This window comes from Ciconia boyciana, chromosome 26 (assembly GCF_034638445.1).
Source record: "Ciconia boyciana chromosome 26, ASM3463844v1, whole genome shotgun sequence".
Lineage (NCBI taxonomy): Eukaryota > Metazoa > Chordata > Aves > Ciconiiformes > Ciconiidae > Ciconia > Ciconia boyciana.
This window is the reverse complement of record NC_132959.1, coordinates 1,112,686-1,216,668: the sequence shown is the minus strand read 5'-3', so window position 1 is coordinate 1,216,668 and position 103,983 is coordinate 1,112,686. Positions and strand designations below refer to the sequence as shown.

Genomic DNA, 103,983 nt, shown 5'->3' with positions numbered 1-103,983 from the left:
CCCAGCAAGCGCACGTACATTAGCCGGCCTCAACTGATGTCAAGGCGCCGTTAATTGCCTCTCCTCGTTACAGTAATAGCTCTAATCACTCATAACGATTTTCACGTCCCAGGGTGGCTCAGCCGCCCCCCAACCCCCCGCCCACCCCGGGGCTCCATTAGGATCAAGCCCACTCGCAGGCAGGGGGTCCACAGTGGCCACCCCAAAATGACACTTCCCACAGCAGGGCTGGGCACCGAGGCCATGGGGGCTGCAGGCGCAGAGGGGTCCCAGGTTGGGGACATCAGTGCCGGGACAAGCTGGGGACATCTGGAGCCGGGGACCTGGTGTGGAAGTGACCCCCCCCCTCCCCGATGCTCTTAAATAACGTGTCCCCGGGGCGGCAGGGAAATATTGCTCGGGGACACTTCAGCGGCACTTCAGCTGCGTCTCAGCGCCGAGATGCCTTTGCAGCCCCCCCGAGACCCCCGGTGCCAGAGGGGACCCCCAAGTGCACTTAGGGGCAGCTGGGGGCTGCGCAGGGTCCAGCCAGCGCTCAGCCCCCCCCCGGGACCCTCGGTGCCAGGGACGCAGCCGCATCCCCAGCTCCGATGTCCCCCGAAACCATCCACCCCATCCTTGAGGGGGGGGTAACCCCCAAACACACGGCTGGTCCCCTTATGGGGCACCTGGGGGTCCCCTTAGGGGCTTCTGGGGTGGGGTGGGACCCCCCAGGGAGCAAACCCAGCTCCGCCGGGGTCCGAGCCGGCAGCGTCGGGGAGCAGGAGGGCGGCTTGGCCAGGGGTGGGACCCCCCAGTGCAGGATGTGACCGCGGACCACCAATGGCTCTTGGCAGCTGCGTTGGCTGCAAGAGGCAGAATCGGGCCCGGGACCCCCCAACCCTCATTAACCCTCGTTAGCGGGGCCAGGCCGCGGTGCCGCTGGGGCGGGCGGCTTTGCCAGGGAGCGGAGCCGTTAATTACCTCATTGCCAGAGTCCATTACCGCTCCCCCCGGAGCGGGTGAAATGGAGAAACTGCGGCAGGAGAAAGTGAGGGGGGGGGGATAAAATCAATCAGGGCTGAACCCTTCAGGGAGAGGGGCTGGGGAGGGGGCTTAACCCTTCCCTGCCCATCCTAAGGGGGAAACTGAGGCACAGCTGCCCCGTGAGGGAAACCGAGGCACAGCTGCGGGGAAGCCCACCCTGCTTGGGGTGGGGGGGGTCACCACCGCACACGGTCCCTTTTGGGGCGTTGGTCTGCGGCAATCTGCGGCGCGGGGCTGGAAAAGCTCAAGGTTGTAATCTTGTTCCTTCCTCAAATTAGATAAAAGGGAAAAAGGCCATAAATCAACGCGGGCAGCGATTACAGAGACCCCAAGGAAGCAGGTGGGGGGCTCTGCCGGCCGGGCTGCGCTCGAGCAGGGCCGGATCCTGCCCACGCCGGCTCCCCACGCCCCAAGGCTGGACCCTCGGCAAAGATTTGGGGCCGGCCGGAGGGACCGGAGCCCCAGGCTGGGGGCTGGATCCGGCCCCGCTGCGGGGTTTGGGGATGGTCGACAGGCTGGGAGCCACGGGGCGCTGGGGACGGCGCCGGTTTCCTCCAGTTCTCGTTGTGCCACATCCAGTCCCCGGCCACCCGGCACAGCCATGTGCCGTGCCGGCCCCAAGGCCCTCAGCACCCGCCGCAGACCCCCCGGTTGCTCCCGCCTTGCACCGTGCCTCAGTTTCCCCTGTGACCCCGCTTTCCTCCTGCTTATCTCAGGTCGCGGTGGGTAACAAAGGAGCTGCCAGGGCCCTGTGTGCGCTGCCTAATTAGCCAGATGAAATCAATTCAGCTCCATTATGGTCAGATCCAGGTCTCAACCATTACCAAGGCGGCCGGAGAGCCCGGGGAAGGATGATGGAGTGGAAGCTACAGGGCATGCGATAACCCCCTGGCTCCGATGAGGGGGTGCGGGGAAGGGAGGGCTTCATGCTTTAATGGGGGGGGGGGGTGGCTTTGTGCTGTGAAGTCCCATCGCCCCCCCGGACCCTTTGGCGAGGGGACCCAGGTGTCCGGGCTGGGGCATGGGGTGAGAATCCCTGGAGAGGTGCCCGAGGTGGTCCCCACGGCACGGCCAAAAAAGAAAAAAATTGCTTTCTGGGCTGGGGACAGGGACATCGGCCCTGCATCCCTGGCACACATCGGCCCTGCATCCCGGGATCCCGGGCACACATCGTCCCCACATCCTTGGCACATATCGTCCCCGCATCCCGGGATCCTGGGCATACGTTGTCCCCGCATCCCTGGAACACATTGTCCCCACATCCAAGGATCCTGGGTACACATCGTCCCCACATCCCTGCATCCCTGGCACACATTGTCCCCACATCCAGGATCCTGGGCACACATCGTCCCCACATCCCTGGCACATATCGTCCCCGCATCCCGGGCACACATTGTCCCCTCATCCCTGGCACACATTGTCCCCACATCCAAGGATCCTGGGCACACATCGTCCCCACATCCCTGCATCCCTGACACACATTGTCCCCACGTCCCGGGATCCTGGGCACACATTGTCCCCGCATCCCTGGCACATATCGTCCCCGCATCCCGGGCACACATTGTCCCCTCATCCCTGGCACACATTGTCCCCACATCCAAGGATCCTGGGCACACATCGTCCCCACATCCCTGCATCCCTGGCACACATTGTCCCCACGTCCCGGGATCCTGGGCACACATTTTCCCCGCATCCCTGGCACACATTGTCCCCACATCCAGGATCCTGGGCACACATCGTCCCCGCGTCCCGGGATCCTGGGCACACATCGTCCCCGCGTCCTGGGCACACCTTGTCCCCGCATCCCCAGCACGCATCGCCCCCGCATCCTGGGATCCCTGGGGCACCGTGTCCCCTCCAGCTCCTCTTCCCCAGTCGGAGCCTCCCTGCTCCAAAAAGCCCCTCTCTCTCCCCAAAAGCCCTCCAGCCCACCCCGCGCCCGGCGGACACCCCGGAGCAGGCGGCTCGCAGCGCACGGGACAGATGGACAGTTTTATTATCGACCGGTTTCACTGCGGAGCGGGCGAGCGCGGGGTGTCCCCGCGGGCCGGGGGACGAAGGAGCAGCCAAGCCACGGGGTGCCCCCAACCCCCCTGCAGAGCCGAGCCCCCCCGGCTCCCACATCGGCATGGACCCAGTGCTGGAGGGGCTCTGGGCTCTGTCCCCCCCGCGAGCAAACCCACGTCAGCCAAGCGCCTCCGTCCCGGCACGCCGGGGAAATGCCAAGGAGCCGGGCAGCGTGGCCACAACCCTGGGGGGCACAGCGTGGGGCGTCCCCCAGACCAGGCCTACAGCCCCCCACGGGGGTGAGCTAGCATTTTCCACTATAAATAAGGTTTCATCCCTCTCCCCCCATCAGGGCATCAGTCCAGGGGGCTCCGTTGGGCGGGGGGAGACCCCAAACCCCCCTGGCTGACCCGGCAGGGTGAGCCATGGCCCCAGGCAGCGGGGAGGGCAGGGGGGCAGCGGGGAACGGAGGCTGGGTGGGGGTCCCCGCTCAGCCCAGAATGTCCAGGTAGACAGGGGGGGTCTTGACAAGGGCCTGGAGGCGGCTGTGGATCTCCTTGATGGGCCGGCGTTGCTGGGGCTCCCGCTGCCAGCAGCTCTGCATGACGGCGTACACCTCGGAGGGACACGTGCGGGGACGCTCCAGCTCCCGTCCCTGCGTGATGCACTCGATGGCCTGCGGGAACCAGGGAGGGAGACGGAGTACCCCCACCCCCGGGCACCCCCACGGGGGTCTGCCGCCATCCTCATCCTCCCCACTCGCTCACCTCGGTGTTGGAGAGCTGGTACCAGGGCTGCTTCCCGTAGGTGAAGATCTCCCAGAGCACCACGCCGAAGCTCCAGATATCGCTCTCGGTGGTGAATTTACGGTAGAGGATGCTCTCGGGGGGCATCCAGCGGATGGGCAGCATGGTCCTGCCCCCCACCTGCCCGCAGCGGGGCCATCAGCGGGGCAGGGACCCCCCCCGTTTGCCCCCCCAGCCCTAGCCCTGCTCATTGAGCACGCCTCAGACTAGATAGAAGGAAGAAGTTCTTTACGCTGAGGCTGGTGAGACGCTGGCCCAGGTTGCCCAGAGAGGTGGTGGATGCCCCGTGGCTGGAAATAGTCAAGGTCGAGTTGGACGGGGCTCTGGGCAACCTGATCTGGTGGAAGATGGCCCTGCTCGTGGCGGGGGGGTTGGATTAGATGACCTTTAAAGGTCCCTTCCCACCCAAACCAGTCTGCGATTCTATGATTAAATATGGATGGACACGGGGTGGGAGGCAGCAGCGAAGAGGGAAAATTGAGTGTGGCCCCCCCAGCCCATCGCGGAGCTGGAAGGGAGGGAGGGGACAGCTCACCAGCGCTCACCCGGTAATAGTCGGTGCTGTAGATGTCCCGGGACATGCCGAAATCCCCGATCTTCACCACCAGGTCGTGGCCCACCAGGCAGTTACGGGTGGCCAGGTCACGATGGACGAAGTGGAGGGAGGCGAGGTAGACCATGCCCGAAGCGATCTGCGTGGCGATCTGCAGCATGTGGCTGAGCGTCAGCTGCCCGCAGGGCTGCCCCTGCCCCTGGTCCAGGATCTTGGCGTCGGGGCCGTGGGACCTGCCGGGGCAGAGGGGCTGCTCGGAGCGGGGGACGAGCGAGACGGGGCGGGGGGGGTGCGTATGGGTGGGGGGTGCGTATGGATACGTGTGCGGGAGAGGGCGTGCAAAGGGCAGGGGAAGGGCTGTGCACGCACGGGCCAGGAAGGATGTGCACATACGTGTGCACGCTGGGGAAGGGTGCGCACATACATGCACGCGTGCCAGGGGAAGAAGCGCACGTGTGTGTGCACCCACAGAGCGGAAGGGCACGCACAAGTGTGCACACATGCCAGGGAAGGGCGCGCACGTGTGTGTGCGTGCACAAGAGAAAGGGGTGCGCTTGTGTGCGTGCACACAGGGAAGGGTGTGCACATGCATGCATGCGTGCCAGGGAAGGAAGTGCACGTGTGTGTGCGTGCACAAGGGAAAGGGGTGCGCTTGTGTGCGTGCATGCTGGGGAAGGGTGTGCACATTGGTGCACACGCACACATGCATGCATGCGTGCTAGGGGAAGAAGTGCACGTGTGTGTGCATGCACACGGGGAAGAGCACGCACAAGTGTGCGCACATGCCAGGGAAGGGCGCGCACGTGTGTGTGCGTGCACAAGAGAAAGGGGTGCGCTTGTGTGCGTGCACACAGGGGAAGGGCACGCACATATGTGCATGCGTGGCAGGGAAGGATGTGCACATGTGTGCACGTGCACGGGGAAAGGCATGCACTTGTGTACATGCACACCAAGGAAGCGCGTGCACATATGTGCACACATGCCAGGGAAGGGTGTGCACGTGTGTGCATGCATAGGGGGAAGGCACGCAGGTGTGCAAGCACACACGTGTGCATCCTTCCCTGGCATGCGTGCACACAAGGGAAAGGCATGCATTTATGTGCACGCATGCCAGGAAAGGGTGTACACACACGTGTGCATGCACAGAGGGGAAGCACACACACATACGTGCACATATGCCAGGGAAGAGCGTGCACATGTGTGTGCATGCACAGGGGGAAAGCATGCACTTGCATGCATGCCAGGGAAGGGTGTACACACACGTGTGCATGCACACAGGGGAAAGGTGCGCACACACGTGTGCATGCACAGGAAAAAGGCATGTGTGTATGTGCACACATGTCAGGGAAGGGCGTGCACGCACATGCACACAGGTGAAGGGTGTGCACACGTGTGCACACACACCAGGGACAGCCGTGCACACACGTGTGCACACACGTGGACCATCACACCGGCGAAGGCTGCGTGTCAGGGGGTGCGAGCCCGCGCAGGCCGGGTGTGAAAGCGTGGCAGTGCGTGTGAAAGCGTGGCAGTGCGTGTGAAAGCGTGGCAGTGCGAGGTGGGCCGGGGGCCAGCGAAAGCTCCGGCCGCCTCCAGCCGCTCTGCCTTTGATGCCGAGCGCGGCTGACAGCCGTGCCGGGGCGGCCGCGGCCGGGAGCTGGGGGGGTTCTGCTCGGCAGAACCATTAATGCCAACTCCCATAACAATAATCATAAAAGCCACGTCTCAGAGCTCATCGCGCGGCCACTAAAGTGATGCCTCTGGCAGCCCCCCCCCCGTCTAGCAGCAATACCTGGGGGGGCAATCGAAAAGTCTCTGCTTATTCCAGCTGATGGCCAATCTCTCTCTATTTAAGCCTCTCAGACAGCTAATCTAATCAATATTGCAAGGAGGGCTGCATTAGCAGGGAGCAGGCTGGCTGCGCTGATGGAGCGGCAAATGAGGGGGGGGGACACACACACGCACACAGGACCCCCCCCCCAGCCCACCTGAGGAAGCGGTTGAGGTCGCCGTGCTTCATGTACTCGAAGACCATGATGAGGGGTTCGCCCTCGGTGCAGACGCCGTAAAACTTGACGATGTGTTCGTGCTGCAGCACCGTCAGCAGCTCGGCTTCGCGTTGGAAATCCAAGCGGGTGCTTTCCGTCACCTCCTTCAGAGCCTGCTGGCACGCGGCATCAGCCCGGCACCGACCCCCCCGCCACGGGCTGCCCCCCAGCATCGTCCGTCCCCCCGCCTCCTTCCTCACCTTCACGGCCACCAGCATCTTCTCCTGGTCCGGGAGGAGGTTGTAGCACTCGGCCAAGAAAACCTTCCCGAAGGCGCCTTCGCCCAGCTCCCACTTCAGCACGATGTCCCGCCGCTGCACGTGGTGCACGCCTGGGGGGGACCCCCACCCGTCAGTGTCCCCCCCCCAGGCCGGGGATGGATGCGTGGGAGGGTGCTCGGGGACTGCGGTCGTGTGTGTCCCCCCCCCGCCCCGGCCCTTACAGGCATCGCAGAAATACTGGGGGTTCTCGATGAAGTTGCTCTTCAGCCCCTCCAGCTTGCTCTCGGCCGAGGAGAGGGGGCTGCTGCCCAGGTTCATGAAGTGCAGGGACATGGCCAGGTCATCCTCTTGGGCCAGCACAGCCGAGCCTTGCGGGGACAAGGACAAGGCCATCGGGGGGGTCCCGCGGCCCCCCCCAGCCAGGGCAGCCGGTGCCAGGCTCTGCCGAGCATCCCCCCGCCCCGGCCGGCCCCCGGGGGCCAGCCAGCCCGATCAAACCCATTTAGAGGCTGAATCCATTCCAGGAGTGAATTAGCAGCTGCTGCCCGCCCTGCTGGGGCGAGCCGGCACCCCCCCACGGTCCCCCCCCACGGTCCGGTCCCCGCAGGGACCGCCACCCCCCACAGCCGTGTCCCAGCCTGGGTACCCGGCACGGCTCCGGCCGCCCCATAGATGCCGGAACCGGGGTGTCCCTGTGCCACGGCTCGAATCCCCCGTGGCACCGGGCGAGGCGGGGGGACTCACGGTTAATGCCGAACTTGGACCGGCGCCCGCACTTGTTGAGCACGATGAGCATGACGGAGAGGAAGAGGCAGGCGAACACGGCCAGCGCCACGGCCACCGAGACCTGGCGACGACAGGGACGGGGCTCAGGGTGGGGTCCCGCCAGGTGCCTTCTCCCAGCCCTTGGGGGGGCTGAGGTGGCCACAAGTCCCGGGAGCTGCCGCAGGGGAAACTGAGGCACCGGGATCCTGCCCTTCGTCCCCATCGCGCGTCCCCATCGCACTCGGCTCTGGTTTGGCTGTCTCCTAAGGATTTGTCGCACCCTCCCGTGGGTGTCCTGGTCCCCCCAGCCCAAACCACGGAGCAGCCCCTCACCCCGAACGTGTGCTCATCCGTTGTCTCCACGGGCCCCTCCAGCGAGCTGTTCCTGGTGCCTGCGGCAGGGAGAAGGGTGCAGGGTGAGCGTGGGGTCCCCCATCCCCTCGGGTGGTCCCGGCAAGGCGGGGGGCCACGATGGCAACACTCCTGCGATGACTCTGCACCCTCAGCACAGGGTGGGGGTACCCCAGGATCAGCCCTGGGGGGGCGGGGGGGGGAGGATGCACAGTTTGGGGGGCGAGGGGGACTGGGGCAGGGGGGTTGTGCCCACTGCAGCGGGGACCCCGCGGGGACCAGCGTGCCCGGTCACTCACCCACAGGAGACAGAGACACTGGTGCAGCCCAAAAGGGAGAGAGAAAGGAGAAACACTCGTTATTCCCCAGGCGAGAGCACCCCATCCGTCCCCCCCCTCGCACCCCTGGGGAAACTGAGGCACATCAGGGCTTGCTCGGAGCCAGAGCCAGGTACAACCCGCTTTGCACGCCAGCGCAAGGAGAGATGCGGCGCAGCTCTGCCGCCGAGGCCGGGGCAGGGGGGGAAGCCCCCAGGCGGCCCCCCTTGCCCGGTGTTTGCCGGCACCTACCGGGGATGGGCTCCTCGGGGCTGAAGCTGAAGGGGTTTTCCATGAAACGCCCCTGGACGCTGCGGGCAGCGAAGCCCAGGGGGTTGCGGACCAGGAGGGTGTAGTTGCCGTTGTTGACGTGCGTGGGACGGTTGAGCTGGAGGCAGCCGTGGAGGACGGTGGAGTTGTGCTCGTACTCCACGATGCGGGTGTGGATGTAGGGTCCCTCGGTCAGGACGGTGCCGTTGAAGAGCCAGCGGATGCTGGGGACCGGATTGCCGTCCACCGAGAAGGGGATGCACCAGAAGTGTTGGGGAATGGCTTCGTGCAGGAGCAGGATCACAGGGGGGACTGGGGGAGACAGACCCGGGTGGGTCCCTGAGCCGGACCCCTCGCCCGGACCCCACGCTGGCCCCCTCCGGGCTGCTCACAGGTGACGTTCAGCACCACGCTGTCCTCCGCCGGCCCCGCCGCGTTCTCCGCCCGGCACGTCAGGTCTTTGTGGTTGAGGTTGGAGGAGACGTTGCTGATCTCCAGGACGATCTCCCAGTCTGAGAGCTGCGGGGAGCACCGGGACAGGGTGAGCGATCAGCCCCCCCCAGAGCTGTGCCAGCTCCCGCATCCCGTGCCCACCCCACCAGCGAGAGGATGCTGCGGCGGCGGGGATGGTGCTGCCAGGAAGGTCTTGCCTTGGTGATAACGGGCAGCTCGGGTCCCACCTCGGGGAGCACCCATTCCCCGGTGGCCGGCGGCTCGGCAGCAATGCGGCAGGTGAGGTTGACGCTGTCGCCTTGGCGCAGGACCACCTCGGGGTGCTCGATGCGGACGGTTGGGGGCTCTGCCGAGGAGAAGGGGGTGAGCGGGGCGGCATACCCCCCCCCCCACACACACACATCCCACGCCGAGCGGCTCAGGAAGGGAGACAAACCCAGCACCCAAACCTGCCGGGGTCCCCTGCCACGTACCGCAGGCGCGGAGGGGCTGGCTGCCCAGGGGGACCAGCACGCTGCCCTCCCAGCAGCCCAGCGACTGGTTCCCCAGTTCAGCCCGGCTCCCGTTCTGCCAGAGCTGCAGCCAGCGCAGGCCGCAGGAGCAGTTGAAGGGATTTCCCACCAGGATGCTGAGATGGGGCAGGGAAGAGGACAAGGAGTCAAATGGGCTGCGGTGGCCCGGGCTCCGGGTCGTACGCAGGCGGACACGTCCCCGGCGGGCTCAGCGGAGGCTGGATGCGGGCATCCCCAGCCCCGGCTGCACCCAGGGCCGGGCGCCATGCCACGCGTGCCGTCCCCGTCCCCACGCCTGCGGCTGTCAGAGCCGCCATCTCGCTGCGTCCCCAGCCCCATCCCTGCCTCCCCGTCACCCCGGGGGTGCATCCCCAGTGGGGGATGCTCTGCATCCGCCTTCCACCCCCCCCGCATCACTCACAGCTCTTGCAGGGGCAGATGCTGGAAGGGTTTCCAGGAGAGGCTTTGCAGCGCATTGGAGGAAAGATTCCTGCCGGGACAGACCCCATCAGCCGCCCCTTCCCACCGCAGACCCCCGTCCCGCATCACCGCACCCTTGCGGAGGGTCCGGCCGGAGCACGGGGCAGCACCGGGGCCACCGCTGTCACACCGTGACCAAGCAAAACCACCTCTGCCAGGGTGCCACCAGCCTTCAGGCGCCTCCCTGCGAGGGGGCAGCCCCACGCACCCCAGGATAGGGTGTCCCCCCCCCGCTCTCTAGGGTCCCTTCCTGCACCAGGGTGGCACGGAGCTCCCAGGGGGGCCGGCAGCTGCCCGCACGCCTGCCCCCGATCGATGGTTTCCCACTCAGCGGCAGAGCCCCACGCAGCCCCCCCAGCCCAGCTGATGTGCCGATGGGCAGCGGGACACCACGGATCGATCCTGCCCAGGCGCGGGGACCAGCCACCCTGCGCCAGGGCCGAGCGCCTGCGGGGATGTGGGGGCCCGAGCCCCAAAACTTGGGGGGCGGGGGTTGGGGGTGGGAATTGGGGGGGGAAAACTCACACATGGCTCAGCCTGGGGGTGTCCACGAAGGCGTCGGCAGAGACATGGTGCAGCCCCGACCCGGAGATGGTGCTGGAGGAGGGAAGGGCTGAGCACCCGCACCAGGGACCCCAAATCCCCATCCTGAGTCTCCCCCCCCCCCCGGTTTCCCTGTGCAGGGACCCCACCCCAGGGTGCTCACAGGCTCCTGAGGTCCCGCAGCATCCTGGTGTCAGCCCGGGTCAAGGTCGTCAGCGTCTGCTGGTTCTCGATGACGCTGGAAGGCAAACGAGGGGCGATCGGGGGACCAGCCACAGGACCCCCCCATGCCAGGGGCTGCCAGCCGAGCGTGGGGTGAGGGGAGCGGGGGGGCACGGCTCTCCCCCTCCCCAGGCTGTGCCTGCACTACCCTGCGCCAGCCGGCGGCTGGGGATGGGGAGAGGGACGGAGCTGAGCTGCCCTGCTGTGCCTCAGTTTCCCCTGGGCAGACAGGGATGAGCTGGGAAGGGGGGGCCGGCAGGCCGATCCTGCCGGCGCTGAGTCTCCGGCCGGCACATGCCGTGCGGGCCGGGGCTGAGCTGCCGCTTGAAGCCCGGGGTCTCACCCAGAGAGCGAGTTTGCCGGGTCTCAGCCCCGCTCCCCCATGGGTCCCCACCTTTCCTCGCAGCCCACGGTGTCCTGCGATGTCGCGGGGGTACCGGCTGTCCCCCCCCTCCCCTTTTCCCAAGGCAGGGGGTGAAGGAAAGCCCCTTTGGGAGCAGGTGCGGGGTTTTCCCACCTGCCCCACCCCAGGGGCTGCTCCTGCGAACCCCAAATTGTCAGGGATTCAGACCCACGCCGAGGGGGTTTTAGTCCCGCTGACCCCCGTGGGGGGGTCCCTACTGCCACCCCCATAGATGAGGACGTGGGGATGGGAGGGACAAGGGAGGCTGGGGCAGCGGGATGGCCAGAGGTCTCTTGGGGGGACCACCATCCCCGCCACCACCCACCCCACCCCGGCAGCCAGCAAACAAAGACCTGGCAGCGCCCCGCGGCGCAGCATCCCCTGGCACGTGGGGAAACTGAGGCACAGAGATGTGCCGCAGCCAGCCCCCGGCAATGCGGCACGGCCAGGGCTGTGGCGGGGGGAGGACCCAGGCGTTCGGGCACCCCGGTATCACCCAGCACCCTGTACCCCCTCCCAGCACCCTCCTCTCCCCACCACGCATCCTGGAGCAGGGGGATGAGCGAGAGCAGAGGAGATCCCCCAAACCAGCAGATTCGGGGTGCCCCCCCTCAGCAGCCCAGCCCACAGGCCCCAGGGCAGGGTGACAGCCCTGCCTGCCACGGCATGGGTGCTCCCTGCCCGGGGACCCCGCTGTGCCCTCGGCCCTTCGCTCCCGCTGACATGGCTGCGGGAGGGGGCGAAGAGCTGCCCCCAGCCCCTCACTCCCTCCCTGGGGGGATGCAACAGGGACCCCCCCTCATCTTTGCAGCCCCCAACACCTCCCACCAGGCAGCCCCGCTCCCCACAGCGATCCCAGCCCCGTAGCAGATCCAGCCCCACCGCCCCGGTCTCAGCCCCGTCGCGCTCCCTGCTCCATCGCTGCCCCAGCCCAGCCCCATCGCCCCGTCCCAAGCTCCGTCACCCCCAGCCCCATCGCCCCCACCATCACCACCCCCCAGCCCCATCGCCCCGGCCCCCAGCCCCATCAATCACCGCATCCCTCAGCCCCATCACTCCCAACCCCTCTGCCTGGTCCCTGGGCTCCATCACCCCCAGCCCCATCACCCCCAGCCCTACAGCCCTGTCCCCCAGCCCCATCATCACCGCATCCCTCAGCCCCATCATCGTCAGCTCCATCACCCCCAGCTCCTCCACCCGTTCCGCGAGCTCCATCACCCCCAGCCCCATCACCCCCAGCCCCTCTGCCCGGTCCCCCAGCTCCATCACCCCTGCTCCATCACCCCGTCCCCCAGCCCCATCACCCCCAGCCCTACAGCCCTGTCCCCCAGCCCCATCATCACCGCATCCCTCAGCCCCATCATCATCAGCTCCATCACCCCCAGCTCCTCCACCCGGTCCCCGAGCTCCATCACCCCCAACGCCACCACCCCCAGCCCCCTTGCCCGGTCCCCGAGCCCCATCACCCCCAGCCCCTCCACCCGGTCCCCAGGCTCCATCACTCCCTCCTCCATCACCCCCAGCCCCCCTGCCCCGTCCCCGGGCTCCATCACCCCAGCCCCTCTGCCCGGTCCCTGGGCTCCATCACCCCAGCCCCACCACCCCCAGCCCCTCCACCCGGTCCCCGAGCTCCATCACCCCCAACCCCATCACCCGCAGCCCCTCTGCCCGGTCCCCGGGCTCCATCACCCCCAGCCCCACCACCCCCGGCCCTCTCCCCCAGCCCCTCTCTGCCCGCTTCCCACCACCCCATCCCCACTCACACGTCGGTGAAGCCGCCGGTTCCCAGCAGCCGGGCCAGGCTGCCCACGGTCCCGGGCTCCCGGCAGAGCAGGGCACCGGCGCGGGGGCAGCGGCAGGGCCGGGGGCAGGGACCGGCAGCGCCCGGGGCGGGCAGGGGCAGGGGCAGCAGCAGCGCGGCCAGGCAGAGCCAGGCGGGCAGCGGCGGCATCGCGGGGCCGGTACCGGGGCCGGGGCCGGGGCCGGTGCCGCCCGCCCTCGCCCTTGCCCGGCAGCCCGAGCACGGGACCGTGCGCGGCTTAAAAGCAACGCAGGGAGCGGCCTCCCGGGAGGGGCCGGCGGCTCCCCCCGCCCCGGCACCGCCCCCGCCCCGGCCCCGGACACCCCCCCCCGGCCCGCGGGGCGGATGGAGCGGCGGGGCCGGGCCCCCCGGCACTTACCGGCGCTCGGGAAGCCCCCGGCCCGGGGCGGGGCTCGGCCGCAGCCCTGCCCGGGGCCCCCCCCGTCCCATGGAGGGGGTGTCCCGCCGCACCCTGCCCGCACCCTGCCCGCACCCTGCCTGGGCACCTGTGCCGTGCCTAGACCCCTGCACCCTGCCTGCACACTCCTGCCCTGCCCGCGCCCTGCCCGGACACCTGCACCCTGCCTGCATGCCTGTGCCATGCCTGCACCCTGCCGGCACCCTGCCTGCACGCCAGCACCCTACACTTGCAGACCTGCACCCCGCAACCCCAAAGCTGCCCCTCACCCCCACAAAATCAGCGTCCCGGCACCGGCACCCCGCTCCAGCACCCCCAGCCACACCGGGGCACACGCGTGTACACGCGTGCACACGCGTGCACACACATGCACACATGCACACGCAAACCCCCCCTCCCTACTCCAGGACCTGGCTCCAGCCCGGAGCTGGCTGCACGGAAGGGACAGGGGACGTCACACAGCACCCCCGGGCTCATGGGGCCACCACGAGCCCCCCAACCTGTCACGCACCCCCAGGCCGTGCCCCCAAAATCTCGAAGCATGACAGAGCCGGCCTGGCCCGGGCTCTTCCCCCAGCACCCCGTTATGGTGTGGTGCAGAGAGGCTGGAGACGGGGGGACGTTTGGTGGCACGGTGGCCCCATCCCCAGCTGTCACCCCCAGGTTGGGACCCTCCCCCCCGGGGAGGCAGGGCCCGGCTGGTGCGCACCCACCGCTCTCCCCCCGTGGGTCCCCATCCCCACCCAGCTGCTGCCTGTCCCCAAGCCCATCCCAAAGCACTGCGGGGGGGGGGGGCTCATCTGTGTACTGAGTTTAGCACGTTCTCAGCCTGCGCTACTCCCGCATGGCTCAGCCCAGGGCCCATCTCCCACTCCAGCCCTTGGTGGCACGCATGGGGCCACTGTCCCCCCCCGGGGTGACCCCCTGTGAGACCCCGCCAGCCACCCCCAACAGCCCCCCCAGCAGAACAGGCCGGTGGCTGCCTCCCGCCACGTCTTCCCGAATTCCACCGCTTTGACGTTTTTCCCCAGAAACGCCCCCGGTTCGGGCACCGCAGGGCAAAGCCGCAGCCGGGGCGCGCAGGAAGTGGACGGGGCTGGCGGGGGTGGGGAGCGGAAAGCCCCATCTGCTGCCCCCCGCCCCCCCCCCCGTGACCCCCCCAAACCAGGCACTGCCACGGCTGAGCTCCGTCCCCCTTTATTCATGCTCATCCCGCGGCCACAGATTAGACAGCGAAGCCCCTTCCGTGGACCAGCACGGCCCTGACACTGGTCCCAGTGCTGGGGACTGGGGGGGATGAGGGCAGCCCCGGGCGTCTCCCGCTGCAGGGCCACCCTGTGCCTCAGTTTCCCCACCTCTAAAAGGGGGGGGGGGGTCGCGTTACTGGCCTGGTTGCCGGGCAGCTGGGGAGCGGCGGCAGAGGTAGGTTGGTGGGGGGACCCCAAACCCCATTCCCCACCCCTAGACTCCCATTTCCCCAAAAAAGAAAATAAGGAAAGACCAGTGCGGTCTTCTCCCAACCGGCCCCCCACTCCCTCCCCCCGACTTGGGGCACCCCAATTTATTCCCAGGGGAAATGCACCCCACGGAGCATCCCGGCTTTGCCCGCCACCCCCTTCCCGAGGCACCCGCTCCTCGGCCGGGCCCTCGGTAGCAATAAATAACACGGGGGAGTCCCAGTGGTGGGGGGGCGGCCGGAGGAGGCCGGGGGGTGCAGAGTCCGGCGCGGGTGCGAGGACACCCCGGGGGTCAGAGTCAGGCTGTCCCGTTGGGGAGCCAGCCGGGGCTGCGGTCCTTGTGGGCAGGCAGGGGGGACGCGGGGGGCTCGTCCTCCCGGGGGGACTGATCCGTCTCGGCGTCGGAGGGTTCGCCCGAGCTGCGCCGGCGGTTCTCGGGGCTGTAGAAGAAGGAGAGGGTGCGGAAAGCGGGTGCCATGTGGTCCTTGATGCTCTCCAGGAGCTGGATGAAGGAGGGGCGTTGGCGCGGGTTCTGCTGCCAGCACAGGCACATCAGCTCGTGGCTGCGGGAGAGAGGGCGCCTGCTGGGTTTGGGGGGGTCCCCGGCACCCCACGGCCATCCCAACACTGCAGAGACCAGAGGCCAGGGTGATGGGCTCCGCACCATTTCCCCCCCACACCCCTAGCCTTTACCGCAGCAGGGTGAGGGTTCTGGGGGGGGGGTCTCCCCCCCCACACTCACAGTTTGTCGGGGCAGCTTTCGGGCCGCTCCAGGACGCCGTTGTCCATGACGAAGCGCAGGACCTGCTCGTTGGACATGCCCTGGTAGGGCTGCTCGGCCAGCGTGGCGATCTCCCACAGCACCACGCCGAAGGACCTGCCGGCACGCCGCCGCTCAGCCGGGGGACGTTCCCCAAATCCCCCCGGGCTCCCCCCACCCCAACACCTACCAGACATCGGACTGTGTGTTGAAGATGCCGTCCTTGAGGGCCTCGGGGGACATCCAGCGGACGGGGAGCAGCCCCTTGCCCCCTTTCCGATAATAATCCGTCTCGTAGATATCCCGGGTCATGCCGAAATCTGGTGGAGGAGGAAGAGGAGGAGGAAGGCGTGAGCGCCGGGAGACGCGGGACCGGCAGCAAGCCTGCCCACCGCTGCCCACCCACCTCCAATCTTGACGGTGAAGTCCTCGGACACCATGCAGTTGCGGGCGGCCAGGTCCCGGTGCACAAACTTGTTGGCGTTGAGGTATGCCATGCCGTCGGCGATCTCCCCCGCCATCTGGATCATGTCCTTGAGCGATGGCGGCGGCAGCCCAGGGTTGTTCTGCACCGTGCACAGAGAGTCGGGACCGGGGGGGGGACACGCCGGGACCCCTCCCGGGAACGGGGTGGGCACCCCTTCGTCCATGGGGCACTGCAGCAACGTGGCCAGCCCCTCACCTCGGCATCAGGCCTGAGTGAGCGCAGGTAGCTCTTCAGGTCCCCACGTGTCATCAGCTCCATGATGACCAAAGCTGGCTGGCCCTGGGACACGACGCCAAGCAGACGGACCTGAGGGGACAAGTGGGGTGGCACGTGAGCAGCCGGACCCCTCCGTGTCCCCTCCCTCCCCTCTGGCCGCCCACCTACCACATGGTGGCACTTGAAGGCTTTCATGACGGAGGCCTCATTGAGGAACTCGATGCGTTCCCGCATGGTGGCCAACTCATTGACCGTCTTCAGGGCCACTTTGGTCTCCTCGCCCTCAGTGACCAGCCCCAGCGCCAGCCCCTCGTACACCATCCCGAAGGAGCCCTGCCCCAGCTCCCGGATCACCGTGATCTTCTCCCGCGACACCTCCCACTCATCAGGGATGTACACTGCGGGGCAAGGGGGGACCAACCCATCACCGTCACCATCACCGTCACCATCTCTATCTCCACCCCCATCCCCTTCTCCATTCCCATCTCCATCCCCATCCCATCCCATCCCCATCCTCATCCCATCCCCATCTCCACCCCCATCCCCTTCTCCATTCCCATCTCCATCCCCTTCCCATCCCCATCTCCATCCCCATCCCCATCCCCATCCCCATCCCATCTCCATCTCCCTCTCCATCCCCATCCCCATCCCATCCCATCCCATCCCCATCTCCATCTCCATCTCCATCTCCATCTCCATCTCCATCTCCATCTCCATCTCTGGCTCCATCCCCATCCCCATCCCATCTCCATCTCCATCTCCATCTCCATCTCCATCTCCATCTCCATCTCCATCTCTGGCTCCATCCCCATCCCCATCCCATCTCCATCTCCATCTCCATCTCCATCTCCATCTCCATCTCCATCTCCATCTCTGGCTCCATCCCCATCCCCATCCCATCTCCATCTCCATCTCCATCTCCATCTCCATCTCCATCTCCATCTCCATCTCTGGCTCCATCCCCATCCCCATCCCATCTCCATCTCCATCTCCATCTCCATCTCCATCCCCAACTCCATCTCCATCTCCATCTCCATCTCCCTCCCCCTCTCCCTCTCCCTCCCCATCCCATCCCCAGCTTCATCCCCAGCTCCATCCCCATCCCATCCCCATCCCATCCCATCCCCATCCCCATCTCCATCTTCATCCCACCACCACCCCCATCTCCACCTCCATCCCCATCCCTGCCGGCATGGCCCCAGCAAGGGAAGGAGCAGCAGACCCCACGAGGACGCCCCTGCCCATCCCTACGTACTGTCCGAGGCACTGAAGTACTCGGGGTTGACGGAGGCGTAGAGCGTCCCGCTGGGGTACCCGTCGTTGCTCCTGCGAGGGGCGGGCATCACTCAGAGGATGGGGGGCGAGGGCACGGTGCCACCTCCCCACGACCCTTCCCCAGCCCTGGCTCGGCTGGATCCGCCCCCAGCCCAGCCCTGGGGGTCGCTACCTCTTCTTGTTGTAGAAGAAGATGAAGACGGCGAGGCAGGAGATGAGCACCATGAGGACCACGGGCGTGACGGTGAGCAGGACGTAGAAGCTGCCGGACTCCTCCTCGGCTGCCGGGAGCAGGCGGCCATGGGCCGGGGCCCGGGCACTCATCCCTCCCCACGCGTTGCAGGGACACTTGTCCCACCACCACCACCACCACTGGGCCAGGGAGGGGAAGCCCCCCGCTCCCCAGACCGGCAGCACCCACTGATCCCGGGGTGTCCCCATCCCAGAGCATCCCCCAGTCCCCTAGATCCCGCGGCCCGGCAGCATCCCCTGATCCTCCAGTGTCCTGGGCCAGGAGCATCCCCCGATCCCCAGCATCCCCCAGTTCCCCAGTGCCCTGATCCAGCAGCACCCCCTGACCCCCAGCTCCCCGGCCCCACAGCCCCCCCTTGCTGCCTGCCCCACGGCCGGGGACCCCCCTGTCCCCCGCGGGTACCTGGCCCCAGGATGTAAAACTTGACGAGCCCCGTCCACGAGCCGTTGCCGGCCAGCGAGGTGGCCCGGACCTTGGCCGAGTAGTTCCCCGGCTGGAGCAGAGCCAGGTGTCCCCCCCCGTACTTGGAGTAGCGGTGGCGAGAGACGCAGACGACGGTGGTGACCTCCTGGGGGGGACAATGCGGGGATGGCGAAGGGGGCCTCATCCCCACCCCCCCAAACTGTGGACGAGCCTCGGGGGAGGGAGATGGGATGGGATGGGATGGGATGGGACGGGACGGGACGGGATGGGATGGGATGGGATGGGATGGGACGGACGGGATGGGATGGGATGGGACGGGATGGGATGGGATGGGATGGGGTGGGATGGGATGGGATGGGACGGGATGGGATGGGATGGGGTGGGATGGGATGGGATGGGATGGGATGGGATGGGATAGGATGGGATGGGGTGGGATGGATGGGATGGGGATGGGACAGGACGGGATGGGATGGGATGGATGGGTGGGATGGGATGGGATGGGATGGGATGGGACGGGACGGGATGGGATGGGATGGGATGGGATGGGATGGGATGGGATGGGGTGGGATGGATGGGATGGGGATGGGACGGGACGGGATGGGATGGGATGGATGGGTGGGATGGGATGGGATGGGATGGGACGGGATGGGATGGGATGGGATGGGATGGGATGGGATGGGATGGGATGGGATGGGATGGGATGGGACGGGACGGGATGGGGTGGATGGGATGGGGATGGGATGGGATGGGATGGGATGGGGGGGATGGGATGGATGGGATGGGATGGGACGGGATGGAGATGGGATGGGATGGGGTGGGATGGATGGGATGGGGATGGGACAGGACGGGATGGGATGGGATGGGTGGGATGGGATGGGATGGGATGGGGTGGGATGGGATGGGGATGGGACAGGACAGGATGGGATGGGATGGATGGGATGGGGATGGGATGGGATGGGATGGGACGGGATTGGGACGGGATGGATGGGATGGGATGGGATGGGACGGGATGGGATGGGATGGATGGGATGGGGATGGGATGGGATGGGACGGGACGGGATGGGATGGGGATGGGACGGGACGGGATGGGACGGGATGGGTGCTGTGCCCCCGTAACCAGACCTGGCAGGGCCGGGCAGGGGGTGCCACGGGGGGGTCCTCACCTCGCTCTCACGGCTGTACTTAATCTCGTACTTGAGGATGAGCCCGTTGGGGTTCCTGGGCTCTTCCCAGCGCAGCAGGACACTGTTCTTGCCGGCCGGCTCCCACGTGACGTTGCCGGGAATGTTGTCAGCTTGCACTGGAGAGGGGGACGGAGGGGGTCAGCTCCTGGGGCATCACCCAGGCCCCGACCCGCTGCCAATCCCCCATCTCGAAGGCGCCAGGACCCCAGAGCATTCCAGCGTCGCCGAGGCAGGAGGAGGCTGCCGGGACGTACGCTCGGGCATGGTCCTGGCGAAGACGAAGGTGGCGGCGCTGCAGCCCACGGTGTGCGCGGCATGGTTGCAGGCGTGGATGTCGATGCGGTACTCGGTGAAGTGCCGCAGCCGCGACAGCACCGCCCGGTCGCGTACCACCTTGTCCTCGAAGATCTGGAAGTCGGGTTTGGGCTCGCCCCCGGCGCGGCTTGGGGCCGGCGGCTCCGCCGAGGAGACGTTGGCCGGGGATGTGACGGCCACCACGTCCCTGCGCCTCTTCGGGGTCCTGCGGGAGATGGGGACAGGAGGCGGTGGGGAGCCAGGATGCCTGGGTTGTCCCCCAAAATCGAGCAGAGGAGGGGATACCCTCCAGGCTTCTGTGGTCCCCGCTCACCTCTGCGGGTTCTTGTTGATGGATGTCACCTTCCAGGGTGGCCTGAGACAGAGGGAAATCGGTTAAAGGATCTGCCAGGAGCAGCCACCGGACCCCCACCCGGGGCAGACCCACGCACCCAGCCTGGGGGTCCTCCCCCGACATGGGCACCCCCCCCGGACAGCACCTGGGGATGATGATGGAGTTGTGGAGGAAGTTCTCGAACTTCTTCTGGAAGGACTCAGTTTCGCCCTCCATGCGGAGCTGCCTGTCGGCGGGGCGACAGGGGCAGCACCGCTCCTCGGCGTCCTGCTCCACCTCGGGGCCGTCCCCGTCCCCGAAGCGGGTGTCCGCGCTGCTGGTGGGCAGCTTCAGACCTGCGGGCAGAGACGGGCAGGGCTGGCAGCGCTGCCGGAGCCCGGCTTGGTGGGAGCATCTTCATCCCACCAGTGTCCCCGGCTGCTGCGTTCAACCTGCCTGCACTGCCCTGCCTGCCCTGCCTGCCCTGCCTGCCCTCACCTTTGTGGCAGTAGTCGTTGACGTAGAGCTCCATGTCCTCGGCCAGCTGCTGCCACAGCACCAGGTAGTAGGTGATGTTGCCGTTGCGTTGCGTGGGTGGCTTCCAACGCACCACGATGTGGGAGGAGGAGTTGGACATGGAGATGACATCCCGGGGCACCGTCGGGGCTGGGTGGACAACGGGGGTGTCAGTCCATCTTTGGGGGGCCACCACGGGCATCCTCGGCCCCCTCCCCAGCCCCTTACCTGCCGGCATGGTGCGGATATAGACCACCTCGCTCTGCGCCCCGTAGTTGCGTCCTTCCTCGGCGGTGGTGAGGGTGATGGCGCGGACGAAGATGGCGTATTGGGTCCAGGGGCGGAGGTTGAGCAGGGCCACCCCCGGCGCCTGCTCGCTGCTGAGCGGCAGCTCCACGTCCAGCACGTTCCAACTCTGCGCCCCACAAGCGTCCTGCCCCACGTACTCTGACACGTTCTGGAAGGGTCTGCCCCACACCAGGCATCGGGGAGGGTCCCGGGACCCCTCTGAGATCCCCCCGCCGAGGTCCAGCAGCCCACCAGCGCGCAAGGACGCCATGGGCTGGGGTCCCCAAGCCCTCCGCGATGGGGACAAATGGGGGACGGGGACCACTTACGACTCCTTGTAGTAAACGATGAAGCTGAGGAGGTCCCGGTACTCGGGGGGCCGGTACCGCTCCCACTTGAGGAAGATGCGGTCGGACTCGGTGACATTGGAGATGAAGCGCAGGGTCTGGGTCTTGCCTGTGGAGGGGTGGCAGGGTTCGGGCCGGGGGTCGCGGCACTGCCAGGTGTCCCCGTCCCCGTACTCACAGGACGCCCGGTCCCCGTTGGTGCGGGGGTTGATCTCCGCCTTGTTCTGCCGCCCCTTGGTGCCCGTCACCTCCTCCATGCGGTAGATCTCAGCCAGGCACAGCTTGGGGTTGAAGGCGAAGTACATCTTGCCCACGGGGATGGAGAGGACATGGTGGCTCCAGTCCCAGAGCTGCTGCAGGTTCTGGTTGTCCAGGACGTACAGGGTGTAATTCCTGGAGGAGGAGACAGGGACGGAGGCAGTGGGCACGGGCACCCCCAAAGCCACGTGCGTCCCCCAAACCCACACCCCGTTCCTCACCCGTCCACCATGGAGTCACCACGGATCAGCTTGAGGTTCTTGAAGAAGGACAAGGAGACAAGGGCGAAGGAGTGCTTGATCTTCAGGAAGCCCGTGATGGTCTCGATGAGCCCCAGGCTGCTCTGCAGCTCCGAGGCCAGGTTATCTGGGGACAAGCCATGGCCGTGAGCTCGGGGAGGTGGGCATCCCCCCATTAATTCACCCTGCAAGGGAAAAGACCCCCCCTCCTTCACCCCCCGCACCCCGCGGCAGCTCTCCCACCCGGGGCTGGTTGCGGGGGGCCGGATCCAGCACTCACAGCCCCGGCGGATGTTCACAATGAGGTTGCCCTCGACGAGGGTGCAGCCCCCCAGCTCCTGCGCCGCCCGCGTCGAATCGATGGTCTTGGTGCCCACCTTGCACTCCTTGGGGCACAGCCCCTCGCACTTGTGGCAGAAGATGCTGCGGGGAGGAGGACGGGGACAGGACGTCAGCCGGGCACCATGCCACCGCTGTGCCCGTGCCGGGGGCGACCGGGGACCCCCTGACCTGCTCTCGTTCCTGGTGTAGCCCGAGGGACACTCAGAGAGGCACTGCCGCTGGTGGATGACGAACTTGGAGGCGTCACGGGGGTTGTCGGAGACCTTGCGGAGGCTGGCGCAGTACTCGGCGGTGACGCAGCGCCAGCCCTCGTACTCGTAGGTGCGGGGCGGGCAGGAGGGCAGGCAGTGCCCGTTGAAGTGGAAGTGGCGGCAGGCGACGCAGGCTCGGTTGTCGCGGGGTCGCCCGCAACCCCCCAAGCACTCGGCGTGGCAGCACTCGCCCGCTGCCGTACACGCCGAGCCCACGCCGCATGGGCACACTGCGGGGAGAGAGCCGGCGTGGTGGGCGAGGAGGGTCCTCCGGGAGCAGATCGCCCGGTCCCGGGGTAGCACAGCGGGGCAGGGGTCCGGGGTTTGCTCGGGGGGGAGAGGGAAGAGGTGGGAAGGGCTGGGGGGGGCTGCTGGCACCCTCCGGCTCTGGGGGGCAAGGGGAGAGGGGTGGAGGGATGGAGGGAGTGATGCAGGAATGGAGGGAGGGATGGAGGGAGGGATGGAGGGATGGAGGGATGCAAGAACAGATGGAGGGATGCAGGGATGAAGAGGATGGAGGGATGCAGGGATGGATGGAGGGATGCAGGGATGAAGAGGATGGAGGGATGCAGAGATGAAGAGGATGGAGGGATGCAGGCATGAAGGGATGCAGGGATGAAGCGATGGAGGGAGGGATGGAAGGAGGGATGCAGGGATGAAGAGGATGGAGGGATGGATGGAAGGAGGGATGCAGGCATGGAGGGATGCAGGGATGAAGAGGATGGAGGGATGCAGGCATGGACAGAAGGACACAAGGCTGAAGTGATGGAGGGATGCAGGGATGGAGGGAGGGATGCACGGCGGGATGAAGGGCTAGCTGGATGGATGAAGGGAGGGATGGAGGGATGCGGGGACAGACGGAGGGATGCGGCAACGGGTGGAGGAATGGAGGGATGGCCAAGGCGTGAGTGGATGGACGGACGGGTGGGTCGACGGGTGGATGAAGGGCTGCCCGGATAGACGGCAGGACAGACAGATGGATGGGGTGAGGCTCAGCCCCTGCCGAGCCCCAGCTGCCCAGCGCAGCCGGTGCCGGGGCAGCGGCCGAGGTTACAGCCCCGATAAGGATCTGTGTTTATAGTACATATTTCATTACCAGGTCTCCTGTTTACAGCAAACGAGCCCGTATTTACCTCGCCGCCGGGAAAACACGGCAGCCGGGAGCCGGCCTCTCCTCCGGAGGATGATACAGCGCGGATCCGGTTACCCCCGCCACGCTGCCAGCGCGGCACGCTCCCGGCGGCAGGGGAGCCACAGCCACGTGCCGGGGCCTGCCGTCCCCTTGCGGCTCCACCAGCCTTCCCCAGTGCCCTCCCAGTTTACCCCACAGCCGCCACAGCGCAAACCGGCACCATCCCGGCAAAGCGGCCGGCACGATCAAGCCCCACGCCGCCGGCACCCACCTTTCTGGCAGTAGCTGGATGTCCAGCAGCGATAATCGAGCTGCCCATTGACACTGGTCTGCGCACACGGCTTCTCCACGTCCAGGATGCCCGGGCAGACGTCGGCGCACTCTTCGGCCAACTTATTGCCGACGATGTAGGTGTTGTCCACGGCGTCGGGCAGCAGCAGCCCCCAGTCGATGGTGGAGAGGTGGCAAAGCTCCTGGTTGCGCTCGATGCGGACCGAGCCGCGCAGGACGTGGCCCAGGCTGTGCAGCCCCACGTCCCGCAGATGCGGCATCTCGAAGATGACCAAGGCGTAGCTGAAGAAGAGGTTGGTGCCGCGGATGACGGAGAGGTTGGGGAAGAGATCCCGCAGGCTCTCCAGCCCGTAGACGCGGAAAAGGAGCAGGTACTCGGTGATCATGAGCAGGCGAGGGAAGCTGAGCCCCCGAAAGTCCTCGGCGCCCGTGGTGAACATCAGCAGGATCTGCAGGTTGCCCTCGATGATGGAGCAGTTCTCCAGCTTCTGGAGCTGGGAGACGTCGTTGCGGATGTCCATGCTGCCGCAGACTGGGGTGGCGAGAGGGGGGGACCCCGTGGGCAGCGGGGATGGGGCAGCTGCCCCCCTCACCGCCACCAAGGGACCCCCCCAGCTGCACCCCATCGCTGGGGCTGCAGCGATGCTTGGGGCGGGGGGGGGGGGGGTGATATCCCAGCCCTGCCTGTCAAATGTCACTGCAATTGGTTTGGGCGGCCGGGGAGAAGCGAGCGGCTCTGCCAGGCAGCCGACGCGCCACGGCTCTCCGGGGCACGACGCGTCCGTCAGCGCGGCAAGCGGTGATGCTAACGAGGTCTGGCTGCCCGGGCGGCCGTCTCACCCCGTCTCAGCCCCGGGAGCACGTTCCAGCCCCGCTGCCCTCCCCGGGGGGACAGGGGGGGGTGTCCGGCTGGGGGTGCAGAGGGCTGGCCCCCTTCCCCGAGCTGTGGGGCAGCCATGGGGGGCTCATGGCATCCTCCCCACCGCCGGCGCGTGGTTCCCCAGGGGGCCGGCAGCTCCCATGAGGTCATTCCCATTAAATCCCCGGCACGGTGCCCAGGTGGCTAACGGGGCACGCGGGGCTACCACGGGCACCCAGGCGACACAGCCCCAGCGGTGGGTTTGCCGTCCCAGGGCTTTTCCGCTCGGATTCCCCCCAAACCCTGGCAGGGAGCGGGAGCATCCGGGCCAGCATGGGGCCAAGCATCTCCCGCTTCCCGGTCCCGGTGGGGATGTAAGAGCCAGGACGAGCCAGCGGCTTCCCACCGGCAACATCCCCAGCCTGAAACCCAACGCCAAGTTATGGTGGAAAGAAGCTGCCGAGATGCCGGCGAGGGATTTACTGTAAACACCCGGAGTAAACCCAGCGGGCTCAGCGCGTACCCTAAACACCAGGCAACGCCGGCACCCCGGCTCGGCCGCCCGTGCCGCGCAGACCCAGCCGGCCGGCACACGGCACACGGCTCGCTGGCGCGGTCCGGGTCCCGGTGGGGGTCCGGGTGCGTGGTTCACCTCTGGTCTATCTGCAGCCAGCCTGGGCCTGCGGCTCGTGGCCGTATCCTCGTGAACGCGTGCCCAGCGGCGTTTTTCCCCTCTCGGGGTCACTCATTGACCGCAGGCACCGCGGCCTTGGCAGCTGCCCGTGGCGGCAGGATCACGCAGGCGGACGCGTGGCCCTCGCCCCCAGCCCCACACTGGGGCTCGGCCATTTGCAGGGGGCTGGTGCTGGCCAGGGGGAACCCTGGGTCCCCCGTCCCCCCGGTGAGGACACGAGGGTCCCCTCCATCCTCCCACGGGACCGAGGGACCGGCCGCAGGCGCAGCACCGGCCCCGAGGGTGACAGCCCCTGCTGCCACCGCCACCCTCCCTGACCTTGGCAAAGTCACCCCGTCCCTCCACCGTGCGAGGGGACTCCCCTGTGTCCCTGGGGGGACAGAGAGGGGACAGCAGGGGTCCCAGGCGGGAGCAGACACAGCGAGGCGTGTCCCCCGGGCAGCTCTCGGATGCTGGGACGCTTCACCCCCCTCCCTCCGTCGCTCCCACCCCACCCCCCCAGCACACCCCCTCGGTGCTTGGGGAAACTGAGGCACGGGGCAGCCGGAAGAGGGGAAGGCAGGACAGACCGACAGACGCTGAACCCAACCCTCCTGGTGTCCCCAGCCCCGGCCAGCCAGCAGAGCTGAGAGCCACGGCTGAGAGCCGGGACCCACAGCCGCCCCCTCCCCGCCGTGCTGCCCCCTCCCCAGCCATTTTCCATCCCAGCAGCAGCAGTGGGAGCAGCGGTGCCAGCCCCGGCTCCCGCCCAGCTACGATTTTCCACCATCCCGGCTCCCAGCGGGGCCGAGCGATCGATGCCCCTGGCTCCGGCCGAGCCCCCCGCCACATCCCATCAGCGGGGGGGTCCCAGGCTCTGCCCCCCTGCCCTAGACAAGGGGGGCTGCAGCAGACGGGGGTGCTGCCGTGGGGGGAAACTGAGGCAGGGAGCACCAAAAGAGCTTTGCCTCGGGGTTCGCCTCCTCTTGCAAACCCCCATGCACGGGCATCACCATGCAGCCCCCCCCCCCCAAGCAAGCACCCCCCCCTCCCTTTCCAGGCACTTACTTTCAGAGGGGGCCCACACGGGGGGCAGCGGGAGGGGACCGAGGACCAGCAGCATCACCCCCAGCAGCAAAGCACCCAGCGCCCTCGGCCCCATCCCCGAGCGGGACCCCCGGGGTCCCGTCCCCGTCCCGCCTCGGGTGCTGCTGCACCGTGTCCGGTCCCGCACGCCGTGTCCGGCCGGCACTCCCCGCCAACACCCGCGGCACGCCGGGATAGGGGTGGCCCCCGCGGCCCTCCCGCAGACACCGTGGCCCCTTCACTTTTGTTTTCGGCTGCCGCACACAAAATATTTAGCCTGACAACTGTCAGGGCCAGGGCCAGGGCTTGTTTGGGAAATAGAGAGGGGGAAAACAGGGTGGCCCCCCCGCACCGGAGCGGGCCGGGAAGGAAGGGCTGCCTCCTGCCTCAGTTTCCCCAGTTGGAGCAGGAGGATCCAGGTTGCTCTGGCGTGGGGATGCCAGGAAAGCAGCCGAGCACCGACGGACGCCCCCCCGGAGCGGCACAGAGGGGACGACTCAAGGGTCACCCCCTCTATCGCAGGGTGGATCTGGGGTGCCAGGACCCCGCATCCCCTGGGGTCCCCGTGCCCCAGCAGCCCTGCAGCGAGGAGGAGGAGTGGGAGGAAGCTGCGGGCACTCGGCACCAGCCGGTGCAGACGCAGGAGAGGAGGATGGATTGGGGGGGGCGGGGGGAGACATTTATTTCTAGCACTAGGGATGGGCATGGGCGAGGGTCCCAGCCGTGGGGCAGCCCCAGCCCCACTGCAGCAGAGACCTGGGGGGCAGGAGTGGGGGGCCGCTGCTCCGGTGACCCTCCAGCACCTTGGAACTGGGAGCACTGGGGCCGGACAGTGCTCCTGCCCCCTGTGGATGGGGAGCCGGGGGGGACCCCCAGGGCTCCTCTCATGGGATGGCCCCTCTTGGGGGGGGTCCCCTCTTCTTTTTGGGGGGGCTCAGGAGCTGCTGCTTCTCCGCCGGTGCAGCAGCATCATGGGGTGGCTGCTCTCCTCCTCCTGGTCGCTCTCACAGCAGCGCTGGGGGCACAGGGGGGTTGGAGGGTGGGGAGAAGACCCCTCCCCAGGAGAGGAACTCCCCTAGGAGAGAAGACCCCCTCAGAGGAGAGGACCCCCCCCCCTTAGGGGACAGGGCACCCCAGGTGGGGACAGCCCCCATTGCACAGCCACTGCGCAGCACCTCCCCTCCATTTGGGGGGGGGGCAGGCCCCCCAAATCCCTTCTCCCCCCACCCCAGCCCATGCCGGGGTGGGGTCTGGGGGGTCCTGGCCGCTCACCAGCTTCTCGTCCTCCTTCCTCAGGCCGCAGAGCAGCCGCATGCGGCAGAGCCGGTGGCAGGCAGACACCATGTTGTAGGAGAGCTGGGGGGCAGGAGGGTGGGGGTCCGAGGGGGTCGCTCCCCTCCTCTGCCCCCACCACCACCCCAGCCCTACGTCCCCCCCCCACGCAGACCCCCGAGACGCAGCCAGCCCCGGGATGGAGCACGGCCCGAGCTCCCCCGGGGACCCCGTGGGTGGTGGGACCCTGCTGCTGGGTGCTCCCCACCCCAGCCCAGGGCCGGGACCCCCCTCACCTTCCACTTCCTCCGAGCGTTGAACTTGCGGAAGTTCGGCATGTTGATGGAGGACAGTCTCCGTTTCGCCGCCTGCTTCTGGCTCAGGGGCTGCCGGGGGCGAGGAGACGGCATCGTCACCATGCCCCCACCCTGCTCCTGGGGGGGCAGCGTCCACCCCCCCCCCCCCCATCGCTCTCACCTTGATCCAGGGATGGACCAGGCACTCGGTCGCCGTCATGCGGTGCCTGCAGCACAGAGGGATGCGGCGGCGGGGGGCGGTGGGGGTCCCGGCCCCACATATCCACCATGGGGATGGGGATGGAGATGGAGATAGGGATGGGGGTGGAGATGGAGATGGAGGTGGAGATGGAGATGGGGATGGGATGGGATGGGGATGGGGATGGGATGAGGATGGGGATGGGGATGGAGATGGAGATGGAGGTGGAGATGGAGATGGGGATGGGATGGGATGGGATGGGATGGGGATGGGGATGGGATGGGGATGGGGATGGGGATGGAGATGGAGATGGGATGGGATGGGGATGGGGATGGGGATGGGGATGGAGATGGGGATGGGGAGGGGGATGGAGATGGGGACTCACCCTGGCTCCTTCACCAGCAGGTGCCCGATGAAGTCCTTGGCCATCTCAGAGGTCTGGCTGAAGCAGCTCTCCTCGAACTCGTAGGCACCAGCCACGATATTGGAGAGGGTTTCGGCGTCCGTGTCACCCTGGAAGGGGGACAAGCCGCTGAGCCTGCAGGAACACAACAGAACCGCTGAGTGCCGGGACAGCACCGGCTTGGCCGCCCCAGCGCCGAGGCTCGGCCACATCATGGTGTCCCCATGCCTCAGTTTCCCCCGGCCGCAGAGAGCATCGCCCCATACTCACAGGATATAGGTGATGACCCCGATGCTCCTGAAAGACAGAGGTGGGGGTCAGGTGCTGCCCTCCCCAGGGTCCCCCCCAAGCCCCGCGGCACCCAGGGGGACCCCTACCCACCCCCCGGCTCAGCCCGTCGCCCTCGGGTCCCCGCTCCTCACCACATGTCGGTCGAGGTGCTCAGCGGCTCGTAATTGATCACTTCGGGAGCTGGGGGCGAACGCAGAGTTGGGGGGGGGGACATTAGAGGGGACAGCGCTGTCCCGGCCACCTCCCTCCCTGCACACTGGGGGGTCCCCTCCCCACACCGGGGGTCCCTTCGCCGCATCCCCGCAGAGCATCGCAGCTGCACCCCACAGAGCAGGGCTGTTCGGGGACCCCCCGGGGACACCCTGGGGACCCCCCGGGGACCCGCCAGCCCCATACCGATGTACTGCGGGGTCCCGCAGAGGCTCTTGAAGGTGATGCCGTCCTCCAGGCGCTGGGCCAGCCCGAAGTCGATGATCTTGATCCGGGGCTTGGGGACGTCCTTCTCCCGCAGCATGATGTTCTCGGGCTGCGGGGATGAGGCCGGGCACAGCGGGGTGACGGGGGGCGCCGGGCTTTGCCGGTGGGCACTGGGATGGGTGACGGGTGGGAAGCCGGGCAGGATGCGGCCAGGGCTCTGGAGATGCCCGGGGAGGGGGATGCAGCCCCTGGGGGAGTGAGGATGGGGGGTCCCCACAGGCACCTTGAGGTCGAAGTGGGCGATGCGGCGGGCGTGCAGGTACTCCACCGCGCGCAGGATCTGTCCCAGGAACTCGATGGCCTCCTCCTCCGACAGCATCTCCTTCTCCGCGATGAAGTCGAAGAGCTCCCCGCCGCTGATCCTGCTCGGGGCGAAGATGGGGTGAGCTCGGCCACCTCCAAAACGCGGCACAAAAAGGGGGTCCGCCCGCCCCGGGACCCTCACTCACAGCTCCAGGACGAGAACCATCTCGGCTCTGCTGGCAAAGAGGTCGTGGAGCCGCATGATGCCGGGGTGGTCGAGCTGGCGGAGGATGGCGACCTCCCGCTCCACCTGCGCCCGCTCCAGCCCCAGGCGGCTGCCCCGGCATCGCTGCATCTTCACAAATTTGGCGGCGTAGAAGGTGCCGGTGCTGCGCTCGCGGCATCGCTTCACCACGCCGAAGTGTCCGCTGCGGTGAGAAGCTGGGCTGGGGCACGGCCGGGGGCTGCTCCCCGCACCGGCGGGGGGACAACCCAGGGGTCCGGCTGCCTCCGGGGACCCCGTGCAGGCAGGACCCCTGCCTGCACCCCACTCACCTGCCCAGCTTCTCCAGCAGCTCGTACAGGTCCTCCACGTTGCCCGTGCCGAGGGCAGCCGCCAGCCCCTCGCTCCCCGCAGCCCCCGCGGGGCCGGCCATATTCTGCCGGGACGCACCAGGACCCGGCTCAGCCGCCTGCCCGGGGCGCGGTGACGTGCCGGGCCTGCCCCGTGCAGGGACCCCCATCCCATGGAGAGCACCGCAACCCCCCCAGCGCGCACTAGAGGGGATTCTCCGGTGTCTAATACCAGGGCTGAGCTCGGGCCCTGGCTGGCTCTCCCGCTTCGCACAAAATTCTCCGGCACGTGGAAACCCGGAGACCTTCGCCGCTTGGTCGGGGTGGGCAGGAGCTGCTCAGGGGGCTCGGAAATCGGGCAGGGGCAGGCAGGGAGGTGGGGTCACACCAGCCCCCGTGCCCCTCGCTGAATTGAGGGGTGCAAAATGCAGAGAAAAACTCGCATTGCTGGTTTGTTTTGTTTTGTTTTTTTTTTAAGGGAGATTAATAGTGGAAAAAAACATTTCTGTGAGCTCATCTGTCAGAGTCTCGCCTGGTCGTCCCCCGCAGCCCCCGGGCAGGAGACCCCCCCCACACGCAGCCCCACATCTCAGCCCCTTGGCCGTGGCTCACCCGGGTGCTGTCAGCGGTGGCCCCCTGCCCTCCCCCCCGGCCAGGACCCCGGCCCGGCCCCCCTCGGCCATCACTGCAAAGACAAGAAGGCACAGGGTGAGGGGAGAGGGGCTTTGGGGGGACAGTGGGGCCCCATGGGGGGCTCTGCTTTGCCAGTGCCCTGCCTGCACCCTGTGGTCCTGGCAGAGTCCCCCCAACTCATTACACTGATGGGCAGGACCCACTAAGCAGGGGGTCTGGCTCTCATCCCCAGCAGCTCCAAGCCACGAGCCAGCCTCTTTCGGCTGCCGGCTCACGCGGCAGCAGGAAAACACCGGGGCCTGACCCCCCCCGTGCCTCAGTTTCCCCAGCTGTAAGATGGGGCTAGCGATGCTCCAGCGGTCGGGGCAGCTGGGACAGCGGCTTTGCAGGGATGTGGTAAAGGGGGGACGCGGGCTCTGAGCCCCGGTCTTGGGGCCACCTCGATGTCTCCGGTGCTGCGTCCCCAGGAACGGGAGGTTTCCCGGGCTGCGCGGTTCAAGGCCACCAGGAAAGGGACAAGGACGGCGATGCTGGCGAGAGGTGGGGTCCTTCCCGCAGGAAAAACCAGCTCGATAAGGGAGCACGAGACCCCGAGATGTCGATCCCTCCCAACCGCCTGGCCTGGCTTTATCTCAGCGGAAAGGATGGCGGGGCCGGATCCTGCACGGGCGCCCCGGCACCCAGACGCCGCTCCCCAGCCTCTGCTCGGCACACCGGGGTTTACCCCTCCCAAAGCCGGGGTGCACGCGCTGCGAGGGGTTTGGTCCCCCCACTCCTGGGGGGATTCGAGCCCCCCTGGGGACAGACCCACATCACCCTGGTCGCACCCAGCCTGCCGGCATGTCCCCATCCCCACGGGGTTGTGCCGCGCCGGTGTTTGCACCAAACGGGCATCGGGACCCCTCCAATCCCCCCACGGTGGCCCTAAGGGACAGTGAGTGGTCCCCACGCCTGGTCCCCCCCTCGCTCACCCCTGCTCCCGGCCCAGCTGTGTCCCCTTGCCCTCCCGAGCCTTCCTCTGCACCCAGCCGCGCTCTCCCTCGCTCCCCAGCCAGGACAGGGGACGGCTGCTGCCCACGGTGACGGTCCTGGGCCACCCCCGGGCTTGGTGGGGGGCACCTGGCCAGGCACCCACCGCTCACCCCCAGCACCGTGCGGAGCCGGCTGGTCCCCGGGCTGCTACGTGCGTGGAGGTGGCCGTGGCTGGAGCCGGGCCACCGTCCCCGGCATGTGACACAGCCACAGGGTCCAACACGCCACCCCGGGGTCACGGCGCGTCCATTTGTCCCCTGGGGATGGACACAAGCAGCCGACCCCCCCCCGGGCAGCCCCCTCGCACCATGCTGCTGAGCTGCTTTTGCAGGGAGGGAAACTGAGGCACGGGTGGTCCCACGCCTCCGCCGCCACGGCAGAGCTGGCAGCAGCAGGGGCTGGACCTGCGGGGGCTGCGTGCCGTCCCACCGCATCCCGCTGCTGGTCAGCCCTCCGCCGGGAAAACCGGCCCGGCCTCAGCTGCGTGCCAGGGCCGCTGCGCCGAGCAAAGTGCCCCGGCACCGGCTGGCCGGAAAACGGGCTCCCAGAGAAATGACCTCGCAGGTGGCGGCAGCCGCTCCCCGGCATCCGGCTACCAAAAAGCACCGCAGGACCCCAAAATTCCCTGACCCCCCTGCACCGGCACAGACCCCAACCCCGGCATGCCGGGGGGAGCCGGGGGGAGCCAGCACCCCTTACCTCCGTGCGAGGCTCCGGGCCCCCAGCGCCGCTGCGCGCAGCTCCAGCCTTCCTCCAGCAAACCCCGGCAGTGCCAGGCTTTTCCTCGAAGTCCTGGCGTTTCCCAGGAATCTCGCTGGCTGTAGCTCCGAAAAACTCCTTGCGTTCCTCCTTCCAAGGTCTCTTGAGAAATCCCCCCACGCTGCCCCTGCGGCCGCTGCCGAGAGAAGCCTTTTAGGGGCAATTCCAGGCGTTTCCAGCACCTCGGCTCCTCGAGGAGCGGCCGGGACGCGGTGGGACAAGCCACGGGCAACCAATGTCCCCCTCGCTGATGTCCCCCGGCCACTCGGTGTCTGTAAATGTGAGGATTGCAAACAGGAAACCCGGCTGACAGATAAAAATACTGTACGGTGGCTGCTAGAGGGGAAGCGGAGCGGAGGGTGTGAAGGTAGCAGGGAGGGACAGGTTTCTTAAGGTGGAGAGCGCCGGAGCTGGCACCGCACTGCGTGCCGGTGGGTGCTGGGTGGCACCGGGCACCATCCCCGCCCTGGGGCTTGCAAAGCCACCGCCTGGCACACCCCGTTTCTGTCCCGGTGCGACAGATGAGCCAGCCCCAGCCCTAATCCCTGCCCTAATCCCTAATCCCTGCAACCTCTGGGGTGCAGCCGGGCTGGCACCGCTCTCACCGCGGGGCTGGCCGGAGCCTGGCACCGCTGGGAGGGAGAGTTGCGGCCGGCACGCAGCGGAGCCGGTGGTGCTGGCGGCTCGGCTGCCGCATTTCCCAGCTGGGCTCACCCCGTTTGCCACGCCGATGCCCCCAGCACGTCCCGGGATGTGCCCGGCTCCGGCGGCCGGTGGGGAGAAGGACAATGCAGCCAGGGCGTGAGGAAGGGTGCCGGATCCCACCGTGCCAGGAACCGAATCCTGGCTCACGGCACGAGCCTGGGCCAACCGAGCGCCCGGTGGCACAAGGTCCCGGGATGCGGATGGAAGGAACAAAGAGCCCTTTGCAGGCGCAGACGTGCCGGCGGGCGGGTAGCCCGAGCCCCCTCCTCGCCACAAGCTCAGCCCATGCCAAGGGTCCCGGTGTCACCTAGGTGTCACCCCCGTACCACCCCACCGCCTTCCCGTGACGTCTCCCCATCATGTGAAGGCTCTTGCGGCTTCGGTTGCTGCTTCCTGCCCTTCGCAGGCAGCAGAGGCACGAGCGCAGGCGAGGCGGCCGCGCTGCCTGCCCTGCCTGCCCTGCCTGCTCTGTCAGCCTGCCCGTCCCGTTGGCTCCGGCCATGGACTCCTGGGTCCCTGCGTGGCCAGGCAGAGGTAGGCGAATGGACGGGGGGATCGGGGCTGGGGTCTCTCCGGGGTTGTATCGGTGCCGGGACGGGAGGACAAAGACCGAGGAGCAAACCCCGAGCAGGGGGACTTGGGACGGGCAAGCGCCGGGGTGATTCGGGGACGCTCTCCCTGTCCACAGGCGCAACGGAGAGGGAGCAGAGGACAAAGGGGTGCGGAGAGAGGGAGTGGGGTTCCCTGCCCACCCCGGCTCTTTCAGCCAGGTCTTGCCCCCTTCGAATGGGGAAATCCAGCCCAGAAAAGTCTCACGGAGCAAAGCCGGGCTTTAGCCTGTTTCAAGTCCAATTTGACCCGTTCTCACCCCAGGAGCGCGGGGTTTAAGAAGCACATTCCGCCCCGGCGAGCAAAGCCCCCCGAGCCACCCCTCCGAGGCCAAAGCAGTGGGGTGAGGGAGCAGGGATGAGCCCCCCAGCCTTCGCCCGGTACCCCCGCCAGTGGCATTGTCCCCAGCTGCCTGGCCATGCCTGGGCAGGACTTGACCCAAATTCACCCCCCTGGCACTCCCCGCGTTGGTTTGCTGCGGTTTGGGTTGTTTTGTTTCGCTTTGTCAACCACCTCCCTGCCTTCCCCTGCCTGCCGGCGCGCAGCCGGTTAAAGGCGGAGACGAGGTGCCATGTCCCCCCGCCTCTCCCTGTCCCCCCACTCTCGGACGAGCCTCGACCGGCTCCGCTGACTCAGCTTTGCCTCCTGGATCGAACCAGCCCCGGCATCTTCCACCCCCTCAAGCATCTGCTGGGGATTAACGTTGTTTTGCCGAGCATCGGTGGCTCGGGGCTGGGCTCGGGGTCCCTCAGTGGCCACATGCAGAGCCCCGTGCCCACCACCTCGCTCCTCTTCCCAGGGCTGACCCGACACCCCGGGGAATTTCGGGGGGCTGGGGGATTCACGCGCTTTCCCCTCTCCTCCACCCCGCCCAGCTCACCGGTACCCGGGGCTTTTCTCCTCTGGGGTCCCAGGGTCATCGTCCCTTCTCGCCGCACAGGTCCAGGGCTGTCTCCCTGGGGAGACGCAGGGTGACGAGCCCCAGGATGGGGGGCACAAGGCAAAGGTGCCCCTTGCCCAGGCTGTGGGCAAGAGCAGCGCTTGGGGGGGGTGATGAAACCCCCCCACATCCCAGTGCCCCGTGGGAAGCAATGGGGCACAGGGCCAGATCGGGGCCCCCATGGAGGCTTCGCTGCCTTGAGCCCATTTCTTCCCGTTCCCTGGGACAGGGGACCCCATGGATGATGACCGTCCCCTCTTCAGCACCTTCAAACCCATCGGTGAGGACAACACGGCCAGCACCAAGCCAGGACCCGACACGACCCCAGTTCAGCCCCAGGGAGCAGAGCAGCCCCCGGGACACTACGACACAGACGGCAGGGTAGGACGCGGGGCTGCAAAGGGTCCGTCCCCGCCAGCTCGCCGTCCCAGCGCCCCCGAGCTCACGCACCCGCAGGGACCACGTCCTCCCGGGCTGCACCAGGAGCCCCTGCGGGGAGCAGAGCATCTTTGGGGCACATCCTCACCCCGGCTGCTCTCCCCCTCCCTCCAGGTCCCGCCAGGCTCCTGGCCGTCCCCACCAGGCTCGTCCCCACCGGAGGAGGACCCACGGCCGGAGCTGGTGGCCCTGCGTGCCCGGACAAGGCTGTGGTTCGAGCAGACGCAAGCCAGGAGGCTGGGGGCCAAGGGCGAGCTCCCAGTCTGGTTCCACGGCTTCATCAGCCGGAGGTGAGCCGGGGGGCGGAAGCCGAGGCGGGGGACGGGGTGGCCCCTTCAGCATCCCCACTCCTGGGCTCCGAAATAGGGAGCTGGACCCCTGGATCCCACAAAGGGGGTGAGGGTGAGCGGCTCTGGGCCCATTCCCGCAGGGAGACGGAGCAGCTGCTGCAGGATCAGCCCCCAGGCTGCTTCCTGGTCCGCTTCAGCGAGAGCACCGTCGGCTTCGTCCTGTCCTACAGGTGAGGGACCCCCAGCCCCGTCCGAGGGACTGATGCGCTCGGTCCCCGTCCTGCCCGCTGTGCCGACCCCGTCCCCTCTCCCCCCAGGGGCAGGGATCGCTGCCGGCACTTCGTCCTGGACCAGCTGCCGGACGGGCGGTACGTGATCCTGGGGGAGCGGAGTGCCCACGCCGAGCTGGCCGACCTGCTGCGGCACTACGCCGCTGCCCCCGTCACGCCGTACCACGAGTTCCTGACGGTGCCGCGCGAACGGGTGAGGACCCGGATCCCTCGTTAGTCCCCGCAACCAAAAAAGTGGAGTCATTCCTGCTGTGTGGATGGGGAGGGATTTTCCCAAGCTGGGCAACTCAAAGCATCATGGCTGGGCAAAAATCAAAGCCGGGGTTGGCACCGGAGCCACGCTGGCCATCCCCAGCCGGGAGCGAGGAGCCGAACCGCGGACAGCACACCCGAGGTGGGACCAGCACCCGGCTGGGTCTGCCCAGTCCATGCACCCACCCCCTCACCTCTCTCCTTGCAGGAAGGCGAGCCCCAAGGAGGGACGTGGATCCCAGCCGGCAGCGACGCTGCACGTTCCCCATCGAGAGAAGCACCAGCAAACGTCCCGGTGTACAGCACCACGTCCAAAGGGTCCCCGGCAGCCAGGCAGGCAGCCACGGCCCCCCCGCTGCCTGCGGAGCCCAGTGCGCAGGGAGCCTCGTCCAGGGAGGTAAAGGAGGGGTTTTCCCAAGGACAGAAGCCGCAGCCTGGCCAAAGCTCTCGCGAGGCAGAGGGGTGCAGCCGGGATGGGGACGCAGCCCCAGCCACCACGGATCCATGCCGGACCCACTTCCAGCCCCTCACCTCCGACCTGTCCCATCTCTTTTCACAGGCTCCCCGCGTCCCCCCGCCGCTCCCATCCAAGGCCAGCTCCTCGCCCGTGGCTCAGGGGCCGCACAGCCCCGTCGGCGGTGGAGCAGCTCCCGAAGGTCCCTACGCTCAGGTGCAGAAAGAAGCCGTTCCCCCCAAACCGCCCACTCCGCCCCAGCCGGCCGATGCCAAGTACCAGCAGCTCATGTGCTTCCACACCTACGCCGAGCCCCACGAGGGCGTCGCACCCAGCCCCTCCACCTACTACGAGCTGGAAGAACCCATCCCCTTCTACGCCGTGGGACGGGGCTTGAGCCCCAGCGCCGGCCCCGAGGAGAACATCTACTCCGAGGTGGCGTTGGCCCGGCAGGACCTGCCGGCTCCGCTCCCCAGGGGGGTCCGAGGCAGCTTCTCCACGCTACCCCCCAAATCCCACGCTCACCGCCGGCTCTTCCGCAGCATGTCCAGCCAGGCCTCCAAGAGGCGGCAGCTCCCGGCAGCTCCCACCGCAGACGGGAAGGAGAGAGGAGCCTCCAGCCCGGCCGCGGAGGTGCGTTCCCCATAGCAGGTCGTGTTGTAGAGCCGCTCGTCGCTCTAGAGCTCGCTCCCAGCGAGACCTCCCGTAGAGGCTGGTGGGTCGGGGTTTGCTCCACACCAGGGTCACAGGGGGAGAAGGCGGGGGGGGTCTCCTGCCCAGGGCTCCACGCTGGAGCGACGGTCCCCAGCTCACAGCCAAAGCGGGAGCAAAGTCGAGGGCTGGGAGGGTGAAGGACCGACTTTGAACCACGTCCTGGCTCTCAAGTCAAACCTCCACCCAGTAAGGCGCAATCTCACGGCCGTTTCCCTTCACTTCTCCCTGCGGGTTCCCCAGGGCACGACAACAAACCCTCCGCTGGAGTTCGATGATCCCGTTTACAGCCGGAGGACGAGCACCGCAAAGCAAGCCGCGGCTGCGGCAGGGCCCCGACAACATTTACGAGCAGCTTTCTGGAGACCCTCTCTAAGCCACCCGCGCAGGTAGGTCTAAGACAAGACCCGGCTCTCGGCTCACAACCCCCAGGCAGAAGGAAGCTCTCGGGCTCCTTCACCGCCGAAGGAAGCCCTCGGACCTGGGAGGAGAGGTCCGAGGCTGCAGTTGGCCCCTCCGCAGACAACCAGCGTGCCGGTCCGCTCCGTGCCGGGATTCCCGTGCCCTAACCGACGCGGCAGCCTGCTTCCCAAGCCCTGCGAGACAGTTAAGAGGGGAATGGTTTTAATTTATCTTTGAACACATTCAAAAAGAGATTTCTATTAATAGAATGAGGGCGGAAAAGGCTATTACAGTAAAACGAGAGACGGGTTTTGGGCACGGCTGCTGCATCCAGAGTCAGATATTAAATTGGCCACAAGCCGGAGCGATGCTGCAGCCTACCACACATCACCAGCCCAGCACTGACACCTCCGAGCCCTGCCCCTTTCCTCAGCCGCAAAACGCGGGATAGCACCAACCCCGAGGACCAAATTCGGCTGCTGGGTCGGTGACACCGACCCCGGTGCTGCCCAGCGGCGTGCAAAACCCCGGCCTTGTCGTTTTTTTCTGAAACGACACGGAGCCAACGTCGTTCTCGCAGCAGAGTTGGTGCGCCCAGCCTTAAAGGGAGCAGAAAGCGCACGAGGCCAAAGGCCTCACGCTCAGACGCGTTAGAGCTTCAAGGCAGGGAGGGAAAAGAAGGGCTGTGGGGTCGTAGTTGTTTTCTTTTACCTCTTGGAAAAAAGTTTTGCTTTTCACAAGCCTACATTTTGTTGCTCTTAAATGGCTAAAAGCAGAGCGCGAGTCAGGCGCGATTCCCATCCTCCTAACTCCCCTCTAGTGCTAAAAATGAGCCATTACACACTGAAATGGAAAAAGAAAAGGGGAACCAGTGAGCTTCAGCCTCTCAGCTCGCTCCAGGACTCCACCAAGGCCGCTGAAGAAGAGCTTGGGAGCAAGTTCCGGGACAGAGCCTCCTGCCCCACAGCAGCCGCTCTGCCCTTAACGCTGCAGCAAAACCCTCCAGCGTCGCTGCCGCCGGGAGCTGCCTCGTCACGCTCCGAGCGCAAACGCTCGAGGGCAAGGCTCAGCCTTTTAAACAGATGAATCCACAGCGGTGAGTACAACCCACTGGTGGGGTTCGCAGCCCGGATGGGCTATGCGGAACAAAGTCCCCTCGGACAAGCGTTTCGTCACCGGCTGCGCAACAGCGTCCGCTCTGCGAATAAACCGAGGCAGCCGCCCTCGAAAGACGGGCTGCCGCAAAGCTGCTTCAGCCTTCCCGGAGGGGAGACGGAAAACCAATGCCTCGAGCGAGGAGCTGAGCACCTCGCGATGGAAACAGGTGCGGTTCGGTTCATTTAAAAGTTTATTCCTTTTATCAAATCTCTTTTCAGAGGATTTCACTGTACATATAAGATATGAATAAATTACTCAACAGTAACTTTATTCTGGTCATTCAAATACTCAAAATGGGCTCTGCAAAGTACTAAAACATCCAGGGAACTAAACTAGAAATCAGATTATTTTAAAATATTCTAAGAAAAAGACTTCATTCATGGGGGTTTGTTTGCTTGTTTTTAACAGGTAACATGGGAGAAAAACAACCTCTTGGAGTTTTTCTAAATGGAATAACAAATATTAGCTGTTTTAGCTGCGGTTACAACAAATATAACCCTTAGTGGTGGGAATGTAAGTTAAATAACCAGACCAGCTCTCTGTTCCCTTCGGCATCACACGCTTTGGTGAACAACAAACTAAGTGAGGCCACAGAGATTTGGCTAAAGATACGTGGATCTGGCCAGCAAGGCTGCACATGATTTGCAGTCCTATCGCCTAGACCTAATACCTTAAATAAAAGGAAGATTTCTTTTTAAAAAGTTAAGGCCGGACACAGTCTCCTCTTCCCAGCCAGGAGGGTAAAGTTAACTCTTAATTGAAACAGAATTGATACAAACAAGCTGGAAACAAAGAAAAAAAAAAAGGGAAGGACAGTTGGCAGCTTTCATCTGCGTCTGCTCGGAGGAAATACTGCTGCTTCACTCGCCGAGCTCACTGCCAGCTGCACTGCACCGTGCGACGCTGGGAATACTCGGTTCAACAAGTCTGGAGAGCAGCCTGGTACAGCACTGTAGGCCTTGGGTCAGGGGGAGGAGGAGGAAAGAGGGAAAAAACAGGAAGAGAAACGTACATACACACATCGATCACGTTTATCCAAAAGCCCTCAGCAGCGCCTTGTGCTGGGCGAGAGATCCTCACTGCTTTTTGTGCGTTCCACACTCAGGGCGTTTTCACCTCTATTGCAAGCTCTGACCTGTAAAGGAGTTTCCTCTCAGCATGGTTCGAGACATACAGGCTGGTGGAGATGAGAACAAAAACACTAACTCAGCCACGCTTCAAAAAGATATCCAAATCATTCGCATGAGAGGAGCACTGGATTTACTCGGACATGAGTAAGCAGCCATGAGGACGTCTCAAATAAAAGAACAAAAAAAAAAAAAGCCAAGCTTGCTCTTGAAACTCACTGTCTTTTAGAAAGAAAAATTACACTTTCAACGCACAGCGAGTCCAAGAAAGGAGCAAAGTGGGAATTGGAAGTTTATTGAGACTCTGCCTAAGGTTCCAGCGGCAAGGCTACGTCGAAGGAGGAGTAGCCCCTGTACCTAGAGGACAAAAGCTCCGAGCCTTGCAGCAGGCACGTCTCCTGCGGCTGCCTTGGGACTGTCATCAGTCGTACGAAACAGACTTGATTTGAACCTTCCACATTATCATTTATAAGGAGGGAGGGGAAAGATTACAGGTGGAGTTTCAGGACCGGTTTGCATTAAACCTGGCTCCTGACAGGCAGGGGAGCACAGTATCCTCCCACCCGCCGAGCAGACCACGTTCTACATGGGGCCTGGTTGATCTCCAGAAGGCCAGGAGAAGTCTGACACAGTAGGTCACCTGGGACAAGAGCCAAAAAGTGGGGCAGAAGCGTTAGAATCCGTATTTGGCTTGAGTCTGACGTCGGCTGAGCTTGTTTTCAGACCACGTGTTTTTCAGTTCCAGTTCTCTTTCCTTCGCCTGCAGAAATCGAGAGGATTAACATCAGCGTTGCTGCTCACTGACTCAGCAGTATTTCACCCTCCTCTGCCCCTGCTGACGGGGATTACAGAGCACTTCAGCTAGAAGCCTCGTTACAGGAGTTAGCACAATTATCTTGACAGGGGCCTGAATTAACTGGGATGCACAGGCATTTCACCTACGCTGAAACGCGGCTTCTCTTGTGGGACGGCCTCGGCAGCCGCTTACTAACTGCATGGCAGCGGTGCGGAATTAAGACAGGAAGCAGAGAGTCTCGTAACACGTACAACCACGCACGCGGCGGAGGTGGGCGGGAGGGGAAGAGTGAAGCAAGGCAAAAAGCAAGCTGGAAGCTCAGTGCCATGACACCCTCGGGGCCAAGGCGCTGCTGCCACCAGGCTGTTTGGGCCGGCGGTGGCCAGGACGCTCCCGCAGCACGGCCGCCTCCGTCCCCGTCGGAGCCGCTGCAGGTCTCACCCGGGGCTCGGGGTGCTCTTAGTCCCCTGGTCCCCAGCTGCTGAAAGAGCAGCTCTGCTTCGTGCTGCCAAGCATCAAGCCCTGTAATTCTGCCTGGGTCGGTTTCCAGGATAGAGGGAGGCCACTCACCTGATGGATCAGGTATGTGATCTGGTGTTTCCTCCTTTGCTGTCCCGTGGGTTGATCTCCTTTTTTCTAGAAAGCAAAAGCAGGTGAACTGTTAAGCCTGGAAAGATACTGACCCAGACAGTGAAACAAGACAAGTGCCTGCACAAGCCATTTCGAGAAGCATTTGTTTCATATTAAACAGCTCTGTGCAGATTCCTTAGGCTGAAGCGGTTCCTGGCTGGTCTTTACCACCCGCACACTGGGATTATGTTTTGAGAAGCTCTACTGGTCTCCCATGAGTAATTATTTATACAACACACCACACAAGGGTCCCTGTCCCTGCACCCTGGTGACTGCATAGCATCTAATACAGCTCCAGCTGCGGCTGAAACGGGAACTGAACAGAGGTCTCCAAAATCCCAGCCAGCACTCCTCCCTTCCTGCCCGTACCTTGCTAAACGATTTCATAGTCTTCTCCTCTGTTAAGGATTTGGTCAGCCACTGCTGGGCTCCACTCAGCTGATCGTCACCTTTGATATCCACAAAGTTGATTTCCTCCCTCCCTCGATTCCGCTTGCCTTGCAGGCGTTTGAACTGAAAGAAGAAGAGAAACAACCAGAGTTACACGTGCACGTCGCCCACCAACGCTAACCTGAAACAAGTAAAGGTGGAGGGGGTCTGAGCCTTAGCTCCCCAAGCATGGGACAGGCCACATCAACAAACATTTTTCTGAGCAGGATTTTTTCCTTTAGGAGAGTTCTGCTTTGCTATAGACCAGGATATCTTAAAACTACTTAGCATGAAGGTTATAATCTCATTTTCCTATGCAGAAGGGAAAACGGCATTTAGTCTTGCTTTCAGTCTTGCTCAGGAGAAGACCCTCAGACTGCTGGGTCTCTCGTTTTAAGTGCTAGGGAGGCACCTGAAGTTTTGCTGCTAACACATCCACCTCCCATAACAGAAATCCACCTCCAAAGCAAAGAGGTCCCTCGAAGAAGCGAGCACCCGATGGGCTACTGTCTTCTCCAGCACTGACTGGCTCAGCTAACGAGGCTGGCAGTTTCTAGATTAGATCAACAACGGGAAGGAGTTTTTTAAAACAGGTTTTCGAGCATTTGAAAGCGGGGAATTCACCACTGTGCTAGAGGATGTACCGTGAAGGCATCTGAACGGTAGCTCATCTGCACCTCGGCAAGCAACGTCTTCAATCCACGCACCTTGCCTGCCCTAGATACCCTTCACGAGAATGAGACTGGGCTCAGTGGAAATAACAAACATCACCTACTTATAAAGCAAGCAAACCCGTCTGGAGCAGTCGCCCAACAGACTGCTGGAAGGACACCGCACGCGTCCACAAGACAGCGCTAGACCCCATGGAACAACCGCCCGGTCCAACGCAGCATGAAGCACAGGTCGTGCTGGTGGGGCAGGGCTGTGGCTGCCAAGCGGGTCCTAGGTTCTAGCAGAGCTTAAACGCAAACTCTGCAGTGGGAGAGATAATAAAGTGCCAACCGCTTCATCATCTATGAAGGAGGAGTCGGTGCTCATCTCCTGCGGCGGTGCCTGGGCTGGTTCCATCTCCTGGTAGTACCCGCTGCTGTAGTAATCCTGTCAGCAAAAGGAAAAGCAGTTTGTCACGAGAGCGAAGCAAAATCGATCTTGGAGCAACCATATACAGAGGCCCCGAGACAGAGCACTGAATCGCGCAGCTCACCCCGGGAGCTGCTACTTTTTCACCTAGAGGGATTTCACTCGGCCTCCAGGGAGTACAGTACGTGACACGCGTACCTCCTCCCAAGGCTGACCGAAGTAGTCGTTCATCACGTCTCATTACTCTGGCACTACTGAAGAGCACAGGGTGTTTTTTCAGAGGTACTCAACACCAAATACTTTGCTGAATTGCTAGAAACAACCTGGCTTCAGACACCAGCTCTGGCGAGCCCCGATTCTGCACCCTGACAACAACAGGGGCAGTGGCGCAGGGGCATTTTAAAATGAGTGCAGCTATTAAACATTTATCCAGCAAAGAGCATCTACAGCTCTCGTGCCAGAGCAATCCTATTGTGCTAAGTGCTGTGGATCTCTGCTCCTTGTCCCAGCTAGCTCAGACTAGATTCCCACAAGCCGCAGCCTGCTCCAGTAACTAATTCGGAGCCCCTTGTCCTAGACGCCTTTTCAGAGCAGCACCATCGAGCTTCACCTCCCAGTCAGCAAACCCACCTGATAATAGGCACCAGCCACGCCGGCCTCGCTGTAGGCAGGGAACTGGCTGTACGGCTGGCTGCCGTAGTCTTCTCCGGGTTTCGGCACCCAGCTGTGCTGAGCACCGCTGGAGCCCGCGCCCGTCTTGAACTCCAGAGGGGCGTTAGCAGCAGCGTCCTGGAATTGGGGCTCTGTCTCTGTCCCGGGCGGTGGGTCCTCTGACACCACCGTGCCAGAGTACATGTACGTCTCGGCACCCACGACGCTGGGCTCGTTCCTGTCGGACAAGGAGAAGTAGTTCTCTGGCTTGACCTCTTCATCGCTGTCATCCTCTTCCTGCGTGATCTGCTTGGTTACCTGCAGGGCAGCGCTCTTCGCAGCAGCTTTGATAGCAGACGGAGAAGGAGTTGTGGGCACCGCTGGCTTGGACAGAGGTTTTGTTTTGGAGGAAGAGGTCGGAGCCTTAGCGGGCTTTGAGTCAGAAGCGTTTTCTCCTGCTTTCCTCGAGAAAGCGTAGGGCAAAAGTAACCGATTGGTCTCTTTCACTGTCAAATTTTTGGGTTGAGGAAGCAAAGCGGACAAGCCAGAGCCCTCGCCGCGTCCCTGGTGAGTTTCATGCAGGGCAAATGGTTCATAGAAATAAGAGAAATGAGTGAGACTATTTAGTTTTTCTGACTCCCTGCCAATTACCTCCTCCAATTCTAACGACATTAATGGGCTTCCCATTGCTCAGCACAATCGTTTGCTACTTCGAACACGCCGCAGGGCTTTCTTGCACAAAAGGCCAGTGGGACTTTTAAGGGAAACGTGGTACTTGCAAATATCTGTCAACTTCCCAAATTAATGCTTATTTTTCTGAGATTTAAATTTAAGAAATTGCCCAAAAGAAAAAGGACTTGACACCCCAGGGGATTTCAGGAATTTTATACACTAAAAGCCACGCGCTTATCAGAGTGGCTGATTTACACTAGTGGAAGCCCAAGATCTGTCACAGTCAAACGCTTCTTTCCTGTGAAACTTGTTTAACTGAATATCCTAGGTATTTACCTGAAGAGTACTTTTCTTCTTTGCTGGTTCATCTTCCTCTGAATCTGACTGAGAAAGAAAAACAGAGCTTAGCACAACTTGAGATATTAAAATAAAAGAAAAAAACCCACCCACTATGCAATTTATTAATTTTCAGTTTGAACCGGCCAAAGAATCACGGTAACGCGGATCTGGATTTAAAATCTGCCAAGAGCCGAGCTAAAAAGCAACAGTGGGATGCGGTCGAGCTCTTTTTCACAGTCTTGCTGATGCATTTATGTCAGGGCAAAGAGAGATAAAAGCCTGCCCTGATTACTACTATGAGAGATAAACTGTCCACAGTGAAAGCAGGACCACAGTACTTGCCGCTATACTTGGAGATAGCTGGGTCTGCCGTGGTCTGGGCGGAGGCAGAAAAATGAGCTGCGTTCTGCTGTAAAACCTGAAGCTTTGCAAACAAGTCAGCATCGCCTCTTAAAAAATCTCCTAAGAGCAACCCATCCACAGCCAAACAATAATCTCCCACTTCAGCTCATTTATGCAATTTATGGAACAACAAGAAAAAAAGATTCCCTAACCCAAAATTCCAAATTTTCAAGGCGGCTTTTTAATGCTGCTCTAAAGCAGAGGGGGTGGGCAGAGAAACTGAGATTCTACGTATTTGGTTCCTGCCAGGAATTAGCACTTAGAGAGCCAACAGCTCAAACGTTTTTTTTTAATAAATCACAGGAAAATAAACCTAAAGTAAAGCAAAGAATACAAGCTGCACGGCATAAGGTCAGCGCTCTCTTTCAAAGTAACGCACAACATTACGTTAATAGAGGGGAAGCACAAACCCACACAAAGCAAGGGTGTAAAAATTCACTGCGGGGATTAACAGGGAATTGTTCACAATAACGTTGGAGTTGCTAAATATCCATTTCAAACTTGAGTAGAAAATCTGGTCGTCTCTGGCATCAGAAAAGGCCCGTAACATCTTTATCGTTTTATAGCTTTGCAGAGCACTTTAAAGAGATTACAGGAAACAAGGTCTTCTGCCAGTTTACTATCTAAATTATAAAACAGGACAAAGACAAAGAACACGCATAAATAAAGGCAAGGCAAGAGTTGCCATAAAACCCGTGTGTTGCATTTGGGAGAGAGGAAATAAAGCAGACTGCCCAGGAGCGTCTCCACAGGTGCAAAAAAAAGGGACGGGAGGTATTTTAAGGAGAAAGAGGGAACGAGCGAGGACGGCAGTCACAGGCCAAGGAACGTCTTGGACCAGCTCTGGTTTTAAGGTACTTTTTCTCCCTTCAGCGTTCGTTCACTCGCTTGACACTGACGACCTGCAGTATTTCTGTTCAAAGCCGATACGCTGGAACATAGAGGGGGAGATAAAGGGGAGGAACAAATCTCCTTTCGTTTGAGCTTATTTCAGTAACTGTTCAAGCAGCGAGGAGGAGAAGAGCCCTAACACTTGCTTTATTACGAAGCGCCTGTTCCAAAACGCTGCAAGAAAGTGAGTAAGCAAAAATAGGGTAGGAGAGAATGGGATACTCCTCATCCCTTTGCCTAAAAGGGGAACCCGTACGTCCCACTGCCTGGTGGGCCTCTGCCATGTTTGGGAGCCGTGGCACGAGGAGCTCTGGCTCTGGGATTTGCCAAACCGGGCTGGTTATCGGCAAGCAGCTGAGTGTGGTTCAGGGACGGCCAGGAAGCCTGTATCCTCTCACCCGCTCTCCCCATGCCCCCGCAGACTGCTCTTCCAGCAAAGCGAGATGCGCTGACTTCGTTTCAGCTCCCCCAGGCCCAAGATGCTGGCAGACCACTATTAGTTGATGCTGTTTATAAATCCATACAGTCAAACCTCTTCCTCGAGCTACCTGTCCCCATGGAAATGACCCCAAGCTTCACAGTTCAGCTCTTCCTCCAGCCAGAGGCACTCATGTCTCACCGGAACCAGCCACCGAGGCCAGCCGCAGCCGCAGCCACCCGACTGTCACCTCCACTCTACGACAGTACCGTCCCAGAGTGAAACAGCAGAGGGGAGAGAAGGAAAGCTGGTCAATGGGGACACCCAGAAAAAAAAGGGGGGCAGGGACCTGCCTTTCCCTGCTCTCGCCACGGGGCTGTCTGGATTCAGTGCTCCGGAGCCCCGTAAGGCACGGGGCACTGCAAACACAAAAAAGCACAAGCTAAGAGGGAAATGATCGCTTAAAGGTCTGGAGGACGCCTGAAGCCTTTAGATAAACACGCAATAAATTGACAGGAAAATCTATCAGTTGCACAGCAAACAAAAGAAAAGAGACTTCTTTGGGATACCCCCACGTAAGGCCATACAGCTCCACATCATCAACTTGTTAACTTCAGTAATAAATAAGGGTGCAGATAATCTGGGTTTTGCTGTATTATGATTATAAATAAGGTTTCTATATCAGTTTAATACTGCAAAGCGCTTTAGGATTAGGGCTGGCAGCCGGGACAAATCTCCCCGTCGATGCCACAAAATAGGTTTTGGTACCTTGCTATATTATGATGGGAGAGAGCAAGGAAAGAGACGCTGTGCTTTATGGGCAAACAAATCCAGCGGGGGGATTGCTCCGGGGAGAGGATTTCACGCACGAAGGCGCTCGCTCCTTCTCGGGAGGGCTTGAGCGGGGGCCCCCCCGGCAGAGCTGGTGGTTTGTTTCATACTCACATCTCCCTTGTGCAACTCGGGCGCCGTGATCCGCACCGGCTCTGTCCTCTTCTTTGGCTTGGGGAGGCTCAAATCCACCCCAGCCCCGGGCAGAGCAGCAGAGGCCGAGACAGGAGGGGGCAGGATGAGGGTAGAGGCAGCGGTCGTGGTGGCAGCGTTCCTCGGGGGAGGCAGGAGGAGCCCCCCCAGCCTGGGCTGCTCCCCGCTCCCGTTCCCGCTGGCGGCCGGCTCAGGCAGGCTGACGGCCGAGGCCTGGGCCGGGCTCATGCCCGGCGGAGGGGTGCTGAAGCCCCTCATGCCAGGCGGGGGGCCCATAAGGAAGGGAGGGGGCGGCCCGCCGTGGGGCGGCGGCAGCAGGGGGAAGCCGCTGCCCGGCGGCTGGTGAGGCGGGGGCAGCGGGGCCATCACGGGGGCTTTGGGGGGAGGCAAGGTGGCGAAGAGCCCCCGGGCCGGGGACTGCTGGGCTGCGGCAGGAGGCGGAGCGGCGGCTTCCTCCTCCTCGCCCGCGGCCTCCTCCGCATCGCTCTCCTCTTCGCTGCTGGCATAGGCCACCAGGGACATGGCCCTCCGAGGAGGGCGGCCCTCCGCGGGCAGGAACCGCTACGCGAGGCCGAGGATCCGCCCTCCCGGCTAGGCCGCGCCGCCGCCGCGCCTTCAGCGACCGTAGCGGGGAGGAAGGGGAGGGCGGGGGCGAGGCTAAGCCGCCATGGCGGCCCCACCCCCGTGCAGCGGCGGGGCCAGGGGCTCGGAGAGGCGGCGAGGCGACCCAACGCCCGGCTCCGCGCCCGCCGCGCCGCGCTCCCAGATAATGGCTGCCGGCAGCGCCCCCCCTCCCCGAGCCTCAGCGCCGCCGGACTACAACTCCCGGCGTCCCCCGCGCGCCTCCCCCCGCCCGCCTCACAGCGCGCCCCGCCGCGCGGCACCACGGGAAATGTAGTCTGCGCGGCTGCCCGGCGGGACCACCGCTCCCGGCGTGCCCCGCAAGCCGGGGGGCGGCTGGGCGGGACCTGACATGGCGGGGGGGGCGGGAAGGCCGGGGAGGCGTTAGGGGCAAGGCTCGTCCTGGCCCAGTCAGGCCCGGCCAGGTCAGGCCTAGTCAGAGCGGGCCGGGCCCTGAGATGAAGTGCGGCCTAGCCCGGCTGGAGGCCCAGGCCTCCCCGCAAAGCCTCCGCGGAGGCCGAGGGACGGGCTGAGCCGTGGCCGAGGAGGGGCTGGCTCAGTGCGGCCTGCTCGTCAGGGACTCCTAGCGAGGGCTGCTGGCCGTGGGGGCGGCTGGAGGGGCCCTGCCCGAGCCCCCCTCTGCGGGGAGAGCCCGGCGGGGAACAAGCGGGCCTCCCCCGGGCTTCGCGGGGCCTCTCCGGGGCCTGCTGTCCGCTCCCGCCTGCCTCCACGGGGCTGCGGGTGGGCTCCGGCCCAAGGTCCCCCGGGGGTTACTCGCCCTGCCCGGCTGTGTCGGGGCCCGGCTGCCCTCCCCAGGCCGCCCGCCCGGACTACAGCTCCCGGCGCTCCCCGCCGCCCTCCCCCGAGCCGTTTCCCCGCCCTACTCGCCAGGCCGCCTAGTTCATCGCCAAACCGGGGCGTGGAGCGGGGACTACAGCTCCCGGCGTGCCCGGAGAGGCCGGCGGGTCCCCCGGCGCCGGGCTGCTGTGTCACTGCAGGGGGACAGAGCGACGGGGCGGGGGGGGCAGCTCTCTGCCAGCTAGCTAGTTGCCTTCCTGCCTATTCATCCCTGCCTGTTTTAATTTTAAGGCAGGAGCTGTGCCTAGACAGTGCTGTGAGTCTTGGTGGAAGGCTTTTCTAGAGAGGAGTGGAGATGGGAGATATTTTTTGCAGCAGCAGGGGCCAGGACTCCCTCGCAGCGGGTTTATTCCTTTAGCTCTTCACTGACTTTAGATTTGACTCCAGTGACCTCCTTCTGCTTTGTTCTGGCCTTAATAAGAAGAGAGCTGGGCTCTGAATTTGGGTCCCCAACGCAAAGCCCAAGGAAGTAATTTGCCAAGCTGCTGCGAAGTACTAGCATAAGTAATTCAAACCAAATCAAGATAAATGGGGAGCGTATCCTGTGGTGCAAGAAGCCCTTTATCATTTCGAACAGTGTGAAACCCAGCTAACGTGCCCTGTCCCACCCCTCCTGCCCTGTTGTGAAGGACTGATGAATATTAAAAATACTGTGTTAAAAGTAGGCATTGAGGCCTCTGGGAGCAAGAGGGAAGGGTGGATGCGGTTTTCACTAGCTGTGACACTTACAGGTACATGTTTTTTCCCCGCTCTTTACACAGCCGAGACCTGTAAGAGCGAAGCCGAGCGATACCGGCACAAGGACGCTGAGGAGGAGGAGGATGTTCCTGCGGCGGCAGGGCCGGTTTGGCTTGCAGAAGGTCCTGTCTGCGTCAGCCTTTCTTTGCGGCAGCGCAGAAACCCCGTTCCCTGGGACTGTAGGTTCCCCATCTGCCAGAAACGGCGAGCCGTTGTCTCGGCTGTGACACGTGTGCGGTGACTTGTAGAGCGAAGCCCTTGTTGAGGGGGCCTGAACCCCAAAGGGTGTCATGGGGGTGTTTAAGCCTCTTTCCTTTACGATTCTGTCCACCCGCTCTCCAAATCTAATGGAAACCAAAACTGAGAACAGCCACAGTATGATGGAAATGGGGAATTTTTTGTGGATCAGGCCCCTGCTGCTGTCACTTCCCCAGCAAAGCACCCCTTGGGCTGAAATCCTTGGGACGTGTTGGGATCTCCCCAGCAGATTTTATTTTTATATTTTTTTTAAACTCCTTCATAAATGCCTGGCTCTGTCGAAAAGTAAAATCAGCGAGTCCTCGAGAAGCACGGAGCGAGCAGGTTAAACCGCCTGAAGCCTCGATGCGAGGCAGTCCTCATCCTCTGCGGAGGAAAATCAACAATAACCCTGGCAGAGATAGGAGGGACCGAGTTTAAACAAGGTCCTGCTCTCACTGCGCGGAAGGAGGGAGAAATCTTTGTTTCCCTCACCCTTTGTCCGTTTTTTCTGTTTAAGCTGGAGATTCCTCAGGCCTGGGGCTCTCACCCCTGGGCAGCAGGGTCCTGCTTTCAGCTGTGATCCCTCTGATTATTTATTTGTGTTACTTTGTGGCTCGTTAGGAGAAATTAAGCCAAGGAAAGCACACGAGGGATGGAAGGAAAAGAGTCCAGCCCAGGAACCCCGACTGCTGGATCACAGTGGAGGTCCTAGTCTTGCAAACAGCTTAATCTGTGCTTAATTTCATCACAGGTGTTTGGTTGGGCCAGGCCTGCGCCCGTCGCGTCCTGGAGGACCCAGCCTCGCCTGGCACAATGTCCCCGCTGGTGCCTGAGCCCCGTCACCCTGAGAAGGAAATCCCCAGCACCCGGAGCTTCACCGGTTTTAGTCTGAAGCTGGGACGTGTTTAGTAGCAGCGCTGGGGGCGGAAGGAGACCAAGGTGATGATTTACTCATCTGGTGACTTAGTCACCCCCTAACCCCCGCGCCGAGCCTGGCCGGGTGGCCCAAGCCTGCTCCCCAGGCACGCAAAGATTTTCCTACACGCTTAATTTCACACACCGTGAGTAATCCCGGTACCTCTGGCCCGGGCTCTGCAGAACAGGGTATTTTTTGAAAAAAAAAAAAATGCTTTGCCTGTTCTGCTGTAGGTGAACGGGGGAGCTCACCCGAGGCGGCCTGCTGCTGGGGCACGAAATGCTCCGAGTTGTTCCTTTTCTTTCTTTTTAAAGGCTGGCCTCCCTCTCCTACGACATACTCGGCTGCAGCCGGGATGTGGAGTTTTGGGGATGCCGCTACACTGGTTTTGCACAGGTTTACACTGGTTTTACATGGCTTTGCACTAGTTTTGCATGGTTTTGCACGGCTTCGCACTGGTTTTGCACAGCTTCGCACTGGTTTGCACTGGTTTTGCACAGGTTTGCACTGGTTTTACACGGTTTTACACTGATTTTGCACACGTTTTACACTGGTTTTGCACAGGTTTGCACTGGTTATGCACTGGTTTTGCACGGCTTCGCACTGGTTTGCACTGGGTTTACACGGTTTTCCACTGGTTTTGCATAGGTTTGCACTGCTTTTGCACAAGTTTTGCACGGCTTCGCACTGGTTTTGCACAGGTTTGCACTGGGTTTACACGGTTTTACACTGGTTTTGCATAGGTTTGCACTGCTTTTGCACAAGTTTTGCACGGCTTCGCACTGGTTTTGCACGGCTTCGCACTGGGTTTACACGGTTTTACACTGGTTTTGCATAGGTTTGCACTGCTTTTGCACAAGTTTTGCACGGCTTCGCACTGGTTTTGCACGGCTTCGCACTGGGTTTACACGGTTTTACACTGGTTTTGCATAGGTTTGCATTTCTTTTGCACAAGTTTTACACTGGTTTTGCACAGGTTTTACACGGCTTTACACTGCTTTTGCACAGGTTTTGCACTGGTTTGCACTGGTTTTACACGGTTTTACACTGGACTCCCCCATCTCCAGGGTCGCAGCAGCGAGCTCGTGGCTGGGTGTCCCTCTGCTGTCACGCCGGGGTGGCCGTGTCGCGCTGTGTCCCCGTTCCCCGTGACACATCCACGCGTACTCACCAAGACTGAGCTGAAGGCTCCCACCCCCCCCGCCCCCCAAACACCCACCTGCAGCTGGATTTTTTTTATTATTAATTAGTTTTTTGGGTTGGTTTTTTTTTTTTGCACCACGCCAAGCGTGCCTGCCTCCCTCCACCCCTCGCAGCACACCCACCCCGCCGCTGCCCCTCCTCTCCCCGCTCCCCCGTGGGTGTGGGTGTGCAAGGCAGCGCTGCCGAGCCTCCGAGCGCATCCACCGGGAGGAGGAGGAGGAGGAGGAGGAGGAGGAAGGGGGGGGGGTGGCAGAGGGAGGGAGCAATTGAATTTCAAACACAAACAACCGCATGGGGCACGGACCCTCCGCCGCCGCGCCGCGCCGCTCCTAGCACCGCGGGCCGGGGCCGCCGCCGCCCCCCGCCCCGGGCTCCGCGCCGGGCCCGCCGCGCTGGGGGGCAGGAGAAGCCGTTGGTTCCCTTCCTTCCCCCCCCTTCCCCCTTTTTTTAATTCTTCTTCTTCTTCTTAATTTTTTTTTTTTTTTTGGCTAATCCCTGCTTCCCCGGGTTTTGTCTCCCAAACTTCACACCCCCTCCCCTTTTCCCCTGCCCGTCCCCCCCCCTCCCTCCCCGTTCCCGGGAGGAGCCGCCAGCAAAGATGTCCCGGTCCAACCGGCAGAAGGAATACAAATGCGGGGACCTGGTCTTTGCCAAGATGAAGGGTTACCCACACTGGCCTGCCCGGGTAAGGAACCGGGGACGGAGGGGGGGGAGGCGATGGGACCCACCGGTTCCCCCCCCCCACCCCCGCCTGCTCCCCGTTGCATAACGCCGCAGCCGGTGTCCCGGGGCCGGGCTGCAGCGGGGGGGGCCGTACCGGGGTCAGGCTTCCCCGGTGCAGCGGGGAGAGGGGGGGGGAACTGCCGTTTTTCGGCTGGGTCCAACTTTACCGGCACCTTATGTAAGGCCGGGCCCGGGCCCCGCTCGCCGGGGCGGAAAAGTTGGGGGTTATTCGTTACCGGGGGCTGGGGGAAAGCGGTTTCTGGTTATTTTGTTGGTTTTTAGGGGCATTTAATGTGTTGGAAACAACGTCCCGGGCCCCTTTTGTGCTGTTTCCCTCCGGGGAGGGGGGGGGGGCGGGGAGAGACAGGTTCACGGGTGGGGGCCCGCGTGGGAGTGGGCACCCCCCGGGGGGGGGCAGAGGGATGAAGCCGTGACCTGGGCCGCATCCTGCACCGGAGCACGAGGCCGCCGGGCTGACACCCCTCCCCCCGCCTTCCCCCGGCATCGCCCTGTGGGTCTGGGGGGGATAGGGGGGTCCCGTTCTCGCGTGGGGCCACACCACGACCCCCCCCTCCCCCGCTCCGGCTGCCCCGCTCCATTGGGGTGCCAGCAGCGGGACCCCCGCCAGGCATCGGGGAGGTGGCACGTCGCTCCCGCTCCGTCGACTTGCTGCTCCGCTTCACGGGTGATTTGGGGGAGGGGGGGGTTACCCAAACCCCCCCTCATCCTCCTGGCTTCACCGGTGGGTCCCCGAGCGTGTCCCCCAGGTCCGCGTGGCCTTACCTCTCACCGGGGGGGGACCCCGGGTGCCAAATAGGTGCCAGCGCTCGGCCGAGAGTTTGGCTTTAAAAAAAATCAATATAATCACTGAGGACTTAGGACAGAGTGGGGGGGGGGACACGCGGGGACGGGCGGGGGTGTCAAGGCGGGGTGCCGGACCCGGTGTGTGCCCGACCCACCGCCTCCGCCCGGCTTGCTCACACCGGGACGGCGGTCCTGGGTGCCGTGTAGATGTGTGGGGGTCCCTGAGCATCTGGGGGGGGGTCAGTACTATGAGCCTGGCCCCCCCCCTTGGGATAAAACACCTCGGCCATGCTCGCCGAGAGCCATCGGGGCCTGATCCTTCCCCGGGCAGGCCGGGTGGCTGAGCGGTGGCTCGGCCGGGTGGCCGTGGGGGAAGCTCTGGCTACAGAATACGTCGCTGGTTATTTTTAAGCGCTTGATGATGCAGTTTAAAATTTCCTTGGAGTGTTCCACCCCCCCACACCACCACCCTCCCCGACCAGCCTTGCTGCAAAGGGAGCTGGGCCGCCTGCGAACCCCGAATTAAACCGAAACGGGAAGGAATCGCAAAGCGCAATGGGCTTTAAAGGCCGAGGATTCCCCCCCCCCGCCACCACCACCACCCCATCCCCTCCTCCTTCCCCTCCTCGGGTTTGAATAACTTTTGTTTGGTTTGTAGGGTTCTGGCGGGGAGGCCGGAGAGGGGGTGGGGAGGCGTTCGGATTTGGCACTGGCCTCCCAACGCGCCTTTGAAAGCGGCTTTGCGAGGAGGAGCCAGAGGGATCTCTGGGAGCCCGACGCTCGCTTCCACCACCGCTTCCCTTCTGGGGGGGAAAAACGATGCTCCCCTGACCCCCAATGCGGGACCCGCCGCTTCGGCCTCCTTTACCCGTCACATCCCAGCGGGGTTTGGCCCCAGGTCCCATCGAAAAGCCCCTCTGATGGGTGCCCCCCGTCGTGACGGGGACAAGGGGGTGAAGCCGGGTCGGGGCTTGCGTAGCCTCGTGCCGGGCTGAGCTCCCAGAGACCAAATTAGCGCCTGCGTACGCCGCGCGGGGCCAGGCCCGCTCGGGTTTCACGCCGTGCTCTGCTCCCGGCAGCCGGTTTCACCGCCACCATCGTGGCAGGAACATTTCGGGGTCGCTCGGGCAGGCGGGGAGCAGGTTTTCCCTCGCCCCTTCTGAAAGCAGCGGGAGGTCGGGGCAGGCTGCCCTCCCCGAGCCCGGGAGGATGCTGGGTTAAATGGGGTGGTGGTGGTGGGGGTTTTGGGGTGCTGCTCTGCAGAAGAGGCCGAGCCCCCCTGCCCTCCCGCCGGTGACTAATCCCACGGCGGGCTGGGGTGAAGCAGGCAGGGTTTGCCCGTGACTAATCCGGTGCCGTGATGAAGCGTTACCCGGCCGCACGTGGCGTTCGCTGGGATATTTGTTTCCGACCAGGTGTGGCTGGAGCAGAAAGAAATGGCGAGGGGAGAAATGGAAGCGGAGGGGGGGAAGAGCCCGAGGCACTGCGGGGAGGTGGGGGTTAGTCCCCTGGCCCGTGCTCTGGGGACGGTGCTCGCGGCTCCCCCGGGGAGACGGTGCCTGGCACCGTCCCCCAACACCGGCAGCTCAGCCTCCCCCCCCCCCAGTGGAAACCTCTCCCCGAGAGGGGCAGCACCAAAGAGAGGGGAAACTGAGGCACAAAGGCAGGGAGATGAGTTGCCAGTGCCCGGAGCCGTCCTTTTCCCCTCGCCCCGTCTCCCTGGCCGGATCCGCAGCCCTTCTTCCTTACAGCCCATGACTTATTTATAGCCCACCGGGACGGCGTGGGAGCGCGGCAGCGACCGGTGCACCACGCTGACGGTCCCGGCACCACTGGCATCCCCCTCCCTGAGCATCTCCTGTTCCCGGCACCGGGATTTGGCGGGGGCAGAGGGGAGGTGGAGGGCTCCTCGCTGCCGGGCTGGATCCGGCCGGCCGTACGCTTTGCCGCCGTTTGGAGAAGGAACGGGGTAATTTGCTGCCGGTGGCGGGGGTCCAAGGCTGCCCGGTGCTGGGAGAAGCTCACCGCCACCGGGCTCTGCCCCGGTATCGTGCCACCGAGCTCAGTGCCCGGCCCGTGCTCTGGGATGGGGTCGTAGCGATGTCCCCTGGCTGGGGACGGCCCCGGCTGGGTGCGTGGCTGCGGCCGCGGGGCTCGGGGATGCCCCAGGCCCCCAGCCCGGCTGCGTGTGCCCCCCCTTCCCCCGTGCTTTTTCAGCCATGTGTGACCCACGTGAATTAATTCCATTAATTCTCCCTTCCTGACAGCCGACTCCTCATTGCCACCCTTCGGCCAGCAGTGGGGAAACTGAGGCAGGGGGTGGGTTGCTCCCAGCACCCCGGTGCTGTCGGGGTCCCCCGGGGCCAACGCAGGGTGGGCTGCGCCCAGCCTTGCTCCGCTCACGCTCCGAGGACCGGTTGCAAAGGTCAAGTGCAGAGGCTGGGGACAGAGTCCACGCCGGGGTACGTGCCCGTCCCTCCCCTGCCACGCTCCAGAGCTTTAACCCCCCCTTGCCGGCGAGCGACAGGGATGGACAAACAGACGGCGGACAAACAGACGGCGGTGCCTCGAGCACCGGATGACCGTCACGGGGCAGTTTGGCAGCCGGGTGGGCTGCAAGCCCCTCTCCTTGGGGGGGGTCTCCGGTGGGGTGAGGGGTTTCCAAACACCCCCAGCCCCTTTCCGGCTGCGCTTGCTCCCCGGAACGGTGCGCTTTGGGCAGCGTGAGCCCCACCCCACCCCCCCCCGGGGTTTTCGGAAGGGTTCCCACCCCTGGCGCCTGCCCGCGCTATCGGCGTCCATGCCGGGGTATCTCACCCGCCTCCCCGTATCTCCCCGCACCCCGGCTTCCCCGCCTGCCCCTGCAGATAGCGATGCCGCATCCTTTTCTCCGGGGACGGAGGTTTGGGTGGAGAAGGGGCAGATAAGGGGCTGTCGCGGGGATGGGCTGGGCGGCGGATCCCGGCTGCCATGTGGATCGGCCGTGGCGGAGACGTGAGCTTTCCCCAGTGCTGGGCCCACCGCTTGCCCGTCCCTCGGCCATGCCACGACCTTGGCCAAGGACGGTTCCTGGCGTGGGGATGGGGACGGGCAGAGGTGGGCTCGGGGACCCACAGTGCCATGGGGCAGCCGTCCCTGTCCCCGCTGCCCTCGACGCCGCGTGTGCCGCCTTTCCTCGGGGAAGGAGGTTTTAAAACTAGCTGGGGGAATGGCACAGCCGGGGGGGTCTCCACCGGAGTCCCGGCACCGTGAGGGGCTCAGGGGACCGTGTCCTCGCCCGGGGGGCTCCAGGGCTGGCAGGGCCTTTGCCGCATCATCCCGGGAGCGACCTGCGGAAGCGTGGCCTGCAGAGAAGCATCCCCATGGTGGGGTCGGGCTGGCCGGCCGCCCCCCTGTCTCATATTTTATCCTCTGGCAGGGATGGAGCCGCTGCTGCCGCGGCGGTGGTGGCTCAGGTGGGCGAGCGCCGGGAGCTGCGGGCAAGCAGGGGTCTCGCCGGGGCGTGGTGGCCAGTGCGAGGGCGAGACCGACCTTTGCACCGCCAGAGACCGTGCCCGCTCGCCCCGTCCCTGCTCCTGAAATGCCTCCGTGCAGCTGGGGGAGCCGGACAGGGGAAGCGGGGGGCTTTGGGGCAGGACGGCAGTGCCGGGAGCGCCGGGACGCTGGGTTGAGGCACGTCACCGATCCCAAAGCACACCCTGGATCCGGGAGGAGGGATGCAGGAGGACAGCCTGCATGCCCCAAACGACATTTGGGCAGTGGGGATGGCGCGGAGGCACATCCCACCCAGGTCGAGCTCTCTGGGAGCGGGGACCGTGCAGGGGACCTCGCCCCGCCTGCCCACCGTGTGCCGGTGCCTGCACGGAGCCCCTTGCCGGCATCCCATCCCACCCGGCTGTCCCTGGGGCCGTGCCGGCATCGCCGCCCGGCACAATGGCATGCGTTAGTTGGTGGATGTCAGGGAATGAAGCTGCACGGTATTCCCGGCTCTGGGAATGAAACCGGGAGAAACCCTTGGCCAGGTTGGCCCTTGAGCATCGCATTTGAGACGGGTCGGTGACACGGGGGAGGAAGGGGGGGAAAAAAAAAACCCTGGTGGCAGCCCTGCCGCCGGCACCCCAGCTCTGCGCTGACCCGGCCGGCTGGGGAAACTGAGGCTGGGCGAGCTGGGGGGTGGCAGTGACTTAGCAAAGGTCGTATCGTGAATCAGCAGCGCGCTGGGAATGGAACCCAGCACCCCAGCCGCCGGTGCTGGCACCCACCCCGAGACCCCCGCCCGCATCCTCCGTCGGCTCCTTCCACCTCCCTTTGAGGCTTTCTCCGGGAATTTATGGCTGCGCTCCTCGCGCTGGCTGGAGCGGAGGGGGGGTTATTTTTAGACGCTATAAAAAGCAGCCGGAGTCGCTTTCGCTCTGTTCCCGCGTGGCGCCTCGGGAATATTCACGCTCGGTGAAACGGCACCTGCCAGCGGGGTCGGCGCCGGCTGCTCGCGGACCACCACGGTCCTCGCCGTGCCGTCCTCGCAGCCGGTGACCATGTTTCGGTTGGCGGGGGGGGGTCCCAAAAGCAGGACACCTCCTGGTTTTCCCCCCACACAGACATCCCCACGCCCCGACCCAGGGCTGGAGGCGATGCCTCTGGCTTCACCGGCGCCACCGGCACGCCTCTCGCGCGAATTTGCTGAGGTAAATATGTCTGAGCCAGTCTAGACAAGAGCTTAGGGCAGCCGCTCCTCGGCCGTCCCCACGGGCTGGGAGAAGGGGAGCCCCCCCCGCTGACCCCGCACCGGTGGGCACAGCCACTCGTTTTATAAACCGCTCTTCTTGCCCGCGGTGCCGCTGACCGGTGGGTGAATTCCCAAGGAATAATGTTTTCTTCCCTCCCCGGGCTGTGTCGGTCGGTCGGATGCGGCGTGCCCGACACCCGTGTCCCAGCCGGTGGGTGACGTCCCGCTGTCAGGGGGAGCCGGGGCTCTCCCCCTCCCCGATTCTCACCCCGTCCTTTGTATCGCACAGATTGACGAGATGCCGGAAGCTGCAGTAAAATCCTCCTCCAATAAATACCAAGTCTTCTTCTTTGGGACCCACGAAACGTGAGTGGGGCCCCGGCGTGCGCGGGAGACGGGGCCGAGGGGGGCACTGACGGATCGACCCCCTCCGTGGGGCAGCGCTGCCAACGTCCCTGGGGGTTTTGGGGAGAGGCAAGACCCCCCCCCCGGCTGCCATCCCTCACTGCTTCCCCCCCCCTCCGAGCAGGGCATTCCTGGGGCCCAAAGACCTCTTCCCCTATGAAGAATGCAAGGAGAAGTTTGGGAAACCCAACAAACGGAAAGGGTTCAGCGAAGGTTTGTGGGAGATCGAGAACAACCCCACCGTCAAAGCCTCCGGCTACCAGGTGGGTCGCAAGCCGGGGGGGCTCCCGGCACCTCGCGTCCCCCTCCAGCTGCCTCCTTCCCCCCGTTCCGCCTTCCCGGGTCCCCCCTCTGTAAGTCCCCCGTGTCCCCTCCAGCCCACCCAGAAGAAGACCTGCCCCGAGGACGCCGAGCCGGAGCGGGAGCCGGAGGGCGACGGGGAGAAGAAGGGCAACGCGGAGGGCAGCAGCGACGAGGAGGGGAAGCTGGTGATCGACGAGCAGTCCAAGGAGAAGAACGAGAAAGCCGGGATCAAGAGGAAAGCGGAAGATGCTTTGGAGGTAGGGGGATGTTGGGGACGGGGATGCGGGCGAGGGGGGGTCCGGGGCTGGGCTGAGCTGAGCTCCCCCCCCGCCCAGGACTCCCCCAAACGTACCAAGGAGGCGGAGGGGCAGGAAGGGGAGAAGAAGGTAGACAACGAAGAGGCTCCCAAGGAGGAGCCGAAACCCAACCCGGCCGAAGGGGAGAAGGAGAAGAACAGCGACGCCGCCAGCGTGCCGGACGCCAACGAAGCCAAGCAGGAGAGCAAGGAGAAGGCGGGCACAGAGGAGGTCAGAGACCACAAGGAGAGGTGAGGGTGGTGCGGTGACCCCCATCCCCAACAGCCGGGCTCCTCCCTGCCCACCCTGGGCACGGGGGAACGTCCCCGGTGGCGCGGGTCCCGGTACCGCGGGGTCCGTGACCGAGCGCTCGGGTCTCTTCTTGGCTCCCGCAGCCTGTAGCGGCCTCCCCGGCGAGCTGATCTTCCCGCCTGCCCCTTCCCCGCTGGGCTCCCTGGGTGCTGCCCCATCTCGCCCTCGTCGGCTCGTCGCGTCCGCAGCTCCGGACAAGAGAAACAAACCGAAAATGAAATTTAAAAAAAAAAAAAAAAAAGAGAGAGAGAGAGAAATGAAGAGAAACCCGGTAACACAAACCCCTGAACCGACCCGCATCTCCCGGCCCCGCCGTCGCGGGGCGCATGCTTTGTATTAGTGATTTCTAGGGGGCTGATCAGTTGATTTGAAATAAAAGCGATTCATGCCTTTTTAAAGCGCTTCCGCCGGCGTCTCCGTGCCAAGAGGTCGGCCCCTTCCCACCGTGCTGGCGATTTCGGGCCCCTTTGGGCTGCCCTAACCCCGCAGCGTGTGGGGGGGCCGCTGCCGGAGAGGGGCTCCAGCTTCCCCCCGGCAGCTCCAGTTTGTTTTTTCGGTGCCGGAGAGGGGTTCAGAAGGAAATGCAGAAAGGGATCGGAGCAAACAGGGACCTGCGGGCTGTTTGGGGGAGAGAAGTGGTTGAAAGAGGGAAAGGAAAGAGGCGGGGGGGAGGTTTTTGAGGGGGACACGTTTAATAAAATAGGAAAATTCTGCAGGAAAGCAATGGTGAGAGGCCGGGACAAGGGGCCGTTTCGGCCGGGGCTTCGCTGTGCCCTGGCTCGTTACGGAGCTGCGCCTCCATCGCGTCCCTGCGGCGGGACGGGCTCGGGGAGGAGCCGGGGACCCCCCCCTTCCCGGGGGGCGGCAGCGCCTTGGCCCCCAGGATGAGCCCCGAGCAGGGCCGGCAGCTCCCGCAGCAGAAAATGGAGCCCTGGCCGGCTGCCAGCCCCGCCGCGGGACTACAGCTCCCAGCTGCCCGGGCTGGGGCGGGCGCTGCCACCGAGAGGCCTGGCCCGGTCACGGGGAACCCTCGCCCGCCAGCCCCCGGCCCTGGGGAGCGCCCAGGCCTCGGGGAGCCGCCTCGGGGCCCCGGCGCGGGAAGGTGCAGGGCCGAGCCCGGGCGGGAGCAGGGGGAGGCAATGGGGGGGGGGGGAGGCGTGAGGGGCCGCCCCACAGCTCGGCTCCGCGCCCCGGCCCGGCTCCCCGCGCCCCGAGGCCGGCCCAGGCCCAGGCCCGACGGGGGAGGCTGGGAGGTGTGGAGGGGGGCGGGGACTACGGCTCCCGACGTGCCGCGCGGCTCCCGGCGTGCCCCGCGCCCTCCTCTTTAACCCGCCGGCCGCCGCTCCCAGGGTGCAGCGCGCCAGAGAGCGCGACCGCGGACTACAGCTCCCGGCATGCCTTGCGGCCGCGCCCGGCGGGACTACGCGTCCCGGCGTGCACCGCGCCGCTCCCCCCGCCCGGCGAGAGCCGCGGGAGAGGCTGAGGTGAGCGGGGGGGCCCTGCCGGACCCCGGTCCCTTTGGGGGGGCTCAGCGGGACGGCTGGGTCCCCTTTGGGGGTTGGGGGGTCACTACAGGATGCCTTGGTCCCCTTTGAGGGTTAGGGGGCTCTGCAGGATTCCTGGGTCCCCTTTTTGGGGGTGGGGGTGTCTCTGCAGGACACCTAGGTCCCCTTTGAGGCGGGGGGCTCTGCACGGTGGCTGGGTCCCCTTTGGGGGGTGTGGGGGACTCTGCGGGATGCCTGGGTCCCCTTTGAGGGGTGGGGGGCTCTGCATGACGCCTGGGTCCCCTTTGGAGGGGTGAGGTGCTCTACGGGATGCCTGGGTCCCCTTGAAGGGTTGGGGGGTCTCTGCGGGATGCCTGGGTCCCCTTTGGGGGGGTTGGGGGCTCTGCGGGATGCCTGGGTCCCCTTTGAGGGGTGGGGGGGCCCTGCAGGACACCTGGGTCCCCTTGAAGGGTTGGGGGGGGTCTCTGCGGGATGCCTGGGTCCCCTTTGGGGGGGTTGGGGGCTCTGCGGGGTGCCTGGGTCCCCTTTGAGGGTTGGGGGGGTCTCTGCAGGACACCTGGGTCCCCTTTGGGGGGTTGGGGGTCTCTGCGGGATGCCTGGGTCATCCCCCCCCCAGCTCATCCGAGGCACGTCACCCCGGGGAGCACGAGGTGGGGTCCCGGCAGGGCCCCCTGTCCCGCCGCCCCCCCCAGCCCCTGCGGCACCATGCGCCTCTCGGCCCTGCTGTGCGCGGGGCGGCTGCGGTTGCCCCCCGGTTACCGGCACGGCACGTGGCGCCCCGACACCACCGCCGCCCAGCACCGCAACCCCCCGGGATTGCGCCGCCGCAAGATCTTCGTGGAGCCCATCGCCAGGGAGGACTGGAAGGTGTTTCGGGGTGACACGGTGAGTCTCCCCCCTCCCCAGGCCCCCCTCCGCCACCCCCAGGATGGCGACTGGGCTGGGGGGGGCCACCCTGACCCCCTCCCTCCGCCGCAGGTCCAGGTCATGGCCGGGAAGGACGCGGGGAAGCAGGGGATGGTCACCCAGGTCGTGCGAGCCCGCAACTGGGTTGTGGTGGAAGGGCTGAACACGGTGAGGCTGGAGCCGGTGAAGTGGGGGGGGGGGGGAGCTGCCGGGGCGGGGGACACCGGCTCTCGGTAACCCCGTCCCGTCACAGCACTACCGCTACGTCAACCGAACCGCCAAGTACGCCGGGACCTACATCGCCAGCGAGGCACCGCTGCTGCTCAACCAGATCTCCCTCGTGGACCCCGAGGACCGGTAACGGCTGTGGTGGAGGGGAGTGAGGGGGGCCCACTGTGGGCCCCCCCGGAGTCCTGTCCCCCCCCCTCCCCAAATGCTCTCTGCCGGCAGGAAGCCGACGGAGGTGGAATGGCGGTACACGGAGGAGGGCGAGCGGGTCCGCGTCTCCCTGCGCAGCGGCCGGATCATCCCCTTGCCCCTGCGGCAGCGCCGGGACGGGATCGTCCCCGAGCAGTGGATCGGTGAGTGGGGACGGGGACGGGGGGGCTGCCGGCCCCCCGGGGGGGGGAACGCGGGTCCCCCCGAGGGGCTCAGCACCGTCCCTTCGGCTGCACGCAGATGGCCCAAAGGACACGGCGGTGGAGGACGCGCTGGACAAGACGTACCTGCCGTCGCTGAAGACCTTCGAGGAGGAGATCATGGACGCCATGGGGATCGTGGAGACGCGCAGGGCCAAGAAATCCTACTGGTATTAACTGGTGGGGGACGGGGGGGGAACCCAAACCCCCCGGGTCCGGCGTCTGCAATAAAGACGCCCCTTTATTTTCCCCGTTTGCGGCGCGTGGTGGTTTCGGCGCAGCCCCCGACTCGCTCACGCCAAGCTCTGGGGTTGTACAAAGCCCGGTTTTATTGTGGTTCGCGCCCGGCACCGGGAGCCGGGGGGCTCTGCCCCTCTCCGGGGGGCTCTGCCGTCCCCGTGTCCTCGTCCTCGCTGCTGTCCTCGTCCAGGCCCGACAGCACCGCGCCCAGGGGGGTCCGCGCGGCCACCAGCACCAGGTTGCGCGGGGAGAACCGGGGATCGAAGAGGGGAACGAGGGCGCACTGGAAACCTACGGGGAGAGGGAGGGTCGGTACCGGCCCCGGCAGCGCCGCCGTCCCCTCCCCGCCGCCGCCGCCCCGGCACCCACCTCGCTCCCGCAGGTAGAGCAAGCGGTCGAGGAGGATGAGGGTCTCCACCAGTGGAGCCAGCAGCAGGGTGAGGCTGAAGAAAGCCACCACCTTGTGCTGCTGCTCCAGCATGGCCCCAACGGCCTCCGAGTCCAGCGGGACGGTGGCCGGATCCAGCCCGACGCGGGGCAGCCCCAGGCGGGCGTACCTGCGGGCTAACATCACCCAGGGGGCAAAGAGGGGGGACAGAAAGGGGGTGTCGTGTCCCCCCCACCCCCCCAAACTCACTGGGGGAAGCTGAGGGCGTGCGCTTTCTTCACCGTCTGCACCCCCGGGCGTTTCTTGCTGGGGTCGGCCGCCCGGATGAGGGTCTCGAGGACGGCGCGGTAGCAGTGGGCGCGCAGGCAGCCGCTCTCCCCGTCCAACCGCCCCGCGTACTCCTCCAGCGCGTGGCAAGCGGCTTCCCGCGCCCGGTAAGAGAGCTCGTGGCCCGGTAACCCGGCTACCCAAGCGCTCAGGGGGTAGCCAGGAGGGCAACCGGGAGGCTGCGGGAGGGTGGATAGCTTCATGTAGCAGCAGGCCACCGAGGCCACGGCGGCCACGGCGGGGCTGCGGGCGAAATGGCGCAGCAGGGCCGGGCTGAGGTCCCCGCAGGCGTGCAGCCCCGTCACCAGCACCCGCTCCCCCGCCTCGCACCCCCCCGCACCCCCCAACGGGTTCCTGGCAGCGGGGCCCGGCCCCGGAGGGTCGGGGGGCAACAGGAACTCCCCCCAGGGAGCCCCGGGGTCCAGGCGGCCGGCCACGTGGCGCGGAGCCCGGGGGGTGAGGGGACAGGGGGGGCGGCGGGGGGGGGTCCGGCGGCTCTCGTTTCCCGGCACCCCCCTTTTCCCCAGCTCCCGCAGCAGCTCCCGGTCGAAGCGCTCCGCCGTGCCGGCCAGGCGGCCGTCGCCCTCCACCGCCGTGACGGACAAGCCGAGGCCGAAGGCCAGGAAGCGCGAGAGGTGGCCCTGGGGGGGGGACACGGGCTCAGCTGGGGGGGGTGGCGTGACATTGTCACACCCCCCCAGGGCCTCCCCGTCCCCCCCTGCTCCTACCTGCCCCGCTCCGACGTCCACCACGCGGTCGCAGCCGGTGGCCTGGCTCAGCCGCCGCAGCAGCTGCGGGGAGAGGAGGATTTGGGGGGGCTGTGGGGGTTTGGGGGGCTGCGGGGGGGGGGCGGCACCCACCTTCCCCAGGCGCCGGATCTCGTGCTGCTTTTTGGGCTTGACGTGGCGGCGCAGCAGGGGGTGCAGGCGGGCGCTCTGGCAGGGGGGACGCGGGGTCCCCCCCGAGCACCCCCGGGGGAAGGCGAGGGCCCGGGCGGCGGCGGCGAAGGCCAGGAGGGAGAGAGGCCAGGTGGCCCCCGGGCTACCCCGGCCCCCCAGGAGCGTGGCTAGCTGCGGGGGGGCGGCGGTGGCCAGGGCGGCCTGCCAGGGCGGGGGGAGCCGGGCCCAGAGCCCCTCGGCGAAGAAGTCCTGTGGGGAGAGGGGGTGAGCTGCCGGGGGCCGCGGGGGGCCGGGGGGGCCGCGCGTGGGGACACTCACGATGACGTAGGCGTCGAGGAGGGGCCGGTAGAGCGTCAGGAGGCGGATGATGTCGGCCGCTCGCTGCCGCTCCCGCTGCAGGGCGGGGTCGGGGGGGGCCGCCATGGCGGCGGCTGGGGGCGGCCGGGGCGTCGTCAGCCCTGGCGCTCTGACATCACCCCGGGGCGCGGCCCCTGGGGCTGTGATGTCGCCCCCAGGATGCCACCCCCCTCCTCTGGCTGTGACCTCACAGGGCTGTCGCATCATCAGGCTGTGATGTCGCGCAAGCGGCCGTGACATCAGCAGGCCGCGATGTCACCCGAGGGCGCGGTCCCCCTTCCCACAGCCATGATGTCGCCGGGCTGTGACATCACCCAGTGAGGCACCCCCTGCAGCCATGACATCACCAGGTCATGCCATCACCCAGGAATGCAATTCGCCCCCCTCCCGCGGCCATGACATCACCAGGCCATGGCATCACCCAGGGACACAATCCGCCCTCCTGCAGCCGTGACGTCACCGGGCCATGACATCACCCAGGGCGGCGCCCCCTGCGGCCGTGACATCACCAGGCAGCTCGAACAACCCTCCCGACGCCCCCCGCTGGGCAGCGCCGGCGAGCTGTGACGTCGCGCCAGGCCCTGCCATCGCTCTGACGTCACCCGAGACGTCAGCACCCCCAGCCCGCCCAGGCCATAGAGCCGCCCCGCCCGGCGGGCCAGAGCGGCCCCACGCGCCACTCACCGCCCGGCCCCGCCGAGTTCCCGCCGCAGCGCCGCGCATGCGCACTCGGCCGCGCGGCGCTCAGGGAGCATGCGCGGCGCCGGAGCCACCCTCCGGGGCGCAGGCGTATCGCATCACTACCGCCCGGGGCCGGGCGGCGCGCATGCGCGCTAGCGGCGGGCGCCGCTCCGCGCCGGCCACGCGCCGCTCCGCCGCGGCGGCAGCTTCCGCTTCCGGGGCGCGGAGGTGAGGGGGGGCGGGGGCGACGGGGCCGTGGCGGGGTGGGGGGGCCGGCGGCGGGGCCGGGGCCTTGGGGGGTGGGGGGAAATCGGTGCTGGGGGGAGACCCCGGTGCTGAGCTGCCTCTCCCCGCCGCAGGCAGGACCGGCCCGGCCGGCTGGGGGCTGTCGCGGGCCCCCCCCCGCCCCGCCGCCGCCGGGGTCCGCCATGGCGGATTTGATCCTCAACGTGGACTTCGCCGCCTCCGAGCGCCCCAGGAAGAAGGAAAGCGGCAACCGAAAGCACAAGCGGTTCCTGCAGCGGCGGCGGGCGCTGGAGCGGCGGGGCGTGCTGAAGCAGAAGCAGCTACCGGCGGCCCAGCCGCCGCCGCCGCCCGGGAGCGGCTGCCAGAAGAAGCCGGGCCCCAGGGGCAGGAGGAGCAAGAAGCAGGGGGCGGCGGACGCGGCCGGGAGCGGCCCGGAGAAACCGAACTCCGTCCGGCCCCGGCCGTGCCCCGAAGCGAACGGTGCCGCGTCCATCGCGCAGAACGGCTCCGAAGAGACGAGGTTTCCCTCGAAGCCGAAGACGGCGGCCCGAGGCAGGGCTAAGGGAAACCAAAAAGCCCCCGGCTTCCCCCCGCAGCCCGGCAAACTGGTGGCCATAGACTGTGAGATGGTGGGCACGGGGCCCGGCGGGCGCACCAGCGACCTGGCCCGCTGCAGCATCGTGGGCTACCAGGGCGACGTCGTGTACGACCAGTACATCCGCCCCGCCGCCCCCATCGTGGACTACCGCACCCGCTGGAGCGGCATTCGGCGGCAGCACATGGTGAACGCCGTCCCCTTCAGCAAGGCCCAGCGAGAGGTGCGCTCCCCACGCCGCCCTCGCTTACGTTTCTGGGGGCGATGCGGGGGGCGTGCGCGTAGGGGGGAGACGCAGACGAGGCCGGGCTCTTCGTCTCGTGGGTTTTCCGGGCCGTTCGTGGGGTTTGGCAGGCTGCGGGGACTCGTCCGTGCTGCCTGCGTCCCCGCCTGGCCTCTGCAGCGGAGGCAGCGTCTCCCCACGCCACTCCCGTTCTCTTCGCACCGACCTGCTTCTCCCCACCGGCAGCGGGGCAGCCCCACGTCGCTGGGCGTGAGCAGCGTGCTGCTGCGGGGCAGAAACCTCCGGCAGAGCGTGGAACAGGGCTGCCGGGTGTCTTAAACCCCCTCCTTTCATCCTCTTCCCTCCTCAGATCCTGCGCATCCTTTCTGGCAAGATCGTGGTGGGCCACGCCATCTACAACGACTTCAAGGCGCTCAAGTACTTCCACCCCAAAGCGCTCACCCGGGACACGTCCAAAATCCCCTTGCTGAACCGAAAGGGCGGCTTCCCCGAGAACATCGCCATCTCCCTGAAGCGTCTCACCAAAGAGCTGCTGCACAAAGACATCCAGGTAGCTCGGCCGGATTCTCCTCCCCGATCTCGGCGGCCGCCACAGGGTGCCGCTGCGAGGCTGCTGCCTCAGCCGGGAGCTCCCCGCGCTCCCCCAAGAGCTGGGGGAGCGGCGTGGGGACCCCCCCTGTGCCTCACTGGGGTGGCAGGAGGGGGGAGGTCCGTCCCCGGGGAAAGATTGGGGTTTCGCACACCCTCCTGAGGTCGTCGCGCCCCGAGTTCGGCCGCTGCTGCCGGTCAGCCCCGTACCTCAGTTTCCCTTTCCCTGGAAGCCAGACCACAGGAGGAGGGACCCCCTCAGCGCAGCATTGGGGCGGGGGGGTTTTCCCCGCTCGGGCTGTGCCCGCACCCTGACTCTGTCCCCAACAGGTCGGGAAGAGCGGCCACTCCTCGGTGGAGGACGCCCGAGCCACCATGGAGCTCTACAAGGTGGTGGAGGCGGAGTGGGAGCAACACCTGATGCTGAACCCCGAGCAGGAGTGATGGCCCCCCCCAGCCCGGTCCTGCACCCCACGAGGTGCCTGGAGCCCGCGGGGAGGAATGGCGAGCGCCGAGGAGCCGCTCCGTCCGTCCGGGCGAGGTAGCGGGGACGGACAGACGGTGGGAGTGTGGAGCCAGGCGCGACCGTCCCTCGTCCCCGTGCCTGCGACGTGCCTTGTTACGCCGCTGCTGTTTCGCTCCGTCCTCCCCCAGGGTCACGGGGGAGAGCTGGGGCCAGCCTGTGCCTTCCAAGGGGGGGGTCTCTCGGGTCCTGCGCCCCCCCCCAAACAGCTCGGTGCTGCCGGAGGTGCCGATAACACGGCGGGGCCCAAGCCGGAGCGGGGCTGCGGGTCCGGGTGTGGCGTTGGGGCTCTGCTCGAGTGCAGACCCAGTCCCCGGGGCAGTCGGTGCCCGGGGCGGGCTCCTTCCCCTCCCGGTTCTTCCCATATTGCAAAACTACCTCTGACGAGGACAGGAACCGCCGAAGGGCTCCGGGCCGTGGCAGGGCCGTGGCAGGGCTGCGGCAGGGCTGCGGCAGGGGCGTGGGAGCGGGCAGCGCCCGGCAAGCGGGAAACAGATCCTGCCAGAAAGTCCCCGCTCCTATTTCGGAGCTGCTCTCCCTCCCTCCCTCCCTCGATGATTTGGGTGCCATCTTCCTCGTTGCGTAAGTGCTGCTGCGAGCGCGGGGGCCGGGACGAGCCCGGGCACGGCGTGGGGGGGACACCGGTGTCACCCCGTCCGCCTGCGCCGTGCCGCCCCGCGCTCCACCCGGGGACGCCGTGTCCTTCGCAGATGCCTCCGAACACCGACGTGCGGTTGTTCCCTGAACTCTTGAACGTGCCCCGAGTTCTCGGTCTGCCCCGGGGGGGGGCGGGGGGGCGAGGGGCTGCTTTGAACTGAAATGTTTATGTAGAAAATCCTAATTAAAAAGAAATGATTAACGAGCTTTTCCTTTCGGCGGTGGCGTGGGGGATGGAGAGGAGCTCTGGGGACGGCGCTCGGCCCCACGTCCAGGCTCCGCGTGAGATTCCCCTCCACGTCGTTGTTTGAAATCAAAGCGGTTGCCCCCCTGTCCCCCCCCCCCCTCCAATCTTGGCAAGGTTGGCTCCAAAATGGGCCAGGAAGGGAGAACCGTGGGGCTGGGACAGGCAGGGGCTGCGGGCAGGGGTGCAGGCAGCGTCTCGGGCCGAGCTCCCAGGAGACTCGGAGGGGCTCACGCGGGCACAGAGCCAGAGGGCCCCGGCCAAGTGCTCGCGGCCGAGCCGGTGCCGCTCCTCCCCGATGACTCCCGCCCGGCCGCGGGGAGCCCTGGCAGCGCCGCCGGGAAGGGAGAGGGGGCCCGTGCCTGGCGTGGAGCAACCGAGCGCCGGGTTTCCGGGCTCCGAGCGGGCCCCTCGGGTGGCTGCCATCAGCCGTCACCCATCGCCTGCCGGCATCTGCCTCCCGGTGACCCGTCCCCCGCCTCTTCACGCCAGGTACGCGTTGGCCCCTTCCCCCTTCCCAGGGTTTGTGGGGACCCCCCCAACCTCACCCCCTTTTCTGGTTAAACCGTGGGGTGCCGGGAAGCTGGCTGGTCCCCGCCGCTGGCGTCACCGAGAGGCCAGGGTGGCCAAAATGGCCGAGCTCTGCCCAAGCCGCTGGCCGGCCCCGCGCGCGTGACTCCTCCTCGTCACCCCCTTCGTCACCGGTGGCTCCGGCTGCTGGGGCCAGGAGCGGTGCGGGTGCCGGTGCCGAGCCAGCGGCCGCCTTGGGGGATCCCTCCCGCCTGCGCCGGGCTGGATGCGGCCCCGCGGGGTGGGGGGAGGCGGCGATGCCGAGCCCCCGGCACGCGTCACATTTTCCAGCCTTTCGGTGCGTTTACGTGGCCGCGCTCGGCTCCCGGCTGCGGAGACCGAGGGGGAGTTTTGGGGGGCACAGCCCCCCCCTCCACCCCAAGCCAAGCCCCCGCAGTGTGTGTGTGTGTGTGTAGGGGGGGGGATCCCCTTTTCTTTGGGGTTTAAACACAAAAATCTGCGTCCCCCTGCAGCGTGCCGGGAGGGGGGGGATGCCTGAGCATCCCCCAGGCCGGGATCTTGCGGGGTGATTTGGGGGGACACACACACGACAGCTTTGCAGCGCTCTCCCCCTCCCAGCGCCCGCGCGCGTGCACGCGTGTGCACGCGCGTGTGCCCGGTCCCGCCTCGCACGCCCATCCCGACGTGGGGGTGGGTGGGGGGGGGAAGCTGTTACAACCCCAAAATCCACAGGAAGGTGAGAGCGCGGAGGAGAAGCTGGGAGCCTTTGTGTCTGGGCTGGGTTTGGAAGCAATTAGAGGGGGGGTTATGAGCCGGGTTATAAATGGCCGGTCGTTAAAAGTGTTTTTTTTTTTACGTCTTTGGAAATGAGAAGCAGGCGGCCGGGCCCCAGCTTGGCGGCAGATGCTGGATTCGGCCGGCGGCTCGGGGTCGAAGGGGCTTCGCTTCCATCCCGCCCCGGCATCCCTTCGGCCACGAGCCGGCGAGCGGGACCGGGGCAGGGTCCCGCCGCGACGGCAGCCGACGGCGCAGCGGAGGCCGTGGGGCGCGTGGGCTCCCTCCCACCCCGCCGCCGGGGTCCCCGCTGGCCGCTGGGCCGGGGCAGGACACGGTCGCGTCGTCCAGCTGCGTTTCATTTCCGCGGCGGCCGTGGCCGTGGCTGGGGAAGGGGGGGGGGCTGCACCCCGCCAGCTGGGATGGATTTGCAGGGACGTGGGGCGGAGGCGATGGGTGACCTGCCCTCGCTCGGGGGACACCGGGGGGCTGCCCACGAGGGGCTCCGGGGCGTTGACAGCGTTTAGGGGTGCCGAGGCGGGGAGGGAGCCGTGCCCGGGTTACGGTGGGGGGGTGGGAGGCCCTCGGCGGTCTCTGCGCTCAGGATTTCTGCGGTTTGCGAGGATTTTTGCAGCTCGTCCTGCCGGGAAGCGGGGAGCGGGGTGGCGGCAGCCGGTGCCAGCTGTTTCCAGAGGCTGAGCCAGCCGCTGCCGCCCGGGCACCGGGACGCTGCTCCCCGCTTGCACCCCCTTTTTCCCAATTAATCCATGGCCTTCCCGGGGTTCACCGGCTCTGCCGGGGGGGTTGTTTGGTGCCGGTGTTTGCCTGCCCACCCCAGGGGCTTTCCTGGGACGGGAAGGAGGGAGAGGAGGGTGGGGTGCGAAGGCTTTATCCGCCCTTCCCGGTAGAATCCCTTCCAGATGTGGGGCTGCCGGGGCTGGCGTTCAGAACCCCGCTGGGTTGCCGTGTCCAGGACAGCCCCGGCCCACCGGGACGAGGGGTCCCCGTGGGGATGGGGGTGCAGGCAGGTCCCACCCCAGCCCCCCCCTCCCTTCTCCTGCAAATGGGGCGCTTTTTTTCCCCCCGATTTCCCCAAACTTGGAGCAAACACGCGGTATCACCCCCTCCTGTCTCTCCGTGATGGGGGGACACAACTCCTGCACCCCCAGGATGAAGGGGTTGGGGTGACCCTGCCCCTGCACCCCCTCCCCGAGCCCCTCCGGCTCTGCCGGAGTTTGCAGAGGTCCCCGTCCCCTGTCCCCATCCCCTCTGACATCACGTCGAGCATCTGCGTCGCTGTAGGTAAGGTTATGTCAGCTCTTTGTTATAAATCCTGTTCTTCGGGGGATTAGAGACGCTCTGCAAGCCGCAACTTGGCTCCCCAGCACGGCAGCCCAGAGATTTTGGGGGCGAGGGGGGATGTGGACGGCAGGAGGCGGGGGGTGACGGCAGCTCTGGTGGGGCGTTTTCACCCCAAACCACAGCAGAAATCTCTCTCCTTCCATTTCAGAGCTGCCGATGAACCAGAAACGCCATTTCTCACTCGCTCCCGCTCGCCGGGGTTTGGCCGGGGCTGCGATACCGATACCGGGGACCGGCACCGCGGCACAACCTGCCCCGCGCGGCACCTTCCTCCGGCTGTTTGCAGAGGAGGGAAACCCCGGAAAATAATTCATCACACTTTACCCAGGCCCAATTTATCAGGGGTTTAATCTAGCGTTAGCAGTTAATCTTGCTTTCCCCCAGGCCCGCAGCCAAAGCAAACCTCACGCGGCGCGGCGAAGGCTGGCTGGTCCCGGAGCCGGGGGGTGACGCAGCCCCCCGCTCCCCGGCCGTGCACGCGTGTACACGTGCACACACGCGTGTGCGCAGACACGCATTACGTGCGTGTGCGTGTGTAACGCGTGGCCGGACGGATTACGTGCGTGTATACTGATGTCCACGCGCGTGTGCAAGCACCTGCACGCTGCGTGCCCACACGCGTGTACAAACATCTGCACGCGTGTGCGGGCATGTGTGTGCGAACACGCGGGCCCCTGGCGTGCCTGCAGGCGTGTGCACACCCGTGGGTGCCCAGCCAGCACCCGGCTGTGCCGCCGGTGTGCAAGTGGACGCAGGGCCGGGCAGCTCTGTGTCCCCAGGGCTGCTCGGGGGGGGGCAGCTTGGGGGTGCAGGCAGATTTAGGGGTGCAGGCAGCTCCAGGGGGTGCAGGCAGCTTGGGGAGGGGGAGTGCAGGGAGCTCAGGGGGATGCGGGCAGCTTGGGGGTACAGAAAGATTTAGGGGGTGCAGGCAGCTTGGGGGGGGAGTGCAGGGAGCTCAGGGGGTGTGAGCAGCTTGGGGGGTGCAGGCAGATTTAGGGGGTGCACACAGCTCCAGGGGGACACAGCTCCAGGGGGTGCAGGCAGCTTGGGGGGGGTGCAGGAAGCTCAGGGGATGCGGGCAGCTTGGGTGGTGCAGGCAACTTGGGGGTGCAGGCAACTTGGGAGGTGCAGGCAGCTGGGGGGGATGTGGCAGTTCAGGGGGTGCAGACAGATTAAGGGGGTGCAGGTGGCTCCAGAGGGTGCAGGCAGCTTGGGGGGGGGGGATTTGGGCAGTTCAGGGGGTGCAGGCAGCTTGGGGGGTGCAGGGAGCTCAGGGGGATGCGGGCAGCTTGGGTGGTGCAGGCAACTTGGGGGTGCAGGCAGCTGGGGGGCATGTGGCAGTTCAGGGGGGCAGGCAGATTAGGGGGATAGAGGAAGCTTGGGGGTACGTGGGCCACTTGGGGGGTGCAGGCAAGTTCAGACGAGGGGGTGCAGGCAGCTCGGGGCGGGGGGATGGGAGCAGTTCAGGGGGTGCAGGCAGATTCGAGGGGTGCAGGCAGCGGGGGGGGCCCCCACCCCGCACCCCCCGGGGCAGAGCCGGGGCGGGGGGGGGGGCTGCTCCCGCCGGAGCCCTCCCGGTGCGGAGCCCCGCAGGTGAGCGCGGAGCCCCCGGCAGCGGGGCCGGGGCCGGGGGCGGAGGGGGTGGGGTGGGACCAGCCCCGCAATAAAACGGCCGGCGCGGGCGGGACGGGACGGGACGGGACGGGACGGGACCGGAGAGCGGCGGGCGCGGTGCCGGTGCGGAGGGTGCGGCGGGTCGGTCGGTGCCGCTCGGTTCCCCCTCGGTCCCCCCCTCCGACCCCAGCCGGTGCTTCTCCCCCCCCCCCCCAGTAGCCGCGATGCCCAACTTCTCCGGGAACTGGAAGATGAAGAGCTCGGAAAACTTCGAGGAGCTGCTGAAGGCGCTGGGTGAGTGCGACCCCTCCCCGTCCCGGGGCTGGCTGGGGGGCGGCAGGGGAGCCGGGGGTCCCGCCTCCCATCTGCCCCCCAAACCCTCCTCCAGCCCTTGGGGGAAGGGGATCGCAGGGCCTGGAGCGTGTGTGGACCCCCACCCTGCTCCCCCTTTTCACAAAGCCCCCGGTGTTGCTTCTCCACGGGGGAAACTGAGGCACGGGGAGGGGGCTGGGCAGCGTGTCCTGCTCCCGAGGGGTCCCACATGGCCCCTGAGGCCCCCCCCCGCTCCTGCCTGCCTCAGTTTCCCCACCGTGGTGGCCTCCCCAGGTGCAGGCACCTCCAAACTCTCCCCCCAGGACCCTGCCGCTGTCACGGTCCCCTTCACACCGAGGGCTTCCTCCCCCCAGCACCCTGTGCCTGTCACCCTAAAGGCACCCAACGGGGGTCACCCGCCCCAGTGGGGCCCGGACCCCTCGGTAACGGCCGGTGTCCCCAAAACCACAGCCCGGATGGGACCTCGCTGCGTGGGTGCCCCATCCCCACGGGGCTCATTTCGGGTCCCCTCCGCCTCCCACCACAGCCAAAGTGGGGAGCAGGGCTTTTGGGGGGGCCGGCTCATGGGGCCAGGACCCATTGCAGGGGGGGAAAGCAGGGGGCACAGGCTGCGGGGGTCCCCGGGGCTTTGGGCAGGGCCGGAGCCAGCCCCCCCGCCGCTGCTCCCCTCCGCCTGACCCTCTCCTCGCCTGCCGGGGAGCTGGCGGAGCAGAATATTTTCCAGGTTAGGGGATACGTAACAAATATTTCAGTATAATTATCACTTTCTTGGATTTCACTCCCCTCTCCCCCCTTCGCCCCCTCTCCCCCCTCCAGCCCCGCCGGTGAAACTGGCTCCGAGAAACCTCAGCAGGAAAATAAATCTGCCAGCCCGCAGCGAGCCGCTCTTCCTTTCCCACGGCACAAGCGGGGGGCTCCTGCCCTTCGCCACCCCCCGAGCCCCCCCCGGCCTTTCAGCAACTTTGGGGGAAGCCGATACCTCCAGACCCCCTGGGCGGAGGGGCTTCGGGGGGGGGGATCAGCTCAAGACCCCCAGTCTGGCTGCATCCCCCCCCCCCCCGGCTTTTGCTCCCTTTGGGGGTTGTTTCTCCGTGTCCGTCCGTGTGTCCCCCCCCCCCGTGAACATCGCGTGGGGGACCTGTGGGGCTGCGTCTGCCCGTGGCTGAGTTTCGGGCACCCACCCCGGCGTGAGTCAGGCCTCGGAGGGAGGGAAGGGACCTGGGGGCAGCGGTGGAGACCCCAGCCCCACCGCCCTGGCCAGCAGCGGCATCCCCGAGGGTCCGGCCACGGGGGGACGTGGCGTGGCCACGGAGGGGACCCCGCAGGGACGTGTCCGTCCCCGCTGCAGGAGGGTTCGGCTCCTGGAGCTTTCCCCGAGCACCCGCATCCCACTGTGGGGCTGGGACTGTGTCCCCACTGTGGGGCTGGGACTGTCTGTGCCCCCCCCCCCCCCCCGTGGCGGGGGGAGCCCCTGTCTGCAGGGACCCTCTCTGGGGGTGCAGGGGGTGGCGGCCGGGGCACGATCCCTCTCCCGGGAGGGCTGGCCGGGTGCCCACCCGCAGCTTTCGGCTGCCGGAGGGTGACACGGGAACAATGTCCCCAAAGAGCAGCTCCCCGGGGAGCTGGGCTGCCTCCGGTGACAGCCGGGGGCTCGGGGCCGTGATGGATGGGCCACCTCCGGCAGCGGGGACAAAGCCCCAGCTGCCCCGCGGTTTGCGGGGGTGGTGGGGGGGGACCGTGGGGACCCCTCGGGGGGGGGTCACGCAGGTCACCAGGCGCGGAGCTGCTCCCCGGCCCAGCTCGGAGCGGGTGCCTTGTCCCCGCCATCACCCCGCGCTGGGTGAGCCCTCGTCCCCTCGCACCCTCCCCGTCACCCTCGTCCCTTCCCTCGAGCGCATCCGGAGGCGGCCCCGGCATCGTCCCCCGCCTCACCGCCAGGTAATCAGAGCCAGATGTGGCCCAGATGTGGCCCAGGGCTCCTGCGTCTCCCCGTGGGTTGCCCTGAGCCGCCTGCAGTGCTCGGGGTCCCCCTGGGATGTGTCACTGCCAAATGGGGGGTCGTGGCCGTGTCCCGTCCCGTCGTCCCCCCCCACGCTGACCCCCCCGCCCTTCGAAAGGAGCTCCTGCGGGAGAGGGGGCCGCATCCAGCCCCGAGAGGCACTTAACCTCCCCGGCTGCGGGTCACCCCACGGGGAAGGGGCAGCTCCGGTTCCCCCCGCGTCGGGGGATGCTGCAGCTCAACACCCCCCCATCCCCTTCCCCAGGCGTCAACATGATGCTGAGGAAGATCGCGGTGGCAGCGGCCTCGAAGCCGGCGGTGGAGATCAAGCAGGACGGGGAGAGCTTCTACATCAAGACCTCGACCACCGTCCGCACCACCGAGATCAGCTTCAGGATCGGGGAGGAGTTCGAGGAGCAGACGGTGGACGGGCGGCCCTGCAAGGTGGGGGCTGATCCCGACCCGATGCACGAGGGCGGGAGGACCCGCTCACACGCGTGTGCGCGCGGGCACCGTATGTGCCCCTCCGTTTGTGCGTGCACGCGCATTTTGCGTGAGGGCGGGAGCGCCCGCTCGCGCGCGTGCACCCGTCTTTGCGCACGCATCGTTGCCTGCGTGCACGTGCACGAGCGTGCACGCGCACCCCCGTCTGCACATCCCCACGCGTGTTTGCACGCACGCGGCCGCGCGCTCTCCCCGGTGAGGAGCAGAGGGGCTGGTCCCTCCCTCTCCCCGCGCCCCGTCCCCTCCCCGCACCCCCCCAGGTGACAGATGAGCCCGGGCAACTGTCGGGCCGGGGAACAAATGGCCCCATCCATCTCTCGGCGGGCGAGCGGTGATGGATGGTCCTGCCTGGCGGGGGCTTCTCGGGGTGTCCCGTCCCCCCCCCCGCCCCAGCGTCCCCCTGTCCCCCCGCTGCAGAGCTTGGCCAAGTGGGAGAGCGAGAACAAGATGGTGTGCGAGCAGCGGCTGCTGAAGGGCGAAGGGCCCAAGACGGGCTGGTCCAGGGAGATGACCAACGACGGGGAGCTCATCCTGGTGAGGACCGGGGAGGGGAGGTGGGGGGGGGAGGGCATCTCTGCCCCAGTGCATGCTGGGAAACTCCCGTGGGGTGGGGTGGGGGCCGTGACCGTGACGCTGCTCCCTCCTTGCAGACGATGACGGCCGACGACGTCGTCTGCACCAGGGTCTACGTCCGGGAGTGACGCCCCCGCTCCGCTGACCCCCCGCCACCGCGCCAGTGTCCCCGTCCCCGTCCCCCAGCCCCGTCCCCTCCCCAGCCAGCGCCGGTCCCCTGGCCCCACGTCCCCCTGGCCCCCCAGACCCCACTTCCCACCCTGTGTCCCCTCTGGCCCCCTCCACTCACCCCACAGCCACAGGGAGGGGGTCGCACCTTCCCACGGGGGTAAATCAGAGCAACCCCTTTTTTTTTGGGGGGGGGAAACGCGGCTTTTTCACCCCCCCCGCAGCGCGGGGTCTCTCCGGGGGCAGGAAAAAAATATCTCATTTTCTGGCCCCGTTCTGCTGCTGCAGACAAAGCGCCCGGTTTTTGGAGAGGTGCCGGGGCCGCGGCGGGGGGTAACGCAGCCGCCTCCCTGGGCCTTTGGGTTGGTTTTAACTGTTTTTGGTTCAGTTTGGTTGTTTTGTTTTTTTTTAATGCAGCCCCTGGCCCTCGCCCTGCCCCGGGGCTGCGCTCGCTCTCCCCTTCCCCAGTATTTATTTGTGAATTTTGTATCGGAAGGAAACACCAAAAAACCCCAACCCGGTGGCACCGCAGCTGTGCAGCTCCGGGTCTGAACCCCCCCAGGGTCCAAACCCCCCCGGGATCGTCCCCGCCACCTCCCTCCTCTTTTCAATAAATGTCCTAACCCCTCCCCAGTGTCCCTGTCCCCTCCCGGCCCCGCTGGCACACGCACGGATCCCGCACCCAAGCCGTTGCGCAAGGGGCCGGGGGCGAAGGCGGTGGCTGGGTTGGCACATCCCAGCGTGGGAAGCGAGGGGCAGCCGTGGGGCAGCCGTGGGGCAGGGAGGGTGGCGTGGGGCTGGGGCGCAGCTCACCCTTTGGGCTTGGTGCAGGGGTGGGGGCGAGACCCTCTCCCGGCTTGGCTGGAGGAGCCGGGGCACCCATGGGTGCTGCGGGCCAGGAGGTGGCTCCCTGAGCTGTTGGAGGTGATGCTCGTTGGGTGCTGCCTGCTAATTGCCCTCCGTGGGGTGGCATTAATTACCCCGGGGGGAGGACGGGGGGGCTCTGCTGGTGGTGGTGCAGGGGAGGGTCGGGGTGCGGGGGAGCCCTGCCCCGGGGACGGGGGGGTGCAGCCGCTCCCCGCACCCATCCCAGCCCTGGCTCTCCCCCTTCTTTTGGGAGACGCAGCGAAGCAGCTCCCCAGGGTGGGCTGGGACCCCCCCGGCCGGCTGCCATGGGGCAGGGTGGGGGGCACTGACCCACTCCCCCTGCCAGCACCGGGGCCCCACCGAGCTGTGGGGTGCCTGCAGCTGCCTTCGGGGTGATGACGGGGGGGACGACAGGGCCAGCACCCCCGGGTCCCCAGGACCCAGCACCCCTCCTGCCCCGGCCAGGGAGGGGACAGCGGTGAGTGGCCCCCGGGGGGGGGGGGCAGGACCCGGGGTTGGCTTTGCCCCCCCATGCCCCGGGTGTGATGCTGCACGGCCGGGGAGCGTGTTCAGCAGCGGGAAGGGTGTAATTACACCTTCTCTGGGGAGGAGGAGGAGGAGGAGGAGGAGGAAGGGCTCCGGTGTCTCCAGGTGAACGCTTGGCAGGTGCCCATCGCCCCCCTCACCCTTCCCAAAACTCTGCCGGGGCCGCGTCCCGGCTCTCCCGACATCCCCGCACCGCAACCGGCGGGCAGGACCGGCAGGACCGGTGCCAGCGGACGGGGTGGGCGCTGGATCCGGCCCCCTCCCCTCTTCACCAAACCGACCCTTCCCCCTCCCCCCCCCCCCCGCAAAAGCCACAACCGGGCGGGAGCAGCCGGTAATGGAAACCAGCTGCCCCCCCCCGACTCCGCTCTCCCGCTTCTCCCCGTCGAAGGAATATCCTCTTTCTCCCCGGCTGCCCTGGGGACGGCTCCAATTTGTCTCTCTTCCGAGCCTCCGGATTGTGGGGGGAGCACGGGGGGGGGCCCCGGTACCCCAAGAGCAAGGGTGGCACATCTGGATATGGGGGGGGTCCATGGGGCCGCCAGCTGCCTGCACTCCCCCCCCCTCCCAGCTCAGTGTCCGGCCACACTGGGGACCTGGGGGGGTCCCATCCTGCTCCGTGGGTGCTGCCCCACCGTGATGGGGGGGTCCTGGGGGGGGTGTGGTGGGTGCAGGGGCTGGATGTGCCCCCTCCCCACTGCACGGCCGCCCCACGCCAGGACTTGGCCGCCAGCGCTGGGCGTTGGATGGCGGCTGCTCCTTAAACAAAAGCAAATTCCTTCTCCGGCCGCTGCTGGGGGAGCGGGGCTGGGGGGGCCCCGGGCTGCGAATGACCCCAAAACCTTGGTGGGATGCTCTGGGCTGTGACAACCCCCCCCCACACCCCCCTCCCATCCCATGGGACTGCGTGGGTGGCTTCGGGTGCCCCCCGGCACCTCTAATCCGGCACTAATCCTCCCCGGTGACCTCGGCGGCCCCCGGCCGGCCTCGCTGCCCCCCCCGGGCTGGGGAGGGGGCCCAGGCTGGCCCCTTGCCTTTCATCTGCCGGAGACAAAGCGGGGCCCCGGCCCCCCCCCCAGCCCCGCTTTGTGCTGTGGGTAATGAATACCCGACCCCGGGGGGGCCCCCGCATTTTTCATGCATTTTCTGGAAGCGAAGGCTCGGCCGGGCGAGGGTGAGCAGCGGGGGGAGATGTGGCCCCTTCAGGGTCCCCAGGGTTGAACCTCATCACCCCCCCCGCCTCTTGGGCCCCCCCCATGCCCATGCTGGAGCCATCGGGAGGGAGCGGGGGGGGCTTTGACCCACCCGAAGCGGGGGTCTTGGCCCCGCCATGGTGAATACCTGCCCGGGGGGGCAGGACAGGGCTTGCTGGGCAGGTTTGGGGGGGACATCCCCCTCCACCGGGCTGGGATGCTGGGGCGGGGGGGCTTCTGGCTCGGGGGGGGGGCTTAGCTGGGTTGGAGCAGTAACGCAGACCCCCCCCTCCCCCAGCCCCACGGTGCTGGGAGGGGGCTGAAACAGCTCCAGCTGAGCTGGGACCCCCCCACCCCACCTGGCCGGACCCCCCTAATGCTGCTGCAAGCGGGGGGCCGAGCTCCTGCCCTCCCCACCCGCACCCCCCCGGGGCTGGGGGCACCCCCTCCACCACCCCCAGCACCCTCCGGGCCGGCTGCTCCCCGGGTCGGTGCCCACCCTGGATGGTCCCGAGGGGTGCGGGGGTCCGGGCCGGCTGCCAGACAAAGCCCCCCCTTCCCGTACCGGCTCGTTACGGGGTCTGGCTGATGAGCCGGGGGGCCGGGGAGGTGCCAAGCTTTGGGGGGGGGTCTTCATCCCTCAGGCCCCCCCCTCCCCCTTTTCTGCTCCCTGGAAAGGGGGTTTCTGAGTGGGTCACCGGCTCTGCGGCCGCGTGGCCGCGGCGATGCCGGCACCGTGCCGAGGGCACAGGGCGCGTCCGTGAGTCAGCGGGGCCACCTGCCCGGACGGGCTCTGGCACATGGCGGCAGCGTGGCCTTGCCCAGGCCCGGCGGCGTGGGCAGAGCCCGGCTGGGGGGTCCCACCGGCGGGGTCCCCTTCCCTGGGGACGCGGTGCTTCGCACCGGGCGCGACAGGAGGGGACCCTCATCTCGGGGGTGTCCCCGTCCGACGTGGGGCGACGCGCCCGTCCTCGCGGGCACCCGCGCGGGCCAGGGGTGCCGATGGCACAACTGGGCGAGCAGGGTGGCTCCCCGAAAGCGCCGTCAGCTCCGGGAGGGGACAGCCAACCCTTTGCTGGGGGGGGGTGACCGTCACCTCCCGTGCGGGTTCACCCCATCCCCTCGCCCCAGGGCTGGCTTGCTCTGCTGGCGGGGCACCCCGCTGCCCTCCGGCCTGGGGGCCATGGGGCGGGGGGGCATGGAGGGAGCCCCCCGCCTCGCTCCCCCTGCGGCTGGCAGCCGGCCAGCATTGTTCTCGGCCTCCTCCTCCTCCTCCTGTTCTTCTTCCCCCCCCCCCCCCCCCTTCCAGCCACATCTGGCGCCAGACGCTTTCCTGGGCCCCGGCATGGAAGCGGGGGGTCCAGCTGCAGACCCCCCCCGGCTGGGTGTCCCCATGGGTGGGGGGTTGCGGGGTCCCCCTCCCCCCCTAGTGCCGGGGGGGGGGGGGGGGGGGGGGGTCTTGGCAGGCAGCTATGTAGAAGGGGGCTGTGGGGTGTTTTATGGGGTGCAGCTTGACCCCCCGTGTTTTTGGGGGTCGGGAGCCTGGAGCCCCCCACTCAATTGTGTGCCCTCCCATGGGGTGAGTGCAGGGCTTGGGGGGGGAGGGGGAGCTGAGCCTGTTTGGGGGGCTCTGCCTCCATCGTGAGGGGCTCCAGGGATGCTGAGATGATGCGAAGGGTCCAGGGGGGGTAATAAGGTGGTGAGGGGGGTCTGGGGGTGGGAGAAGGGGCTCTGGGGGTGATGAAACAGGGTGAGGGGGGGCCAGGGATGGGAAGGTGGGGTGAGGGGGGGTCTGGACCCTGCCTGGGCAGCCACGGACCTCGGGGGTCCGCGTCCTCTGCCACAGAGCTTTGGCAGCCAGAGCTCACCTGGAGCAGGAGGTGAAGGGGGGGGCAAAAAACCCCCCAGGCTGGGAGGGCAGGACCTGGCTCCCGGCCCCGGCCGAGCCCTGCGGGTCACCTCCCTGTTGTGCAAAGCTGGGGAAACTGAGGCACGCCCGGCTGATCAAAGCGGGGAGCAGGAGTCACCACCCGCGTGCCACCGGCCTCTCCGCGGGGAGCACGGCCCCGCTGCGGGAACACGCAGCCACTCCGACTCGGGATTTGCTTTTAATGCCGTGTACAAAGTCTCCCAAAAAAAAAAAAAAAAAAAAAGAAAAATTTTTAAAATCCTTCCAAAAATAAATTAAAGGGACAGGTCTGTCCCCCCCCCCAACCCCCTTCTGTTTTGTGCAAAGAGAAAAGAGAAACCCCCTCCGCTCCCCAGGCCTGACCCAGGCTCCAGCAAGGAAAGAAACGGGCAAAGCAAGGGACCTCGGGGGGCCCGGGCAGCGGCACCCCACGGCGTGGGGCCGGCGGCACCGTGGGGCAGTGGCAGGGACCCCGGCGGGGGACAGCGGCTGAGCCGGGCAGTTCCCGTCCTCCCCAAATCGGCTCCTGCGGAGGCTTTGTCCCACCGGACCGCAGATGGGGAAACTGAGGCAGGGGGCGAGGTTTCCCCCCCCCAATACTCCCTCGTCATCAGTCCAGGGCTGCGCTGCCCCGCTGCGGGATGCGCCCGCTGGGCTACCAACGGCTGGATCCGGCCACCAAGCCCACGGCCAGCGCAGCAGCAGCGGCGGCGGCAGCTCCTTTGCCGCCACGGAGATGGAGCCGGAGGGAGGGTCTGTCTCCTCTCGAGGGCAAGGTCAAAGAGGGGCCTCGTCCCCGGCCTCTCCCCTCGGCGGGAGGGTGTGGGGGACCCCCAAAGCGGGGCAGCCCCGCGCCTGGCTCCCCGGGGAGGGGGGCGAGGGAGGTTAAGTGCTGTCGGAAAGGCGACCTATGTACATCCCTGAACGTGACGGCTCTCCGAGCCCCCTTCCCCGCCGAGCGGCCCCAGCCCTGCCCCGCGACCCCGTGGGACGAGCCCGGCTGCCGCCCGTGGGGGGCTCCGGTCCCCCTCGCCCCCGGCTACGAGGTCTGGCACTGGACGTGTTGGCGTGTGCCGTCCTCGAAGTCGTCTTCGTGGTAGGCTTCGCCGGTGTAGGGCCGTCGGCCGGGCCCGCCCTGGGACGTGTAGTCGCTGAGCTCCACTTCCTCCGTGTCCTCGGTGGCCATCACCTCCTCCTGGGGCGGGAAGAAGGCCTGGAGCTGGCGCAGGCGGTCGGTGGGGAGCCAGCCGGGCTCGGGGAACTTCACCTGCGAGGGGACAGGGGACGTGGAGGCGCAGGATGGACGCACGGGGACCCCGGAGATGGGGGACACCGGCTCCTGCCCGGCCCCGGCTCCTCACCTGGAACTGCAGGATGAGTTTTCCCTTCTGGAAGGGGCTCCTATAGATGGGCATCCCCTCGTTGGGGACACACTTCAGATCTCCGGGTCGGATAACGTCACCTGAGACAGAGATCGGTGTCACCTCGCTGCGCCTGGCAGCTCCTAGCACCCTCCCGGCTCGTTGCAGGGGTATCCCAGAGCACCCCAACCCCGTCCCACCCCACCTGGCTGGGAGGAGATGAGCAGGGTCCTGTTGTCCAGGGTGCGGATGACCTGTCGGCAGCCGCACAGGGCGTCTGCCAGGCTGATCTCCCTCTTGACGATGAGGTCGTCACCGCTGCGTTGGAAAACGGGGTGTTCCTTCTGATCCAGGACGATGATGATGTCCCCGGGCTCCAAGCCGGGAACTTGGTCCCCTTCCTCATGGAAGGTGATCTTCTGCCCGTCCTTCATGCCTGCGGGGCGCGCGGGGAGAGCTCAGGGCGTGGGGGTCATTTCGGGGGTGACCCCGCTCTCCCCACGCGGTCCTGTCTCACCTTTATCCAGGTGAACGCTGAGGATCTTCTTCTCCCGCACGACCTTGCGGCCGTTGCAGGTGAGGCAGCAGTCCCGAGGCCGGATCCACTCGCCCTGGCCCTGGCACTGGGAGCACACCGTCTGGATCTGCTGGATCATGCTGGGCCCCAGCTGGTGGATGCGAACCTCCATGCCCGAGCCGTGGCACTTGGGGCACCTCCTCTGGGCACCCTCCCGCACCCCGCAGCCTGCGGCGAGGGGAGGCGGAGGGGTGAGCGACCGGGCCGCGGCGCTGGGGAGGACCCCCCGGGGCACGCTGCGGCCCGGCCCCTCCGGCACTCACCTCCGCATTTCCTACAGATGATGTTCTTCTGCAGGGACAGCTTGCGCGTGGTGCCGTTGTAGAGGTCCTCCAGCGACACCGAGAGCTGGTGCACCACCGTCTTCCCTGGACGGACGGAGGGGAGAGCCCAGATCAGCGCCCGGTCGCACGCCACTCCCCGAGCCACGACCAGATGGATGCCGGCCGCTGCGGCTCGGCATCACCGGTTCTCCACGGGGAGCGGTGGCTGACAGCTTCCCTCCACAGCCAGTCCGCGGGGACGGCGGCAGGAACAGGAACAGCTTTAAGCCAAGCTTGGCGTGAGGGCTCAGAGGAACCTCCAGCAGGGATCTCCTCGCGCCTCCGAGCCCGGATCCTGCCAGTTGTCCCCAGCGTGGATCGGGCACGGCTCCTACCCCAGGGCCTTCCTCAACCCGGCTGGAGAGGCTCTGCCTAGAGTCGCCGAGACGCTCCCCTTGGCCTCCTAATTGCCCTGCTATTAAATCGTGCCACTTCAGCAAGAAACGCCGTGGCGAGTCACCCTCTCCCAGTGACCCAGGCCAAAAGCATCCGTAGAGTCACCGGAGCAGCCCTGCACGCCCTGCATCTTGCTGCAGCCTCCCCCCGGGGCTCGCGGGGAGCCGAGGGCAGCGCTGGGCTGACTCAGCCCCAGCCCTGGGGATGGCAGGGGAAAGCCGGGACAGGGACAGGGAAGGGCCCTTTGAAGAGGGGCAGATGGAGAAAGTAATGAGGATGACGAGGAACCGTGTCAGGCTGTGCACCGCGGGGAGAGAGGTGGCCCGTGGGCTGCCAACCGGATCCCGGTGCCCCCCCGTGAGCCAGCACCGCACCGTGACTGGGCGTCAATTCCCTCCCAGCACCCGGGGTCCCGGCGGGTCCTTCGTCCCCCGGTACCTCGCCTGTCCGCCCGGCCACGCATCCGCACTCCCCCGCCGAAGAAGAGGTCAAAGATGTCCATGGGGGAGCCGAATCCGCCGCTTCCTCCTCGGCTCCCCAGGCCGCCCTCCTTCATGGCCCGCTCCCCGCCGCGGTCGTAGAGAGCCCGTTTGTGGGCGTCCGACAGCACCTCATAGGCTTGGGAGATCTGCTTGAACTGGGGAGGGGGGAGAAGCGGGTGAGACAAGGGGGAAGCGAGCGGGGTGGGGGGCCGGGGGGGGGCTGCACCTACCCGCTCACCCTCGCTGGGGTTCTTGTCGGGGTGGTAGCGCAGTGCCAGGCGCCGGTACGCCCGCTTGATCTCATCCAGGCTGGCTCCCGGCCGCACACCCAGCAGGTCGTAGTATCCCGTCTCCTTCACCATCTTCCTCGCTGCTGATGTGCTGTGAGAGGAGAGAGCCGTGAGCCCCGGCCCGGGACCCCTCTCCGTTCCATGACACCCCTCCCTGCCGCAGGACCCCCCACCCGTGGGACTCACCAAGGGCTTTTATCCCTCTTCTCCCTGCGGAGCCATCCTGCACCCAAGCTCGCACAGCCCTGCCTCAGTTTCCCCACACCAGCAACATCCTGTGGGGCGCGGGGCGGCGGAAGCTCCCCCGTCCCGTGGCCCAGCCGCTCCCCCCCTGCACCGGGCAATGTGCCGGGAGCCGATAAGCCCCACGCGGGGTGTGGACGTGTTTATCTTGTGACAGGGGAGACGGGACAGGACACGGGGAAGTGCCCATCCTCCTGCACCCAGCCTGCTCCGGGCTCCCCCGGCAGGAGGTAAATAAGTGGCTCCTCCTGAGAAACGCCACCGGATCGGTCCCCCCCCCGGGGCTGGCAGCCCCCCGGGGCCGGGGCTGGATCCGTCCCGCGTGGCCCAGGCTGGCCGGGCTGCTCCCCACGTCCAACCCGGGGACTTCGGGGCTGGCGTCCCCTCCCGCCCGGGCACCTCCGAGGCCCCCCCCCGGGGATACGGGGCAGCCGCTGGGCCGGGGCTGGGGGGGGCTGTCGCGGTGTCCGCGGACGATGTGACATCCCGGTCCCCAGGATGTGACAGCGCGGGCCGCGCGTGGGGGCCGCCAGCACCCCCCACGGGGCACCCCACCGCGATGGGGGGGGCCCAAAGCCAGTCCCCGTGGGGCAGGGCCCCGCCGTGGCAGGGGGGCACCCCAAGGAGACACCCCACGGGGAGGGGGGGGGCCGTCCCCGCCTCCCTCCCCGGCCGGGTCAGGGCAGGGGGAGGCCGGGTCCCCTCTGCTGACAGGCCCCGGCGCCCCAGGACCGGGCCCGGCTCCGCTCCCGGGGGTCCCCCCAGGACCGGGCCGGGCCCTGCCGCCGCGGGCTGGCAGGGAGCGGGGTGTCAGGCCCGGGAGGGCCCGGGGAGGGCCCGGGGGTCCCGGGGGGGGCCGGGGCCGGGGCCGCCCCCACTCACCGCCGCCGCCGCTCCGCTACCCGTCTCCGAACTCTCTGGAAGCCGGGGATCCGCCCCCCGCGCTCCCCATTGGCTGGGAACGGCGCCGCGGGGACCGCCCCCTCCGCCCCTCGCGCCGCGCCCATTGGCCGCGACTCACTCAGCCGCCCACCCACCGCCTCGCCCCCTCCACCCCGCCCCGATTCTCATTGGTTGCTGGCTCTTCCTGGCCGGCTCGGGAGGCGGAACGCCTTTCCGGCTTTCGATTGGCTACGATATCTGCCGGGTCCGCCTCCCCGACACACAACTCCTCTCTCATTGGTTCGAAGCGGGTGGCCAATCAGAGGAAAGAGTGGGAATTCCGAACGCCGCGGCCGTCCTGCAGGGGGCGGCGTGGAGCGCGGCGGGCCCGATCCCGCCCGCGCGGGGCCCGATCCGGCGGGGCCCGATCCGGCGGGGCCAGGGGTCCCGGGGGGGTGCAGAGTGGGGGGCTGTGTGGGGGGGCTGTGTACCCTCTCCTGCCTGGTGCCCCCCAACGGGGAGAGGCTTTTTGGGGGTGTGCCCCCAGCCGGGAGCCTTTCTGGGGAGATGCCTGGTTGGGTCCCCCCTCCCCAAATAGGCTTTTTTTTATTTGGGGGGGGGGCTGCCAACAGCAGGGAGGGGTTTGGGGGGCTCGCGTGTTTGGAGGGGCTGCCAGGAGGAGGCAGGGAGCACCGGGCTGTGGGGGGTTGCCCTCCTGGGCTTGGCTGCTTTTGGGGGGCTGGGCGAGTGGGTGGGCTTGGCCGGTGGCCGGAGGGGAACCGGGGGGCTGGGGTCTTCCCCGAGGGGCCGGGACACCCCCGGCTCCCCTCGGCCACCTGCAGCGGGGCGGGGGGGGGGGGTCAGGGCCTTTCCTTCCCACTTCTGCCATTGCCGGGGCTGGCTCAGGGAAAAGGCATTTCCGTGGCCCCCCAGGCCCGGGGCCGGCTCCCCGGTGGGCTCCCCCCGCCGCCCCCGGGCACCAGCCATGTCCTCCCTCGGTGGCTTTGGGCTCAATCCTGCCCTGGGGAGCTGGGCTGGCCCCCAGGGTCCAGCCGGGGGTCCCTGGGAGGAGGAGGAGGAGGAGGAGGAAGGCGCTGGGGTGGTGCTGTCGGGGTCGCAGTGGGGTTTGGGATGCGCAGGGAGCCCCCCCCCCAGTGGCCACCCCTCCGCCATCGTTTGAGCCAGCTCTGGTGTCAGCCTCCGAAATCACTGGCCATGTTTGGACAAGCAGCCGGGCCCCTCTCCGGCTCCCGTGGGGCTGCCCTGGCCCCCCAGAGCTGTGCCGGGGGGCGGCAGCAGCACCCCGGGAAATGCCGGGGGGGGGTTCCATGAGTCCGGAGGTGATAAATCTCCCCCCCCCCCCCGAAACCCAACCCCGCCGGGCAGTTGTCGCCCCGCTGGGGTTTCAGTGACCCCCATCCCACCTGCCCGGGGGGGGGATTTGGTCCGAATTCCTGCGAGAAGCTGCCGCCGTTGGCCGATTGATGGCGAGGGGCTGGGAGTGGGGACCACCATGGGGGCCCCAAACTGGGAATGAGGTCCCCAAAGTGGGCAGGGGTCTCCAAAGTGGGCATGTGGTCCCCAAACTGGGAATGGGGTCCCTCAAACTGGGCAGGGGGTCTCCAAACTGGGAACGGGGTCCCCAAAGTGGGCATGTGGTCCCCAAACTGGGAATGGGGTCCCTCAAACTGGGCAGGGGGTCTCCAGACTGGGCATGTGGTCCCCAAACTGGAAATGAGGTCCCCAAAGTGGGCAGGGGGTCTCCAAAGTGGGCATGTGGTCCCCAAACTGGGAACGGGGTCTCCACACTGGGCATGTGGTCCCCAAACTGGGAACGGGGTCCCCCAACTGGACAGGTGGTCTCCAAAGTGGGCATGTGGTCCCCAAACTGGGAACGGGGTCCCCAAAGTGGGCAGGGGGTCTCCAAACTGGGCATGTGGTCCCCAAACTGGGAATGGGGTCCCCAAAGTGGGCAGGGGGTCTCCAGACTGGGAACGGGGTCCCCAAAGTGGGCATGTGGTCGCCAAGCTGGGAACGGGGTCCCTCAAACTGGACAGGGGGTCTCCAAAGTGGGCATGTGGTCCCCAAACTGGGAACGGGGTCCCCAAAGTGGGCAGGGGGTCTCCAAACTGGGAACGGGGTCCCCAAACTGGGCATGTGGTCGCCAAGCTGGGAACGGGGTCCCTCAAACTGGACAGGGGGTCTCCAAAGTGGGCATGTGGTCCCCAAGCTGGGAACGGGGTCCCCAAACTGAGCATGTGGTCCCCAAGCTGGGAACGGGGTCCCCAAACTGGGCAGGGGGTCTCCAAACTGGGAATGGGGTCCCCAAACTGGGCAGGGGGTCCCCAAACTGGGAACGGGGTCCCTCAAGCTGGGCAGGGGGTGCCCGGTCACGCTGGGGATGCCGTTTGGGGCAAGGAGCGCTGGAGCCAAGGGACCTTCCTGCCCCTTCCTGCCCCTTCCCGGGGCCGGATCCAGCATCAGCTGCTCGCGGTGACTCAGGGCTGGCCGCGGTCACATCCTGTCCCCAACGGCGTGACCCTTGCGTGGCACCGTGCCCCAAACCTCCAGCGGGCACCAGGTCTGGATCCACGGGGGCTCGGCCCTGTTTGTCCGTGGCAGGTTTGGCCCCGGGGTTTGGATCCAACGCCGGGGAGGGGGTGTTTGGGGGGGTGGACGCAGCCCTGTTTGTCCCGGTGCCACCTGCGTGGCGGGGACCGGCTGTGCCACGAGGAAGGAGCTGCTTTGTCGGCGTTTCCTCCGCCTGCCGTGTCCGTGTCCGGGGGTGAGTCACCTCCTGCGCCTGCTGCTCCCCGTCCCAGATGCCCCACAGCTCACGTGGGGTGGGTGCAGCCGGGTGCTCCGGGGCGGTGGGGTGCCCTGCGAGTCCTTCCCCTCTCCCCATCACTGGCTCAACCCCTTTCCATTGGCAGGAGGCCCGTGGCAGGCTGGATGAGAAGGGAAACTGAGGCACGGCGCTGGCACGCACGTGTCGGGAGCCGGCCGGGCTGCTTCCCACGCCACAGCCCTTTTCCCGTACTGCTCCCACGCCGCACCCCAACTTAAGGATGGGCTGCGTGCCGCATCCCGTGCCACGTTTACGGGCGCTGGGGCCGTCCGCGGCGCTGCTGGGGCTGCGTTTACCGGGTCTGGGGAGGAGGAAGGGGCTCTTGGGGTGCTGGTTGGCGGTGGGTGGGTGGGTGCCACATTTTCCCCTGTCTGCCCCCAACCGTTTGGGTGCCAAGGAGCGTTTTGGGGAGGTAACGGTGCGGGGATGGGGGTCAGGCTGGGAATGTGGGGGGGCATCGCCCCAGGAATGGGGGGTGCATCACCCCAGGGGGGTGCATAGAGATGGGGAGCATTGTCCCGGGGACCCCATCATCCTCCCCGGTGCTGACGGACGGCCCCAGGCGCGCATTCCCGGCGGGGCTCCTGCCACGGGGCTCGGCCGCAGGCATCTGTGCCGCCCCGATTTGGCAGCAGCTGTCGCGGCGCTGCCAGGGGGGTCACGACCCGGCAGCTGGGCGAGCCCCCGAAACCGGGACAGAGCTTATTATAGCTGGCGGGAGCTATTCCGGGGGGTGTCTGACCTGGGTGAAGGGCGGGCGAGGGGGTGGCCGAGTGACCCCCCCCGGCACGTCCCCGGGGGTGTTGCGGGAAGGGACGGTGCTGGCTGGGGACGGCGATGCCTCCCTGGGGGACACCCACTGCCCACATCCCTTCCCTGGTCTTCCGTGGGGGACCAGCCCATCTCTCCCGTGGGGGTTTTTGGGTCCCCATCGATTGTCCCCATCATACATCCCCCTTGGGGACAGCCCCGGGGCACTGGTGGCCTCAGCGTGGCTCCTGCTTGCCTGCATTCAGCATCCCCAAGGGCTCATTTTGGGGAGGGGAAGCGGGGGCTGCCCGCGCCCCTCTGGCTGTATTTTTAGTCCTTTCCTTATAAGGTTCCCATGATTTTTGGGAGCTGAGAGCGGAATGAAGTCATCGCTGAGGTCATCCCGCCTCGCCGTCCCCCCCCCCGCTCCCCGTCCCGGCGCAGGCTCACCCCACAGGGAGTTTTTGTGTGGGCTCCATTGAAATCCCCCTCTCGCCCAGCCTTAAAGGAAACAAAACCCTTCCCCGGCTGGCGGGGGGCCAGGCTGTGGGGGGCTCCGGGGGGCTCTTAAAGCACCAGGCCAGCCAGCCCCACGCAGCCCCCCACCACGGCCACGGCCCCCGGGACCCCCCGCACCCCACCTGCCCTTTCGCACGCGCGCGTGCGCCGGCACGGTGCTTCCATCCGGGCGCGCGAGCAGGTTTCGGGTGCGAGGTTGGCACCTCCACTTTCTCTTTCCGGCCCCCAGAAGCAGCGTGGTCCCCAAAATCGGATGGCGTGTGCTGGGCTGGCGGGGCGGAACCGGGCGGGTGCTGCCCACGGGGTCCGGCAGCCTCCGGTTCGGTCCGGTGGCTTTTGGTCTGGGGCGGGGGGGGTGCTTGGTCGGTGTCCAAGCTGCGGCCCCACGCCGGGGTCAGGCATGGGGGGACCCGGGCATGCTCGGTCCCATCGGGGACACTCTTGGTCCCATCGGGGACACACTTGGCCCCGTCAGGGACACCCTCAGTCCCATCGGGGACACTCTCGGTCCCATTGGGGACACTCTTGGTCCCACTGGGGACACTCTCGGTCCCATTGGGGACACACTCGGTCCCATCAGGGACACACTCAGTCCCATTGGGGACATGCTTGGTCCCATCGGGGACACTCTCGGTCCCATTGGGGACACACTCAGTCCCATTGGGGACACTCTTGGTCCCACTGGGGACACTCTCGGTCCCATTGGGGACACACTCGATCCCATCAGGGACACACTCAGTCCCATTGGGGACATGCTTGGTCCCATCGGGGACACTCTCGGTCCCATTGGGGACACACTCAGTCCCATTGGGGACACTCTTGGTCCCACTGGGGACACTCTCGGTCCCATTGGGGACACACTCGGTCCCATCAGGGACACACTCAGTCCCATTGGGGACATGCTTGGTCCCATCGGGGACACTCTCGGTCCCATTGGGGACACACTCAGTCCCATGGGGGACACTCTCGGTCCCGTTGGGGACACGCTCAGTCCCATCGGGGACACTCTGGGTCCCGTTGGGGACACGCTCGGTCCCATCGATACACGCTTGTCCGTGCGTTTCTCACAGCCTGCAGCTGAGCCTCGCCGGGGTTTTGCTCTCCAGGCTGCAGCCCCCGGGGTTTGCAGAGCACCCGGCAGCTGTCCCCACCCCACCGGGTGACCCCCAGCCCTCGGCAGCCTCATCCCATCCTCCTCCTCCTCCTCCTCCTCCTCCTCCTCCTCCTCGGGGTGAGGAAGGGGCTCCCCCTCCCCCCCCAGCCATCTGTCCCCCCTCGTCGCTTTGTCAGCACCGGCTGGAATGTGGATTAATTTCGGGAGGAATGTCACCCCCCGCCTTGCGAAGCTCCTCGCCCGCCGCCATCTCCTCCGCAGCATCCCGCCACCGCCCCTCCTCGCCCCGGGGACCCCGTTGTCCGGCCAGCCCCCGCTTTCGGGGGACCACTCCAGGGGACACGGGGGGTCTCGGGGTGGGGGGGTTACCGGAGCTGCCGTCGGCCGCTGCCGGGCTGACGCTGCCCAGGCCTCGTCGGAGGGGTGCCTTTGGGCCAAGGGCTGATTGAACGCAGGCTCAGCGCCTGATTAAACTAATCGGAGGGGTTATTTTTTTTTTTATTACGGTGTTTGGATCCGTTGGAGTTTAGCCTTAAAAGGAAACCGTCGCCTTCGGGCAGGGGAGGGGGCCAGGGGCTTCACGTGGAGGAAGGCAGATAAATGTCGGGTCCTTATCAGTCCCTGGCTCCGAGCATCCCTGGGCACTGGCACGGGGACGGCCGGGCTAAATCCGGCGCGTGGGTGAGCGGTGGGGCCAGCCGGGCGGGCGGCCCGTCCCCGAGCACCCAAGGAGCGATGCTGAGCGCACCCGTGGGTGCGAGGCTGTCGGTCCCCAGGGATGCCGTGGCCGCCCGGGTCCCCTCGTCCCCTTGCCCGGGGTGACTCAGCCCTTTGCCCGGCATAAAGGAGCCCATTCTCTGGCCGGAGGCTGACTTACGTGGCTCTTCCCGCGCCATCCCCACGCCCGGCCGCACAACGGGGCGATTGAGCCCCCTTGGCTCCTTGCAGCCCCCCTTGCAGCCCAGCACCCTTTGGGAGAAGGGGCAAAGCCACCGCCACCGGGGTGACGGGGTCCCCGCCACGATGCTCGGGGTAGCCGGTGGCTCCCGGGGCTGGGTGGCCGCACGCTGCCCCGCGGGCAGCCTGCCCGCTCCGGGCAGGAACAGCGGCTGGTTTTGCTGGCTCATTGCTGAAGGCGCTGGCACGGGGATGGGGTGGGCTGGCAGGCGGTCGGGGAAGTGGCCGGCCAGCAGCGAGCCCTGAGCGGCATCCGTGGGGCCCTGGGGATGGGGGAGCATCGCCCCGGGGGGGGGGGGTACATTGCCCCAGGGATGGGTGAGCATCGTCCTGGGGACCCTTGTCCCCAACCCGCGCTGATGGATGGCCCCAGTGCAACCAGATGGAAGTGCAACCCCCCCAGCCCTGCCCCGGGGCTGCTGCCCCTTCCCCTCCCGTCCCCCCCAGACCCACCCGGCCACGGGAACGAGGAGAAGCCGGGCTGCAGCGGGTCCAAGCAGGAGGACGAGGCTTTATTAAATTAACGTCAAGGCAGCGAATACATCCGGCGTGGGTCAGCCCCGCAAGCATCGGTGGGTCGGGGCTGGGGACCCCGGGGTGCCCTCGCCCCGAGGCGTTGGGTCCTGGGGTGCGGCGTGTGGGGGTCCCCAGCCTCCAGCTGGGCTTCCCGGGGTGGATGTGCTGGTGCGGGGCTGAAGGGGGGAGATCAGAGGGAAGGGGGAAACATGGGGTTTAAATTAAATACAGCCACGGCAACCCACCCAGAGGGGGCACAAAATGAGGCTGGGGTCCCAGAGCAAGCATGCAAATTTGAGGGGCTGGCGGGGAGGAACGGAGCTTGGTGGTTCTTCACTCTGAAAAGGGGTGCAACAAATCCACACGAATGTGTTAAAAATCATAAGGAGATGGAGAAGCGTTAGGTGGGTGGGTGGTCGAAGTGAGGGTGCTGGGTTTTGGCAAGGAGGGGGCTACTGGAGGGATCCCCCCCCACCACCGTCACTCGTCCCCCAAGGACCAGGGCTCCTGCTCGGCTCTCAGCCGGCACGCCGGCGGCTGGTCGGGCGCGAGGCACAAGACGTCATCCCCCGAAGGAGATGGCACGGGGACAGTGTCGGCCCCGCCGTGCTTGCCACGCAGGGTGGCATCGGCCAGCTTGGCGGTGGTCGCATCTCCAGGGGCAGGGGGCTGCGGTGGCATCACCGCGGTGGGGTCTGCCGTTTCCGTGGGGAACTCCTGTGCTGGCGGCATGCCGGCAATGCCGTTCAGCACCTCCTCGGTGAATTCGGCCAGGTCCTCCAGGCTGGCCTCTCGGTGCAGCCCGTTCTTGGCCCGAATCAGACCCTCCGTCCCCGGTGCCGCATCCGCTGGTGCCTCCTGCACCGTCGGCTCCTCCTCGCTGGATGAGGCGGGCGAGGAGTCTTCCCCGGTGTCCTGGGGTAGCTCGGTCTCACCGGGATCCCGCTGCCCGCCCTTGGCCGCCCTCACCCCCATCACCAGCTCCTGGTTGAACTCCAGGGCTTGCTCGACTATTTCCAAAATATCTGAGTCTTTCATGACGTCCGCCGGCACCTTTGCAGAGAGATCAGACGCTTCTGGGTTTGCTTTAATCATCTCTGGAAAACTTCCCTGCTCCGGTGCGGAGCCTGGCTGAGGTGGGTCGGCCTCGGGGGGCTCCTCGTCCCCAGCTGGGAGAGAGCTGTCACCGTCCGGTGCTTCCTCCTCCACAGATGGCTGCTCATCCGATGTCTGCTCCGCTTGGTCAGGCAGTGGAGAAACCGGCATCACCTGGGCCTGGAGCCCTGCCGGAGGGATGGGCTCGGCCACGTCGTGGTGAGCTGTGCCGGGCTTGTCCTCCTCCTCCTCCTCCTCCCGCTCCTCCTCTTCCTCCTCTTCCTCCTCCTCCTGCCCCACCAGCCCCAGGCTGCAACCTGGGAACGTTTCGGCTCTGCTGGCATCGCTCTCCGGCTCCACCGTGCCATCACGCTCCTCGACTGATTTGGTGACCAAGCCTGCTGAGCACCCTGGTCCCTCATGTGTGCCGGAGCCTGCGGCACCCTGGGCTGGCTCGTCAGCACCTCCTGCTAACGGCCCCATGGCCCCGGGGGAGCCGGGATCTGCCTCGGGCACAGCGGGACCTTCCTCCAGCTCGGCAGTCAAACCCCCAGCACCGTCCTCATTCTCATCCTCATCCTTTGGCATCTCAGGTTCTTCCATGGGCATCTTCATGTCTTCATCCGCTTCACCAACAAACGCCTCAAAGTGCCCTTCGTCCTCCGGCACCGGAGACGCTTCTCCAGGAGCTTCCAGATCATCTGTGCTGGCTTCGGTTGCTTCAACTTTAATTTCTTCAAAATCCTCGGAGATCTCAGCTTCCTCCGAGCTGGACACCTCTTGGTTGGGAGCAGAGACCATGAAATAGCCTTCCTCCTCCTCGGCACCCTCTGCCACAGGGGCTACTTCAGTCCCTGCCTCCTCTTCGCAGCTCTCTGGCATGGTCGGAGTTGGCGGCCTGTCCCTTCCTTCCAGCCATCCTTCATCCTCTGGAGCTATTTTGGATGCGGGGGCTGTCTCTGTGGTCTCCTCAATCTCCGGAGGGTTTTGGCTGGGTGCAACCACAGCCAGCATCTCCCCTTCGTAGAGGTGCAAGGGCGTGCTGTCCGGCAGCGTGTCCTCCAGCTCCACCCTCCTGCCCGTCCCCGGTGCCTGCTCCGGCTCTCCCGATCGCCCAGCATCCTCCTCCGCCGACTCGCCGCTCTCTGCATCGTCCCCTGGCCCCTGCTGAAGTGCCGTGGGGCCGGTGCTGCTGCTCTCCAGCTGTCCCGGCTCTGAGCCGAGCTCGTCATCAGCATCCTCATCCTGCACCTCCCACGACTCCTCCGGAGCCTCGGCCGGCTCCTGGCTGTCCCCTCGCCCGGGGGCTTCTGCGGGTGCCCAGGCAGGTTGCCCCGCCGTGCCCTCCTGCTCATCCCTCGCCAGCCCCGGGGCCGGCTCAGCCTCCGGCGGTGGCTGCTGCTGGCTCAGCCCCTGGCTCTCGGCATCTTCTTCATCATCTTCCTGGGTTTCCTGCAGCTCTGCTGACAACGTGCCGTCTCTCTCTTCGCTTTCCAGCCCTCCTGCGCTTGTCGGGGTGTCATCTGCCCAGGCTGGCTCTTCTGTCCCCAGATCCCCCTCTGCGTCCTCTGCTGTCACCTCCCAGTCCTCTGGACTGGGCTTTTGGCTGTTGCCATCATCCCTCCCACCCCAGGGCTCCTGTCCCGGCTCTGGCTCCAGCTCCTCCTGCTCCAGCACCTCTTCCACAAAGCCGTTTTCCTGCAGGTCCCCAGGCTCCTCCCGGGCTTCGCTCTCCTGCCCCAGGGCTTCAGGTCCCGCAGTCTCTCCTGCCCAGGGGTCTTCTCCTCCCAACGCCTCCCCACTGGTCTCTCCCTTTTCTCCCTCAACATCTTTTGCTCTGCCTGGGTCTTCCCCTCCCACGGCATCTTCTTCAGCCCCTGATGAAGCTTCTTCTGCTGGGATGGCCTCATGGATACTCGAGGGCTCCTGCTCCAGGCACGTCTCCTGCCCTGGGCATGTCTCCTGCCCCTTTTCCTCCTCTGCAGCCAGATCCGTCTCGCACACAGGCATTTCCCGATGCTCAAACTTTTCCTGCTCTCCATCAACAAGGTCCTCCTCCAGGCGACTTTCCGGGGGCAAAACTGGGTGGCTTTCCACGAGGACAGCATGAGCAGCTTCGACTTCCCTTTGTGGGGACTCCCTTTCTCGCACATCCATCCCTTCGCCCTGGAAATCGCTGTCCTCCCCGCAGGGGCTGCGGGGTCCCCTCTCCTCCTCGTCCTCCGAGGGGTGCAATGCCTCCGCGCTTGGGGCCTCCGCCTCGTCCTCCCCTTGCTCTGGCTCTTCCCGGCCGGTCCCCACCTGGCCAGGGCCACTCGTGTCCTCTTCCTGGAGCACCGCTTCTGGTTCCCTTGGGCTCAGCACGGTGGGCATCTCCTCCTCCCACGCTCCCATTTCTTCCCGGCTCGCCCCGGCACTTAGGGAGGAAGCTGTGCCGCAGGGATGCTGTCCTGGCAGGGACGCGGCTCCCTCCTGCAGAGTGCTGCTCTCCGCACCCAGCCCTGGCAGCACGGCTTCCCCAGCCCTCTCCTCCGCTTCAGGGGCTTCGCCATCCCCGGCATCCTCAGAGGGGTCTTGCCCTTCCCCAGCCCCTCTGCAAGCCTCTATGGGGGGAACGGGGCTGGGGGCACGGGCGTCCTGGGGGGCCCGTGCAGCGCTGAGCGTGGGCTCTTCTTTGGGCTGAGCATCGTCTTTCATTTCCTTGAGAGCATCCTCCAGCGCCTCGCTGACCAGCTGGGCTGGGAACTGCAGGCTGCGGGCTCCTGGGGGCTCGGCGCTGGTGTCGGGGGTCTCCACCGCGGCTCCGGGCAGAGGGTGCTCCTTCCCTTGGCTCGTCTCACCCCCGGCTCCCCCCGGCCAGGCAGGACCCTCTCCCGCCAGGCTCCCCGGCTCCGGTGGCACAGGGCTGGGGGGGTCAGGGGAGAGAGAAGGGGCAGCTTTGCCGGGCTGCGAGGGGCTCGGCGCGGGGCGGCTGGGGGCACTTGGCTCCCTGGCCGTGCCGGCAGCCTGCGGTGCCGCGGCATGGAGGACCGAGCTGATTTTCTGGAGCTCCCTGGCACCAGGGCTCTGGCTTTTGGGTGTCAGGGCGTCACTTTGGGCTTTTGCTGGCTGCCCCCTCCCCTCCGCCCTGGGGAAGACGGAGGGGCTGGCTCGGTGGTCCCGGGGCAGCAGCCGCCTGGCCTCGGCACTCGCCGGTGCCAGCTTGCTGCCGCTGCTCACCTCCAGCTTGAGATCTGCAAAGAGCGAGGGGGAGCGTGGTGAGCGTGCCGAAAAGCCGCTCGTGCGGCTCCCCCATCCCTCCCCTGCCGCCCGGGTGCCTCTCGCTGCCCGCTGCCTCCTCTCCTATTTTTAAACAGCCCCTTCACGGAAAGTGGGAAATTCCTCGCTCGAGTGCAGCCGATGCCGATGCTCCTGGGGGATTCGGCACCGTGCGGCGACGATGCTCTGCCTGGCTGCAGCCGCAGTCAGGTCTTGCTGCTGGGGACAGCGTGCAGGTGACGGGCTTTCCTCGTTGGGTTTTTTTTGGAGGAAAAAAGAAATGCTCAACTTGTTGCAACAGCCCGCGATTCCGCCGGGCCTGTGGATCCACTCCTGCCCTCCCCGTGCAGGGGAGGAATTAAAAAAAGAGGCGAAGAAGCAGATAAGCCCTTATCTACACCGCGGCGGCTTCGAGCCCCGTGCCAGGAGCGTCCTGGCCACCGTTGGCACCTTCCTATCACGGCCGAGCAACCGCTGCCAGGAAAATGCTCGCGTCTATATTGAGCCTCATCCCCTGAACCCCCCCCCGGGGTGACGCGGTGGCGGTGCCGGGGCTGGTGCCGGTGCTCCCTTACCTCGCAAGCCGTTGGCCAGCTTGTATTCCCCGGCTGGCATTTGTAAGCGGGTGCTCTCTGCTTCTAGCAGCGTCCTGCAAGGAGAGGAGCGGGGTGGGTGCTACAGGGCGGGTGGGTGTCTGCACCATGGCGAGAGCCGAGTGGAGCAGCACCCCGGCACACCCCGCTGGGCTGCGGCGGCTGCTTTGCAGGTAAACTGAGGCACGAAGGGGCTACGGATGGTTTTGCTGCCCTGTCCCAGCTCAATGTGGGGACGGAGGGGAGCGGAGCAGCCCCCCTTGTTCCTGTCTCCCCTCCCATCCCCCCGTCCCCAGGATTAGTGTCCGCGCTGGGTGACATCATGCTCTGCCGGGGAGGCCCCTCGTTCGGTCCGGACAGCCCCTATTCTCATGCTAATTGTCCCCCCAGTCCCCTGGCAGCCTGCCTTTGTCTGGGGCCATCTGGAAGGGCTGGAAGAGGGGCGCAGGGCTGCCCCTACGCAAGACCCCCCCCTTGTACCCAAGACCCCCCTTGTGCCCGAGACCCCTCCTGCGCCCACCGCGGTGCAGGGTTCGGCCCCAGCTCCCTACCCACGGGTGTGTCGGGGAAGCGGCTGCTCCCCAGCCCCGTCCCCATCGGGGACCTTACCTGTAGGTCGCCACTTCCAGGCTGAGGGACATCTTGAGGTGCATGAGCTGCTGCCTGTCCTCCAGCACCTGGGCGATCTGCACCCGCAGCGTCTGCTTCTCCTGCTCCAGGGCCTCCATCGCCAGCTGCGGGCAGCAGGGGACGGGGGTCAGGGACACCTCAGCCCTGCCTGAGCCCTGCCTGTCCCTGCCAGACACGGGACCACGCAGGTGGCTCTCGCACCCAGCGTGCCTCGGGATGCTGCGGGGAGAGGGGTCCTGGGCACTCGATTTTAGCATGGGGGGGGGTGCTGAGGATGGGGAGAGGGGGGCGAGGAGAGGAGCGAGGCTGAAAAGGGAAGGGGAGGCGGCTGCCGGAAAGACCAGGGGGGATTTGGGACTGCAGGACGTCAGTGTGGGAAAGAAGCATCTTTCGGGCGAGCGGCTGAGGCCGCGGCACCCTCTGCTCCGTAGCACCCATGGCTGTTCCCCGGACCTGGAACAAAGAGGGACCCTTCCCCAGGCGGCATCCGTGCCGTCCCCGGCATTTCCAGCCCTGTCCCCCCTCCCGCCACCTCCCTGGGCTGAATTACTTTTGCAGCTGTCGGGTTGCAGCTGCAGAGAAGTCGGTCGGAGTTTATCCTCCCCACAACCCCCCCGCTGCCTGCACTCTGCTGCCTGCACTCTGCTGCCTGCACCCTGTTGCCTGCACCCAGCGCTGGGGGGGCAGCGGGCAGGGGCTGCCATTCCCCTGGGACCCCGGTGCTGGAACCTAGCGGGACGTGGAGCAGGAGCCTGGGCAGGGTGGTGGGGGAGGACCCGGTGTCTGGGTGCTGCTCCCCTGCAGCGGGGTGGCCCCAGGTCCCTGTTGTGATGGGGACAAGGATGTCCCTGAGCTGCTCTGCTCTTCCTCCAGCCCTCCCCAGCTTCCTCTCCATCTGCAGCTCATCCAGGGCCACTGTCCGTCCTTGCCCTGGGGTTTGTTCCCTCCATCTTGCCTCCTCCTATCCACTCCCCCCGGTCCCTTTGCAGGGGGTGGGTGCCCTGAGCACCCCCCAGGCACCCACAGCACCCCGCTCTCTCCCTCCCCAGGGGACCGGCACCTCCCCACCGCCTTCCCTCACCTGGAACTTCTCTGCCTCCCCGCGCTGCTCCTGCCACTGCCGGGCCAGGCTCTCCTCCAGCATCTCCTTCCGTGCTTTGAGCCCCGCCAGGTCCTTCTCCAGGTGCTGCAGCTGCAGCTGGCTCTGCTGGTTGTCCTCCACCGCCTTCCAGAGGTTCTCCTTGGCCTGGCAGAGGGAACCCTCCAGCTGCGACACCTCCGTCTTGTAGGTCTCCACGGCCCCTTTCCAGATCTCTGAGAGCCTCTTGGAGTAGTCCTCCACCTCCACCGGCTGGAAAGCCACCGGCGCGCAGCGGAAGCTCTCCAGGCTCTGCGAGAAGCTCGCGATCTCCTGGTCCAGCCCCGCTTTCTCCTCCTCGTGCACCTCCAGCAAGGCTTCCACCTCCTTCTCCAGCTGCACGGCTCTCTCCTTCAGCCAGATCTGCGCTCTCCTCTCCTCCTCCAGCTCCTTCCTGCTCAAGGATAGCTGCTTCTTGGCTTCTTCTCGGGCTGCCTGCTCCTTCTGGCACCTGCTTTTCACCTGCTGGACCTCCTCGTAGAGGTTGTCCCTGGCCAGCTCGGCCGTGCACTTCTCCCTGAAGGCATGATCCAGTGCATCCCGCAGGGCTCGCAGCTCCTCCTCGTACTTTGCCCGCCACGAGTCCCCGGTGGGGCTGCCCTTGGCGCTCTGGATTTCGGCTCGCAGCACCTCGTTTTCCTCCTCCAGGAACTTCACGCGGGCCAGGTACGCCTCCAGCCGCTTGTTGAGGTCCCACATCTGCAGCGATTCCTCACCCAGGGCTCTCGCCCCCGTGAAACTTTCCGTGCTCAGCATCGGTACTGCCGGAGGATGCCGGGGCTCTGGCGCTGGCGCTGCTGGAGGATGCCGGGGAGGATGCCGGGGCTCTGGAGGAGAGGGAAGGCAGGGAGGGAAGTGAGTGGCTGGGAGAGGAGGGGAGCGAAGCTATTCATACTCCACGCTGGGCGAGTGGGAGGCCCCTGAGACCCGGGCGAGCAGCGGGGCTTAACTCTTCCGCAGCCGGGCTGGCTCCAGCCCACGTGGGCTCGACGCCGGCTGTGGGAGGGCTGAGCCCTGCTCCAGCAAACACCGCTGTGATTTCCCAGCCCTGGGGAAGGGCAAGGTGTTTCTTTGCACTTTGGGAGGGTGGCTTGAGGGGTTGGATCCCCCCCCCCACCCCCCGGCGTGGCTCGGCTGGGAAAATCCCCCTGCCAAAGCCCGAGCGCCATGCTGGGGTGCTGGAGGGCTGCCGTGGGGCTCGGCGTGGAGGCTGGGAGATGTCCAAGGGCGGGTTGGCAGATGCCCGTTGGCAGATGCCCTCCACGGCAGCTCACTGGCCCCGGGTTTCGGAGCAGCACGGGGAGCCCAGACAGGGCCCGTCGAGGGTCTCACAGTCTCGGGGAGGTGATGGCTGCACCGGGGACACCAGGGTCTCTTGGTGGCCGGGGCTGTTTTGGGCTCGGCACAAGCCACGGCTGAGCCGGTGGCCCGGATCCGGCCATACGGGCATCCCTTTGCATAGGGAAAACTGCCTCGGGGGGACGGCGGGGGGCACAGGGCATCATCCCGGCCAACCCCCCCTTGGGGTGCCGCATCCAGCTGTGTCCAGCTGCAATCTTCTTTCTTTCCAGATGTGCGCGGCGGGAGACGCCGAGCGGAGCCGGGAGTGCAACGGGGACTCGCGGCCGTGGCTGGCCGCTGGTTTCGCCGGCAGCCTCCGAAACTTGGCAAGTGCCGGCTCAACATTTGGTTTCATTCACAGCTTTCACCCGCACGGCCGAGCCGTCACGGTGGGGTTATGAATCGCTTCGCGGGGAGCGTTTGGGGATTAGTATTTTTTATTTTCTCTCTTCCCCCCCCCCACCCCCCCGCCCCAGCTGATTTATCTGGGGAGAGGCCAGCGGGCTGGCAAGGGGAGGAGGTTTAAAAATTCAAGCTCGGGAGGTTTCTGCGAACAAAAGAGGCAGGAAAACATAATTTGGGGAGAGACTTGTTGCCAGCTTTTTCTCCTGGTCCTCCCTCTCCCGGAGAGAGGGTGGTTTTCCCACGGGAGGGTCCCTGCTCTATCTCGCCAGGGCAAGGAGGAAAAGAGTAAATGTCCCCTCCCGAGCTGTCCCACGGGGCAGGCTCCAGGCGAGCTCCTCCGGAGAGACAAGCAACAGTCCCCTCTGCTGGCAAAGGCCACCCAGAGCCACCCGGAGCCGTCCCCGAGCTCCTTCCAGCCTTGCACCGGGAGCTGGTGGGGTCCCCGTGTCCCCCACATCTGGGAGCAGCGATAACAGGGGTCCCGGCCCTCCTTGGCATGGCAGGGAGAGGGTTTTTCCCCGGGTGCTGCCGGGTCCCGTCTCGGTGCCTGGCCGGTGGTGGGGGGATGCCCCAGCTCGGGGGGTCCCCGAAGGCATCGGCTTCCCGGCTCATCTCCGGCCAGACATCCTGTCTGGCTCCCCGGCCCCGGCTCTGGTTTGGCTCTGGTTTGCCTCTCGCAGCCAGGATTGAAATGCCATTAAGCAGCGCAGGGAGCGCTGAAGTCGGGTAATTCATCTCCAGGTCCCCAGAGCTCCGGGCAGCGGGGCGATGGAGCCTTGCCATGTGCCTTCATCCTCCTCCTCCTCCTTGTTTCTACAGCACATCCACTCCGGAGCCGGCTGTCCCCGCTGCTGCCTGCTCGGTTTTTCCACCAGCACCCAATTTCCTCCTCCTGTTGAGTGCCCGTGGGGTGACTGGGTGCCCCAGGGCTGCCCGAGGGCAGCTGGCCCCCAATATTGGTGTCTGCCGCAAGGCGGCCCTCGGTGCCCGCGGCTATGCCGGGAAGCGCCTGGGGACGGAGTGTTTCCTTCCTCCCTGGCCTCGCTCCCCTCTTCCTCCTCATGCCTTTGCTTTGCCTTTCCCCGTTGTGCCTGGTCCCCTCTCCCCCGGCCGGCACTGGGGTTCAGTGGGACACCCCAAATCCTGTAGCCCAGAGAGGACTCGGGGTCCCCGGGGGGTGTAGAGGGGTCCCAGAGCCTCCCTGCCTGGGGGAGCCTGGGGGGGGGACCCCAGGGTGGGGATGTCTGTGCATCCCTTCCTTCTGTGGGGTGCTCAGGGTTGGGAGTCACTCGGGATAGGGATGTGTGTGTCCCTGGGGGATGCTCGGGGTCAGGATCCACCCGGGGTGGGGACATCCATGTCCCTGGGGGATGCTCGGGGTTGAGACCCCTCCTCGGAGTGGGGACATCCATGTCCCTGGGGATGCTCGGGGTTGAGACCCCTCCTCGGAGTGGGGACATCCATGTCCCTGGGGGATGCTCGGGGTTGAGACCCCTCCTCGGAGTGGGGACATCCATGTCCCTGGGGGATGCTCGGGGTTGAGACCCCCTCCTCGGAGTGGGGACATCCATGTCCCTGGGGGATGCTCGGGGTTGAGACCCCCTCCTCGGAGTGGGGACATCCATGTCCCTGGGGGATGCTCGGGGTTGAGACCCCCTCCTCGGAGTGGGGACATCCATGTCCCTGGGGATGCTCGGGGTTGAGACCCCCTCCTCGGAGTGGGGACATCCATGTCCCTGGGGATGCTCGGGGTTGAGACCCCTCCTCGGAGTGGGGACATCCATGTCCCTGGGGGATGCTCGGGGTTGAGACCCCCTCCTCGGAGTGGGGACATCCATGTCCCTGGGGGATGCTCGGGGTTGAGACCCCCTCCTCGGAGTGGGGACATCCATGTCCCTGGGGATGCCGGGGGTTGAGACCCCCCCCTCGGAGTGGGGACATCCATGTCCCTGGGGGATGCTCGGGGTCAGGACCCCCTGGGATGGGGATGTCTGTGCCTCCCCATCCCCGTGGGGTGCTCAGGGGAGGCCACTTGGTGGCAGCGGAGGTTTGTAGGGGTGGCAAGTTTGGGGGTGCCGCAGCCCCGCAGCCCCCGGCGGTGCGTGCTACCCTAGGGTGGGGGCCCGGCAGGGTGCTGGTGAGCTTGGCACGGGGTGCGCGGCAGATGCTGCTACGTGGCTTTGAGCAGGGCTGGAGGGGGAAGGAGGAGGAGGAGGAGGAAGCACAGCTGGGCATCAGGGCTCTTTCAGCCTCGACACAGCTGGGGACCGCTTGCAGCAGGGGGCTGCGGCTCTTGGATGGGGTCCCCGTGGGGCTGGACCCCTTCCCATGCCCTTGGCTGCTGGGGCTGGGCCTGGGGCAATGGGAAGGACTGGGAGGCCCCTGCTTATCTGTGGGGCTGCAGGCAGGGATGGGGATTCTCTGATGTCTAATAAGGGCTGTGCCCTGCTGCTGCCTTGCTCCTCTCCCTCCTCCCCTGCCCCTTCCAGGAGTTTGACATCCCAAGGGCTTTGCCCCACCGATGCCACCAGTCAGGAGGGACCAGGAGCTGCCCTGGGAAGGGGCAGGCAGAGCGGCAGCCCTGGAAAATTCGCTCTGAGTCGGCGAGGAAACACCAACCAGGCTGGGAACATTTGTTCCCAATTAGGACGGGGGACGCTCCTTGCTGAGCAGGCACTCTGCGCTTTCCCCAGCCCCTCGCTTTTTGCCGCAAAAGTGCCGGGTGCAGGATGTGACCTCATCGGTCGGGTATGGGGGGCAGAGGCTGGGGCAGCCCGTGGGTTTCACCCCTGCCCGTCCCGGCGTCCATCCTGGCATCTGTCCCAGCGTCCGTCCCGACCCCGCACCGCGATGCGGCTGCCTTGAAGGCAGAGCGTTGCGGCGTGCATCACCGCCGGACTGCACCGCTAACAAGACCGTCTCCACCGCCTGTAATTATTTCCCAGGGCGACGAATGATTAATTCTGCTCAGGAGCTGCGGCTTTCTGCAAACTCACCCGAGCAATTATCTGGCAGGCTCCGCGCCGGCCCCCCCGGGCAGAGGATGCTCCATGCCAGGGAAAGTTTGAGCCAGATCTGGTTAAAAAAAGCCCCGGTGCCGGCTCGTGGGCGCTGCCCTTCTCCCGAGGGGCTTGGGTCTGCAAATGAGGGACCCCAGCTGCACCCCGGACCCCACTGGGTGCCCAGGGCACCCAGATCCCGCCACGTCCCTGCAGGAGCAACCCGCAAGCCATCAAACCTAAAGATGCATTAATTATCCTGGGTCCCCGTGACACGGATGCAGGTGGGTAAACTGAGGCACGGCAGGTGCTCTCTGCAGGACCAAGCTGGGCTGTGAATGCCGTGCCGGGAGGTCAGGTCTGGCTGTTCCCACCACCCTTTTGGGGCTGGTGAAGCCCCTGGGTCCCTCCAGCCCCCGGCCGGTGCCTCCACCCACGTGGGGATCCGCTGGCCTCGCTGCAAAGGGGGTTTTTGCATGACAAAGCCTCCGCTGGCTACCAGGACCCCTGCCCGTGGCCCCCTCGCCATCCAACTGAATCTGCCAAATATTAGAAATAACCATCCAAAGGGCATTCCTGTGCCATGGCGGCGGGACCCCCTTCTCCGGCCGGGCCTGGGGGAGCCAGCGGCGGCCGCTCCTCCACTTCTGCTGCATTGGGTTAAATAACGTGCCCGGGTTGAGCATCCTCCTCTCCCCGCGCT

The 103,983-nt window shown here is 66.3% G+C and overlaps 12 protein-coding genes across 20 annotated transcripts; 5 read left to right on the top strand and 7 right to left on the bottom strand.

Moving 5' to 3' along the window:
* Nucleotides 1–3,511: 3,511 nt before the first annotated feature.
* On the bottom strand, nt 3,512–12,928 carry NTRK1 (neurotrophic receptor tyrosine kinase 1). The gene is made up of 17 exons (XM_072846472.1): nt 12,741–12,928; nt 10,516–10,590; nt 10,335–10,406; nt 9,751–9,819; nt 9,291–9,445; nt 9,015–9,163; nt 8,757–8,883; nt 8,347–8,676; nt 8,077–8,094; nt 7,760–7,818; nt 7,406–7,508; nt 6,883–7,029; nt 6,641–6,771; nt 6,381–6,553; nt 4,385–4,625; nt 3,801–3,959; nt 3,512–3,709 (listed from the first exon to the last, which is right to left on the bottom strand). Exons 1-17 carry the CDS (start codon nt 12,926–12,928, stop codon nt 3,524–3,526), a joined length of 2,382 nt encoding a protein of 793 aa, XP_072702573.1. The 3' UTR covers nt 3,512–3,523.
* Nucleotides 12,929–14,951: 2,023 nt separating this feature from the next.
* INSRR (insulin receptor related receptor) lies at nt 14,952–26,237 on the bottom strand. The gene is made up of 22 exons (XM_072846573.1): nt 26,144–26,237; nt 23,524–24,075; nt 22,038–22,350; nt 21,808–21,950; nt 21,510–21,654; nt 21,209–21,423; nt 21,013–21,139; nt 20,624–20,862; nt 20,378–20,545; nt 20,046–20,235; nt 19,880–19,921; nt 19,506–19,771; nt 19,231–19,367; nt 18,047–18,212; nt 17,564–17,672; nt 17,372–17,442; nt 16,285–16,514; nt 16,096–16,206; nt 15,820–15,979; nt 15,604–15,733; nt 15,396–15,530; nt 14,952–15,216 (listed from the first exon to the last, which is right to left on the bottom strand). The coding sequence occupies exons 1-22, from the start codon at nt 26,235–26,237 to the stop codon at nt 14,952–14,954; spliced, it is 4,008 nt and encodes a 1,335-aa protein (XP_072702674.1).
* A 740-nt stretch (nt 26,238–26,977) lies between these two features.
* LOC140644081 (death-associated protein kinase 2-like) lies at nt 26,978–29,768 on the bottom strand. 2 transcript variants are annotated; one of them, XM_072846574.1, is made up of 10 exons: nt 29,549–29,768; nt 29,323–29,461; nt 29,019–29,148; nt 28,754–28,802; nt 28,602–28,628; nt 28,314–28,466; nt 27,911–27,956; nt 27,730–27,819; nt 27,434–27,517; nt 26,978–27,176 (listed from the first exon to the last, which is right to left on the bottom strand). In XM_072846574.1, the coding sequence occupies exons 1-10, from the start codon at nt 29,695–29,697 to the stop codon at nt 27,096–27,098; spliced, it is 948 nt and encodes a 315-aa protein (XP_072702675.1). In that variant the 5' UTR covers nt 29,698–29,768; the 3' UTR covers nt 26,978–27,095. The 2 variants fall into 2 exon arrangements, with proteins under 2 accessions (XP_072702675.1, XP_072702676.1); XM_072846575.1 differs by lacking the exon at nt 27,434–27,517 and having other exon boundaries at nt 26,978–27,236.
* A 3,708-nt stretch (nt 29,769–33,476) lies between these two features.
* SH2D2A (SH2 domain containing 2A) lies at nt 33,477–37,404 on the top strand. Its single transcript, XM_072846470.1, is given in 9 exon segments — nt 33,477–33,578; nt 34,823–34,974; nt 35,146–35,321; nt 35,462–35,551; nt 35,639–35,804; nt 36,072–36,260; nt 36,423–36,908; nt 37,272–37,364; nt 37,366–37,404. Coding segments are annotated over 9 exon segments (1,425 nt in total). The 5' UTR covers nt 33,477–33,544.
* A 1,363-nt stretch (nt 37,405–38,767) lies between these two features.
* PRCC (proline rich mitotic checkpoint control factor) lies at nt 38,768–47,818 on the bottom strand. Of its 3 annotated transcripts, none has more exons than XM_072846881.1 (8): nt 46,969–47,818; nt 44,310–44,357; nt 43,281–43,865; nt 42,573–42,668; nt 41,511–41,654; nt 41,082–41,147; nt 40,356–40,475; nt 38,768–39,765 (listed from the first exon to the last, which is right to left on the bottom strand). In XM_072846881.1, the coding sequence occupies exons 1-7, from the start codon at nt 47,527–47,529 to the stop codon at nt 40,389–40,391; spliced, it is 1,587 nt and encodes a 528-aa protein (XP_072702982.1). In that variant the 5' UTR covers nt 47,530–47,818; the 3' UTR covers nt 38,768–39,765; nt 40,356–40,388. The 3 variants fall into 3 exon arrangements, with proteins under 3 accessions (XP_072702982.1, XP_072702983.1, XP_072702979.1); XM_072846882.1 differs by having other exon boundaries at nt 38,768–39,723; XM_072846878.1 differs by lacking the exon at nt 38,768–39,765 and having other exon boundaries at nt 39,977–40,475.
* A 4,022-nt stretch (nt 47,819–51,840) lies between these two features.
* Nucleotides 51,841–59,550, top strand: HDGF (heparin binding growth factor). Its single transcript, XM_072846886.1, has 6 exons — nt 51,841–52,268; nt 58,126–58,202; nt 58,366–58,504; nt 58,619–58,801; nt 58,880–59,091; nt 59,236–59,550. Exons 1-6 carry the CDS (start codon nt 52,182–52,184, stop codon nt 59,240–59,242), a joined length of 705 nt encoding a protein of 234 aa, XP_072702987.1. The 5' UTR covers nt 51,841–52,181; the 3' UTR covers nt 59,243–59,550.
* A 951-nt stretch (nt 59,551–60,501) lies between these two features.
* MRPL24 (mitochondrial ribosomal protein L24) lies at nt 60,502–62,450 on the top strand. The gene is made up of 6 exons (XM_072846883.1): nt 60,502–60,636; nt 61,350–61,542; nt 61,636–61,731; nt 61,817–61,920; nt 62,014–62,144; nt 62,242–62,450. The coding sequence occupies exons 2-6, from the start codon at nt 61,363–61,365 to the stop codon at nt 62,376–62,378; spliced, it is 648 nt and encodes a 215-aa protein (XP_072702984.1). The 5' UTR covers nt 60,502–60,636; nt 61,350–61,362; the 3' UTR covers nt 62,379–62,450.
* An 8-nt stretch (nt 62,451–62,458) lies between these two features.
* Nucleotides 62,459–65,253, bottom strand: METTL25B (methyltransferase like 25B). Of its 3 annotated transcripts, XM_072846875.1 has the most exons (7): nt 65,097–65,247; nt 64,374–64,741; nt 64,017–64,304; nt 63,885–63,947; nt 63,079–63,797; nt 62,811–62,998; nt 62,486–62,732 (listed from the first exon to the last, which is right to left on the bottom strand). In XM_072846875.1, the coding sequence occupies exons 2-7, from the start codon at nt 64,650–64,652 to the stop codon at nt 62,530–62,532; spliced, it is 1,740 nt and encodes a 579-aa protein (XP_072702976.1). In that variant the 5' UTR covers nt 64,653–64,741; nt 65,097–65,247; the 3' UTR covers nt 62,486–62,529. The 3 variants fall into 3 exon arrangements, with proteins under 3 accessions (XP_072702977.1, XP_072702978.1, XP_072702976.1); XM_072846876.1 differs by lacking the exon at nt 62,811–62,998 and having other exon boundaries at nt 62,459–62,732; nt 65,097–65,248; XM_072846877.1 differs by lacking the exon at nt 64,374–64,741 and having other exon boundaries at nt 62,481–62,732; nt 65,097–65,253.
* ISG20L2 (interferon stimulated exonuclease gene 20 like 2) lies at nt 65,215–68,103 on the top strand. 2 transcript variants are annotated; one of them, XM_072846885.1, is made up of 4 exons: nt 65,215–65,321; nt 65,453–66,157; nt 66,528–66,728; nt 67,097–68,103. In XM_072846885.1, exons 2-4 carry the CDS (start codon nt 65,522–65,524, stop codon nt 67,208–67,210), a joined length of 951 nt encoding a protein of 316 aa, XP_072702986.1. In that variant the 5' UTR covers nt 65,215–65,321; nt 65,453–65,521; the 3' UTR covers nt 67,211–68,103. The 2 variants fall into 2 exon arrangements, with proteins under 2 accessions (XP_072702986.1, XP_072702985.1); XM_072846884.1 differs by lacking the exon at nt 65,215–65,321 and having other exon boundaries at nt 65,392–66,157; nt 67,097–68,102.
* Nucleotides 68,104–72,674: 4,571 nt separating this feature from the next.
* Nucleotides 72,675–76,664, top strand: CRABP2 (cellular retinoic acid binding protein 2). The gene is made up of 4 exons (XM_072846785.1): nt 72,675–72,765; nt 75,069–75,247; nt 75,725–75,841; nt 75,958–76,664. The coding sequence occupies exons 1-4, from the start codon at nt 72,696–72,698 to the stop codon at nt 76,006–76,008; spliced, it is 417 nt and encodes a 138-aa protein (XP_072702886.1). The 5' UTR covers nt 72,675–72,695; the 3' UTR covers nt 76,009–76,664.
* Nucleotides 76,665–80,861: 4,197 nt separating this feature from the next.
* LOC140644240 (dnaJ homolog subfamily A member 1-like) lies at nt 80,862–85,177 on the bottom strand. Of its 3 annotated transcripts, XM_072846870.1 has the most exons (8): nt 85,118–85,177; nt 83,933–84,083; nt 83,659–83,857; nt 82,765–82,869; nt 82,442–82,669; nt 82,130–82,360; nt 81,925–82,025; nt 80,867–81,830 (listed from the first exon to the last, which is right to left on the bottom strand). In XM_072846870.1, exons 2-8 carry the CDS (start codon nt 84,062–84,064, stop codon nt 81,603–81,605), a joined length of 1,224 nt encoding a protein of 407 aa, XP_072702971.1. In that variant the 5' UTR covers nt 84,065–84,083; nt 85,118–85,177; the 3' UTR covers nt 80,867–81,602. The 3 variants fall into 3 exon arrangements, with proteins under 3 accessions (XP_072702970.1, XP_072702969.1, XP_072702971.1); XM_072846869.1 differs by lacking the exon at nt 85,118–85,177 and adding an exon at nt 84,179–84,841 and having other exon boundaries at nt 80,862–81,830; nt 83,659–84,083; XM_072846868.1 differs by having other exon boundaries at nt 80,863–81,830; nt 83,659–84,083.
* A 6,652-nt stretch (nt 85,178–91,829) lies between these two features.
* On the bottom strand, nt 91,830–99,397 carry NES (nestin). Its single transcript, XM_072846846.1, has 4 exons — nt 98,479–99,397; nt 97,377–97,501; nt 96,750–96,823; nt 91,830–96,149 (listed from the first exon to the last, which is right to left on the bottom strand). The coding sequence occupies exons 1-4, from the start codon at nt 99,289–99,291 to the stop codon at nt 92,302–92,304; spliced, it is 4,860 nt and encodes a 1,619-aa protein (XP_072702947.1). The 5' UTR covers nt 99,292–99,397; the 3' UTR covers nt 91,830–92,301.
* Between the last annotated feature and the right edge of the window lie 4,586 nt (nt 99,398–103,983).

Coding starts and splice junctions, on each gene's coding strand:
- NTRK1 (XM_072846472.1), bottom strand. CDS start 12,928: ATGCCGCCGCTGCCCGCCTGGCTCTGCCTGGCCGCGCTGCTGCTGCCC. Junction 6,772..6,882: donor CCAGTATTTCTGCGATGCCT/GTAAGGGCCGGG, acceptor GGTCCCCCCCAG/GCGTGCACCACGTGCAGCGG. Junction 3,710..3,800: donor ACCAGCTCTCCAACACCGAG/GTGAGCGAGTGG, acceptor TGGTTCCCGCAG/GCCATCGAGTGCATCACGCA.
- INSRR (XM_072846573.1), bottom strand. CDS start 26,237: ATGGGGCCGAGGGCGCTGGGTGCTTTGCTGCTGGGGGTGATGCTGCTG. Junction 24,076..26,143: donor CGTGTGGGCCCCCTCTGAAA/GTAAGTGCCTGG, acceptor TCGCCACCCCAG/TCTGCGGCAGCATGGACATC. Junction 19,922..20,045: donor AACTCCATCATCATCCCCAG/GTGCTGTCCGGG, acceptor CCTCTGTCTCAG/GCCACCCTGGAAGGTGACAT.
- LOC140644081 (XM_072846574.1), bottom strand. CDS start 29,697: ATGCAGCGATGCCGGGGCAGCCGCCTGGGGCTGGAGCGGGCGCAGGTG. Junction 29,149..29,322: donor TCGCCCACTTCGACCTCAAG/GTGCCTGTGGGG, acceptor TCATCCCCGCAG/CCCGAGAACATCATGCTGCG. Junction 27,177..27,433: donor GGAAGGAGGACGAGAAGCTG/GTGAGCGGCCAG, acceptor CTGTGCCCCCAG/CGCTGCTGTGAGAGCGACCA.
- PRCC (XM_072846881.1), bottom strand. CDS start 47,529: ATGTCCCTGGTGGCCTATGCCAGCAGCGAAGAGGAGAGCGATGCGGAG. Junction 43,866..44,309: donor AGAAGAAAAGTACTCTTCAG/GTAAATACCTAG, acceptor GAAACTCACCAG/GGACGCGGCGAGGGCTCTGG. Junction 41,655..42,572: donor CCTTCATAGATGATGAAGCG/GTTGGCACTTTA, acceptor TTCTTCTTTCAG/TTCAAACGCCTGCAAGGCAA.
- HDGF (XM_072846886.1), top strand. CDS start 52,182: ATGTCCCGGTCCAACCGGCAGAAGGAATACAAATGCGGGGACCTGGTC. Junction 52,269..58,125: donor ACCCACACTGGCCTGCCCGG/GTAAGGAACCGG, acceptor TGTATCGCACAG/ATTGACGAGATGCCGGAAGC. Junction 58,203..58,365: donor TTCTTTGGGACCCACGAAAC/GTGAGTGGGGCC, acceptor CCCTCCGAGCAG/GGCATTCCTGGGGCCCAAAG.
- MRPL24 (XM_072846883.1), top strand. CDS start 61,363: ATGCGCCTCTCGGCCCTGCTGTGCGCGGGGCGGCTGCGGTTGCCCCCC. Junction 61,732..61,816: donor TGGTGGAAGGGCTGAACACG/GTGAGGCTGGAG, acceptor GTCCCGTCACAG/CACTACCGCTACGTCAACCG. Junction 61,921..62,013: donor CTCGTGGACCCCGAGGACCG/GTAACGGCTGTG, acceptor CTCTGCCGGCAG/GAAGCCGACGGAGGTGGAAT.
- METTL25B (XM_072846875.1), bottom strand. CDS start 64,652: ATGTCACGGCCGCTTGCGCGACATCACAGCCTGATGATGCGACAGCCC. Junction 63,948..64,016: donor AGATCCGGCGCCTGGGGAAG/GTGGGTGCCGCC, acceptor CTCTCCCCGCAG/CTGCTGCGGCGGCTGAGCCA. Junction 63,798..63,884: donor TGGACGTCGGAGCGGGGCAG/GTAGGAGCAGGG, acceptor TCCCCCCCCCAG/GGCCACCTCTCGCGCTTCCT.
- ISG20L2 (XM_072846885.1), top strand. CDS start 65,522: ATGGCGGATTTGATCCTCAACGTGGACTTCGCCGCCTCCGAGCGCCCC. Junction 66,158..66,527: donor TCAGCAAGGCCCAGCGAGAG/GTGCGCTCCCCA, acceptor TTCCCTCCTCAG/ATCCTGCGCATCCTTTCTGG. Junction 66,729..67,096: donor TGCTGCACAAAGACATCCAG/GTAGCTCGGCCG, acceptor TGTCCCCAACAG/GTCGGGAAGAGCGGCCACTC.
- CRABP2 (XM_072846785.1), top strand. CDS start 72,696: ATGCCCAACTTCTCCGGGAACTGGAAGATGAAGAGCTCGGAAAACTTC. Junction 72,766..75,068: donor GGAGCTGCTGAAGGCGCTGG/GTGAGTGCGACC, acceptor CCCCTTCCCCAG/GCGTCAACATGATGCTGAGG. Junction 75,842..75,957: donor ACGACGGGGAGCTCATCCTG/GTGAGGACCGGG, acceptor CCCTCCTTGCAG/ACGATGACGGCCGACGACGT.
- LOC140644240 (XM_072846868.1), bottom strand. CDS start 84,064: ATGGTGAAGGAGACGGGATACTACGACCTGCTGGGTGTGCGGCCGGGA. Junction 82,670..82,764: donor CATCTGTAGGAAATGCGGAG/GTGAGTGCCGGA, acceptor CCCTCGCCGCAG/GCTGCGGGGTGCGGGAGGGT. Junction 81,831..81,924: donor AACTCATCCTGCAGTTCCAG/GTGAGGAGCCGG, acceptor GTCCCCTCGCAG/GTGAAGTTCCCCGAGCCCGG.
- NES (XM_072846846.1), bottom strand. CDS start 99,291: ATGCTGAGCACGGAAAGTTTCACGGGGGCGAGAGCCCTGGGTGAGGAA. Junction 97,502..98,478: donor GGGAGGCAGAGAAGTTCCAG/GTGAGGGAAGGC, acceptor TGCTGCCCGCAG/CTGGCGATGGAGGCCCTGGA. Junction 96,150..96,749: donor GCTGGCCAACGGCTTGCGAG/GTAAGGGAGCAC, acceptor CGCTCTTTGCAG/ATCTCAAGCTGGAGGTGAGC.